The sequence below is a fragment of the Myotis nattereri genome (assembly GCF_964212035.1).
Source record: "Myotis nattereri genome assembly, chromosome: 1".
In the NCBI taxonomy this organism is placed as follows: domain Eukaryota; kingdom Metazoa; phylum Chordata; class Mammalia; order Chiroptera; family Vespertilionidae; genus Myotis; species Myotis nattereri.
In genome coordinates, this window is record NC_138075.1 from 93,750,040 (window position 1) to 93,878,916 (window position 128,877).

The 128,877-nt window shown below is 41.8% G+C and overlaps 3 protein-coding genes across 4 annotated transcripts; 1 reads left to right on the forward strand and 2 right to left on the reverse strand.

Moving 5' to 3' along the window:
• Positions 1 to 10,549: 10,549 nt before the first annotated feature.
• Positions 10,550 to 19,029, forward strand: UCMA (upper zone of growth plate and cartilage matrix associated). 2 transcript variants are annotated; one of them, XM_081106658.1, is made up of 5 exons: positions 10,550 to 10,691; positions 11,038 to 11,103; positions 11,206 to 11,301; positions 15,529 to 15,627; positions 18,558 to 19,029. In XM_081106658.1, the coding sequence occupies exons 1-5, from the start codon at positions 10,634 to 10,636 to the stop codon at positions 18,653 to 18,655; spliced, it is 417 nt and encodes a 138-aa protein (XP_080962784.1). In that variant the 5' UTR covers positions 10,550 to 10,633; the 3' UTR covers positions 18,656 to 19,029. The 2 variants fall into 2 exon arrangements, with proteins under 2 accessions (XP_080962784.1, XP_080962785.1); XM_081106659.1 differs by lacking the exons at positions 11,038 to 11,103; positions 11,206 to 11,301 and having other exon boundaries at positions 10,616 to 10,691.
• Positions 19,030 to 28,405: 9,376 nt separating this feature from the next.
• On the reverse strand, positions 28,406 to 67,656 carry MCM10 (minichromosome maintenance 10 replication initiation factor). Its single transcript, XM_081094846.1, has 20 exons — positions 67,518 to 67,656; positions 66,199 to 66,287; positions 56,023 to 56,361; positions 55,146 to 55,247; positions 54,867 to 55,007; positions 52,859 to 53,030; positions 50,159 to 50,324; positions 48,857 to 49,024; positions 46,725 to 46,841; positions 44,426 to 44,625; positions 43,042 to 43,142; positions 41,821 to 41,931; positions 41,617 to 41,734; positions 39,252 to 39,480; positions 38,033 to 38,177; positions 37,048 to 37,166; positions 34,861 to 34,974; positions 32,218 to 32,363; positions 28,942 to 28,984; positions 28,406 to 28,851 (listed from the first exon to the last, which is right to left on the reverse strand). Exons 2-20 carry the CDS (start codon positions 66,203 to 66,205, stop codon positions 28,768 to 28,770), a joined length of 2,622 nt encoding a protein of 873 aa, XP_080950972.1. The 5' UTR covers positions 66,206 to 66,287; positions 67,518 to 67,656; the 3' UTR covers positions 28,406 to 28,767.
• Positions 67,657 to 72,371: 4,715 nt separating this feature from the next.
• On the reverse strand, positions 72,372 to 121,674 carry OPTN (optineurin). Its single transcript, XM_081094859.1, has 14 exons — positions 121,479 to 121,674; positions 113,817 to 113,993; positions 112,722 to 112,924; positions 107,305 to 107,487; positions 105,268 to 105,341; positions 103,069 to 103,203; positions 93,195 to 93,297; positions 88,077 to 88,192; positions 86,600 to 86,749; positions 85,951 to 86,044; positions 83,835 to 83,993; positions 80,420 to 80,550; positions 79,301 to 79,383; positions 72,372 to 74,302 (listed from the first exon to the last, which is right to left on the reverse strand). The coding sequence occupies exons 2-14, from the start codon at positions 113,980 to 113,982 to the stop codon at positions 74,175 to 74,177; spliced, it is 1,725 nt and encodes a 574-aa protein (XP_080950985.1). The 5' UTR covers positions 113,983 to 113,993; positions 121,479 to 121,674; the 3' UTR covers positions 72,372 to 74,174.
• Between the last annotated feature and the right edge of the window lie 7,203 nt (positions 121,675 to 128,877).

Here is a 128,877-nt window from a genome sequence, read left to right on the forward strand (position 1 = left end):
TCTCTTTTTGTCTTTAACCCTTGGCATTTTAATTATGATGTTTCTTGGTGTGGGCTTCTTTGGGTTCCTCTTGTTTGGGACTCTGTGCTTCCTTGACTTGTAAATCTATTTCTTTCACCAGGTAGGGGAAGATTTCTGTCATGATTTCTTCAAATAGGTTTTCAATATCTTGCTCTCCCTCTTCTCCTTCTGGTACCCTAATAATGTGAATGTTGGTATACTTGAAGTTGTCCCAGAGGCTCCTTTCACTATCTTCATATTTTTGGAATCATTTTTCTTTTTACTCTTCTGATTGGGTGCTTTTTGCTTTCTCATATCCAATTGTTAATTTGATTCTTGGAATCCTCTATTCTACTGTTGAATCCCTGTAAAATATTCTTTTTTTTATTGCTATTTTATTTATTTATTTTTTTAATTAAATTTTTATTGTTCAGATTATTACATTTGTTCCTCTTTTTCCCCCCATAACTCCACTCCTCCCAGTTCCAGCCCCACCCTCCGCCCTCACTCCCCACCCACTGTCCTCATCCATAGGTGCACGATTTTTGTCCAGTCTCTTCCCGCATCTCCCACACCCCTTCCCGCCCCCAAGAATAGTCAGTCCATTCCCTTTCTATGTCCCTGATTCTATTATAATCACCAGTTCATTCTGTACATCAGATTATTTATTCACTTGATTCTTAGATTCACTTGTTGATAGATGCATATTTGTTGTTCATAATTTGTATCTTTACCTTTTTCTTCTTCTTCTGCTTCTTAAAGGATACCTTTCAGCATTTCATATAATGCTGGTTTGGTGGTGATGAACTCCTTTAGCTTTTCCTTATCTGTGAAGCTTTATCTGACCTTCAATTCTGAATGATAGCTTTGCTGGATAAAGTAATCTTGGTTGTAGGTTCTTGGCATTCATCACTTTGAATATTTCTTCCCACTCCCTTCTGGCCTGCAAAGTTTCTGTTGAGAAATCAGCTGACAGTCGTATGGGTATTCCCTTGTAGGTAACTGAGTTTCTTTCTCTTGCTGCTTTTAAGATTCTCTCTTTGTCTTTTGCTCTTGGCATTTTAATTATGTTGTGTCTTGGTGTGGTCCTCTTTGGATTCCTTTTGTTTGGGGTTCTCTGTGCTTCCTGGACTTGTAAGTCTATTTCTTTCACCATGTGGGGGAAGTTTTCTGTCATTTCTTCAAATAGGTTTTCAATATCTTGCTCTCTCTCATCTTCTGGCACCCCTATAATTCTGATGTTGGTACGCTTGAAGCTGTCCCAGAGGCTCCTTACACTATCTTCGTATTTTCAGATTCTTTGTTCATTTTGCTTTTCCAGTTTGGTGTTTTTTTCTTCTTCCTATTTCAAATCTTTGACTTGATTCTTGCGCTCCTCTGGTCTGCTGTTGGGTGTCTGTATAATATTCTTTATTCAGTCAGTGTATGCTTAATTTCTAGTTGGTTCTTTATCACAACATCAAGAGTCTCATTAGATTTCTTGTGGATCTCATTAAGTTTATCAGCAGTTTCTAGAAAATTATTGAAAGACCGTAAAAGTGCAGTTTTGAGCTCTATATCTTCCATTTCTGTCATGTTTCTTTGTCTCCGCATTTTTTATGCTTTCTTGGTGCACCCCCTTGTGGTCTTTGTGTGCAGTCTTGTTGTAGTTAAGCCTTGATTGTTGTGTGTAATACGGAGTGGGATTTGACTTCCAGGCCAACTGGCTGTGAGAGTCAGCTGTGTCTGCAGTGAGAGAACTTCTGTCCTCTAGGGAGGTGCTAATCTAACCTTTGCCTAGGGCTATCTGGCAAATGCCTCTTTGTAGGGCTTGGGCGGGGTGGGTCCCAGGGGGATCTACAGGGCAGGTGGAGCAAGCAGTTATGGCTGCTATCAGTCCCGTCCCCAGGTGCTCTGCCTCTCAGAGTCCCAGCAACCGCTGCAAACCTCGGAGAGAAAGCTGCCTTTGAGTTCCGACTGAAGCCAGACAGTCCTGCTTCTCCCGTTTGAGTCTGGGTCCGTAGAGACTCACCCGGATCTAGGGCTCAGAGTCTGAGACTCCCTCCCAATAGAAAACGACAACCGCACCCTCAGCCGCCAGCCTGCTCTGCGTGCACCTCCGCACCTTAGTATTTGACTTCAGCACTGTACCTCCTCTGAGTCTCGGTATGCTATTCTCTTTCCTCCTAGTTGTAGAGCTTCCACTCAGTCAGCCTTCCTGTGGTTCTGGATGATGTCCGTTCCGTCTTTTAGTTGTATTTTTGAAGTGGTTGTTCGAAGCAGCAAACTCCGACGTTAACCTGTGCCGCCATCTTGGTTTCTCCTCCCTGTAAAATGTTCTTATTTCCGTTAGTGTGTGCTTAATTTCTGACTTGTCCCTTTTCATGTCTTCGACATTCTCACTAAAATCCTTGAAATTCTCACTAATTCCCTTGAAGCTCTCATGAAGATCCTTGAGTAACCTTATAACCATGGTTTTGAACTCTGTATCCAGTAGTTTGCTTGTTTCCATTTCTTTCATTTGTGACATATTTCTTTGTCTCCACATTTTGGCTGCTTCCCTGTGTTTGTTTCTATGTATTAGGCAGATCTGCTATGTCTTCTGAAATTGATAGAGTGGCCTTGTGTAGTAGGTGTCCTGTAGAGCCCAGGAGCTCAGCCTTCCCAGTCACCTGAGCTGGGCACTTGGCCTGATGGTCAGTTCCTTCCAGTGATGCCAACAGCAATCAAGGCCCTTTCCACTTTTTGACAAAAGACCAGCACCTCTTTCCAAAACCTTCCTGAACCTTATCGAGATTCATTCTTCATGAAAGTAAAAAACCCCATGGGTATCTGCTTCTGAGGAAAGTCTGGTGAGAATAAAGAAAAGGGAGTATCCTTGAGAAAATTGTGGGCAAGTGGTTTGATTTCATCACAGAGACAAACTCATGGTGAAGCTGTGTGTCTTACATAATTATCTTAGTATCAGAACTCAGAAGGAGATGGTTGTTCCTGAAAGTGTATTAACAGGATGATTTCATCTGAAAAATAAAATCAGACTTTTGATGACAGAAAATCTGGGTGTACTGGCTTGACTGTAAGAGGGGATGATACAAGGTGCCTTGTAATCTGGTTAGCTGGCAGGCTTTCCAGTAAAGCAATGAGTAAAATATGCAGCTCTGGTGCTTGATAAAAGCATATGTATGGCATGCTTATGATGAAATTTTTGTTAAAATATTTTATTAGCAACTGTTTCAATAATAAATACTTTTAGAAGTCTTGATAAAAATCCTTCTTATTCTGTTTTCCAGAAGCTGGGAAAGTGAATGACTTTTATGGCAGATAACAAATCCTTTTCTAACTCTAGTGGTTTCCAAATTCTTAGCTTTCATCAGAATTGAAAAAAAGATTTAAACAAACCTGTCAGTTTGTTTTTATTGATTTTTAGAGAGAGAGAGAGAGGAAGGGAGGAAGATAGAGAGACAGAAATATCAATGAGAGAGAAACATCATTGATTGGCTGCCTCCTGCATGCTCCTCTCCAGGGATCGAGCCTGCAACCTGGGCATGTGCCCTGACCAGGAATCAAATAGAGTTCTCTTGGCTCCTTGGTTTACACTTAACTACTGAGCCACACTGGCTAGGCAACAAACAATATTTGATGGTAGATTGCTATATGATTTTTGGCATATAATTCAGAAAACTTTCAAAGAATTGAGTGACATTGCTATAATAAAACTTCTTGCTTCATCTATTTATTTATGAGAAAAAGCTTCACCAGCTCTTCTATTCATAAAAATTAAAAAATAGGAAGAATATTATTGCTGAATCTTGTCTCAGTCTAAAATAATAATAGTTATCCACATATAAAAATTAATTTGCAAAAAAACACACTTATTTCATGAAGAGATGTTTGATGGCTATTAAACATCTATAATGATTTGTTGTTTATCGTTTATCAGATAATTATGTTGTTTGCCCAGTTATGCACTAATATTAATTGTAATAACAATTCAATCCAGAAGAAAAAAAATTTAACACTAGGGATTATGGTTTCAGAAACAATATAAACTGGCAGAAAAAGTATGATAGGGTGATAAATAAAAAAATTACAAGCTTAAAGATATATTACATTAGAAAAATAGATTGTGAAAAAGTGGAATGGAAAAGCCCTAGGGCATTGGCGCTTGCCATTTCATCCCAGTGGACTAGAAATAAAAAGTTAAATGAGAAAGAGAAAAAATATGTCAAATTTCCAACTGTTAAAGAAAAGCACTTTCATGTGTGGGTTTTTGTTGTTGTTGTTAATCCTCACCTGAGGATATTTTTTCCATTGATTTTTAGAGAGTTGAAGGGAGGAAGGAGGGAGGAAGAGAGAGAGAGAGGGAGAGAGAGAGAGAGAGAAAGAGAGAGAGAGAGAAAGAGAGAGAGAGAGAGAGAGAGAGAGAGAGAGAGAGAGAGAGAGAGAGAGAAACATTGATGTGAAAGAGACATACAGATTGGTGGCCTCCTGCACGGACTTGATGCGGTCAGGGATTAAACCTGCAACCTAGATACGTCCCTTTGATGGGAAATTGAACTCACCACCCTTCAGTGCCCGGGCTGAAACTCTAACCACAGAGCCACACCAGCTGGGGCTGTTCGTGTGTGTGTGTGTGTGTGTGTGTGTGTTTTAATGTATAAAGGTGGCTATAAAATCACTACTATATTTGGATTCCATTGGAGACACCTAAAAGAACAATGTAGCAACTTTACTAAAAAATGTTAGTGCCTCATATGATAAACCTACAGTGAACATCATACTAAATGGGCAAAAACTAAAACCATTTCCCCTAAGAACAGGAACAAGACAGGGATGTCCACTTTCACCACTCTTATTCAACATAGTACTGGAAGTCCTAGCCACAGTGATCAGACAAGAAGAAGAAATAAGATGCATCCAAATTGGAAAGGAGGAAGTAAAATTCTCATTATTCACAGATGACATGATATTCTACATAGGAAATCCTAAAGACTCCACCAAAAACTACTACATTTAATAAATGAATTTGGCAACACCCAAAAATTGATGGCTTTTTTATACACCAATAATGAATTTTCAGAAAGAGAAACTAAACAATTCCATTTACCATTGCAATAAAAAAACAAAATACTTAGGAATAAACTTAACCAAGAGGTAAAAGACCTGTGCTCAGAAAACTACAGGACATTGAAAAAAGAGATAGAGGAAGATATAAACAAGTGGAAGAATATACCGTGTACATGGATTGATAGAATCAATATCATTAAAATGGCCATACTACCCAAGGCAATCTACAGATTCAATGCAATCCCTATTAAAATACCAATGGCATATTTCACAGAGCTAGAACAAGTACTCCAAAAATTTATATGGAATCAAAAAAGGCCCTGAATAGCTGCAGCAATCTTTAGAAAGAAAAACAAAGTTGGAGGAATCACAATACCAGATTTCAAGTTATACTACAAAGCCACCATAATCAAAACAACCTGGTACTGGCATAAGAAAGGCATATTGATCAATGTAACAGAACAGAGGACCCAGAAAACGACCAAGCCATTATGCTCAATTAATATTTTACAAAGGAGGCAAGTACATACGATGGAGTCAAGAGAGTCTCTACAATAAATGGTTTTGGGAAAATTGGGCAAACACATGCAAAAAAATGAAACTAGACCACCAACTTACACCATACACAAGAATAAACTCAAAATGAATAAAAACCTTAAACGTAAGGCATGAAACCATAAAAATCCTAGAAGAAACCATAGGCAGCAAAATCTCAGATATCTCTTGTAGCAATATGTTCACAGACATATCTGCTAAGGCAAAGGAAACAGAGGAGAAAATAAACAAATGGGACTACATCAAAATAAAAAGCTTCTGCACAGGAAAAGAAACCATCAACAAAACGAAAAGAGAGCCCACTCTATGGGAGAACATATTTGGCAATGATACACCATCAGGTGTACCTCTGTCTCTAGCTGACTCTCATCTCTCCTTGGCAGAGAATCCCTGATGATTTTCAGAGCCAGATGTTTTATGGGTGCCTCTACAGCTCTGGCGTGGAGTTGAGACCCCACATTCCTCAGGGGAAACTTTTGCAGCTGAGATATCCCTCCGGATTCTCAGCCACCTACCCTGAAACTGGGTAGGCCTTTTCACATCTCCATTCTTCCTACCAGTCTTGATGTGGCTTATTCTGTAAATCCTTGGTTATAAGATTTCTGTTCAGCTAGTCTTCCGTGGGTTATTCAGATTGATTGTTCTATATTTTAGTTGTAATTCCAGTTTGGTTCTGGTAGGGGGTGAGTATAACTTCTAACTATTCTGTCACCATCTTCATACCCCATTATAAGCCAAGTTTAGAATGCCTGCCTTGCTCTCCCTCCTAGAGCACCCTGTGTTCACCCTCCGAAAATTCATGTCTTCCTTTACATAGTGGCTTTCCTAGAAGCTTTTCTGCCTACACTGACCTTTCTAAGATAATTCTTTGTGTGTGTTTTTTAATCTATGCCGTTGGTGCACACAATTTATGTTGTCATTAAAAAAACATACACAACTGTTTCCAGTGTGTATATCTTCCAAGTTGGACTGTATACTATTGAGGGCAGGGACCCAATTATGTAATCCTTATTAATTGTTTCTGACAAAAACCATTCTAGATATAGACTCTCATCACTAAATGACCAGTTCAGATGTCCCCAAAATAGTCCATGGAATGTTAATGAGGACTCCATGAATAAAGATGGTGTGGTCAATTACATTTGGGTAATGCTAAACAAAAACAGATTTTCCAACTGCAAGACTTGTCAGAGTCTTTAAACTACTCCTGTGCATTGAAACTGGTGGGTAGGAGCAAGATAGAGTCTGTAGTATTTCTCAAATTTACTTATACCCTGGAGCCCTTTTATCTTGGAGCATCTTGTAATTCTATTGTGTCCAAACTTTGGGGAACCTACTATATTCCCCAGTGCTGGCATGGAACTGGGATGTCAGTAGATAATGCCCTGGTAAGATGCATCTTGGCATCTAGTAGGAGGAAGAAGGCCAGGGATCACACCTGCCATTTTCCAGTCCTGTGCCTCCCAGACCTGTTGTGTAGGGCTTAGCCTAGCAGAATCCCCACACAGGCTTGCCTTCAAAAGCATCCCAGGAGGATGGAAAGATGGGGGCCTGAGTGCCTTTTTCCTTTGGCATGGCTCAGCCTCAGGCTTCCTGAGGTGACTCAGTTCCTCTCTTCTCTGGGCCTGCCTCAAGCAGTGCCTACACACAGCTGTCTGTCTGGCCGAGCACTGGCCCAGCTGCCCAGGACCGTGGCGGACTCAGAATACAAGCCATACATTCACTGGGTTTCTGGACAGCCAGGGACCCCAGCCAGCGAGGCCCCCACTGCTTATCCCACAGACCTCATTTATATGTTCTTCCACGGGCTTGGCCAATGCAGCCTTTCCTTTCCTTCTGCCTAGATAGCCCATCCTGAAAGAAAGCAGCTGTTTCATCTCCAGAGAGTGAAAGAGAGCGCACCCTTTGTTCAAAGGCATAGCCAACTCTCCAGGTGCCAGCTCAGGCCCAGGTTATCAATAATACCTCTGTCCCTGCAAAGGTGTGCAGGATCCTGCCCTCCAGGCACTCTCTGGCTAGGAAAGTGCCTGATACCAACATGGAACAAAGAGCAAGCATCTGCCGGTCTCTGTGAAGTACTGGATGCACTGCACTGACCACAGGCCAGGAGGAAGTCAGAGCAGAGAGACAGCTGGGTGTTGTGGCTACAGGATGGCTCAGAGAGAGAGATGAGCGGAATCTAGATAGATTGGTAAAATTTTTATTTTTTTATATAGTATCTTCAGCTTTTACTCTCTGGATTATAAAATGATTGCATGATCACTGTCCAAAACTTGAAAAATACTAAAACTCTCAAGAGAACTAAAGCAAGGCCCTGATTGGTTTGGCTCAGTGGATAGAGCATTGGCTTATGGACTGAAGGTCTCCAGATTCGATTCCGGTCAAGGGCATGTATCTTGGTTGCGAGCACATCCCCAGCAGGGGTGTGCAGGAGGCAGCTGATCAATGTTTCTCTCTCATTGATGTTTCTAACTCTTTATCCCTCTCCCTTTCTCTCTGTAAAAAATCTATAAAATATATTTAAAAAACTAAAGGAAGAAATATACTAATATTATAACTTGTCTCAATGTACATATATGTATTTTTAATACAAAATTGGATGGAAAACAATTGGATGAGTGTGAACGTGTGTGTATATATACAGGGCATCCTGAAAAATGTATACACACTTTGAGTAATTATTAATTCCAAAGGGTTAAATCTAAAAAGAAAGAAGCATTAGAATTAATAATTATTCAAAGTGTATATACATTTTTGGGACACCATATATATATATGCACATGCATATATACTTGTGTATAATCAGAATAAACATACTTCTGGCAGTGGTTCTCAACCTTAACTGTTCATCACAATCACCTCAAATGTTTGTAAAAAAATTATGGATGCCCAGACCCCAGGCTAATTGAATAAGAACCTTAGAAGTTGGGGTGATGGATATGTTAGCTAGCTTGATTGTGATGATTATTTCACAACTTGCCATAACGGTGCTTGTGTGCAGAATATCAGCTCCTTTATGGTGCTCTCATGGAGGACTCCACGCAGCTGTCGAATGTTCCATGCCTTTTTCAAAGCTTTTCTCAGCTAACACGTCATCCGTCCTAGTGGTGATGGTGGAGGACAAATGTTTCTTGGCTTCCTTGTAGAGATAACAGGAAAAGTGAGACACAGAGAAGGGCTTATAACTGTCTCTATAGACTCAAGAAAATCATTGGTCATGCTGGGAATAGAATATAAGGCTAGTGATGCAGATAAGCCCTGAATGGAGACAGCTCCTGACAGAAAATTTCACTAGGAGACTTCAAGTCAGTTTCCATCAGGACTGATAATATTTCCATGACACACAGGGAAAAAAGCTATAAAGAAGCTCATGACACTCTGGCTAGGTCTTAGAGAAATGAATGTCTTTCATAGGAAAGTAAGAAACCAGAAAGGCTTTAGATATGTTGTCCTGACTCCCAAAGTCGTCATTTTCCATACCGTGTCAACATAGTCAGCTCTAGAGGGACTTCAAATGAGTTAAAACTTCTTTTGCAAACTGCCACTATCTTGTTCAATAAACAAGCCTTCATATTTACATCTAAGGTATTCCCCCCCGTAGGTGTGGTCAGCCATGTGGACGGGGAGCCCTACGTATGCTCCCAGCCACCAGGGGCCTGGACAGGTGTCTGTGGCACTTTCCTCCATTGGAAACCAACCCATTTATTTATTTATTTATTTATTAAAAATATATTTTATTGATTTTTTACAGAGAGGAAGGGAGAGGGATAGAGAGTTAGAACATCCATCAGCTGCCTCCTGCACACCCCCCACTGGGGATGTGCCCGCAACCAAGATACATGCCCTTGACCGGAATTGAACCTGGGACCTTTCAGTCTGCAGGCCAATGCTCTATCCACTGAGCCAAACCAGTCAGGGCGGAAACCAACCCATTTATTTTGTTTACTCTGCCAGTCACTAGTATTTTCCTGCCATTAACATTCTTTTCCTGGCCAATGGTCTAAGTACACAAGGGATGTTACCATGCAAGCCTGATGAAAGGGGAGCTTCGGGTGGGTGTGTCGGCTGTGTCCTCGTCTAGCAGTGATCACCATTAGGGAAATTCTAAACAAGGCCAAAATCAACTCTTTAGCAGGTAACAAAGAATTGAGGATGGTTCATAATAGATGACAGTGTCAAGACATCTCCAAAGGGACTGTGCTCCTGTGACCCCATAGAGCTCTGATTCCACTGGCATCCCCAGTTCCGGAGCCCATCTTCCCCCCCTACATGGGCTTTGCCTTTGTCTCCTTCTACAGAGGTGTGTCCAGGGGGGCTCTGTCCACGCGGTGACTCTCCCTCTACAGAGGAAGGCTGACTGCCTCTCTTCCTTAATGTCTTGAAAGGGCTCTGGGACCGAGGGCTCTGGGACCAAGGGCTCTGGGACCAAGGGCTCCCTGCTTTGCTTGACAGTGAGCATCAGCTGGGGACAAAGTGTCAAGGTGAGGGGTACTCTGATGACTATCAGAATGGTCCACCTGTCCATGCAAGTGTCACCCTGATGGGGGTCTTCCCGCCTTCCTGGTCCCTCTTTGCTTGACTTCTGAGTGGAAGTCCCCCTCGAGCCCCCCTTGGTCCCTCCCACAGGCTGCAGTCCCCACTTCCCCTGCAGCAGTTGCCAGGAGCTCTTTAAACTTGCCCTTGGTCTCTGGAATCCTGACTCTGAGGCTGGGCATTCCAACAGCAACTCCTTGGGTGCGGATCTGGGAAAGGCCACTTCAAAACTGTCTCAGCCCAGGCCCCAGGGACAGGCTCTGCTTCTGTGAGGTTTGCAAGGTGCCAAAACCATCTCCGGTGCTCAGGCTGGAGCAGCCAATGGAAGCCACGACCCAGACCCCTCCCACTCCCTCCTCAGTGGCATCCCAGCCTCCTGAGTCTCTCCTCCCTCTCTCCCGGCCTGTCTGACACAGAAGTGAGGACCCAGAGGCCTTGGGCTGCAGAACCCTTTCCACCTGCCCTGTGGTTCCCAGACGGAGCCTCATCCTCTCCAAAGATGGCCTGGAGACAGCTGCTCCTTGTCGCCTGTTTCTCCGCCGCTGTGCTCCTGTGCAGTGAGTAAGGGGAGGCTCCGGGATGGACTGGTGTTAGGTGAGGCTGTCAGGTGGCTGGCCCAGAGAGAAAGGGGCGGGGTGCTTATCTGTAAGATGGCTGTGCCGTGTGTGTGTGTGTGTGTGTGTGTGTGTGTGTGTGTGTGTATGTGTGTGTAACACAGCACAGCACACACAGCACAGCACAGAGAACACCGTTTGCTTGGTGGTTTCTTGGGGCTGGTGTGTGTGTGACCCAGGACCCCCACTGGGGCCCGGCAACCACACTGTCCTGGGAAGGACTGGCCTTGCCTGGTTGGGGTGAGGGTCCCTTCGGTGCGCTGCCCTCACTCTCTGCTCGTGCCCACAGTGCTACAGGAGGGGACCGGCGCATCAGTGGGCGCCGGGCAGGGGGCCGGACAAGAGGCCCAGGACGGTGAGTGCAGGGGCCACCCAGGGGTGCAGGGCGGGTGGGCCAGCCCCTGCGGTGGCCCTGGTGAGCCCGTGCGGGTTGTGACTGGCCTCCTTCGGGTTCCAGGTGTGAAACAGAAGATTTTCATACAGGAATCGGATGCCTCAAATTTCCTTAAGAAGCGTGGCAAACGGTCCCCCAAATCCCGAGATGAGGTCAACGGTAAGGATGCTGACGACCTGCCTTCTGCTGGCCCCTTTGGTTCCTTCTCGCTCCCAGTCAGCTCGCCCACGGGCATCAAAGGGCCTGCAGCTCTTAGTTAGAAAGCCCATGTCTCCTGGATTGCAGGTCACATCTCTTTTGACTGACTGCTGTCAGGGTACGAAACAAAAAGATGATGAGACACATCCCGAATGCAGAAAGTTAGAAACATACAAGGGAAAAAACTTACGTTCTAGCTGGGACAGACACAATATCTCCGTGTGTGCTTGTTGGGGTGCTGCAAAGTGAGCCCTTATGCACAAGAGCAATAGCATGGCGAGCAGGGAGAGGGCACATGGCGCTCCGAGCCAGGATTGTGGGTTTGGTGAGAGCTTTACTGCTAAGTGGCCTTGGCCACTTCCTCTCCCGGGGCCCAAGTTTCCTTATTCACAAGCCCCTGAAAGTGTGGTGTTCAGCCAGCAGTGTTTTTTGTGTGTTTTTTAAAGTTTTTTTTCCAGTGCATTTGGGAGGCTTTGAGCTCAGAAGCATGTCTCCTTTCAGCCTGAAGTAGCCCCTGGTGGCCCCTGCCGAGAGGGACCCTCATTTCCATGACCCATCAACCCTCAAAGGCATTTGCGTTTTCTGCCCTTGAACTAGATTCTTCCAAGGGCTGTGGGTGCTGACTGTCTCCCAGTCTGGGGCTGGATTCATTGATTGTGTGTGTGTCTGAATAAACTCTTTGTGTCGCTCAGCAAGTTAACTTGCTCTGTAAAAATAACAGGAGTGTTTTCAAATGATGGAGAAGAAGAGAGTGGAAAATGCTGGGAGATAAAATTCCTTTTTAAGAAAAAAAAAACACACAAAAAAACACCCCAAACACCTGGATAAATATTAACCAAACTGGGAAAATTTCCAGGCCTCATACAATTTGAGACTTAAAAGCTTGCAAATGTCAGGAATCACTGAAAAGACTGGTGGAGATCGGGCAGTTCTTGAGAAATCAGAGAAGCAACCTTCTGGCAGACTTCCAGTGGGGAGCAGGTGTGAATTTTAGGGCAAATAGTTTCCATCCTTGGAAGCTGGGCAGAACAATGAGGCACACGACAGAAGCCAGAGGCTCCTCACCTCAAACAGAAGCTCAGTGTGTTGGTCGTGGGGAGCCCAGGGCAGCCGGGAGAATACCTAGAGTGCACCTGAGTTCATGTCAATTTCAGCGGGTGGACAGGAGATCTGTGCCCAACTATGTCTCGGGTTGGGGAAAAATTAAGTGATAAACTTGAATTTGGAACCAGGGGACAGGCATCTTACACCTTTCAGCTTCTGGGTAACGATGCAGGTCACTTTAGGGTGAAAGGAGGGACGAATCCGATAAAATGCATGTTTTTGAGAAGGGGTGTAAACAATGCACAGTGTAAGACAAAGGTCCAATGTGGCACCTCCAAAAAAGCCATTTGGGAAGCCTGTTGCTTTTCTGGAGTACACGGGGATGGCAAATGCTTCCTTAGGAATTGGCGTGGCTCATTAAGCACCTGCTTAGAGTCTAAACCCCTGCCTTCCACCCCACCCCCATCTCACTCCTACCCCCACTCCCACCCCCAGCAGCTTTCTGATACCTGTAGCACCTCGGAGCTTGTGGTGGGTTGTCAGATTCTGCCATGCACAGTGTGTTCTGTCCAGTAGTGGAGTGTGGGTGCCTGGAGCTCAGGCCCCATTCCCAGCCCTGCCCTGACCAGCTGTGTGGCCTTGATTAAATCACTTCACCTCTCTGAGTGAATCGCCTCCTAAAAATGTGTGGATGTAAGGCAAGAGGTGAGGCATGGGGATGGACTGGAGTACCAATTCCTTCTACCAAGTAAAGATTCCTGCAACTATGTAGGTAAAGGCACAAGTGTGGGGAAAACGTGGGATTTACCGAAGGAATCTGCACTGAGACCAATTCAAATAACTTGATTTTTCATCTAAGTTAAATAATATAAACCTACTATAAATAACTAGTCTTTAATTAATTTACTTATTCTTGTAAGTTCCTTACTTTCAAAAAGGGTTTGAGATGGTTTCTCCAGCACCCTTATACTGTGGGGTGGGGCAGGCAGCGATGGCTTTTCTGCTTCCATCATAACCCCCACCTCCTCTTGCACATCCAAGCTGGTGGGGGCAACAGCACCTCAGCCTCCCCCTTTGATGTGAGGGATGAGCGTCTGCACCAGACACAGCCTCCTGCTGCCATGGATGTTCCAGATGAAGCCCAGACAAAAGAAATGTCTTTTTTAAAAAAAAAATATTTTTATTGATTTCAGAGAGGAAGGAAGAGGGAGAGAGAGAGATAGAAACATTAATGATGAGAGAGAATTATTGATTGGCTGCCTCCTGCACACCCCCCACTGGGGATTGAGCCTGCAACCCAGGCATGTACCCTTGACCGGATTTGAACCTGGGACCCTTCAGTCCACAGGCTGACACTCTATCCACTGAGCTAAACCGGCTAGGGCCAAAAGAAATGTCTAGAAACCAAGAGCACTTTAAATCATTTCCACATTTAATTTCTATAGCTCTCGCACCAAAGAGGTCAATGTGCAGATTTGAAGGCAGAAATGGATGAACTTGGAATCTAATTTATTTTAGATCTAAAACATAGAGGTTTTGTTTTTCGACTAAATTAGAGCAGGAGAGAACAGCTGCACCTGCTAATGAGGTGGAATGTGGTCATTCAGGTGGGATTCCCTTTGAGCTCAAGGTAGTGTTGGTGAGCTTCATGGTTCAACCTCCAAGGAATGATCACCATCTTCATGTTCTCAGTGACAATTTTCAGTGTTTACTGGGTATAGTTCTTCCAACCATAGAAGTGTACCTCCAATTTTGTCATGTGGAACTCGGATTCCTCATAAAAAGGTTTACAACCAACTTTACTGGAATGGATTGCCTTACAAAATAAGGGATGCCTGCAGTTAGTGTTTCCATCAGGAAATTTGACTGATCATCCATATCCTGTACTAGTTATCTATTGCTGTATAACAAACAATCCCCAACCTAGCAGCTTGAACAAATTACCTCAATTTTTAGCAGCTTCAAACATTTGTTGTTTCACATTTGCTAGGGTCAGAAATCTAGGCCTAATGAGCTGGTAGCCTCCAGCTCAGGTTTCTCAGGCTGCAGTTATCTCAAAGCCTGACTGTGAGAAGTTTCCTTTTCAAGCTCATTTACCTGGCTGTTGGAAAGCCTGAGGTCCTTGCTATTGGTCAGGGACACCAGTGTCTCGCCATGAGTGGGCCTCTTCATAGACGGCTTACAGCATGGCAGCTGGCTTCTCTGAGTGGAGCAAAACCAAGAAAGAGGCCAACCAGCCCAAGACGGAAGCCACAGTCTTGTTTGTAACCTATGTGGGAAGTCACATCCCACCACTTTTATCATATTCTCTTCATTAGCAGCAAATCACTAGACCAGCCCACACAAGGGGAGGGAATTAGCACAGCTAGGAGCATGAGTATTGGGATCATCTTAGATTTCTATCAGCAGCCATAATGCCTCGTAGCAGAGGGACAGAATCACTCTTACTTCCCTCTTTAACCCCAGTGCGTAGCATACATTCTGATCATGATAGGTGCTCTAAGATGTTGAATGGATTTGAAGGTATTAATTAATGTGAAATGAACTTTAAGTTGGATGACTCCCTCTTATAATTCATTTCTTTTTTAAAAAATATGTTTTTATTGATTTCAGAGAGAAGAAGGGAGAGAGAGGGCGGGGGATAGAAACATCAATGATGAGAAAGAATCATTGATTGGCTGCCTCCTGCACATCTCCTACCGGGGATTGAGCCCACAACCCAGGAATGTGCCCTGATCAGGAATCCAACTGTTACCTTCTGGTTCATAGGTCGACACTCAACCATTGAGCCACACCGACTGGGCTATAATTCATTTCTGATCATTGAACTTCTAGTTTCTAAGTGGATACACCACTAATTTTATGATTGAAGTGAAATTGCTTCATCTTTTGGGGTCTCAGTCTTCTCATTTGCACAAAGAGGCAGCTGGATGGGAAGACATCCTAGGACCTAGGACCTAGGTCCTTCAAGTTTGAAAGTCTATGTCAGGAGTACACCATTTCAGTGAAGCCCCCATCCTTAGCCCTCACAAACAAGCCTTCCAAACCAGACTACGTTTCTTAGGCAAAATAACGGGTGTTCCCCTAAATGCATGCAGATGCTCCTGTTCTTGGGGGCAACTCTCACCTCTTACCCTTCCACAGCGGAGAACAGGCAGAAGCTGCGGGCTGATGAGCTACGAAGAGAATATCACGAGGAACAACGGAACGAGTTTGAGAACTTCGTGGAGGAGCAAAATGATGGTAAGAGCTCTTCAGCCAGCGTCTCCAGGGAAGTGGGGCTTTGCTGGAAAACCACGAGTTGTCTCTACTTCTCCCTACATTTTAGAGGAGAAAGGGAAGCTCAACTTTCATGTTTATGGGAGTCTTGAAAAGAAGGGAGAAAGTCATAAATGGACACAGAACCTGAGAAGGGTCACCATGGGCTCAGGGACTGTGGGGCTGACAGCATTTTCTCCTGCTTGGGGATCGCTGTGGTGGCCCGTGTTGTCTGTATTGGTGAACTTAGTACTGGTAGAGTTGGATTGGGAGGATTTCAAACTCAGTTTTAAGTGTCTTGGACTCACATCAATGTAATGGCTTTAAGAACTACCCAGCCTGGGAAACCAAGGCCTCCCTTTACTTAGTCACTATGATCAGCATTTGATCTGACGGGTGGAGGTAAACCAGGAAAACTCAGCAAGCACTGGTCACCAGTGCCCTGCCTCTACCCTTCCCCACCTCCAACACCAACATCCACAGGTGACATGAAGGCTCCAACACACGCATAACATTGGGCGTTGGCATGCTTGTAGTATGTGGTTTGCTTGTGCCCTTACCTCGCTGCTCTAGTGTCATCCCGGCTAAGCTGTCACCTTTGCCTCTGCATCTCACTAGGCAATCAGCACCTCTCATGTCTGCCCTCAACCCTAGGGCAGACAGGGCTCCTGCCTCCCCAAGGAAACGCCGATTTCATCACGGCCTCAGTGAGGCAGCTGGGAGTGGGTGTGGGTGAGGGTAAAGGGAGGCTCTATCTTTGAACCACACAGCCTTCCACCAGGTTGCATTTGACCTTGGATCTACTGAGTACTCTCGAGTAAAAATCCTTTGGTACATTTAATAGTGAGAGACCATCATGCCCGTGCGTGTGTGCATGTGTGTGCGTGTTCCTTTCTTTGGTCTTTCGAGACTGCAATGATCCTGAGCAAGCTCCGGGCGGCATGTGAGCTTAGACATAGGCCCGATTCAGGCCACCTTTGTCAGAGGAGGCCAGCAGTTTCTGTTCTGAAGTTGTTATCTCCTGGCTTGTTTGCACTGGTGCATTTGAGAGGTACCACCCTCCTAGGGCACCTCGTAATGAAGAGGATAGGATCACCAGATACCCGAGGGCTGCAGGCCAAGCCCCTTGTGCTGGGGCGGCACCTGGCTGAGCCCGCAGCAGGTGTCAGGCTTGAATCCTGGCTAACCAGACCTTTCTGGGAACAACTCAGGCGTCATAACTCAGAGGCAAACACTTCTGTTTACCTTAGTGGACAGCTTGGGGAGAGGCATTTTAAAAATGAGAATGTGGCCTCAAAAATTCCTTCAGCGTTTTGTCCCCCCCCCCCCGCCCCCCTCATAGCATTAATAACAGCATTTTATTTTGTGGCTTTTTAAATGTTCCAAGTCCAAATCCCTGGCACTGGGTAGAAAAACTCACTGTTTTCCCTTTCATGATGAAATCAGGATGAGAGGTCAGGTGCCTTGGGGATGACGAGTCCTCCACCAAAGCCAGAGGAGACTAAGGTCAGGGACCTCAGGCCTTGCCACAGAGATGCAGACACTGCAGGGCAGGGTGCAGGCCTTCCCGGCGGCGGTGCAGCCGCGGTCGTTGCTGAGCACTTGCTTCCTCAGGCAGTGGGCTGAACCGCCCAGTCCTCACCACCAGCCTGAGGTCCTGCAATCTCCACTTTACAGTTTCAAACCTCATCCTGAGACAGGATACATGACTATCCAGGGACATTGCTGGTGAGGGGTCTGAACGAAGCCGGCAAACCCCTGTTGTTGTAAGTGAACGATAATCAAATGTGTAAGGTCTGGAGATATTCGCTTCAAGGGCTGCCGTGAGGATGGAGTGAGGAGGGCAAAGCAGAGGGGCCCGGAGAGGGTCTCCCCAGAGCGGCATGAAGGAGGCAAACAGGTGGAGCCGGCCTGGCCGGCCTGAGGGTACAAGTTCACTTTTCTCCCCTTCCCCTGCCTCTGCCTGGAGCACTGAGTCATGTGCAATGGCCAGGCTGCTGGAAACCTGCACCCAGGCCTGCTCCCAGCTCTTCCCTGAGGCCCCCACACCCACAGATCTCCCAGGACTCTGGTTCCAGTTAGCTATCTTCATCTGACAAAATCACCGGTTCTCAGAATAGAGGAGAGCAGTTGGATGTTCCTCCTCTCCCTGAGGTTCTTGCTTCATTAAAGCAAGTGCTGAGGCATTCCCTTGGGGAGCCAGGAGGACTCCGATTTCCAAAGGAGGAACTGTAGGCAGTGGTCTGGAGGGGGCGTTTCTGGAAAAGAGCAGCCTTCTTGAGGACCTGAAAATCCACCCCAAAGGCCTCTCTATCAACCTACTCAGGCCTCTGGTCCTGGTTTGGGGAAAGTTTAGCGCCTCACTCAGCTCTGCCTTGGCTCCTGGTTGCAACTCTACTCAAAACTGCCAGCGTCACAGGCAGCAGTAACAGGTCTGCCTCCGAAGCTCTAGGACAGTGGTTCTCAACCTTCTGGCCCTTTAAATACAGTTCCTCATGTTGTGACCCAACCATAAAATTATTTTCGTTGCTACTTCATAACTGCAATGTTGCTACTGTTATGAATCGTAATGTAAATATCTGATATGCAGGATGGTCTTAGGCGACCCCTGTGAAAGGGTCGTTCGACCGCCAAAGGGGTCGCGACCCACAGGTTGAGAACCGCTGCTCTAGAACAAACAGTGCTGAGCTCCCACTTCTAAGGCATCGTGGCAGCACATGTGGGCTTCCACCTTCAAAGCCAAAGCCAGGCAGGCCCTGCCAGCTCTAACCTTTGATGTCTGTCACCAGTGCACACAGGTGTTGGTTCATGGCACTACGGGTGGGAGGTTTGGGTTGACAGCTCCAAGAGAGCTTGGTGGCTGCCTTCAGGTCAGAGTCCTCTCTCTCCTAACATGATTTCATCTCTCCTCCCAGAACAAGAAGAGAGAAACCGGGAGGCTATTGAGCAGTGGCGCCAGTGGCATTATGATGGCCTGTACCCATCATATCTCTATAACCGCCACCACATCTGACCTCATCCTGATGAATCTAGAAGATGGAGCTTGAAATGCACATACTCACCCAGGTGTTCCACCCCAGGTGTCAAGCAACTCTCTCCCACACAAAAAGGCCCCTTCAAAGGGTCTCAGTTTGGGGCCTGCTGTGGTAAACACAGAAGGCCTTTCATTCCCACGGATTAAAATGCCCTGGCTTTCGCTTCTTTGCAAATGAATTCTGAGGTGAGTGAATGCCTGTGGGGCTGCCTAGCACCAAACCTACAGTTGCCCCTTGCTTAGCCATTGTTCCCAAAGTAGGAGTCCCATTCCATACAACAATGAAAAGAATCACAGTAAAGAGAGTACACGTTTGCTTACAGCTTACAAATAAAAATGCTGAGTCAACAATGAATTATCTTCTCTCTCTCTCTTTTTTTTTTAAATCCTCATGCTTAGAGATAGGAAGGGAGAGAGAAACAATGGCGTGAGAGAGAAATATCAATTGGTTGTCTTCTGTACACGCCCAACCAAGGATTGAACCTGAGACCCAAGCACATGCCCTGACCGGGAATTGAACTGGCAACCCTTCGGTGGATGACGCTCAACCAACTGAGCCCTCTGGCCAGGCATGAATTATCTTCTCAAATCCCAAACTGAGGGGTGTTAACCTACCACCCCTGAGTGACAGTTACTCACACTGACTTGGGTGTTTGAAAGCTTGAACTCAGGAGTTCTATTCACTATTTCCTCAGCATGTCTCAGCAGTCACATGAAGAAAAATGCAAAAACAATTGTTTTTGTAAAACCACTGTCTGAGCCCAGGCTTCTCTGAAAAGAGTGCTAAGGTCCAACTGTGTTTTTTTTTTTAATTGCACAAATCAGAAGCCAGGGTTACAGCAAGGCCAGTTGTAACCCAAAGTAGAAAACAGATAGAATTGAGTTTTGGTATCATCTGCTTTTTCTTCATAGTGCCTTTCTTAGTTTGTTAGGGCTGCCATATCGAAGTACCAAAAGCTGGGTGGCTTAAAACGATACACATTTATTCTCTCACAGTTCTGGAGGCTAGAAATCTGAAATCCAGGTGTTGACAGAGCCATACTCCCTCCCAAGGCTCTAGAAAAGGGTCCTTCCTAGCCTCCTCCAGCTCCTGGCAACCCAGGCTTCCCTGGCTCATGGCAGCATCCCTCCATTGTCACGTGGCTTTCTTTTCTCCCCATGTTTTCACATCACCTTCTCTCTTTCTGTGTTTCTCCTCTTCTTATCAGTCATATTGAACTGAGTCCATCCTACTAACCTCATCTTAATCTGATTACATCTGCAAGGACCCTATTTCCAAACGAGGTCACATTCACAGGTTCCAAAGGTTAGGACTCCAGCAAATATTTTGGGGAGGGGGTCACAATTCAGTGCTAGCAGCGGCCCCTTCCTTCTCTCCCAACCACTCTGCCTTCCTGCCCTAGACTCAGCATCTCTCCCACTTCTATCCTTGCTCTCCACTCCCTTCAGGAATTCCACACTAAGATAAATTCCACACTAAGAACGCAGAATAACGTACATAGGCAGAGTCCCAGCCCTAGGGAGAATAAAGAAGACCCTGGGTGGAAAATAGGATCCACTCTTGACCTCTCCCTGTCCCCACTCCTGGGCCCTCTTCCTCCATGCTGCAGTGGTTCTCAACCTTCTGGCCCTTTAAATACAGTTCCTCATGTTGTGACCCAACCATAAAATTATTTTCGTTGCTACTTCATAACTGCAATGTTGCTACTGTTATGAATCGTAATGTAAATATCTGATATGCAGGATGGTCTTAGGCGACCCCTGTGAAAGGGTCGCCAAAGGGGTCGCGACCCACAGGTTGAGAACCGCTGCTCCATGGCCTGCTAGTCCAGCCTGCTTTTGAGGTCGAGCTTCCCGCGCACTATAGGGCAACTTTCCTTTGAGGTGGGGCTATTTATTAGATCAGGATACTTTGCAACAAGTGCATGTATTTTAAAGTAATTTTTAAAGATTGTTAAAATTTTTAAAAACATTCTGGTAATAAAGCGATTATGCATTTTCCAAATCACGTTTATATATGGTCAACACTGTAGGTTGGTAACCCCAACTTAGGAGGGGGTGTCTGTTTTCACACACTCATTGGGCAATAGAGGCAAGGCAAAGCATTGCTCTCTCCCCCAGCCAGGAAACAGGAGCCACAGTCTGGTCTGTTGTAGGTAACGCTGACACATCCACATGCCCTCTGGCAAGGCCAGTGAGCAGGCGGATGATGGCTAAAGCATTCTCAGTCCAGTCGCCACAGCCAGTGTCTCAAAAGGCCTGCCCTGTCCACAGGAAGAAACACGGGGGAGGGGGGCACACGGATGTCAAAACCCAAGAATGGTCTGGGTGTGGGGCCAATTTAAAAGAACAAAACAGCCTGTCCTTGCCTCTTTAATGTCCACACTTGGAGTGCTGGCTCTAGATAAACAACTAGATGGCACAAACGGGCCCCCTTATTTCTCGCAGAAATAAGAATTCTATTACCTCATTCTACCCCTGTCTTTAACAAGGACCCTATTATACTTCAGGGTTTTCAAATTCCACCCAGAATTCCTTCATTAAAGCCAATCACAGTCATTTCCTGGGCAGGGGGAAGCATGCCAAAGGTAACAGGACCTGGAATCCGGGCAGCCACATTCAATAGGAAGTTAGTAATGGAGAGATCTGTATTTTTAGAGACTGGCCTTGTCAAAAGTGTGGTCTTTGGGACATTCTACCCCCTAGTTCTTTAGTGGTTTCAGGTTAAGTGGCTGAAAACAAAGTCTGCAAAGGATGGACTGGAGAAAACTCATTTTTTATTCACTGCCTTTTTTTTTTTTTTTTTTTGAGTATGTGTACTCCAGGGAAGATACTGCAATTGATTGCATCATGTGCCTTTAGATTTTTTGGGGATGTGGCAATTTTCATGACCCTGAATGATTTTTAAAATTTAAAAAATTTGTTACTTTTTATCAGTTTCATTTGGTTGGGTTATTTCATTTCTAATTCATTTTCAACCAACTAATGTTCTAATTCTTTGGTAAGGTTTTCATAATTTGAAAGTTCTTAAGGCAGGGGTCCTCAAACTTTTTAAACAGGGGGCCAGTTCACTGTCCCTCAAACCGTTGGAGGGCTGGACTATAGTTTAAAAAAAAACTATGAACAAATTCCTATGCACACTGCACATATCTTATTTTGAAGTAAAAAAACAAAACGGGAACAAATACAATATTTGTATTTGCATGTGGCCCGCGGGCCGTAGGTTGAGGACCCGTTTTAAGGGATTTGTTCCAAAGCAAATTGGTTAAATATGGAGGATCTTGTTCACAGAGTAATTCTGCTACACTCTGTGATCTTATCATGTTCTGTGGCTGCTTCCTGCACGCCCCATACTGGGGATCGAGCTTGCAACCCGGGGAACATGCCCTTGACTGGAATCAAACCTGGGACCCTTCAGTCCGCAGGCCAAGGGATGCTCTATCAACTGAGCAAAACTAGCTAGGACTGTTCTAACACTTTTTAAAGGTTTGCCCACTTTTCACATTATTTTGATATTTTAAATTAAAAATATTTGGATGTATACAAAGTTTAAAAAATGTAAAGGATGAAAAGGAAGTGTCCTTCCCCTGTCTCCCAAAGGAAACAGTCATTCCCGAGTCTTGAGTATTCTTCAGTGATCTGTGCACATCTAGGTATCTAGCTATACTTTTTCCATTTTTATTTTTTAAACTTCAAAATTCATTTTTGACCAATAATGCCTACTTTACTATTAAACAAATTTTCTACCATTAAAAAATCTGTATAATTTATATTTAAGCAGTTTTCAAAAAGCTTTCTCAGATAAAAAGCCTCCGACAGGAATGGTAATGTTTGAGGGGAAGTGCCTGACAAAAACACTTATGTGTAAAACAAAGGTGAAAAATATTTAGACAAGTTCTCACTAATTTTCACACTCTAATAATGCAAATTAAACTACAATTTCATGTTACCATGCACCTATCAGGATGGTTAAAATTAAAATGCCTATCAAATACTGGTGAGGATGTGGAGAAATGGAACTCTCATACATTACCAGTGGGTATGTAAAATGGGACAATTACTTTGGAATATAGTTTACCAGTTTCTTACAAATCTAAACATACACTTAGAAGCTAACTCAGAAATCCCACTCCTATTTTCATGAGAAATGAAAACACATAGCCACAGAAAGACCTAACATTGGTAGCAGCTTTACTCATACCTGCCGCATAGTGGAAACAATCCAACCCAAACACATTCATTGGGGGCATATCCACAGTGAAATACTCAACAATAAAGAACGAATTGCTGATACATTCAAGAACTTCAAAAATACTATGCTAGTCTGGCTAGTGTGGTTCAGTGGTTGAGCATTTATGAACCAGGTCATGGCTTGATTCCCGGTCAGGGCACATGCCCTTCCCGGTCAGGGCACATGCCCAGATTGCAGGCTCGACAACAGTAGGAGGCATGCAGGAGGCAGTTGATCAATGATTCTTTTTCATCATTGTTGTTTCTATCCCTCTCTGTGAAATCAATTTAAAAAATACTATACTAAGTGAAAAAAGCCAGATATGATTTCAATTTATATGAAACTCCAGAAAAGACAGATCTAAATTATAATGACAACAGACCAGTGATGGCCAGGGACATGGAGTGTGGACTGGGAAGTGGCATGAGGCAACCTTCTGGGGTGATGGAAATATCTTCTATCTTGCTTATGGCAATGGTTATATGGTGTACCTATTTGTCAAAATTTAGTGAACTGTACACTTAAGATGCATGCCTTTTACTGTTTGAAATTCAGACCTTAATTAATTTTAAAAAGTAGCAACAGAGAACCAAGATGGCGGCATAAGGTATAAATCTGTGCGTGTTGCCTCCCACAACAACACTGAAATTACAACTATAAGACAAAACAGCTATCATCCAGAACCACAGGAAAGCTGGCCGAGTGGAAATTCTACAAGTAGAAGGAAAGAAAGAAGTGCACTGAGACCGGGTAGGAGGTGCAGAGGCACCAAGAACAGAGGTATGAAGGTGCGCGCGAGGCGGCTGCATCTTGGTGTGCGTTTTTTTTCAATCGGAAAGGGCTACAAGCTCTCCAATGCACTGAGCTCATTTAAGGCGAGATTCTGAGGTCCCAGACTCCTACAGGGAGAAACTGGACTATCTTGCAGCAGTGTGGAAAGTGAGGGGGGCTTTCTCGCAGAGCTGCTTGCAGGGATCATTGTTGCTGTGGGGGCGGGGAACTGCAGAGACGCGGAGTCGCAGAGACACTAGGAGTTGCAGACACGCTGAGGACAGTCGCTCCGCCCTGGTGATTCTCTGAGACCCCGCCCCACTCAATTTACATCCCCTTCCAAGCTGTGCTCAGAGGTGCAAAGGAATCACCTCAGCTTTTGCAGCCTAATCTAACTGCAGCTGGGTTAGAGAGCTCCAAAACTTCCAAATTCCAAACAAAAGGAGAAATCTGCTGATATCGCTGTAGCTCCTGCTGGGTGGACTCACACAGCGGTTGACTTGGAGAGCCAGGAGCCAGGGTACCCCTGGTCAGATACCAGATTTCAACTCTTCACATCCATAAGGGACACACTCAAGAGGCAGACTCAGTGAGCACCAAAGCCCCACTGAAGCAAGTCCTGCCCCATAAGGGTGTCTCCAGCACAGCAGTTCTTCTTATAGACACAGTGGGTCCTCGAAGTCAGCCAAAAATGCAAAGACAAAGAAACATGTCAAAATTGAAAGAAATGAAGGAAAGCAAACTAATGGAGGACATAAATTCAGAACCACAATTATAAGATTACTCAAGAATCATCTACGAACCTCCGAGGAACTTAGTGAGACCTTCAAGGATCTTAATGAGATTGCCAAAAAAAATGGAAAAGGACCAGTCAGAAATTAAACATACACTGACTGAAATAAAGAATAATATACAGAGATCCAACAGCAGACGAGAGGATCCCAAGAATCAAGTCAAAGATTTGAAATATGAAGAAGCAAAAAACACCCAACCAGAAAAGCAAAACGAAAAAAAGATCCAAAAATATGAAGACAGTATAAGAAGCCTCTGGGACAACTTCAAAAGTACCAACATCCGAATTATCGGGGTTCCAGAAGAAGAGAGAGAGCAAGATACTGAAAGCCTATTAGAAGAAATCATGACAGAAAACTTCCCCTACCTGATGAAAGAAATAAACTTACAAGTCCAGGAAGCGCAGAACCCCAAACAAGAGGAATCCAAAGAGGATCACACCAAGACACACCATAATTAAAATGCCAAGAGCTAAAGACAAAGAGAGAATCTTAAAAGCAGCAAGAGAAAACAGTCAGTTACCTACAAGGGAATACCCATACGACTGTCAGCTGATTTCTCAACAGAAACCATTCAGGCCAGAAGGGAGTGGCAAGAAATATTCAAAGCGATGAATAGCAAGAACCTACAACCAAGATTACTCTACCCAGCAAAGCTATCATTTAGAATTGAAGGTCAGATAAAGAGCTTCACAGACAAGAAAAAGCTAAAGGAGTTCATCACCACCAAACCAGGATTATATGAAATGCTGAAGGATATTCTTTAAGAGGAAGAAGAAAAAGGTAAAGATAAAATCTATGAACAATAAAGTGACAACAAATAAATACCTATCAACAAGTGAACCTAAAAATTAAGTCAGAATAAACTGGTGAATATAATAGAAGCAGGGGCATAGAAAGGGAGTGAACTAACAATTCTTGGGGGGAAGGGAGTGTGGGGGGTGCGGGAAGAGATTGGACAAAAATCTTACACCTATGGATAAGGACAGTGGCGGGGGGTAAGGGCATGGGGTGGGGTGGGAACCAGGTGGAGGGGAGTTATGGGGGGAAAAAAGAGGAACATCTGTAATAATCTGAATAAAGATTAATTTTTTTAAAAAAGTAGCAACACAGAAGTCTTTGCTTGTGCAATATTACTATAGACTTGGTTCCAATCTTAAGTTTCAACCCATAATTTTCAAATCACTTAACCAATTTCCTAATCTGCAAAATGGGGACACTCCTAATTATCTGTGGTCTTACCTAATTGGTAACTTTAATTTGTAACTCCAGAATCGGTACTTATGGTACTTTTGTGGTCACTGATGGACACGTACATGTGCAGAGCAACAAAAATTTTGACTTGCCTAACACACAATCCCAGCTGAGGTCAAACAAAGCATCATTCTTGTTCAGCTACCTTAAACAAATATCCTTTTTGTGACATTCCTCACATTTTTGAGCTTTTGCTGTTTCAAATGGCCCCCAAGCAGTGCTGAAAAGTGCTATCTAGTGTACTACAGCTTTTTCAAACTGCTGTCAACTTGAATGAGCTGATTTCTTCCTCTTTTGTGTATTATTTCCTTTAGGTGTATTATCTTCTTTCCTCAATATTGGCAAATACAGAATTTCATTTTTTGAGCCACCCATCCTTCTTGAGAGCTGTGTTGTTTCCAAATCTCCACATGAGATCAGAGATGTCTGAATTACTTATAGATGGCTGCTGTGACAGACTCTCATTTTAAAAAATTAATGTTATCGGAAATTTAATGTTATAAACATCAAGCTTTACTTGTATCATCATCTACTTCTACACAAAAGTCCAATTTAGGAACTGCAAACTTTGCTGTACGCATCAGCCAATGTGTAATGATTTTAGAAGTTGAAAACATGAAAATTTTTAAAAGTCGAGACTTTTGTTTTCAGTTCTCTTTGGGGCAGATTCCACACCTATCATTACTATTCTGTATCGTTTCCTAAATTACTTGTTTTCCTTTTGTGATTCAGAAGAGAAAATGTGTTTCCTTTATTTTGACAAAACTCAAAAGAAAGATGATTTTCTTTAAAAAGTCACTTATCTCCTCCAAACAGAAAAAGGCAAAAAAGAAAAAAGAAAAAAGAAAAGAAAAATAATCTATTGTGAAGATCACTTTCTCCACAATTCTCCATGTAGGACACAGCCAGTTTTGTTCTGTGTACTGGACCTGTTTTGATGGCCCATGATTATACAATAAGCCCTACACTGGCAATGACAAGGTAAGAAAAATTAAATACACACTTTGGTTTTATATGAAAGCATTTATTACATGTTGATAAAGAGGGCAGGATTAAAAGACTGATCTCACTGATTAATCCTATTTTCAATCCAAACAAGTCGCCCTGGTAGCCCATGTACCCCTTCAAGTTCCTGAATATTTTAAGCGGGCGCATGCACACACACAACCACCTCAAATGAAAACTCCCCAAGATCTACTGTAACTTAGTCATTCAATTAGAGGAAGAGAGAGAGAGAGAAACATCAATGATGAGAATCATTGATAGGCTGCCTCCTGCACGCCCCCTACTGGGGATTGAGCCCTCAACCTGGGCATGTGCCCTTCACCAGAATTGAACTCGGGACCCTTCAGCCTGCAGGCTGATGCTCTATCCACTGAGCCAAACTGGCTAGGGCATCATTATTATATTTTTCAATCATATTTATATTTTAAAATTTAAAATCAAACTTTAAAAAAGGAAGCTGTCATATTCAGCTCACCATTAATCTTTTAAGAATATGACACTACTCACATACAAGATTCAAGTGAATATGGACTTGGATGCCCTTGTTTCAAACAAGAACATGTTCTCACATAGGAAGGGAATTTCTCAACAAGCAACCTGGAGTTCAAGTTCTACGCAGCTGCTCAGTTGTAACCATTTCAAGTACAGAGCTCTGTTCTAAGTTCATGGGACAAATCATCTCCAAGCAAGCCATTAAAAATACCAGTTTCAAGTGGTTTTAGTTCTAATTAAGAATTAAGCACTTTATTGTTAGTTAAAACTGAAAACCCAGTACCTCCTGGAAATAAAGTACTCCTAAAAATATAGTTATTAGAGTATGACCTTAGGGGGAAGCACAAAGGCAGAAATAGCACCTTTTACCCACAGAGTTTGATGAATTTTATTTGACTCTTATATACCTAAATCAACCATCTTCCACAATCACCTCCCGTAATTGTAATGTTCCTACCATAACACCATCTTGGGGAAGCCTAATCTACTTCGAGAGAGAGCTCAAATCCCAATACAATAATCCTACCAATTTACCTGATCTTTAAGTGATATTAGCATTCATTTGGGTCAAATGGTATTTGGAAAGCCAGGATGCACAGGCAGAGGACTCTCCTAACTGGGATTTTCTGATGATAATTTGCCAGAGCTTGAACTATAATTCTTGATGAATATAATAAAGTACATGTGCAAATCCCAAACTCCATTTATGGGATGCTTCTGTTTTTCAGTCATGCTTCATAGCTTCTCAAATGTTGCATTCATTTTGGTTAAAGGTTTCAGCTTCTTTAAATGGTATTTTTAAATGAGATTTTTAGGTATTTGCATTCAAAGCTCCACAATATGGTATGGGCAGAGAGCCATACAAACAGGACTTGAAATGCCAGTGGTTCGGTGACTTAATAAATTAAAAACAAACCAACAAAAAAACCAAAACAGAGGTAATGTAACAGAAAGAAGGAACCTGGCTTATAATATCAGTATATCAAAACTATATCGCTAAATCAAGGGCAAGGATCATAATTATCTAGATGAAAAAAAGTTATATATTTATAGAATATGAGTGCTAAAAGGCACATTTCAAGACCAGTCAGTCCAACTTTCCTCCTTTTACAGGTAAGGAAACTGAAGCCCAGAATTTAAGCGACTTGTCTGGGGTAAGCTAAGTTAATTCTTTTGCCTCTGTGTCCATATAAAAACCAGAACTTTATTGCGATAAAGAAGTGATACTGCACACTCTATAACCCAAGAGATAAAGAAACACAGAATCTCAATTTACCTTACAGTTTTGGGGCAAAAATTTGTATGAATGTGGCCATCGGTACTAAGAACACAGAAGATAAAGATAACTTGATTTTCCACTTATAGGTTAATGTTAAATTTGGTGTTTAATCAACACAATGAAGGGGAGTATGTAGGCAAAGCTTGTAGGCTTAACCAACACTTGTTTTGACTGTGTCAATCAGGAACCTGGGCCACACAGAACCAATCCTTGCTTTCCCAGAACCACAGAAGCAATGTAGGTTGTGGGTATCTGTCAGAAGTCAGGGCTATTTAAGGCTATTCAGGAATTTGGCATGTTCTTCTCCTCTTGGTAACAGAGTTTCTCCTCCTATTTTTGGACCTGTCTTTTCCTAGAAAAATAAAAGTAGTTTCATAAGAAATGGGTCAACATTATTTGCACGGGTCACTAAAATCAGTCATCTTACAAATGCCATACCTACCTTTAGCATTCTGTCCCGCTCCCATTTGAAGAGACCACAGTTACTGAAATAGAAGAGGAGATTTACTCAGCAGTCAGATATGGACCCACACACATACAGATCAAGCAGAAGCTGATCAAGGTGACACTCATATTACAGGCTATGATCAAATGCTACTGAAAATACACACTCCAATCATTTCAGAAATGGTCTTCAACTCTGTAATAAGCGAGATACATCAGAAATGGAATTTCTAATGACAGAATGGCAGACTTGTGCACATGGTAGGTAATGAATGCAACCGTGGTTCCTACTGACAGTCACTAAGATGACACTGGGATTTAGGAAGCTAGCCTAAGGCTTACCCGACTCCTGTCTCTTTTTCTGTAACTAAAAGGTTGGGATAAAAAAGAATTAATCTTGACCAGCCAGCATGACTCAGTGATTGAGCATCGACCTATGAACCAGGAGGTCATGGTTTGATTCCTGGTCAGGGCATATGCCTGAGTTGCAGGCTCGATCCCGTGTAGGGTGTGCAGGAGGCAGCCCATCAATGATTCTCTCATCATTGATGTTTCTATCTCTCTCTCCCTCTCCCTTCCTCTCTGAAATCAATACTTGCCCTAACCGGTTTGGCTCAGTGGATAGAGGGTCGGCCTGCGGACTGAAGGGTCCCAGGTTCGATTCCAGTCAAAGGCATGTACCTTGGTTGCGGGCACATCCCCAGTAGGGGTTGTGCAGAGGCAGCTGATCGATGTTTCTCTCTCATCGATGTTTCTAACTCTCTATCCCTCTCCTTTCCTCTCTGTAAAAAAATCAATAAAATATATTTTAAAAAATAATTAATAATAATGATAATAATACTAATAAAACGATTGATCTTTTTCTGGTCTGAATAATCTTTCCTCCTTTTTCATAACCCAAACAGGGTCACTCTCTTATTGCTCAAGTGGCCTAAAGATGCTTGTTCTCCTTTTTTAACTTGGCGGATGAGTCCCAACCCTGAGAAGGGATGTGGCTACTATGAGGAAAGTTTCTTTTCTGTAGAATTTACTCTGGGGAAGAAAGAGAGAAACAGAAAAGAAATACAGAGAAAACATAGAAATGTCTTACACTCAGGTCTGGGGCATAGGGGACTGCCTTATCTGCCTCATTCTTCTTCTCTATCTAGTTTTGTAGTGGAAGCCGTGGCATTTGCCTTTTCTTTTCTTTTTGTAATACAAGTGCCTGACTTAAGCTTTGATTGCTATTTCAAAGAGGCATCCACTTCAAAGATGGCTAACTCAACAAACACATTGCCAGCCCAGCTGCCGGCCTTCCCACATTGAGATTCCTTTGGTTTAGAGATCTCTTAATTTAAAAAATGACCATTTGGACTACTTGTTTTCTTTTCCTGTGCTTTAAAATCCTCCTCTTACATTTTAAACTCATCAATAGTGAGCCTTGGAAACCCCAGGCCCCACCCTTAACCCCAATAAAAGCAGGACCCCAGACCAGTGTGCTCTGTCTCCAGGCTTTCCACAGGGACCTTGCTGTGTGGCCCCAGGTGTGCTGTGTAATATGTAGGTCTGATAAGTAATAAACCTGTATCTTTTCAGAGTTCTCTAATAGTTATTGCTGAAGGGCAGCTTGCAATCATAGTAAGAACTACTAGGGCTGGTCCAGCCACAACATTGGTTATTGATAGGCTGAGACCAATACAAAACAAACTTAGATGATACTAGTATTACTAAAAAAAAAAAAAAAAAAAAAAAAGAAAAAAGAAAGAAAAAAAAATGACAGTTCTAGTCAGGGGTCAGCAAAAAAATTCAAACCATGGGCCAAATCCAGCCTGTACTTGTTTTTGTAAATAAAGTTTGATTTGAACAGAGCCATAAGAGCAAAGCTGAGTAGTTGTGAAACAGACCATGTGGCCTCTTTGGAAAGCGTAATATATTTACTATCTGGCCTTTTACAGAAAGTGCCTGCCCACTTCTGCTCTAGATCTAGAATTGACAAGAGAAAAAGACCGGAGAAAGCAGCTACTCTTACAAAAATAACAGTGTCACCTGGAAGCCAAAAAGGCATCTTGTGCTTCCATTTGTGAGCTGTCCTTAACTGCTTATCCTTAATGAACAGAATTTCTCTGTACTCAAATGTTTTACAAAAGCTGTTGTCACAATATTTTGGAGAAGTCGAGTAATATATACCTAGCTACTTAAAACAATGATCTAGAATGAACAATTCACAAATCAGCTCCTGACAAGATGAAGTTCAGTTCAAGTCCCCTTCCTCCCAAATCAGACCTGGGATAACTTGAAGTAGTAAAGCATGGGTTTCAGGAAATAAGAACAAAAACCAAACAAGAAACAAAAAGGTAGTGTGAATATTCTGGTGAGATATTCTTGGGAAGACTAAAGGTGATCCTAAAATTGCCTCAAATTCCAAAGGATTAATATCATACAAAGATTATGTCTTTTAAGAACCATGTAATAAAGTTAGAAATTAATAATAATGAAAATCAATCCTACATATTTAGAAATTAAACATTACTAACCCTTGAGTCCAAAAGGCAATCATCAGGGACATTAGGAAATATATTTAACTACACTTTAGACTGCTAGAGCAGGACTACTTAGAGGGAAATGACTGGCAACATAGGTCTGTTTACACCAGCATCACCACAAACACGGGAAGACATGGTGGCCATGGCGTTATGACAGATACCATGTCATGACTAACATGTGATTATGCAGCACATGTGATGGTAGATACATAGGGTGAGCACCAAATGGACCAGTGATATTGTACTACTAGCTGCGTGTGATCAGCCACCTTGAACTCCAGAGGGTGTATTTATGGTGTGTTCTATGTGAATAACACCCAACACAATAATAGCTGTCTCTATATCTGAAGTCCCCCCAAAATAAAAAGAAAACTCCTTAAGAGTAGAGGGAAATAATCCCATCTCCTAGCCCTCAGCAAATACACATATTCCCCAACCCACCTTATCCATACTTCATTGATTGATTCAACAAATGTTTCTGAGGACCTACTAGAGCAGCGGTTGCCAACCTTTCGGACCTGACGGACCACTGGTTGGCAACCGCTGTACGAGAGGTCAGGCAATGTGTATTGGGGATAAAGCAGTGAAGGGGGCAGGATCCCTTCTCTGCAGGAGCTGTAAGAAGGCACGGAAATAAGGCTTGACTCTCACAAAGGATTGTCCAGTGTTACAATGGGACAGCATCACGTAAGAATTGAAAAAAGGGTTCGAGAAGTCCAGATGGGCCAAGACACTCCAGGCAGTCCTCATACCTGCAATGCTTTTTGGGAAGCCTGTCAAGGGAGATGCATCTGTTTCCACAGGGACACTTGAAAAACCTTTTTATGCCGTCGTGCCAATGGTAGTCATGCTGCTCGCTGATGCAGGTCTCCAAAGGCTTGAAGTGGGTATAGGCACACTGCATAAAACCAACACACGCGGTCAAGAGCTTTGAAGGAGAAACTTGTGAGCTACGATAGCAATCTGTCCTCCTGTCATGATCCAGGCGCTTGTTAGTGGAGTGACCACCTTATCTTTCAGTTGCCATGAGCCCTGTGATTTCCTGGGTCCCTCATACCGATACCACCTTTTCTCATGTTTGCCTCAATTTCTAGTCAGGTACTAAGCACACAATAATCTTGTGACATCAAGACAATAGGAAGGTCAGGGGAAGAAAAATACTGGAAGCCTCTCAATAGACAGGGCTGGGCTGTCCTGGGCTCACTGCAGTCCCTGGTTATGGGACACTGGGGCACGGAGCCCACTGAGGAAGTGGATCAGCAGCTTGGTCATTTTCTCTTACAAGGCCTCTGAAAGGATATAAGCTTACTACTCTAATTTTTTTAAGTAGCAAACCCAAGACAGATATTAAATAATTCACTTAATTTTGATTCTCAACAGGACTGAAGAGAATAAGAAATGGTGGCTGAAGCTCAAAAAAGATGCTGGGATAGTACAATGTTAATTTCTGCTAATTACACTGAGTCTAGATAAATAATTCCAGACTTTTGACAACCTCAACAAGTGCAGAGCAGCCCTGGCTCAGATGGTTGGAGTGGGGTCTCGTGAAGGTTGCAGGACTGATTACCAGTCAGGGCACATATCCACATACCTAGGTTGCAGGTTCGATCCCTGATTGGGCTGTGTATGGGAGGCAACCCATTGATGTTTCTCTAAGATAAAAAAGAAAAAAAAAAAGTGCAGAGCAGAGTGATATGCCAGCTGTCGTAGGCAGAATAATGCTCACCCCACACAAAGATGTACACACCTACCAGGTGACTTTAAGATAGGGAGGTTATCCTGGATTATGTAGGTGGGCCCAAAGGAATCACAAGATGTTCTCAAAAGTGGAAGTGAGACAAAGGAAAGGAGGTTTGAGTGATGCCATGCGAGGGTCCAACCTGCCATAGCTGGCTTTGAAGAGGAAGGAAGAGGTCACAAACTAAGGAATATGGGTGGGATCTTAAAGCCAGGAAAGGCAAGGAAATGGTTTCTCCCCTAGAGTCTCCAGAAAGGAATACAGCCCTGGACTTTAGCCCTGTTAAACCTACACAGACGTCTGACCTACAGAACTGTAAGGTAATAAATTTTTGTGTTTGTTTTTTAAATATATTTTTATTGATTTCAGAGAGGAAGGGAGAGGGAGAGAGAAACATCCATGATGAGAGAGAATCATTGATGGGCTGCCTCCTGCATACCCCACACTGGGGATCAAGCCCGAAACCCAGGCATGTGCCCTGACCAGGAATCGAACCATGACCTCCTGGTTCATAAGTTGATGCTCAAACACTGAGCCACGCTGGCTGGGCAATAAATTTGTTTTAAGCTACCACATCAGTGGGCATTTGTTAAGAGCAGAAACAGGAAACTAATAAATCAGCTATGTCCTTAGGTTTGCCATTTTGTCAGAGTAAAAGCTGTCATCTGAGGTAAAACCTTTACTTATTTTCCAAGGTCTGAACTTTCTTAAGGAAGCCCTTTTAGTTGTGGCTGTTTCAGGGCCACTTCCTAAATGTAAAGGAACATCTAAGGCTTTAGAAAGAATAAAGATAATAAAAAATTGTTTTTGGTAAGCTAAGCCTCTTCCTCCTCTTACATGCAAATAAGGCTGACTAGCAGGCAGGGAGAAAATGACTGGTAATGATATAATATAGTGCTCAACAAGAGCTTTTTTGGGAGCCAGTTTATTAAAAATTTGATTTTTTTTTTTTTAAGAGAAAGAGAAAGAAACACTGACTTGTTGTTTCACCTATTCATGCATTCATTGGTTGATTCTTATATGTGCCCTGATTGGAGATTGACCCTGCAACCTTGGCTTATGGGAATAACACTCTAACCCACTAAGCCACCTGGCCAGGATGGGGTGGGGAGTCATTTTTAAATTAATGTTGAGAAATAGGGAATTTATTATTTTCTCACAGACTTAGGATAAAAATTCTGCAAACATAGATAATAATACAATTCACACTGCCTTGGGATTCAATTTAGTAAGTTAAGCCCTGAGTAGGAAGAGATAACAGTAATTGGTCATATCATGATATCCCAGATCAAGTTGTTCAACCAAGGTCCCAGGAGCTGTGATCTGAGGATGTATGAGAAACTTGAGAAACACGTAATAACTTGGGTCCAATGGGCAAAGGAGAAGAGACGTTAAAGGCTCATCTGCAAAACTGGGAGCTGAGGTCAAATGAGAAGAAAACGTCACTACAAATGCGCCCCCTTATCAGAGCTCACTGGACAGTGGGCATAAAGCCAGCTCCTGGGCTATCGTAACAGTTTTGTTTCCAGTGTAAATAAATGGCTTAAGCAAGATTCTGGTCATAAGATATGGCCCCACATCCCATAGATCACCATGTTCTGCTGAGTCACAGCAGCACAACATAGGGCCCACAGTCAGACCGTCCTCCTGCACTCACCGTCTTGCATGTCACCACTCGACATTTCACTTCTTTGATGTTTCTCATCTTTTCTTCCATTTGTTCTTTTTTCACCAGTGGCTCAAAATAGAGTTCTTGCAGCTCAGCCTCGGCCTGAAATGGCAAGGCATACAGGAGACCTTTACCAAATCCAACATATACTCAGACAACAGTTCAATAATAGAATGGAACAAACTTCCTGTCAATGAGGACCACTTGATAATAGCTTGGTAAATGCAAACCAAGAGATGATCATAAGTAGACACAAGTTCTTGACATGCAAAAAAAGGGTACAAGAGCATGTGATTTTTAAAACACTAAATACAAACTTAAAATACTACCATTACTAACAGTGTTACCATGTCAAGTGTGCACCAGAAAGGAACTAGTCCTACTATCCCAATACAGACTCCAGCTATGGAAGGTACTCAGTGCCTCCCCAGCATTGACAGCCCACCCTATTCTATACTCTTCTCCAGACCAAGTATTTGTTAGGAGCAATCCTGCCTGTTTGGAACAACAGGGAGGAGATATGGGGGCAATGAGATATTTTTTAAAAATATATATTTTATTGATTTTTTTACAGAGAGGAAGAGAGTTAGAAACATCAATGCGAAAGAAACATTGATCAGCTGCCTCCTGCATACTCCCTGGGGATGTGCCCGTTACCAAGGTACATGGTTCTTGACTGGAATCAAACCTGGGACCCTTCAGTCCGCAGACCGATGCTCTATCCACTGAGCCAAACTGGTTAGGGCGGCAGTGAGATAGTTACAGCAGAATGTGGTCACAGGTCTGGAGTTAGTGCAGCTAAGACATAAAGTCCCAGGGTCTTTGGTGGCCACAACAGGAAAGAAGTTCAGCTCTACAGTCATTTGAGCATCTTTCCTAATTTCAAGTCCAGAAAAAAAGATATGATATATAACCTTCTTGTTAGTCATTTGCTAATCAAAAGAATAGCAGATCATTTAGAGTAGTGGCACTAAATGGGGGTGATTAGTGCCCCCAAGAGGACATTTGAAAATCTGTGGGCCTTAAATCGGTTTGGCTCAGTGGATAGAGAGCATCGGCCCTGGGACTGAAGGAAGGTTTCGGGCTCGATTCCGGTCAAGGGAATGGATCTTGGTTGCTGGCTTGATCCCCAGTAGGGGGCTTGCAGGAGGCAGCTGATCGATGTTTCTCTCTCATTGATGTTCCTAACTCTCTATCCCTTTCCCTTTCTCTCTGTAAAAATCAATAAAATATATAAAAAAAGAAAAAAAAGAAAATCTGTGGGAACACTTTTTTGTTATCTCAATAATTGCTACCCTTGCTATCAGCAGGGGCCAAGGCTGCTACACCATCTGCAATGCACAGAACAGTCCCCCATACAACAAAGGGCTTTCCTGAATGTTCTTTGGGACATGTGGATGAAAATCCGATTATCACCATTGAACCTAACTGCTTTATATCAAACCCTACAATATGTGTGCATGGTTTTAATATACACTGAATATTCTAAGAGTGCATTTAGGCAACTCTTATGTATATGGAGGGACAACTGCACATTGGTGTCTTCAAATGTTTCCCAGGATTATTCACCATTTTAGTTTTTTTAAAAATATCCCATTTTGAAAGAAACAGGCCCATGGAATTTAAGTTACTAAGAAAACACATCTCTATGAGTCTTCCTTAATATCTGTCTCAAATATTTACAACACTTATAAATCTAATACTCTACTTCATACTTCAATATTTCTTCTAGGGTGTTGTGTCCATGTACTTACATAATAAAATACATATTTTTAACATAAATATTTCCCTTTTTCTTTTTTACATTACATTTAAGATATTAACATTTCAATAAAATTCAACTAGTTAAGTGATAACATCATCATAAATGTTATTTCAGGATAATAAGGGAACAATACAAAATACTTGTTAAAAAGGGGCACTGGGAGTGTTGGGTTGATAGCTGCTGATTTAGAGCACTTGAAATGCCAATATAAAAATATTTGAATGGAAAAATCCCTTTCACATTGCAAGGCATGTAGATAGTGGTGATCCATTTTTAAAAAAATGTTAAGTTCACAAACTGACATGCAGCTACATCCTGGTTGAGGTAAAAGAAACAAATTCTTAGTCCCACAACAAAGCACTGCGAGTCTGAATGGCAGCTCTACCATCTTTAATCTTTTGAACTCTTACCTCCTTTAGGATCCCTGTGTGCTTCGATTTTGCCTTCAGAATTTTCTGAAATTCTTCAGATTCCAGATAGGCAAGCTGTTCTCTCCTTTTTTTCCTGGCAGGCTCCAATTCATCCTCAGCTAGAGGAGAAAGAAAAAGCATCGGCTGGTATAGCCCACCTACTGTCATAAAACAGTGGGCCTTATCCACTCAGTTTCCTTCACTCTCTCTGTCTCTGCCCACCAGTCCCTTCAAACTTAATTCACTCCACTAGCTACCAGCAAAGGAAGGCTCTTAAGAAGTGAGCTGAGATGCAGAAACTAGAATATAGGAGGCAGCAAATTTGACCACTGAATTAAAATATCTTTCACCTTAAAACAGGTACACTGACTATGAAAAGAGATAACAAGTATCCTATTTACAAACTGATGTTAAAATGACATTGCCAACTTCAGTTTTTAAAATAAAAATAGGGCAGCCCTAGTCGATTTGCCTCAGTGAATAGAGCATCAGCCTACAGACTGAAGTTGTCTCGGGTTTGATTCTGGTCAAGGGCACATAGCTTGGTTGCAGCTTGATCGAGTACAGGAGGCGACCAATCGATGTTTCTCTTTCTCTCTCTCTCTCTCTCTCTCTCTCTCTCTCTCTCTCTCTCTCTCCATCCCTCTCCTCCACTCTGTCTAAAAATCAATGGAAAACATATCCTTGAGTGAGGATTAACAAAAAAATAAAATAAAAATAGAGCAATTCTAAACAAAGGAATTCTACTTCTTTCAAAGTAAACCTTTCTATTAATATATACATGTAAAGATCCAATGAGTAATCCTTTATTCAAGTTTTCAAATAGTGCATACTTTCAGTTTAATGCAATTATAAAAAACAAACAGTTCCAGTTGTGGAAATTCTAGAGGTAAACTGAAGTAAAATAATAACTTGATATCAGAAATGCTGGTTATGGCTTAAACACTTCCTTCTCTTTTACTGTGAACTCTGAAATCTGCAGTACCTTGCGGAGAGAATGTGGTATTCTTTTCTACACGTGCCTTCACTTCCAGGACATCCTCGGGGTAGTTTTTCTTCTTTTTAATGCTGTTTGGGTCTGTTTTTGAAAGAATTTGGCCTTTTGCCCTTAATTTGGTTATAGCAGCTAACTAGAAAAAAGAGAAGGAGAGGGAGATAAAAATCTAAACAATGAGATAGGCATTTGTAGCTCCATATCCCTTTCCAGTTATTAACCAATGAATTCTGGCAGCTCTCAAATATAAATTGGCAAAATATCTTCATTTTATTTAACATTACTACTATTATTAAAATTTAAAAGTATGGGAAACAGGTCTTATAACTTAGTAAATGAAGTCTCAGCTTATTTAAATATCGTAAGTTTAACATCAGCTAGTCTATAGGGTTCTAGACCCCTAGAGGAACCACATAAACATTTTGGAAATTTGTTTTAGAATCAGACAGAATTAGGATAGAATTCCAGCTCTGTCACTTACTGGATTGTAACCTTAGTTACATAATTGTTCAGCCTCAGTTTCTACATTTCTAAAACAGGGATAATAGCACCTCCCAATCTTTGAGGGTTGTATAAATGAAATGAGATAATGCATGTGAAAAACACACTTGGACACAAAAATAGCATTGGCACATCTATCACAGGGACAGTAACAGTAATTATTATTATTACTGTAGGCACAGCTTTGGCTTACAGCTCGCCTTTGCCTTCCATGTGGGTATTGCTGCTACTACAGCAAAGAGAAGACAACGCAAGGCAGGGTGGCTCAGGAAGGGGAGCGGTGGGACATGCTGAGCAGTGGGGTTTGGAGCACTTCCCCTTCCACTTCAATCCGAGCAACTCGGTTATTATGTGTAAGATTTCTTTTAAAGGATTCTTCAAGCCACTATTCTACCATCTTGCCTCAATAATTTCAAGAATTTTTTCCCCTAATGCCAGTGTCTCGAGTTATAAAACAGTATCTTCTTCTAGGCTATCTCCTTCAGCCTGACAAAAAAGCGTTGAGATAATGGCTAATTTTCTTGGACTAAATTAATGGCATTATGTTGACATCATTATCATTTAAAATTTCACTGACTTTAACAATCATGATCAATAAATAGCTACTGAGTGGCTGTCATTCCTGATCATAGATATATAAAGTGAGAAACTCCAGCTATGTCTATGAAAAATGCAAACTCAAACACTGAAGAAAACAAATACCAGTTACCTTTTTGGCTTCTGCTAAAGCACTCAGTTTCGGTTTTGGAGGTGGTGACTCATCAAAAAAGAGAACATCATCTCCTTCTGAGATGCCACGCCCCAGCTTGGGCACCGGTGTGGGTGGGGTTGCTTCCAGCCTGGGGAACTCGGCCCCCGTTGGTGGAGAACGAGGAGGGGGCTGTCGAGAAGACGATGGCACAGCTGGGCTCGAGACCTCATTTGAGCTTTGTAAAAATCTTTAAAGAAAAATGCAATCACACACTTTGCAAGCACAGAGTAACAGACTGAGAGACTGCAGGCAGGCCACCAGCTGATGAGTAGTTGTCAGTAAAATTTCCCTTCCTTGGTTAATAATTCAGATTAGCATGCTATTAAGAAGAATGCTAGTTTCATTAACTCTTCACTCCTAAGTTGTCTGATTTTTCATTGAAAAAGCTCTAATTGTTTTACCAATTTAGAACTGATCACTATTTGTTTAAAAAAAATATTTTATTGATTTCAGAGAGGAAAGGAGAGGGGGAGAGAGAAACATCAATGATGAGAGAGACTCATCGATCGGCTGCCTCCTGCATGCCCCCCCACTGGGGATCGAGTCCGTGACCCAGGCATGTGCCCTTGGCTGGAATTGAACCCGGGACCCCTCAGTCCACAGGCAGACGCTCTATTCACTGAGCCAAACCAGTTAGGGCACTGATCACTATTTTTATCAATTAGCTTTCTAGTGGGTGATGTATATAGCAGCAGTCGCCAACCGGTGGTCCACAGACCACTGGTGGTCCGTGAGGTCCAAAAGGTTGGCAACCGCTGGTCTATAGAACACAGCCCTGAAGGTGAGCTATGGACTATATTCCTAGCCCTCTGATTAGTCTAAGAATTCACCTAGATCTTTAGGAATTTACCAAATCTCTCTGTATTTTAGTTTACTCTACTGGAAAGAGATAACTCATGTGATAAATTTGAAAGTCGCCAACAGATATAATTCCGATGGTGACTACTTTACATACAGTATTAAGAGCTATTTAAAAACAAAAATCAGAAGTCATCTAGTATAAACCTCTCACCGTATATATGAAGAAATTGAGGCCCAAGACCCATTTGCTCATAGAGACAGGCTCAGGATTAGTACAAGGTAATCCCAGGCCAATATTCTTTTTTAAAAAATATATATTTTATTGACTTTTTTACAGAGGAAGGGAAAGGGATAGAGAGTTAGAAACATCAATGAGAGAGACACAGCTGCATCCTGCATATCTCTACTGGGGATGTGCCTGCAACCAGGGTACATGCCCTTGACCAGAATCGAACCTGGGACCCTTTAGTCCGCAGGCCGACGTTCTATCTACTGAGCCAAACCCAGGTTAAGGCCCAGGCCACTATTCTTGTCACTACCACAGACCCACTCTTGCCAGCAAACTGCCTATTACATCCTTCCCAAAGATAAATGTTTAACTTGTTCAGTCAAATTCTGAAAAACTACAAATTATAATGCCTTTAAACTGACAGGTGCTCTCTTATTTCCCACAAGGTCCACAATTCTACATATATTTTTATGTACACACACACACACACACACACACACACACAGACACTTATGCCATCTGTTGGCACATGATGAATATCTCTATAGATATCCATTCTGCACATCATTATTGTAAGGAACAGCTGAGACACTTAACACAGTGCTCAAGGTACATGTTAAGCACCTGTATGTACTTATTACCATTACTATTATTTTATTACTATTCAGATAATTTGAGCTAAAAAATCTTTGGGATAATCACTTAGTAAGTCATATAATGTCTAATCACTGGATTGTATAACTGAAACTAATATATGTCAACTGTAATTGAAAAATAAAAATTTATTTAAAGTAAAAAAAAAAAAAAAAGGATCTTTGATTAATTTACCTTCCATATTCATTCCTACTTGATTTTGTCTCTAAAATGACTTCATTTTCAGTGCCTCATTTTTGTCATTTACCTCAACAACTACAAAAACTACTCATTGTGTGGCCTGTAATTAAAAACCTAATTGTGCCAAACTAAGAAACGGGAGCCAAACATACTTTCCCCTTTCCCCTTTCCCCAAACCCTTTTCAGATGTGCACTATAGATAAGGGTCCTTTCTTTTCCACGGTGATATTAATTACTGTAACCTATACCACTCAGTCTCAGGATTCACTAACATAAATCAGAAATATGTAACTTTAAATGCTATCTATTTAGGTTATGTCAAAATTATTTTAACACTTTTAAAAGTTAAAAAGATATCCAACCATCCAAAATGTAAAGTGCATTTTTGAAATCTCTGAAGATATTTTGAGGATTCCTGAGATGAGTTATCCAAGCAAGGATATTAAATGTTACTCTTACCGTTTCTCCATTTCTTCTGATTTCCTCTTCCTCATCTCTAACATAAGCTGCTTCTGTTGCTTCAGGAGGGCTGATGCCGAGATAGACTGGAAAGCAGGTTTTGGGCTTCCCATGATCCCTAAAACACAAGTCATAGATTGAGGGGATTCTGAGAGGCAGCGGGAACTCAGATATGAATGCTAAGCAGGTACAAGCTGACTCTACCTGATGATTTGGCTTTGGCTAAATGTTGTTTCAAGTTTCTGGCTCCAAATGTGGGCAAGTCCATCAATTCTCTGAATTCCTCAGAGCAAGACAAGTTCTTCTGGGCTATTCCTGGAATATACAAACATCAACTTTAGAGGATCTGAAATTTAAACCCTTTGATGTTATGTGACATTACTTTTATTTTTTAAATATATTTTTATTGATTTCAGAGAAGGGAGAGATTGAAACATCAATGATGAGAATCACTGATCGGCTGCTTCCTGCATGGCCCCTACTAGGGATCGAGACTGCAACCCAGGCATGTGCCCTTGACCGGAATCGAACCTGGGACTTCAGTCCCCAGGCCGATGCTCTATCCACTGAGCTAAACCAGCCAGGCCAGGGCCGACATTACTTTTAAACTCTGCATTCATAACTTACGTCATTTGTAAATGAACTAGATGGAATACCAAGAGAAAAAAGGATCCTTAACCTCTAATCAGACTAGTAGGACAAGGGGATGGCAAATATAACTTATTTTGAGTAATGATTAGAATACTCATATCTGTGGGGTCACATCATACACTATTTCTGGAATATGCACTATGGATAAGGGTCCACACTAGGCCCTGACTGCTGTTAAATGAATAAAGCCCCGCCCTAGCCAGCTTGGCTCAGCGGATAGAGTGTTGGCCTGCGACTGAAAGGTCCCAGGTTCGATTCCGGCCAAGGGCACATGCCTGGGTTGCGGGCTCAATCCCCAGTGGGGGGTGTGCAGGAGGCAGCTGATCAATGATTCTCTCTCATCATTGATGTTTCTATCTCTCTCTCCTTCTCCTTTCCTCTCTGAAATCAATCAATCAATAAATAAATGAATAAAGCCCCAAGTACAGGGTGAAGGCAGCATTTTCTGATCTATATCTGTTTTAACAAAAGAAAACAGATGGCTTTGATTAGGAACCTGATACTAATGATTCTAATACTGGACATTAAGAGTTAGACCCAGATACATCAAGAAATTTTAAAAAGCATACTAAGCTAAGACACAGTCAAGATGAACATGCTGTTTTTTTCTTAAGATGCTGCCAACTAAACTTGATTCCTTCAGCTTAGGCCATATTACTAAGATAGTGAGGAGTGGATACTCATAATTTAGAGTACAAAATGTGACCATTTTTAATCCTAAAGACTACACATTTAAGCAACAGAAAGAAATGTAGTTTTGAGAAACAAAGTTACCGAGTTTTTGTTGAGTTTCCTGAATGATCAAATCTGTGCCCTTCACGACCAGATTAGTCAGAGTGGTTTGAATCTTCTTTTTAGGAGCACCAGCTGCTGCACTGTAATGACAAGTCACCCCCAAAGGAAAATCACTGAACTTCAGTGTTCTGATAAAGTGAAGAAGGCACAGAAGTATGCACAGTTTCTCAAAACAGCATATAACTAAACTCTTACTATCATGACCCTATAGCATAACTGGTGAAAGCATTGTATCACGGATGTGAAAAACAGCAACATGCAAATTTGCTTGAGGCCATCTGGAAGGAAAATTTGACAAAAGAAATAAAAAATATGCCAACACTTTAGTCAAAAAATCTAGGAATTTATCTTAGAATAATTGACTATTCAAAAAACAGAATATTAACAAAAGCTTTATAACATTAAAAATCAGAAACACCATTAAGGTTTAACCATAGGAAATTGTGTAAATTATTGCAGAGTCATGTAAAATAATACTATGTAGCCACTAAAAATAATGCCACAAGTAAATATTTGATAAAACAATATTTTGTTTAAAAAAGTTATTAACTACAGTATGATTTCATTTTAAATTACTAAAAATTTATACATATGGAAAAATATAAACCACCTAGAAGCAGCTATAAAAGGAGCTAACATATACATACATATATATTTTAAAATAATGTTTATTGCCTTTTGCAGTTTAGAAAATCACAGAAACTATTTCTAATTTAAAAATGAGCTTGATATTACAAAATAGGCAGGAAGTGCAAGTCCTCTTGCCTAATTTCTGTTGGACATGGGACAAAATCTATGCTTTGTTCTTGGATCAACTATAGCTCCCTTGTGCCAAGTCCACAGACATCACGTACCCAGATGTGCTTTTCACAATAAGGGAACGGTCATCGATCACCTACTCAGGGACTCTGGAGAGGCTGATCCCCAGAAAAGAGTCCACAAATGCCTGCCTTCCATGCCCCTTTGTGAAGCTGCATATTCATTCACTGAATTAAATATGGATTTTAAGAGGTCTGCAACCTTACTCTAATCATACATAATAAGGGAAATGATTTAAAGGATGTCAACACAATGATTAACAGTCTTTTAACTACCAAATAATGAGCCCCTGACAAAGTTCCACTATTCACATTAGAACCCAAACAGGAAGCATGGGTTTTTTGTTAAAGACCATCGTGACATGGCTCAATTTCTCCCTGTCCTGTGGCTTTTCTCTCTACCTGGGAATAAAAGAGGCCCTCAACTATTAAAGATAAAACCTGCACAACTCTTCTAGGACCATTACAGAAATGTACAACCACTAGGTTTATTCTTATCAGATAAGCAAGGTCCTGGTCTCAAAGGCAGCTCAAGAATGTCTTACACTGAGGCTGCATATGATGCTGAAGACACCCCTCCATAGTAAAAACCATCCTGACACAGCCGTTCTCTCAGACTGATGCCTTTGCTGGCAAACTTCTTTGGAATTCGTCCTCCGGAGAAGGTGGACTGCAAGTCAGCTCGCTTGGCACTGAGCTTCTTATACTGGGCCTGGATGTGATACTGACAGTACTCGCAGTCCTTCTGCAAAAAGGAAGAGAGGCTGCCTCAGGATTAGGGTAACAGTCCAGAAAACAATGTACACCCACAGGGTCCCTTTCTCCCAGCTTTGTGAGACACCATTCTGTATGCAGAGTCCTCTCTACTGACCTCCGAAGCCATTTGCAAAGTGTAGTCATGCAGTGAACAGGGGAAAGAAGTTCTCTTAAATTCTAACTAAAGCACTAATTAGGTTAAAAAAAAACTGATATGGTTCACTCCCTTTGCACTCTTTCTACAATCAAAATAACACCAAATGAAAGAAGTCAGACACAAAAGATCACATAACATATTGTATGCTTCCTCATATGTCACATATCCAGAGCAGGCAAATCTAGAGACAGGAAGCAGGTTAGAGGTCACCAGGAGATGGAGGTAAGGGGGAAGAGAAATGTTTTTATGGGGTGATGAAGAGGTTTTGAAACTAGAGAGCTGGTGGTTGCACAACAGTGAATATACTAAATAACACTGAAGTGTACATTTAAAATGGTTGATTGTATGTGATTTTTACCTCAATAAAAATTAATTTTAAAAAATAAGACAAAATCAGCTTCTAGTGAGATTTTTCTATTTTTTCTGGTTGACTCTTGGACAAATGTTCCTTCAGTGAAAGGAACAAAAGAGAAACAGCATACTATTATTCTACTGGGTGAGCCCTTAGATATGGTAACAATGCTCACTAGTTCATCTGTGAAGCAGGAACGAGGAAAAAAACTGAAATGAAACCAAAATCTGCCATTTAATCCTTTCAAAAAGCTCTATGACAGTGGTTCTCAACCTTCCTAATGCCACGACCCTTTAATACAGTTCTTCATGTTGTGGTGACCCCCAATTTCATTGTTACAAATTGAACACAATTAAAGCATAGTGATTAATCACAAAAACAATATGTAATTATATGTGTTTTCAATGGTCTTAGGGTCGTTCGACCCCCAAAGGGGTCGCGACCCACAGGTTGAGAACCGCTGGACTAGATGGAGAGCAGGCTGACAGCTGTTGTGGGAAGGGTGGGGTAGGAATTTGGGAGGCTGGAGTTGGTGGTGGAGGGACTAAGCAAAAACGAAAAGAAAAAAACCCTCATGGACATGGACAATAGTGTGGTGATTACCAGAGGCAATGGGGGGCTTGGGAAAGGTAGAAGAGGGCACTGGTGGGATAAATGGTGACGGAAGGAAACTTAACTTGGGGTAGTGAACACACAGTGCAATATACAGATGATGTATTACAGAACTGTACATCTAAAACCTATATTAACCAAAGTCAACCCAATAAATTAAAAACAAACAGCCAACATAATTATAACCAGGTGTGAATTAATCAAAATTATACCTTTCTTTTTTGTAAGATTGGGAAAAAATACATGTTTTGGTGTGCCGCAGAATTTTAGTAATTAGTTTATGTGTGCCATGAGATGAAAAAGGTTGAAAATTGCTGCACTATATGAAATGTCCAGAACAGGCAATTTCAAAGAGATAGAGGTTAGATCAGAGCTTACCTGAGGCTGGATGAAGAGAATGGGGAGTGGCTGCTAATGGGTATGGGTGTTTTTTTGGGAAGAGGGGAGTAATTGAAAAATGTTCTAAAATTACATAGTAATGAAGGTTGCACAACTCTGAATATATTAAAAATTAAAATTAAATTGTACACTTTAAAAAAGCGAATTGTATGGTAGGTGAATTATATCTCAATGAAGCTATTTTTTTTTAAACTCTAAGAGAAGGTATAGTAAGCATAGACTAAACTCAGGTGTGCAGTGTGCATCATAGAGTTTGATCTCTGGCCCTACAAAGAATGGATAAAAGAATGGTGTAAGTTTAGAACTGAGGGTGAACTAAAATTCTGTTTCTTATACCTCCAAGTCAGCTGGCAATAAAAGATCACTTTCCTAAGAGGTGAAATCCTTCCCCTACTCTCAGCTTTTCAAATTGGCAATTATTAACCACATATTCAATTTTCTCACTTTGATGCTTTCTGTTATGTAGGAAACTCAGTTCCAAAGTGGTTGTTACCACTAAAGTACCTATAATTTATTCCTATTAATTCCTCTCTTTAACAGAAAACATTCTAACAAGGCTGAAACCAACCAAATTAACAGTCTGTGTACATGGTTCTCCATTCTTCTTCTTTGCTTTACAGGTTCCCAGGTCAAGAGCTTCACCCATAATTAAGATCTTTTGAGGATGATCAATAGATAAGCACACCTGTAGAAAAGAAGTGGAATGGGAGTTAAAAGCAGATGAAAATATGATCTTTTATCAGCTAGAATGGATAAAAGAATGGTTGGTGTGAGTTAAGAAGTCAGTCTCAAGGAATTTGAAGCCAATGCCCTATAAAACAGTTTTAGAAATGGGAGGTGTAGAAGACATATTTAGTTCTCTACCAATATCCATTCTCTCCTGTATTTGCTATCAAAATCTTGATTTTATTTTGGTTGGCAAAGGCTGAGTATAAGGTAATGGATCATATTCCCAGTTTTCCCAGCACTCCTTACATATAGCCATGGCCCTGTGACTATATTCTTTCAGACCAATGAGACTAAAGCTGGGATTGGTACAGAGGTATTGGGGAAGCTTTGGCTTTACTGATAAAAGCAGATAGAGGAGGTTGGCTCAGTTCCTGCCTTGATGGAGAGATGATGGCAAGAGCTTCAAAGCCATCTTGTGACCAAGAGGAAAAGGCTGAGAGACTAGCAGACATTGGTCCTGATATCACTACAGTGCCTATGTCTAGGTTTTTAAAAATTATGTGAGAAAAACAAACCCCACTGTTTACTGTAAAAAGAAACTATAGTGAAGTTTTCCTGTTACTTGTAGCCAAACACATTGGAACCGATAGGTGAAGATTTGTTGCTATTCTCTGGTGAAAATAAGGAATGAAAAAACGTTGTCTCTCAATATTCCTGATAATAATAATCTGTCTACAACAAAGTTTAAAATGTAGCTTCTTGCTGGGTCAGTTGAAGAAATAATATGTCCCATTCGCACCATATTAAGATTTACAATTTACTAGAGCAGTGGTTCTTAACCTGTGGGTCGTGACCCCTTTGCGGGGGGGCGGGGAGGGGGTGTTGAAAGACCCTTTCCAGGGGTCGCCTAAGATCATAGGAAAACACATATATAATTACATATTGTTTTTGCGATTAATCACTATGCTTTAATTATGTTCAATTTGTAACAACGAAACTACATTCTGCACATCAGATATTTACATTACGATTCATAACAGTAGCAAAACTACAGTTATGAAGTAGCAACGAAAATAATTTTATGGTTGGGGGATCACCACAACATGAGGAACTGTATTAAAGGGTCGCGGCATTAGGAAGGTTGAGAACCACTGTACTAGAGAATAAGTGTGTAGTACCAAAACTCTAATGATGAAGGTAAAAATTCACTATGATTCTAAGCTGCAAATATGGTTGTACTAATCAATGGTGTGGGGCGCGGCTACAGTGTTTTGGCCAGGTTCAAGCCTCGGACTAATGAAAGGACAGGGTCCTCTCATTGCCACGTGCAAGTCCCAGCTGGAGGGCAGGGCCCTCCCAGTACAATTATAGCCAATAGCTATAGTTGTAAGCTTGAACCTATGGTCCGAACACATGGCCCCACATGCCTTGTGATAGAGTTCGGGTGCATGTAGTTAAGTGAGGTTGAAATTCACGAGAATGCTGTAAACAACGTGATCACGCCCCTACTTTGCCTCGTGGCATCTGCTATAAAATAAAGACACGGCTTGTGGGTGCTGGCGCTGTCTCCTCATCAGGGAGCAGCGTCCCACCGAGACCCAGCTTTCATTCTCTTGTCTGTCTTTTCTCAATCCTTTCACCCCCCCACTCAGGATCACCTTTGGCCGTAATACAATGGAGCAAAGTCCTCTCAACCATCAAACTATAAGACCTTGCCATCTTGATATACCATGGAAATTTATGAAGGAGAGCTAAGGAGACCTGAGCTAAGAGTTCAAAAAACTCCAGGAACCTTGAAACTAATTCAAAAGATGTAATGAAAGAAGTTGATACAAAACAATTTAGAGCAGGTGGAAAATTCAGAATACTGGTGGTCGAGGAATGAAAAGCAAGCAAAAAAACAGATTAACGGAGGTAATACTTTAAAAGCATGATTTATTATCTGAAAGTAGACCACTACAAATCTTTTTGACAGAATTTGACTAAGTTGCAAAGGCATTTCCCCCCAAAATCACAGAAACAGATTCTTACCTCCTCTGAACCATCCTTGGGCTTCATGGGGTTAGCATTGAGTAGCCCTATGACGGTACCCTGTTCAGTCTTCCAGAGTTCTTTGTGAACTTCTCCAAACAAGAACAATGACACATACCGTGTCAGGTCACGAAGATCATTTAGTCGCCAGATGCTAAATGTTTTCCCCTGGAACAAATATTTATTCTTAATTTTAATTATTTTTGAATAATGGGGTACACTGCCTCCATTTACAGTCCAAGTGTTCTGTTGTGGAAAAATACATAACTATAATTCACCCTAAATATATAATCATCAGATTTTCTGTTAATTATAAATTAATCCTTTCTCTAGGCTTTAGTACTACCCTTTTCATTTTAGAGATGACGGTAAAGTTAAGGCAAACCAGTAGCAAAGTTGTTACTAGAGTCTCTAATTCTCAGGTCTAAATAGTCAATGGGATAGCAGCACTGCCTGTCTAATCTCTCTCACTCAAACATTCAAACACACACACTCATGTGCATATCACAGATATAAATTTGATAACCTTATCACTGATTAATTAAATTAAAACTATAATGAGACATCACCCCACACCTGCCAGAATTGCTACCATTAGTAAATCAACAAACAAGTGCTGAAAAGGATGTGGAGAAAAGGTAACCCTTATGCACTGCTGGTGGGAATGCAGACTGATGCAGGCACTTGAAAAACAGTGTGGAGTATTCTAAAAATATTAAAAATGGAACTGCCATTTGACCCAGTGATCTCACTTCTGGGAATATATCCTAAGAATCCCAAAATACCAATTAGAAAGATATATGCGCCCCTATGTTCATAGCAGTGTTATTTACAATACCTAAGATCTGAAAATAGCCCAAGTGCTCATCAAAAGATGAGTAGATAAAAACGTTATGACATCTTTACACAATGGAATACTATGCAGCTGTAAAAATAAGGGTCTCTTACCCTATGCAACAGCATGGATGGACCTGGAGAGTGTTATGCTAAGCGAAATAAGCCAGTCAGAGAAAGACAAATACTACATGATCTCACTTATGTGGAATCTAATGAATAAAATAAACTGATAAACAAAATAGGTCCAGAGGTATGGATGCATGGAATGGAATGACAGGTATGAGGGGAGGGGGGTCAGGGAGATGAAAAAAGATTAACCCAAAAAACATATATGCATATATGCAAAACCCAGGATACAGACAATAGTGCAGTGCAGTGCAGGCAGGGTGGAGGGGAGCAAAAAGGGGGAAAATGGGGGACATATGTAATACTGTTAATAAAAAATAAATAAATAAAATGGCTCACACTGTTACAGCTCTGCGGAGTGACTTTCTTCAATATAACCCCAAATGTTACCCAGTCTACTTCTTCTAGTTTTTCACTTGCCATCTTTTCCTTGAGCTGAGACAGTCTGATCAGTTTTCGACCTGTCATTTTCTTGTTCATTTCTGTGGAGGACACTCGAGGCCGTCTGTGTCAAGAAATCAGCAATTAGTAGACCATCTATAACCCTAATGTGCAAACAGACTGAACAGAGGAACAACTGAACAACCGGTCACTATGACGTGCGCTGATCACTATAGGGGGTACGCGCGGAACATGGTGGGTGTCGGCCGCAGTGGGATGGTGAACAGGTGAGCAGGGGCACCAGTTGCTGTCATTGGGGCGAGCCTCATGTGGTTACTGAAAATTCTTTGCTCCCTTGTGCCGTGGTCCCGCCTGGCACTTGCACCCACTGATGACTCTGGAGCTGCCACTTGCACCCACTGCCAGTGCTGGCCCCGCTTGCACCTGCTGCTAGCGCCAGCCCCAATCACTCCATGCTGTCAGTGGGTGCGAGCAGGGGCCGGCGCTGTCAGCACATGGGAGTGGTGACAGCGGGAGCGGGGCTGCCAGCAGATAGGGAACCTGGGGCCATGGTGGGAGGGGCTGGGCGGGGACACAGGGGATGGGCCGAGACCCGCTCCTGTGCCCACCACAGCCTCCCGGCCCACAGTTCCTCTCAAGGTGCATGAATTCATGCACTGGGCCCCTAGTCTGTCTGCCTCCCCCCCCCCCCCCATATATATATATTATATATACACACACACACACACACATATGCCTTTCGACCCATAGCTGTGACACTCACTGATCACCAGGGGGCAGACGCTTAACGCACAGGCATTGAAACATGGAACAGACTGATGAATCTCAGAGGGAAGCAGGGAGGAGGGAGGTGGGAAGAAATTAACCAAAGATCTTATATACATACTAGTGGCGCGGTGCACTGGTGGGTTCCCTCGGCCTAGACTGTGGGGATCAGGCCGAAACCAGTAGTCTGATATCCCTGCACCGGGCCTCTAATAAAAGTGTTAACTCTAGCTTCAATTAATATATTCTTGTTTCTAATGACTGGCTAAAACTTGGTGAATTTGCAAATTATCTCTCTAGTAAATATTAGTATCTGCTCCATGTTTGATTACATTATATATTCAAGGACAAGAGAAAAAACACAAATAAATGTGCCTTTGACTCTTTCAGTAGTCTTCTAGAATAGAAAGTCCTAGAGCAGTGATGGTGAATCTGTGACACGCGTGTCAGAGGTGACACGCGAACTCATTTTTTTGGTTGATTTTTCTTTGTTAAATGGCGTTTAAATATATAAAATAAATATCAAAAATATAAGTCTTTGTTTTACTATGGCTGCAAATATCAAAAAATTTCTGTATGTGACACAGCACCAGAGTTAAGTTCGGGTTTTTCAAAATGCTGACAAGCCGAGCTCAAAAGGTTCGCCATCACTGTCTAGAGCTAAGTCTGAATAATGAATAATATTCAGGAGAAATCCTTTTCTTTGCCTGATTTGTGTGCGTTAATATGCTACCATCAGATTACTATTCTTCAGAGTATTTTTAGGCTCTGAGGTTCACGTATTACAATTACAGGGACTCAAACAATTCTGCACTCCCTTAAATTTGTAGGCCACTGAGAAGCTCTGGCTGAGTAATTTCAACTTTGTCTACCTCCATTCAATTCCCACATGCATTACACTTGCATCAGCAACATCTTTCATTATCCACCAGGAGTGTCACCTGGGAGCTTGCTGGGGCAGGCAGTATAATCCCAAGAAGGTCATGTTTACCTTGAAAAAGAAGCTAAAGCTACTTAAGGAGCTTTACTGTATTCCATCCCTCAGCCTCCATCTCAACCATAATTAAAACATTGACTTTTATTGATTTGGAGTACTACTGAGTTTTCACAATACACGTCCACTGTATTACTCTATATATAGTACCATACTGCAGAATGGCAGCTTGTTTTTCCCCAGCTCAATAATATACAATTCAAGAGCTTGGTAGTTTTAGTTTAGATCGACAAGGTTTAAGTGTTCTAGAGGGGGTGCACTTGGCCAATCAGGACTGAACTAAGAGCAATCTGGTCTCAGAGTAAAGATTACCGCTCCACCCTGGGCTTTAAGAGAAGTAATGATGGAGATGCAATGGAGTAGGGGCATAGAGCACAGAGGATTTTTAAAAGTCTACACTTTCCACTGAACTGATCCTGGGATTTAATCCTATTTTAATTGAGTATCTTAGTTTTTCCACATAACAGATGCAAAGAATATAAATTTATCTTAAAGGTTATTAAAAAAAAAGGAGCACAGCTATTTTTCTTAACATCAATTACAAGATACTATTATCCTGGTTAAACTGTATGTATCTTTATGTATTTCAAAACAGTTTCTATCACTGTTTCTTTCTGTCAGTTTCTGATTAAATATAATTTCACATCTATCTATTTACCTATCTATCCATCCAAGCAAAAGTCTTCCTTAAATACTTCATATGCAAATATACTGAATCACAACCAGTGCTCAATGCCAAGTTTTGTCAAGTTCCAGAGTTATTGGTGTTATGTGGATCTGCTGTACAAATATACTATTTCTAAAAGGCTCAGCCCTCAGACAGAAGGACGAGGCATCTGGCAGGGCATGTGATCAGTGAGGAGCTGTCAGTTACTGACCTGAGCCTCAGGCCAGAGAAGGCTTCCACAGAGACCGGCTGAGCTATGTCCCTAGAACTCCTGGCGGCCTCCACACCCTTATCTCTAGTCATCCAGTTAGGTTTGTTCCCAGGCGTCATTCGGAGTGGTTGGGAGGGTGCACATATCATCTTTGAAGGTGAGCTTTTGGGCTCTAGAAAATTAACATAAAAATTAAATGAAAAGAAATCCACACTGATAACTACATTTTTAAGAGAACTGTTCTTTTTTTATCCACCACACAATAATCAAATATTGAGAAAACAAAGGAAGCCCACAAGATCATTTCTGTACTGCCCTCAAATCTCTGTAATGATGAAAATGTTTGATACTGGTGCTGTCTAATACGGCAGCCACTGATTACTTATAACTGACTATTGTTTCTAAGGAAATGAATGTCTAACTTAGTTAAACTAATTTAAATAGTGGCATGTGGCTAGTGACTGCTATATTAGATAGTGCCAATTTAAAACACCGTTCCTTGCCTGGCCAATGGTTAAGAATCAACCTATGAACCAGGAGATCACGGTTTGATTCCTGGTCAGGACACATGCCCAGGTTGCGGACTTGATTCCCGGTAGGGATTGTGCAGGAGGCAGCCAAGCAATTATTATCTTTCATCATTGATGTTTCTATCTCTCTCTCCCTCTCTGAAATTAAAAGAAAAAAAAAAAATATATATTTAAAACAAACAAACAAACAAACCCAAAACATCATTCTTCTGCAAAGACATTTATTGAGTATTCACTGTGGTAGATTTTATGAGGGAGCAAGAGCTCTCCTTCAGAATTCCATAATTAGTGGATATTTGTGCACAGATCAAATCCCACCTGAAGAAAATCCAAAGTTAGCTTCTTTTCTTGTTTGTTTCATTTCATTTCAACCCATTCAATTTCATTCGTGGGGTAAGGGGATTTGGGGAGGATCAAAGTATTCTACTGACATGGTTATTTTTCCTATTTTAGAAGTATTTGACAGTGCTCCTGAAGGTCAGAAAGTTTGAGTATTTTCCTTAATAAAATATCACTTTCTCTTCAATCAGATTTTTGTTTACCCTCTGGATCACTGCTCCCAAACTAGGGGCCAGGGCAACCCTGAACTTTAGGATCTCTAGAAACCATGTCCCACCCCTCAAAACTGAATTCTGGAAGTTACCTAATGAAATACCTTAGTAATGCCAAAGATCCTAAAGGGATGGACACTATCATAAATAGATATGTAAAGTATAAATCTGTTGTCAAATAAATATGAACACTCAGAGGCTGCAACTATTCTCTACTATTGTCCCATATATCAATGCTATTCAAAAGGGCCTTTTTAATCTCCCGTGGTCAAAAAAATACTGCTTACTCTCAGCTATGTTATCTACAGACCATTTTGTCTTCCAAATAATAATCACTTTGGGCAAACTGAGGCAATACAACAAAATCAATACAAAGAGCTTATAAATCTCTTTCATTTTATTGTGTGTGTATATATGTGTGTGCTGAAATAGGCTTTTATTTGAATACTATTCCAGACTACTGGCAAGGAAAATTTTTCTAAAGAATGGACCTTCTAATTTAACACAACCTAACTTCAAATAAAACCTGATTCTTTTATAAGAGAATCTGTGCCTCATTCTGACAAGTCAAAAGATTGAATCTCTAGATTGCTAGCATGAGATCCAGTGGTTAGTTTTTACTATAGTTCAAGTCAACTACAAGACTTGGTGTTATGTAGTTTTTTTTAAAACAGAGTTAAAAAAAAATTCAACCCATGAAATGTTTAGGACATACCTACTCTCTACCTAAAAATTTTCTAAGCATTTTGAGATGTAGAGAAAGAGTACATAATAGAGTATATGCTTCCCATTCTCAAGAAACTTTTCTCAGGGGGCAGATGAAACACACACACACACACACACACACACACACACACACGATAGTGCCAAAATATATTTTCAACAGAATCAGAGTAGTGAGAAACCAGGAGGCCTTGAATACTACACCTGCAGGTGAAACTTTTGGTGTCCGAGCCACTCGCTTGGTTTTTGGTAGAGTAGGAACATCAAGCTCTTCAGCAAAGCATGTTGACTCCTGAATTCTCTGAACTTTCTTCTCTTTAAGAGGGGGGCGTGGAGACTTCTCTACTTGATTAAAAGTAAAAGAAATTAGTAATGAGTTTAGAAAGGGGCTCAGGAGCAGTTTTACCAGGAATTGGATGCAGAAATGTTATAATTTCTTAATATGAGAAATGCATACTATTACTACAACTACAGTCTGATTACCAGATTTATGTGGACAAGCTGGACTTGCAGGCTGTTTAATTGTCGCCATTTTTAGCTGTTCTTGTAAGGACTTCATTTGCTCTTGCAACTTCCTTAACTCATCTAGGGGAAAAAATATTGACTTAAGAAGCAAACCAGAAGAAATATTATACATGACAAAAGTGCTGGAATTATTTTTGGTGTCCACCCATCTTCCCCCCAAACCTCAAGACCCACAATATAATCACATACTAAGAACTCAGTTAACTTTTACACTTCGAAGGGGTCCCTTTAGAGAAATAAACTTATTTCCAGTAATCAAGCCTCTAATACCAAAGCCAGTTATGAATTTGTACTACTGACAGATATCACAGATACCTATCTATAGTTAAGTTTTTAGGAATCAAAACATTAATTTCACAGAATATCATAATACAACAAATGCTTGGTCCTGTATCAGAAGAAACTGCCAACCACAGAATTTTATTATAATTTAAAAATATAAGAGAAGATGCCAGGAATAAGAAAAGTACACTCCTCAAAGCTTCTGTTCAGAAATGGTCTCCTGCTCAAATAGAATGTGCAATAGCTTTTATAGTCTCGTCTGGCTCCATTTGCATATAACTTCCAAAGTAATTTTTTTTGTAATAAGCATGAAAAGTGTTAGAGTCACCCTGTGAAGGACCAACTATAGTTGGCTGTCCCTGATACATATATACGTTGCTGGCTGGCTATTGCTTTGTGTGCTGAAATGCTGGCCTTAAATGTTTGATATACTAACTCAGACAATTTTTTTTTACAAATCATTTATCTCCACTCTTGACTCAACAGTTATCTTAATGAAACTGTGAGACTGGTGGTCTTCTTCTAGTCTAGAGAAAGCAAGCAGTTAGGGCACCTTGTAACTCTTGATTAGTTTTCCCTTGACTGGGAGCAGGAGCAGGGAGGGCTCTGCTTTTAGTTGATTGTAATGCAGGAACTTCTTCATCTGATAAGTCCTCCGTATCTCCAAAGAGAGTAGCCAAATTTTCCTTTTGGTCTTGAGTCTTTTCCACTTCCCCATCATCAGCCTCCTCTGTGTAAGATTCACCGTCACCATCAGCATCGAAGAGCTCATCAAATGTATCGGGTTTACCATCATCCTGGATGGAAGGGTGGCTCTCTTCCGAATGACAATCCAAGGCTGACTCATTCTCTTCCAGTAGTGAAGTCAGCAGGGACAATTCATCTTCACCCACTAGGGGAAAAAGAAGAAAAAGGAGAGAAAATAAGCCTACCTGAGAAGAACTGCTAATGAAAGCATAGTTAATTAAAACAGTCAACATTCATAACACAATTAAAATGACTATATTTCATCAATTTTCCTGGTATAATCACTGGTCTTATCTCCACCTTCTCTCTTCCCAAGTGCTTCTCGGAGGGCTCTGGGCTAAGGAAGAAGGGGCCAATATCTGCTTAGTAATCACACTGGGCCAATCACTAGGCTAGATCTTTTTCCCTACACTACATCAGCTAATGAGACAACTTCCTGCATACCAACTTCAACCCACAAGGGAGTAAACTGAAAAACACACTAAACATATATTTAGGCCCTAGATGTACATATTCCCCTAGTTTTTTTAAAAAATATTTTTTAAAATATATTTTTTATTGATTTCAGAGAGGAAGGGAGAGGGAGAGATAGAAACATCAATGATGAGAATCATCGATCACCTGCCTCCTGCATGTCCCCCACCAGGGATCAAGCCCGCAACCTGGGCATGTGCACTGACCGGGAACTGAGCTGTGATTTCCTGGTTCATAGGTTGATGCTCACCCACTGAACCACACTGGCAGGCTATTTCTCCAGTTTTTAATTGTTTGAGCAATTTTTAAAAAATACAGACAGGTACATAAAATGTACTCATATCCTGCTCAGCCAGTGTGGCTCAGTGTCAACCTATGAACCAGGAGGCCAGTTTGATTCCCAGTCAGGGCACATGATGGGTTTGCAGGCTCGACGCCCACTGATGTTTCTATCTTTTTCCCTCTCCCTTCCTCTCTGAAATCAATATATATCTATATCTATATCTATATCTATATCTATCTATATATCTATATATATATCTATATATATACATATATCTATATATATCTTTAAAAATACTCATATTCCATCAGCCAGAATTAGCCACCACTAACATTTTGTCAGGTTTTCTTTTGGCCTTTACATTAAATTTTTAAAAGCTTAAAACAGGGGTGGGCAAACTTTTTGACTCGAGGGCCACAATGGGTTCTTAAACTGGACCGGAGGGCCGGAACAAAAGCATGGATGGAGTGTTTGTGTGAACTAATACATGTTAACACTGCTGCTGGTGAAGGAGCGGAGGGGAGAGCAAGAGAACCCTCCGCTCTTTCGGCTCCGCGGGCCGGACAGAACAGCCGAACGGGCCTGTAGTTTGCCCACGGCTGGCTCAAAACAGAACAAAACAAAAAAACTCAAGCCAAATCTTATTCCAACTCCATATCACTACCTCCAGGCCCCACTACAACCACTATCATAATTTTGGTATATCATTCTAGTCAATTTTTCAAACTTTTAACAAATATATAGGTACTTGTAAGTAATACACAGTATTTGGTTGTCTTACAAATATCTATATAAATTACTTCATACTATATGTATTACCCTGTATCCTGTTTTCCTTCAGGATACAGAAAGATTGCATGTAAGACTGATCCAAATCAAAACATATACTTATTTCTTTCAATTGCTGTTCAGTAGTCTACGATAAGAATGAGTCACATTTTATTAATTCACTTTCCAATAAAGAACATATGAGCTATTTCCAATATTTTCACACTACAAAGTATGCTATAATCATGCATATACCTTGTACATGTGTGAAAGTTCCTTGGAAATACATATCAAATGTGAAAGTCCTGGATTGTTGGGAATGCACATTTTCCAAATTTACTTGATACTGCCAAATCGTTCTTCAAGTGGTTGTACTCTCACTAGCATTGTACTCAAGTACCATTTCTCCCTACCCCCTCACTAAATCTGATAGATCACCTAAGATATTTTGCCAATCTGCTGGATGATTTTAAAAGGCAGGTGGCTTATTGTTTTGATTTGCATTTCTAGGATTACTAGTTGAGGTAAATTCTTGCTTATGGTAACTGGCCAGTGGATTTCTTCTTTTTTTGATTTGTCTATTTTCTTTGCTCATTTTTCTCCCTATTCAGGCATTATTCCTTTATGAAATCAGAAGCATTTGAAACAAAAACATTAAGGCTATTTCACTCCCTCACTGGAAAGACAGGAGCTGAAGTCCAGACAGGGCAGGGGCCTGCTCAGGGGCCTGTGGTGAAATAGGTCAGCACAGGAGCCTGGGCTAGGATGGAGAGCTCTAGATCAGGAAATCAGTATCCTTTCTACTGCTCTACACTCCCATACCAGATGGGAAAGAGCCAACAGCCAAATTTAAGGCCTAGAATCTAATGAAAGGATCTGAAGCTTAAAGTCAGAGGTTGTAAAACAATTAGTTTTGAATGCTTAGTCCGCAGACTCTAGGAGTACAGGGTGCAGCAAGAGAGAAGAGGCAATCGGGTTCCCTGTGCTCCAGGTGAGATGGTCACATCCTGGCAAGGGAGCCTCTCTCTTGCTCCTAGCTGCTGTAGAGAGCACCCCCCAAGAAGAGGCCTTGATCCACACCACTGGGAGTCACGAGTGAAATATGTTACCTTGTGGCTCCATACTCTTGGCCTTGAACTCACCTTCTTTCATGAGAGAAGTCAGACTAATTCATGATGCCACTATCCCAGGTTACCTCAGTCACCACCAAAAATCATGTTTTCCTGATGTTATGTTGACCCATCTTCCTGCCTTCTTACTCACAGACCTCTGGGATCTGCTATCTGGGACTCAGAATCTACTACTAGCAAGTTTCTCTACACACTCAGTAGCTGTTAGAAATCAAGCTGCCCCTTGAGTGGGATTTGTTTAACTGCACACACCTCATATTCCAAATGCTGGAACAGTCTCCAGCACACACCAGGCATCCTATCTAATAAAAGCCCAATATGCAAATTGTCCCCTTGACCGAGAGTTCAGCTGGGAGTTCAACCGCTCGCTATGACATGCGCTGACCACCAGGGGGTGGCGTGGAACATGGCGGGCGCTGGCAATGGGGCATTGGCAGTGGGCGGCAGTGGAGGCACTGCTGGCCCCGATGGGCCCTGACCAGAGCAGTACCACGGCTGGATGGTGGAGCAGGTGAGTGGGCAGCGCTAGGCGAAGGCGGTGCAAGAGGGGGCCCAATTGTCCACAGATGGCGACCAGTGGCCGGCAGGCCCTGATGGCCTGATCGGGGCTGGGCCCAGAGCTGGGATGGGGAACTGGGGGTGGGTGTCAGCAACCAACCTCCTGTGGTGCCTGGGGGGGGGGGGGGGGCCTGTGACCTCTCACTAGCTACCTGGGGGCAGGGGTGACGGGACAGAGGTGCAGTGAGAATGTGGGGTGTCCACTGAGCTCACTCTCACTCCCCCTGCTACCCTCCCCTGGGACGCCAGGGCTCACGTGCCAGGGAAGCCCCTGTGCCCAGGCACCAGGTACCCGCGAGGACCCCGCCCTGCACCCGCATGGCCTCTTCCAGGTGAGCAGGGCCACAGCCGCCGGGTCCACAGGGGCCGGTCGGGCTCCCCGTGGGTTTGTGCAGGAGCCGGTCTGCGAGGCCAGCTGGGAGAGAGTGCGCTGCCCACCAGGCTTCCATGCAGCACTGCTGGGCGGCCTAGAGGCTCATGCTGTGCCTCGGCCCACGGTGTCTGGCCATAGTCACCACATCTCTGTGTGGGGACTTGAGCGCTGTGACTCAGGTGGAAGAGAGCGCATGCGGGGGCCTGGGGGCCCAGGTGCTGCCCAGGGCCCAGAGCTCAGCTGGGACCTGCCCTTCGACACAAGATGCTCGCGCTTCTATCACCTGCCAAGCCTAGGGACGGCACCCGTGCATGAATGTTGTGCACTGGGCCTCTAGTGTAATAAATATTTGGTAATCAACTCAAGGGCCCTGATGTCTTCTTGCTTATCACTGTCACTCTGGAACTATTAACCTTTCTTCAAAACCACACAATATGACATCAGATTTTTTTCATCAAGAAGCCCTCTGGTTGCTGTCATTTACTAACTTCCCTTGGGATTCCTCCTACTTCCCCTCCATCTTTTTTGTTTTATTTTGTTAATCCTCACCCAACGGTATTTTTTTTTTTTTTTTTTAGAGAAAGTGGAAAGGAGAGATGGATGGAGAGAGGAAGGGAGAGCAAAGAGAGAGAAACATCGATGTGAGAGAGACCCATAGATTGGTTGCCTCCTGCTGGGGTCAAACTTGCAACCACCATATATGGTCTTGACTGGGAATCTAACCTGGGGTGTGCCCGGCCAACGCTCTAACCACTGAACACCAGGAGCCAGGGCCCCTCCATCTTTATTAAGAAGTACAATCCATCGACCTGCCTACAATATTTTTAATATCCCTCATACTCCATTCCTTCAGTCCCCACTTTGGATCCATGTTCCATCATTATAATCACTGCCTTCTAACAACTCTTCATTCCCTCGCTTCTCTTGCATGCCCTCAGGTTCCTTGACAAAAATCTTTTCTTTTTTATAGTGGCATGTGTTGTTATTAAAAAAAATACAAGAGTGCCTTGGCTGGTGTGGCTCAGTTGGTTAGAGTATTATCCTATGCACCAAAAGGTCTCCAGTTCAATTCCAATCAGGGCACATGCCCAGGCTGCAGGTTTCATCCCTGGTCAGGGTGTGTGTGAGAGACAACCCATCAATGTTTCTCTCTCATATTGATATTTCTCTTTTTCTCCCCCTCTCCCTCTAAAATCAATAAAAAAAAAATCCTCGGGTGAGGATTAAAAAAAATATATATATATATACATATATACACGTACACCCACCCACACACACACAGTGGTACAAAAGTTATATTTCAAGTCTAATTCAGTTCTAAAGGTCTGTGATAACCTAATAGTACACTCCTGATTACAATCAAGTTATACAGGTTAAATGGTGTCTTTTCCTACTCTAAGAGTACATTATTTTTTGTATAATCACCTTATCACCTTATAGTCAATTTTATTATTCACTAGAGGCCCAGCGCGCGAAATAACACGAGACCCAGACCTGCCCCATTGGCATGACCCCACACCCACTGCACTGGCGGGACCCCAGAACCGCCACACCGCAAGACCCGTGCCGCGAGATCCATCAACGCACCGCCTGGTGATTGGTCATTTGGTTGTTACGGCCATTGGCCTTTTATAATAGACTAAAAGCCCGGTACACAAAATTCATGCACTGGGGGGGGGGGGGGGGTCCCCTCAGCCCAATCTGCCCCCTTTAGGTCCGGGAGCCCTCAGGAGATGTCCTCTGCAGGAGGCAACCAGGCTGATCAGGGAAAGGCACCACCCGCATCACTCCGCTGTGGCTGCCACTGCTGGCTGCCATGGTGTTTTCATCAACACGGACTCCAGTCCCTTCACCACAAAAAATGACAACTTTCTTTATGCATTTTCAAGATGTATCTTTCATAGAATATGACATTTCTTTTTTTTTTTTTTTTATCCTCACCTGAGAATATTTTTCCACTGATTTTTAGAGAGCATGGAAGAGAGAGGGAAAGACAGAGAGAAACATCAATGTGAGAGGCATACTTTGATTGGTTGCCTCCTGCATGAACTCTGACCCGGGCCTCAGCCAGGGAGAAGCCTGCAACCTAGGTACATGCCCTTGATCATGATCGAACCCGGACAACGCGGTCTGCAGGCCGAGGCTCTATCCACTGAGCCAAACCAGCTAGGGCAGGATATGACATTTCTTAGCCCCTCCAGCAGTGGACCTTTGTTTTTGCCTCCAGGAGTGAGGTGGAAAAACCCTACATCACCTTGGATTCTTATTACCCAAGTTGCCAAGAACACTGTGAGTGGCGTACAGGGAGCTTAGCCAATGAGCGGTCTGCAAAGGTGTTTCCTCTGCAGCTCGTGAACAGAGGAGGGACTGCTGGTGCACCGCGGCTGCTGGGGTGGGGGGGCCCCCCTGTGTGTGTCTCTGCTCTGGGGCAGGCCTCCCTGTCTCCGGGCCTGTGCCATCTGTGGCCTGCCTCATTGTGCACGCAGTCCCCTCCCGCCCATCTGCGCACGCAGCCTCCTCCTGAGTTGGTCGTGACTGTTACAGTGTCCTGGCTAATTTACATATATACACACACACACACACATACATACACACACTAGAGGCCTGGTGCACAAAAATTTGTGCACTTGGGGGGGAAGAGGGGGTCCCTCAGCCCGGCCTGTGCCCTCTCGCAGTCTGGGACCCCTCGGGAGATAAAGCCCTGCTGGCTTAGGCCTGCTCCCGGGTGACAGAGGGCAGGCCCAATCCCTAGGTGCAGCCCCTGGTCGGGCTCAGAGCAGGACCAATTGGGGCGCCGCCTCCTGTCACGCACAGAGCAGGGCCCATCAGGGGGTTGGGGAGCTCCCCCCCTGTCACGCACAGAGCAGGGTCCATCTGGGGGTTGAGGAGCTCCCCCCTGTCACTCACAGAGTAGGGCTGATAGGGGAGTTGGGGCACCACCCCGTCACACACAGAGCAGGGTGGATCAGGGGGTTGGGGCGCCGCCCCCTATCACCCACAGAGCAGAGCCGATCAGGGGGTTGGGGCGCTGCCACTGTCACACTCAGGGCAGGGCCGATGGGGAGGTTATGGCTCTACCCCATCACACACAGAGTAGGGCCCGTGGGGGGCGGGGGGGGGGGATTGGGGCGCCACCCTCTATCACCCACAGAGCAGGGCCAATCAGGGGGTTGGAGCACCGCCACTCTCACACTCAGGGCAGGGCCGATGGGGAGGTTATGGCTCTACCCTGTCACACACAGAGCAGGGCCGGGGGGGGGGGGGGGTTGGGGCACTGCACCCTCTCACACACAGAGCAGGGTGATCAGGGGGCTGGAGCGCCTTCCCCTGTCATGAACAGAGCAGGGTGGATAGGGAGGTTGGGGCCCCGCCCCCTGTCATACACAGAGCCGCAGGGCAATCAGGGGGTTTGGGCACTGCCCCCTGTCACGCTGATCCCGGTGCTGGGAGGCATATTACCCTTTTACTATATAGGATAGAGGCCTGGTGCTTGGGTGGGGCTGGCTGGTTTGCCCTGAAGGGTGTCCTGGATCAGGGTGGGGGTCCCCACTGGGGTGCCTGGCCAGCCTGGGTGAGGGGATGATGGCTGTTTGCAGCTGGTCACACACCCTTCAGGGTGGGGGTCCCCACTGGGGTGCCTGGCCAGCCTGGATGAGGGGCTGAGGGCTGTTTTCAGGCTGGCAGGTGACTGAAGCTCCCAACTGCTCCTTTTTTTCTTTTTCTTTTTTTTACTCTGGGCCAGCTTTAGCTCTTGCTCCAGCTCTGAGGCCTCTGCTGCTGAAAGCAGGTATCTGGTTTGTTTGGGTTCTATACTCGAAACAATGTATAACTCCAGCTCTGAGATCCTGGCCGGATGAAAGCAGGTTTCTGGGGTTTTGTTTAGCTTCTATATTTGTTACAATGTTTCAAACTGCAAGCTCAGAGGCCGGCAAGGCAGGCGGGGAACGGTGGAGTCCTCCGTCACTGAAGCAAGCAAGCCTCATGTTCGCTTCCAGCTGTCTGGCTGCCGGCCGCCATCTTGGCTGGCAGTTAATTTGCATGTCTCCCTGATTAGCCAATGGGAAGGGTAGCGGTTGTACGCTAATTACCATGTTTCTCTTTTATTAGATAGGATATATATCATTGTGAATATTTTCTAAACTTCAATCTTTATACAATTTCTAAAATTTTATGAATGTTGACCTTGATTAAAGCCAACAGACTGCTACTTCCATGCCTGCACCCCAACTGGTGAACTTTCCTAGAAAAAGATCGCCATACTGATTGGTTAAACTTTAAATATATACTGCCAGAACAAATAAGCATTCAGTAGTGCTTAAAAATCCCCACATTTCCCTAATAATTGCTTTCTTATTTTCTAACCACTTCAGCCACTTCTCAAACCTCTAATGTCTATCCTCCATCTTTACTCTTAGCTGATCTTGTCTCACACTTAAAAAAACAAACAAAGGAAGCAATCAGATTCCATCATCTTTCACTACTAAACCTGAACATATATTCTCTGCTTTTCCTCCTATGAAAATGGATGAAGTGTCTAGTCCTATTTATGGCCAGTTCTTCCATTTATTAACCTGAACCCATTACTCCCAGCTTCCCCAAAACTCTCTCTCTCTCCCACATCACCAATTTTTCCACTTTCTGGAGCATTTCTCTCAGCATACAAACTCATTCCAGTGTCTCCCATCCTATCAACTACCAGATATTTTTCTACTTACTTGTTTGTTATCTTGTTATCTCTACTAGAATGTAAGCAGGAATGTTGTTCAGGAAACTCTAGCACCAGGAAACATTTTGATTTAATTTATACTGGATCAAATTGTAAGGCCATGTCAACCAAATGAGATTTTATTAGCTACAATGACTTCTTAGAGAACACATACCCATTCACCACTTATTTTCCCGACCTTCTCATAGCAAAAAAATTACACTCTGTATTACATAAAGGTAATTTGTGATGATTTTAGGAAACAAGAAACTATCATTATACTAATGTGCAATCAATTTCACATAATATCACAGTGTAATGAATTTCAACAACACTGAATTGTACTTTTTTTTAAAAAAAGGACAATGTATAATAAACTTGGATTAAAAAAATACAGTTTCAGACAGTGAGCTCAATTATACAACCAGAAAAAGAATGCATTTTATGTTACTAGAGGCCTGGTGCATGAATTCGTACACGGGTGGAGTCTGGCCCGCCCGCCCCAATTGGGGTGATTGGGCTGGGCTGGACTGGCCGGGGGGAGGGGCTTCAGGTGGTTGGCTGGCCGGCCCTGTCCCTTGGTCGCACTCCTGGTTGAGGGGACAATTTGCATATTAGCCTTTTATTATATAGGATCCTCTCTTCACAGCCAGCACAATCAGTTTTGTGCTGCTCCCTGGCTAAGCTCTGCTAATTAGAACAACATTTCTTAAGTAAATATTTGCACACATTCCTGCAAAATGAACAAAACTAGAAAGGACTATAATAATTTAAGGCAGAGCTAGACTAAAACCACTTCAACAGATTTCTTTTACTTATAGATTTTTAGAGACAGAGTGGGGAAGAGAAGGAGGGAAGGAGGTAGATTGGGAGAGGGAGAGGGGGGAGCGAGGGAGGGAGAGAAAGGGAGAGAAGAAAAACACATTAATTTGTTGTTCTACTTATTTATGCATTCATTGATTGATTTTTGTATGTGCCTCTGCGGGGGCGGGGGGGGGGGGAGGGGGCGGATCAAACCTGTAACCTTAATGTATGAGATTGACACTCTAACCAACTGAGCAACCCAGCCTGGGCTCAACAGACTTCAATATTAAATGTGAACTCTGAAACTGCCTGGGTTCAAATCCCTGCTCTGACACTGGTCTTTCTGTTTCCAAAACACAGTTGCTATGAGGATTATGTTAGTTAATATAATTAAGGATCTTAGAGCAGCACTTGGCACATTGTAAGTACATGCCAACTATCATCATTATTATGAAAGACAACCAGTAATGCCAGAATAAATCCCACCTGATTAGACCTAGCTGGTTTGGCTCAGTGGATAGAGCATCCGCCTGCAGACTGAAGGGTACCAGGTTCGATTCCGGTCAAGGGCACATGCTCCGGTTGTGGCCTAAATCCCCAGTAGGGGGCATGCAGGAGGCAGCAGATCAATGATTCTCTCTCATCATTGATGTATCTCTCTCTCTCTCCCTCTCCCTTCCTCTCTGAAATCAATAAAAATATATTTTAAAATAAATAAATCCCACCTGATTAAAACAAGTAACATTCAGTGACTGAAGTGACCCACTTAGACAACACCTGAGGGTGGGGCAGCTATTTTCACTATTTTGCAAGTAGAATAAACAACAAATCCACAAAGGATAATTTTCTAAAAACAAAAGAAAATTGAGAGAACTGCCAGGACTTACCATCCATGTTGTCTAGGGAACAGTGGCGACAGTGAACTTCCAAGGAGGACCAGGTGCCCAGGAGATGGCAGTAATGCAGGATCTTGGCTCTGTGAAACCAAGAGAAGTCACCCTTGGTTCTCTCTTGCACACACTGCACATCCAAAAAGTCCAGAATCCTACAATTCCTAGGGACTGCAATCCTAGAATCCATTCGGAATCTGACCATTCTCACCCCTACCGCCAACACCATCTTCCCCCTAGTATGGAAGCAGTTCCCTTTTTCTTTTTTTGCAAACTATGGTTGTAGAAACTCAGGTGAGGTACAGAGGAGTATGATACTAGAATACATGGATGAAACAAACTGTAAACAGTATTACTGTGCTGTCTATTGGGGAATCTGCTGGGTCGTAAGCTCCTCGGGAGTTTAGAAAGCGGAAACTATCTTATTCATTTCTATAGCCAACCACCCTTTCCACCCAAACCCATGCCTTTTCCTCACCCTCATACCTAGGGCCATCTGACAAGTGCTATGGTTCTTATCCTCACAATATTGCTCAAAACTTCCACTCCTCCCCCATTTTACTGCCAAAAGCCTAGTCCAAGCCACTATCAATCTTTTGCCCCGACTACTGCATTGGTCTCTTTGGCCTTCTGTAATCTAGTTTTGGTACAACAGCCACAGTAACCTTTTCTTTCCTTAGAAATCTTTTAGAAACAGAAACCCAATAGTGGTATTCCTTTAATAGAAATTCTTTAATGACCTTCCATGGCCCTTAGCAAAAATGTTACAAAGCCAACGAGGCAATGGGTACTCTCTACTTCTACTTCCTCATCTTTTCTGCGGGTCCACTCCGCTCCGCTCTACCCACCCCGCAAACGTGTTCCCGCAAGACTGGCCGGCATTCGCCTTCGTGAACACAAGCGCGCTCGCAGGCGGCGGGCCCCTCGGGAAGCTCTCCCCCGCCGCGGAAACACCCATTTTTCTAAGCCTTCCCGCCTCCCTCTCAACTCACCCTTCCCATGGCTGTACTGCACTACCGTGTACTTGCTTTATCCTCTTTGGACTGCAGGCGTCACGGGGCGTAGGTAATGAGTGTTTGGAGCCCCGTACACGGCACATACTCAACATTTATTATTGTGACTTTTAAAAATGAACAAATAAGAGAAGTCCAAACGGCATGCACCTGGCAAGCGTTTTCAAGGTTACTTTAAAGAAAGAAAACACTGCTCCCTTAACGAAAGTAAACGGCATCTCCGACGTGCCCCGCCACTGCTCACCCCCGGACCTCCCGGTCGCGCCCTCCCGCGGCCGCCGCCGCCGCCCCCGCTGTCCTCACCCGAGCGCCCGCGGGCTCCGCGCTCTCGCTCCCGGAGCTCCCACCTCTACCACAGACGCGCGTGGCGGGACGTCTACCCCGCCGCCCGAGAGCCACTCACACGCCCAGGCCGGGCTTCTCACCGGTCCGTGCCTTCCCCTTCTACAGCCAGGCCCGCCAAAATTCCAACTAGACCCCACCCGGTCTCTGACGTTGGACGCACGCCGGCTAGAGGTGAGCTGATTGGCTGCGTCCGAGCCCTTGGAGGAAACGACCGGGGAGGGGCGTGGAGGAACGATTCGTACGTAGAGCAGCCTGATTGGTTCACGTGACCTGTGTCCTCCTTGTTGGGGGCAAGGGAACTTCGGTGAAGTCCTGGGCTCCTTTAGGTAAAATAAAGTGTTTTGGTGTCCTCCAGCGCCACGGAGTGTAAGTATTCTCACATGGTATTTCTACATGAGGTCAAAACTCAGTTCCTAACCCTCTCCGGGCCTATGCCATCCAATCCTGAGCCTCATTTTCTCTTTCTATCGCCTCAGGTATAGAAAGTGTTGAGCAAAGACGTGATCCATATTCTAGGAATTTACAGTCTAATTTGGTAGATAAGATGTATGCGTCATTAACATAAGGCGACTACTAATGAGTTCCAATCTTGTGGAAGAGGAGGCAACAAAGGAGACGAGCGAGAAACATTAAAATAAGTAGGTAAAACGAATTATGTGGATGATGAACTCCAGGTCAAGTTTATTTTCATTTTTATAAAAAGACCGTGTTTGAGCAGGTGGGGGAGGAGAAAAGAGTGGCTACGTGCTTAGACTCTAGTTAATTAAGACTGAGATTTGTAACTGCCACATACTAACTGTGCACCCTTGGGTAAATTATGTAACCTCTCAGAGCCCCAACTTACTCATCTGCAAAGTGGATAGTAATAGCTATTTTATAGGGCATTGTGAGGATTGAGAAAACCTTGAAAATACACATACAATATTCTTACTACTTTCTTTGTTTTGTTTTTTTGTTAATCCTCACCTGAGGATATTTTTTTCCATTGCTTTTTAGAGAGTAGAAGGACGGGAGGAGGGATGGAGGGAGGAAGGAGAGAGAGAGATTGGTTGCCTCCCACAGGCACCCCAACTGGGGCAGGGATGGGACCTGCAACCCAGTTACCGTGCCCTTGACCAGGAATCAAACCTGCGACCCTGCAGTGCCTGGGACCAGGCACTATCCACTTCGCAACAGTGGCTGGGGCATTACTACTTTATAGACTTTGCTGAGGGAGATTGAGCTACAAAGACAGGTACTCAGGAACTGACTGTACCAGAAACTGAAGGCAGAGAAGCACATTAGAAAATTGCCATAGTCCCAGGCTATAAGAGTTGAAGGGAAGGGACAAATAGGAAACATTATGAAGGAAAACCTGTCTGCTTTAGTAACTGACCAAAGGAAAGTTACTTTTGGCAGGAAAAGGAGAGGACAGTGGCCATGTTGGCAATACCCAGGAGAAACTGGCGGAATTGTAGAAATGGACTAGAAGTCTAAAGGAATCTATCATCTCTTCCCCTTGTTTTGGACAGGGGAAGAGATGATAAATTTAGGCGGTGGGGATGCTCTGGAGATTTCAGCAAGTGTCTTTAGATTTGTGATTGAAGCCAGAGGAACATATCAGGGCTTCAAGTATAGGGTTTGGGATGGTTTAGTGAATACAGTTGAGTTCTCTTAAGCAGAGATTGTGAAGCAGAATATCTGAGAATGTTTACCGAGTTAATGTACCAGATACTTAAACCAATTCTTCCGTCCTTAGGCCCAGCAGGAGGCAATGCTATTCACAATCAGAAAATCAGACCTTCTACTGGGAGAAATAGCCACTTTTCACAGCCTCCACCCCCCCGCCCCCCACCTGCCTGTAGAAATCTGTTTACATTTGCCTTTACATCTGCCAAACTGTATGGTGCAGGACTCTCTAGAGCAGTGGCTCTCAACCTTGGCTGCACATTAGAATCACCTGGGAATCTTTTTAAAATCCTGATTTCTGGGCCTCATCCTCCGGAAATTCTGTTTCTTTGTTATGGGGTGAGGCCATAACATTAGTAACAAAGAAACAGAATTTCCGGAGGATGAGGCCCAGAAATCAAGATTTTAAAAAGATTCCCAGGTGATTCTAATGTGCAGCCAAGGTTGAGAACCACTGCTCTAGAGCCTCATCCCAAACTTGAATTTGTCCAACAAACTGGACAAAGACCCTGTACTGAGAAAAATGTTATCCTTGATCAGAGGCAACCCTCTACTTAGAGATGAATGGCCCTACTAAGAAAGGGGAAAACCCAAGCTACTTAATTTTCATAACAGAATATTGTCTTTGCTGCTCAAATAAATGTCTATTGATTTTCAACCAATCTAGAGGTTACTTTAAATAGCAGAGTATGATATTTTACAAAGGGAAACCAATAAAAAATGCTATCCTTGGTGGTTTCAATGAGCTCATTAGAATGTTCAACTCATTGGTTGTGCTGGGTTAATGACTACAATATATATTTTACATATGTGAAATATCCAAGAGTATAGCTCCATATATTTAAAGGACAAAATTGCTACACAAATCTCTCAGCTCACTGAGAGCTTCTGAATTAATATTTTGTATTATATTTCACATCTTTGCAATTACTTAGCTAGAAAAAAATAACAATTAAATTACTCAGCAATAACCAAATTTTCATAGCAAGAGTATGTAATGTAATTTCAATAATTTTTAAATGACATACTATGTAAGTCAAAGGATGCCAAAGAGTGTTAAATTATTTCTATTTTTTATTTGCCTTTCATAGCAAAGCAGTTTGGGTACCTTTTATTGCTCCATTAAAATATTTGAATATCAGTTCATATACTTGATTTCTGATGATGGCAAAATAAATTTGACAGTTAATTAAAGGCAATTCCAAGTTAGCCCTTTTATTATAGGTCAGATGGAAGTGTTAGCCAGTCTTCACAAGAATCTTGATTTTATGATGCACACAATACATTTTATCTGTGTTCGTATTAAATAATCATAGTTCAAGTTATTTTTTAGAAAATAATACTTTATTTTTTTTAGAACAATGATAGAATTACAGAAAAATTGAGTGGAAAGAACAGAGTTCTCATATAGCCCCTTCAACACATAATTTCCCGTTATTAACATCTTGCATTAGCATGGGACATTTATTACAATTGTACATTATTACAATATTGACATATTATTATTAATCTAAGTTCATAGTTTACATTAGGGTGCTCTCTTTATGTTATACATTCATGCAGAATAGTTTAACTGCCCTAAAACTCCTTTGTACTCTTACCTATTCACCCCTCCTTCCCAACCCCCAACTATTGACAACCACTAATCCTTTTACTGTCTCTATAGTTTTGCTTTTTCCAGAATGTTATATAGTTGGAATCATACAGTATGTAACCTTTTCAGATTGGCTTCTTTCACTTAGCAATATGCATTTAAGGTTCCTCCTTAAACTATGTCTTTCCATGGTTTCATAGCTCATTTCTTTTTAGCACTGAATAATATTCCATTGTCTGGATGTATCACAGTTTATCTTTTACCTATTGAAAGGCATCTTGGTTGCTTTCAAGTTTTGGCAATTATGAGTAAAGTTATTATAAACATTCATGTGCAGGTTCTGTGTGGAAATAAGTTTTCGATTCATTTGGGTAAATGCCAAGGATTGCATGCCTGGTTTCCCAAGAAATTGCCAAACTGTCTTCCAAAGTACTATTTTGCATTTCCACCAACAAGTGAGAGTTCCTGTTGTTCCATATCCTTGCCAGCATGTGGTGCTGTTGTTGTTTTGGATTTTAGCCATTTAATAAGTGTGTGGTAGCATCATCGTTTTAATTTGCAATTCCCTAATGACACATACTATTGAGCATCTTTTCATATGCTCATTAGCCTTCTCTATATTTTCTTTGGTGAGGTACCTATTTTTCCCATTTAAAAAATTGGGTTGTTTTATTACTGTTGAGTCTTGAGAGTTCTTTATATTTTGGATACTAGTCCTTCATCAGATATTTGTTTTATAAAGATCTATTCCCAGTCTGTGGCTTGAGTTAGTTTTTGTAGAAGGTGTAAGGTCTGTGTATAGATTCAGGTTTTTTATCTTTTGCACATGGATGTCCAGTTGTGCCAGCACCATTTGTTGAAAATACTATCCTTTCTCCATAAAATTGCTTTTTCTCCTCTGTCAAAGACCAGTGAACTCTCTGGGTCTATTTCTGGTCTTGCTATTCTGTTCCTTTGATATATTTGTCTATTCTTTCACCAGCACTATTCTATCTTGATTATTATAGCTTTACAGTAGTTCTTGAACTCTGGTAGTATCCTCCAATTTTATTCTCCTGCAATACTGTGTTGGCCATTCTGAGTTTTTTGCCTCTGTATAAATTTTATAATCAGTTTGTTGATATCTACAAAATAACTTATTGAGATTTTGATTGGGATCATGTGGAATCTATAGATCTAGGTGGGAAGAACTGACATCTCAATACTGAGTCTCCCTTTACGTGAACGTGGAATATCTTTCCACTTACTTAGTTCTTTGAGTTCTTTCATCAGATCTTGTACATATTTTATTCTATTTATACCTATTTCACGTTTTGGTGCTCATATAAATGTTACTGTGCTTTTTAATTTCAAGTTCCAATTATTCACTGCTGGTGATATTAGTAATTTGTGTCTTAAAATTTTAGTTAGCCTGGCTAGAGGTTTGCCAATTTTATAGATAATTTCAAAGAATCAGTTTTTGGTTTTACTGATTTTTCTCTATTGATTTCCTGGTTTCAATTTAACTGATTTCTGCCCTAATTTTTATTATTTATTTTCTTCTGCTTTTTGGGCGGGTTAATTTACCATTCTTTTTTTACTTACTTCAAGTGGAAGCTTAGATTATTGATTTTAGATCTTTCTTCTTTTCTATATAGGCATTCAATGCTTTAGGTTTCCTGCTAAGCATTGCTTTTGCTTCATTCCTGAAATATTGATGTTCTATTTTCATTTTATTTGTTTAAATTTCTCTTGAGACTTTCTCAACCCATGTACTATATACAAGTGTGTTATTTAATCTCCAGGTGTTTAGAGAATTTCTGGGTATCTCAGAGTTGTTACCAACCTAATATTTTTACTTGAACAAAGTAAAAGAATATCCCCCAAAACTTAAATGTAAAACCATTTGGTTTGCTTTTCTATTTAAGATAATATAGAAATCTATTTTCTCTAGTATAAAGTAGTAGAGAAAAATTAAACTAGAAGCCTTAAGCAAGAAATTAAAAGTAAAATTTTCATAGTTAATTTTAGAAATGTTTTTAAGCAAACATTCTCCCTGGGCTGAAGTGGGAAAATCTTTTAATCTAAATTGCTATTGAATTTGTACAGTGTGTTCTCTTGGCATGAAGGCATAATGAACTATTTTGATTTCATTTCTCTTTGATTTCCTGTTTGATTCCATATGTGTGTGTACATGAGTGTATTAAATCAAGTTTGTCTAGGAGAGATTCTTGTGACAAAGCCCAACAGGAGATATTTTAATTTTCAGTTAAATGTTATAGTCTCTAGATACATAGGTTATTGTTTACTTTTATGGCAGGCCCAGTATTAGCTAATAACTGTAGGTTCACAAAATATGGCACATCCCTATGTTTTCACCTCCTTAGCTAGAACACTTTCTAATTCAAAGAACACATACTGGTCTCTAGTAAAGAGATTTGCTCATATTTATAGAATATACAAAACAGATCTGAATCAAGCAATAAGCTTATATGAAGCTGAATCCAGAAAATGCATCCTATGAAATTAGCTAATCCCATATGAACAATGTGAAAGAGTCATAAGCAAAATTTTATTTTGCAATAACTTTTTTATGGTTGTGATTATATAGCCTAATCTAGGAAGAGAATGAATAAATAGTGGTTCTTTTTAGAAATGAATAAACTTTCTACTGTACAAGCCCACATACCTGCAGCACAATGAAAGAATAAAGATGACTTATTTGCACTGTGGTTATATCAAATCCAGTGACCCTAATGTATCCACTTCATCTAGGCCAAAATTTTTCCCTTTGTCCTGATGGCCAAGTAAAAAGCTCAGAGTGCACATATGAAAAAAGCCACATTATAACTTTGGTACAACTGTGGCTGCAATAGAACTACAACATACACATATATACATAACCCAAATAGGTTTGTCTTAAATGGATGAAGAAAAATAATAATATAATTTATTTCACAAATACTTCAGAGATCTTTTTTCTTGAAGAAACCTGTGACCACTTCATTTTTCTTGCCTATTTAAAAGGTAAAGTTTACCAGTAATACTTCTTCCATATAATTACATTTACTATGTCCCATGATGTCATACCCTCATTAACTGCATGAACAAATAGTTCAATGCTCACCTAAACTGAACATTTAAAGAAATGATCCTATTATCAGAAGAATGGTATGTTAAGAATTCTATTTTTGCGATTTTATGGAAATCCACACAAAAAAATGTTCTATATGGAACATACTGGTTTTCTTTCTCCTAAAACAAACATAATGAGCCAAAATATTTGAGTGAAAACAAATAACACAAAAGTAGAACTCTTGGAGAAAAGAAATCTGACATTTACCAGCAGTTTGGGGGAGGCGAAATGTCAACACTTAGATGATGCAGTCCATGACATGAATTTGTAATGTATCTATGTCAGGCAGGACTTCTCCACATTTGGGGCAAGAATGAATTGGTATATTTTGCTGCTGCTGTTGCTGCCAGTTACTATCATCAGCTCCTAAGAATAAGCATTAAGTGAAATATTATTCAATTCCTTCCATGTTACAAGCAGTCTTACTTGATGGACTTTAATAACAGATGGTTAATTTTAACATCAGTTAAACATTGTACTCTATACCTAGTAGGAAGTGAGTCTAGGTCAGCCGTGGGAAAACTACGGCCCGCGGGCCGAATCCGGCCCGTTTGAAATGAATAAAACTAAAAAAAAAAAAAAGACCGTACCCTTTTATGTAATGATGTTTACTTTGAATTTATATTAGTTCACACAAACACTCCATCCATGCTTTTGTTCCGGCCCTCCGGTCCAGTTTAAGAACCCATTATGGCCCTCGAGTCAAAAAGTTTGCCCACCCCTGGTCTCGGTCATTTTTGTTTTTTACTGAAGTAATCTATACACACACAGGAAATCTCCAAAAGTAGTACCTGCTTCCCTATTATTTTAAGATTTAGGCTTTATTCTGGGTTCTAGGTAAATGAAAATACATGGTTTTATTTCTAGATACCAGGAAATAGATGCTCTAGTAAAACCTAGAATACTTGAGAGAAGAAAGACATAGATGAGGATATAAGCTAAAGAGGAGAGATGTAGAGAAAATGATGAGAAAGCATGGAGAGGTGGTATCTGAGAACAGTATGTATCTTCCTAGAAGCAAAGACAATAATTGTGTTAATTCAGCAGATACTTTTGAGTACCCTGTGAGATGGAGGAGAGGGACACAGATATGATGGGGGTGTGAGACAAGAAAAGTGACAGCGTGGCATGGGAGGGAAGTGCCATGGCTGTGTCATGCACAAGGTGGTTTAGTGGGAAGACAGAAAGGCACCTGGCTCAGACTGCTGTGTGCAGACAGGCCCCCTGATTGAGGCTGACTCTACTTGAGAGGAGGCCTAAGAATGAATAAGGGTTATCCAGGTAAAGTAAGTGAGGAGAAAGAATTGAAGAATTATTTCCCCCAATTTTGGAATGGGACTGAGTCTAAATCAAAGAACGCTTGAAATGAGCATTGACTCTAGGTAGGTCCCACATGAGTAAACTGTGGTCGGTGCTGGAAATGATTTCTGGCTCCCGGGGCATCTCCTTCATCTGACCTTTCTGGACAAATGCAGACCATTTTGGTTTTGTAGCGTCTCCACACAGATCTCCAGAATTTCATTCAAATCCCCAAATGTTTGTTTTTTTGGAAGATGACAGTGGAGGTAACGTTTAACATGACTATTTGCTTCTGAGCATATTTGAATTGAATACCATTTGAGACTATTATAGAAAGTTTGTGTTTAGCAAACTTTAGAAGTACCCTTGAATAGAAATATTGATCACAGGCATGATTTCTAAAGCAGGGAGATTTCTTCCCCCGCCCGTGCCCTTCCCCCGCTTTTATTGAATTTATTGGGATGACACTGGTCAACAAATCATATAGGTTTCAGGTGCACAGTTCCACAACACACATCTGCACACTACATGGTGTGTCCACCAGCCCCCTCACCCCCCATACTCTCCTTCACTGCCACTCCCACACCCTGCTCTGGCACCCCCACATTGTTGTCCCTGTAGCAGGGAGCTTTCTAATGGTCTCATTGTTCTACATTAGGGATCAGTAAACTTTTTCTGTAGAGGGCCAGAGAATAAATACAGGGTGGGGCAAAAGTAGGTTTATACTTGTTTGAATGGAAAATAATACAATAATTATGAAATAATACAAGAATAAATTCTGTTTCACATACTCACAACTATAAACCTACTTTGCCCCACCCTGTATTTTAGACTTTGCATGTCATATAATTTCTGTCACAGCTACTCAACTCTGCTGCTATAGCATGAAAGTAGCCAAAGACAATAAGTCAACAAAAGTGCATGACTATGTCCCAATAAAACTTTATTTATTAAAACAGGGCAGATTTGGCCTGTGAACTGCAGTTTGTCAAACCCTGCTCTAGAGAACAACCAGCCAACTCTCAGGGATTGTTGACTTTCATTTAAAGCTCCATTGCATTAAAGTGTGCCTTTTTTTTTTTTTTTTTTGTCCTGGCCTAGGTTTAAAGACTCAGACTTGGGATTATGGGTTCCCTCTACCTCCTGGCTCTTCACTATAAAATAAGCTTAGTCAGTTTTCATTATTAACACATTACACTCATTTCAGCCTTTGCCCTTTCGTTCTCATACTGAACTTATCTAAATCCTATCTTAAAGGTCAAGCTTACAGTCACATCTTTTCAAAGCCTATCTCAACTTGTCTGGCCCTTAATGATCATCCTTTCTTCTTATCTTTAGCAGTATTATTTCTATTACTGAAGTCTTATCTTGTATTATGAATTCATATTTGTATGTGCACATCCTATCTCTCCCACTAGACCAGTGGTTCTCAACCTTCCTAATGCCGCGACCCTTTAATACAGTTCCTCATGTTGTGGTGACCCCCAACCATAAAATTATTTTTGTTGCTACTTCATAACTGTAATTTTGCTACTGTTATGAATCGTAATGTAAATATCTGATATGCAGGATGTATTTTCATTGTTACAAATTGAACATAATTAAAACATAGTGATTAATCACAAAAACAATATGTAATTATATATGTGTTTTCCGATGATCTTAGGCGACCCCTGTGAAAGGGTCGTTTGACCCCCCAAAGTGGTTGCGACCCACAGGTTGAGAACTGCTGCACTGGACCATAAGCCCTCACAGATCTGACCATGATTTATGCCCATTTGTTTCCTTGTTCTCAGCCAGTGACCTAGACCAGATTAGACACTTAGATGGCTGCTGCTGCTGCTGAAATTACTGAGAGGGGCTCCTATTTAAGGCAGCTTTGTTAGAAAATGAAAACAAAAATCTTAAGACATCTTATCTCTGGAATATTGTTTTTTACCAAACAAAAAAGCTTATTAGGAATAAATTTACACTTTGTGATGATCTTTAGATTATAAATGTAAACCAAAGAGTGTTTGACCAATTCTTGTTTCAATTCTTTTTTCATGTAAATAAGCATTTGTCTTATATAGTTATAATGAATGGAAATCGTCCCTTAAAAATCCAGGTGCAAGAGATCACCCTTTTGACTCAAGACAAGTGTGTAGGTACTTCTAGATATGAGGTATATTGATGTTCCTAGGATATTTAAAATTAGGTTAGAGAAAATGCATAGCAGTGCTCAAGTGAGTAGATGCAGCTTTCAGAGAACATAGCTTACTCACTGATGCTAAACATGCCTGAGGCCTTTATTTATGCCAGTTCACATGCTGCTCCTTCTGCCCCATGAATACTATGTTTACTTGTACCTGAATTACTACTGCAAATATTTACTTTTTTTTTTTCCTATTTTTTTTTCCTGTAAAAGAATTTTGGTGGTGGTGGTAAGGGGAATAGGAGGAGATGGAAGGTAAAAGGGGTACTCAGAGGCATTTCCCCAAGATTGAACATTTAACTATACATACTAATATTACTTCCTTGCTGCTGATAACATTGTGATCTAGTTCCATTTCAATAGTCAGTTGCTATGTGGAAGGGGCAGACTTGTCCAGCATTAAAAAAGAATTTAAAGAAATTTCACAGTTTTATGTGAAATTTAGGATGACATCCTAAACCCAGAGTCTTCTTACTGGCATTATATTAACTTTTCTTCTTGTCATGTCAGTCTTTGATCCTTTGAGTGTTGTTTTTTTTTCATATCTAGAATCAAGGACACCCTTCCCTTTTTAGTACTAAGACTGTGATTTATTACAAATTACAGAATATTATTATTAGTGTATTAAAACCATATAAACATAGCATCTTACTTTTAATTAAGTGTCATGATCAATTTCATTCAGGAAATTAAAATCTGTTTGTAGTACATAATTAATGACAGTATTTCATGCAGTACTATGTAGTTAGGTTAAGGGACAGATAACCTTGGGTTCCATGAGGCTCATATAGCCTTGGGTTTAATGGTCCAGTCCTACCCCTAATTCACCTTGTGATCCTGAGTAATTTAATCTTGCCTTCTGTAAGGTAGTGGCGATATATATCTGATAGAATTTTGTGAGGATTACATGAAATAATGTATATGAATGAAATGATCAGCACAGGGACCACTCATAGTAAACTCTCAATAAATGGTAACAGGTGGTGGGTGAAGATATATGCTCTGAGAGAGCTTATTTAAAAGAGGCTTAAGTATTTATTTAGAACATATAAATAATTATAATAAACTAGAGGCCCGGTACACAAAAATTCGTGCACTGGCTGGGGGTCCCGCAGCCCATCCTGCCCCCTCTTACAGTTCAAGAGTCCTCAGGGGATGTCCTATTGATAGTTTAGGCCCACTCCCCACGGGCCTAAGCCGCAGTCTGATCTCCCTCTACGAGAGGTGACCGGCTGATCAGGGGAAGGCACCGCCCCCATCACCCCACCATGGCTGCCTGCCCTCGGCCCTCACAGCTGCTTTGGCTTTGTCAGGAAGGACGTTTCCTGTCCAGTCTAATTAGCATATTATGCTTTTATTATTATAGATAGCAGGAAAGTACTAAAACAGGAATAAAGTACTTTGGAAATTCAGGAGGGAGAGGTCACATTCTTTTGGTATCATAAAGCTGGTATTTGAAATGGTTTTTAAGGATGGGATGAGAGAGACTGGAGGAATACAAGGATATGAGGGAAGGGCATCTACATGAAGGATACTCCATAAACAAGTATATGTAGGTATACAAGTTTATGGCAAGTTCAAGGAACAAGGAATGATTTAGTTGGCTAATTGCTGTAGGGGATGCAGTGAGAGAAGGCTTAAAAGTTTGGCTATGCCAGGCCTTAAATGTCAGCATGAAGAGTCTGGTCTGGATTCAATAGGTAATGGATGGAGAGCACAGTACTATGGAAATAGGCTGATGGGTACTACATGTTTTGGTAGCTTGATTTGAAATCCATTATATAGGATGTAGAGGAACTTTTTTTCAAACATCTTCTTCAAGGATAGTTATTCCCTGGATTCCTGAAAGCTTAAAATCACACATGACTCACCTCTTTGAACGAGGTAGTCCTGTTGGTCAGGGTCATTGGTTCTGGCTCCATGACGGCTCTGCATTTCCATCAAGGACTCCCTGCTGGGATTAAAAGCAATACTCTATGTGATGTTCTAAAATCCTGAAACATGACAACATTAAGCACACATTCAGTAGAAATATGAGAAAAAAAAGAGCTGAACTGTATACAATGCCAAGGTGCATAGAAACCAGGAAACCAGAACTTAAGACTAACTTGAGTTGGAAATATTATTGGTACTAGGACATGATGTAGTAAAAGTAAATAACAATTAAGATTTTTAAAAAAATCAATTAGGAAATAACCAAATAGTCAATTAGTAAGGGAATGTATTAGAAAAAAGTGGCATACTTCTAACGAAACACTACAGTGCAATTAAACAGAATTAATTAAATCTGCACATATTTACACAATTCAAAAAATCACAATGTTATGTAAAGCAAGTTGCAAAACAATATTTGTAGTGATCATTTTGTACCTTAAGCATAGAGAAATTAGTATTATATTAAGATATTATATAGATATGTATATATGTAAAAATATAAAACATGGGAATGCTACCCACAAAATTCCAGGCAGTATGGGGAAAGGGAGAGAGAAATATAATGCAGGCTGGGGAACAACAAGACTTCAATCTCATCTGCAATAAAAATATACTTTTTTTTTTAATAAAAAGAAAAAACATACTTGAAGCAAATAAAAGAAATATGAGTAACTGTCAATTCTGGATGGGATTCATATTGGTGTGTATTTTGATCTCTGTATTTTTATTTTTCTATATATTTCAATTTTTTCTCAAAATGAAAATGTAAAGGACAGAAGTAACTTAGCAGTATTTCTTTTAAGATATATTACAGATTTATTTAAAGTGTTAGGACTATTTCATCTATAACAATGGCAAGATATGACTTTGAAACTCAATGTCATGTTTTTACAGCTAATCTAAAAGCAAGGACCGTGATCAGGTTTCCACAAAACACTACCAAGTCTTGTAAGTCAAACTAAGCATAGGCACCCAACGTGAAGTGCAGCCAGAGATTCTTATAGCTCAGATTAGGAACCGTCTTTGATATGCTCTAAGTCTTCCCCTCACCTTACCTGCCTCCATCTTCAAAAACATTATTTTCTTTCAGCAAAATTGTCAGCTGCAATGCCAGTTGCTCCTTTTCTTCATGAATCTTCTCTCTTGCTGCTCTTTCAGCATGAAAGTCCGAGCAGTAAACCTCCATCTGTTAGAGGAAGAAAGAGACAGCAGTTACTATCTAGATGAGGTGGATTCTCTGTAGCTCACCTGTTGAGGTGAACAGGCATTGCTGCAGCTGTGGTATGTCTATGACAGGTACATGTTCCTGCTAGAAACAAATACAGTGACCAGGACTTTCCAACTACCTTCAAGTAAAAGACACAAGTTGTGTATGTGTGTGCACTTTAAACAATTAGGACTCAGCAATTACATTGATAGAGATGGTTTAAGTACTGTATATAGCATCAATTCAGTAAAATTCTTTGGTCTCTTTTTAAAAAATAATATTCAGGATTAGCTTAACATAGTACTAGTAAATGGTTTATTTACTTTGTCAAGTATATTTATGAAGGCTGGCCTTAAGTTAAATTTAAAATAATAAATAGATGCTATTGAATTCTAAACACATGTAAAGTCCTATGTTGACTATCTTATTTTAGTTTATCAAAAATCCTGGGAATGTAAAATTGCTATGCTCATTTCATATTACAAGTTCAATAGCTCTTAATCTTTGGGAGATTATTTAAGAGGTCAAGCCAGCATTTGAACTCAGATTGAAGCCCATAAACCATGGACTCTTCCATATACCACATCACTTCCCATAGAGGGAGGCAGCCTCCAAGGTGGCGCCAGTGATCCCCACCTGTTGGTATTCATGACCTCGTGTATTCCCCTCCCACAATGAATAGGGCTAACCTGTGTAACCTCTAGGATACTGCAGAAGTGATGGTGTGTGGCTTCTGAGACTAGGTCATAAAAGTCACTATGGCTTCTGCCTTGTTCTCTCCTGGATCACTTGCTCTGGGGGAAACTAGCTGCCATCGTGAAGTGCTCTAGTAGCCATATAGAGAGGCCCACAGGTGAGGAACTGAGGCTTTCCACACACAGCCAGGTGAGTGAAACATCTTGGAAATGGATCTTCCTTCTTGAGTGCAGCCTCATAAACCCTAAGCCAGAATCACCCTGCTAAGCTGCTCCTGGATTCCTGGCCCACAGAAAGTGTGTGAGATAAAAAGTGCTTATTGTTTTAGCTGCTAAGTTTGGAGAGCAATTTGTTATCTAGAAACAGATAAATATTATATCATGATAGCAATTTCTTAAGTTATAAAATTATAAAGTAAAAATGAACTACTTAATAGTGAATTGAGCATTATTTTAATACCAGTTTTTAACTTGCTATATTTAAAATTAGGGGGTTTTTATTTTCAAATTTAGGGGTTCTAGAATATAAATTTAAATCTATTACTTTTAAAAGTAAAATTAATAAAATTTTAAATATTCCATCACAATTGTAGTTCAAAAAGAAAGTATGTAAATAAAGAGATCTTTGAAGGGAGTTCCTGCCATTTGCGAGTAATCCAAAATTTTATGTTATCATTGATGGATCCTGGGCTTTTTTAAGTCAGACCTAAATTTGAGTTAAGAGTCTTCAATTCAGCTCTGACCGGTTTGGCTCAGCGGATGGAGCATCGGCCTGCGGACTGAGGGGTCCCAGGTTCGGTTCCGGTCAAGGGCATGTACCTGGGTTGTGGGCATATATCCCCAGTGGGGGGCATGCAGGAGGCAGCTGAATCGATGTTTCTCTCTCGTCGATGTTTCTGGTTCTGTATCCCTCTCCCTCTCCCTTCCTCCCTGTAAAAAATCAATAAAATGTATTAAAAAAAAAAAGAGTCTTCAATTCAGATTTGAGCCACTAAGAACTGGGTCTTTGTTTTGTCCATTCCTATATCCCCAGCTCAAAAAGAGACTTGTTGAGTAAATGAACAAGAATATTCATCAAAACAAAACAAATGTCTGTGTGTAGAATGTGGCAGAAGTACGTGACTACAGTATCATGAGGTGCCCAAACAAAGAAAACACTATAAAGATCTCAGGTTGAGATTCTGTTCCTATAGAAATAAAATTAAAGCCCTAAGTCCATTCAACATTGTTATATTAAAAACTAGACACCCGGTGCATGAAATCTGTGCACGGGTGCGGTCCCTAGGCCTGGCCGGTGATCGAAGTGTGAGCATCTGGTGTGGAAGGGCAGGTCCCAGCTGATCTCTGGGCCCTGAGCCGCCAGGCCCCTGCGTGCCCCCCTCTGCCTGAGTCACGGTGCCTGAGTCCCCATGCGGAGATGGGATGAGCGCGGCCAGACCCTATGGGCCCCGGCACAGCATGGGCCTCTGGGCCACCCAGAGGCCCTGCACGGAAGCCGGGCGGGCACCGTGCTCTCTCCCAGCTGGCCTTGAAGACCAGTTCCTGCGCGAACCCATGGGGAGCCCGACCGGCCCCTGCGGTCCTGGCAGCTGTGGCCTGGCTTACCCAGAAGAGGCCGTGCGGGGTACGGGCCGGTCTCCTTGCGGGCACCTGGCACCTGAGCATGGGGGCTTCCCTGCCACACGAGCCCTGCCATCCCGGGGGAGGGTAGAGGGGGAGTGAGAGCGAGCTCAGCAGATACCCCATATTCTCACTGCACCTCTGTCCCCATCAGCTCCGTCCACAGGTAGCCGGCGAGAGGTCACAGTGCGTCACCGCATCCTGCCATGGTCCGTGCTGCCCCCTGGTGGTCAGTGCATGTCATAGCTAGTGGTCAAACTCCCAGTTGAACTCCCAGTCAAGGGGACAATTTGCATATTAGTCAGTCAGTCAAAGACAAGTATCACATGGTCGCACTCATATCTAAGTAACAAAATAAACTGATGAACAGAGTGAATTCAGAGACATGGAAGCATGGAACAGAGTGTGGAATCTCAGAAGGAAGGTGGGGGAGGGTGGGTGGGTGGGAGGTAATCAAGCAAAGACCTTGTATGCATGTATGCATAGCCCATGGACACAGACAATAGGGCGCTGAAGGCCTGGGGTGGGGGTGGGGCTGGAGGGGGTCAATGGGGGGAAAAGGGGGGACTTATGTAATGTTTTCAACATGAAAGAATTATTAAACAAAAATTTTTTTTTCATTAAAGAAGAACCACTCAGTACGTGCACACTCTATGAACCTGCAATTCCATTCCTAGTTATGTAGCCAACAGAAAAAAATGTACAGGTAAACAAAGAGACATGCACAAGAATGTCAGTAACATTAATCACCATTCTGCAAACTGGAAATAATTCAACTATCAACTGTAGAATGGATAACTTCATTGAGCTCTACACTTAAAAGTTTGGTGCACTTTCCACATGTGATATACTTCAATTAAAAATTTTTAAAAAATATTAATGGAAATAATATAAAATAAAAAAAGTCCTATTTGAGAATGTAAGTAGGGTTGGCTTCACTCAGCTTACCTGCGCCCTAAGAACTGTCATGGTTTCCAGGTCCTCCTCCTGCTTGGCGATGGTCTGCTTCATCTCATCCATTTGAAGCTGCTTGGAAGCCAGCGCCTTCTCTGCCAGTTCCAGTTTTTCATTTAGCTCCTGTAGCACCACTTTATCCACTTTTTCTGACTGTAAAAGACAAGTTTATTCTAGAAATGGTTTTCAAACAATTCAGTCTATTTTAGTAGAAGATTATCTAACAGTTTATTTTTTTTAAGTGATTGGCTCTACACGGTTTTGTTAATTAGCAATGATAACTTACTTGGAAAGTTATATTCATTTAACTTATGACTTACAAATAATAATTATCTAATTTAAAACAATAAAAAAGAAGACACTAAAATAAGGGAAATTATAATTCATTTCAGTGAGGTTGTAACTTGCTAATATTGCTACTTTTTCATTCACATTACTCTTACTTTGTAAAGTCGGTGGAAAGATGAAAAATGTTTACATTAAAAATGTATACCCTAGCCCTAGCCAGTTTGGCTCAGTGGATAGAGCATCGGCTTGTGGACTGAAGGGTCCCGGTTCGATTCTAGTCAAGGACACATGCCCAGGTTGTGGGCTTGATCACCAGTAGGGGGCATGCAGGAGGCATTCAATGAATGATTCTCTCTCATCATCGATGTTTCTATCTCTTCCTCTTCTTTCCTCTCTGAAATCAATAAAAATATATTTTAAAAAATGTAATAGGTCCTAGAGAGGAACAATAACCTATTAAAAAATAAATGAAAAATAAAAAAGTGTATTCATAAAGATATAAGCTCAAAGACTCCATCTAAGTCAAAGCTTCCATCATCTTTATTTATTCCAGCTTTACTGAGGTAAAATGGGCAAATAAAATTATAAAATTATAAGATATTTAAAATGTACAATGTGATGATTTGATATGTGTATACATTGTGAAAGGACTCCTCCCATTAGGTTATTTAACACATTTGTAACCTCACATATCTATCCATGGTGTTAAAATGATCACATCATGCTGGGCATTATTACTAATTTAAGTTGCAGCCCAATAAGTCCAGGGTCTTAGGTTCACTGATAGCAGACAAGCTAGCCTTATAATAGCTCCATTCAGTAGATGTCCTCTCCAGCCCCAGCCAGCAATCTCACTATGCACTACTCACAGAGGAGCCCATGCTCTCAGCTCTCCTATAAACCCACCCATTCTGAGAAATGCTAGTTTACTCCCTGACGATAGGACATTTGCACCAGTTTGTACAAAAAGCACATTATACAGGCATACCTCATTTTATTGCACTTGGCTTTATTGTGCTTTGCAGATACTGTGTTTATTACAAATTTGCCCTCCACCAGCAAAGTGATTAAACTTGCTACAGGCTCAGATGACAGTTAGCATTTTTTATCAATAAAGTATTTTTTAAATTAAGGTATGTAGATTTTTTAGACATAAAGCTATTGTACACTTAATAAACTATAGTGTAGTGAAACATAATTTTTATACACCCTCAGAAACCAAAAAATTCAAGTGACTTCCTTTATTGCAGTGGTCTGGAAGTGAACCTGTAATATCTCTGAGGTATGCTTGTACATACATGGAACATCAGAAGTTATAAGCACTTAGACACAAGAAATCCTATCCTATATAATAAAAGCCATATATGCAAATCGACCAAACAGCGGAACGACCGGTCGCTATGATGCGCACTGACCACCAGGGGGCAGATGCTTAATGCAGGAGCTGCCCCCTGGTGGTCAGTGCGCTTCCACAGGGGGAGCGCTGCTCAGCCAGAAGTCGGGCTCATGGTTGGCAAGCGCAATCAGGCGGTAATGAGCGAGGGGTCTCGGATTGCGAGAGCCCCAGACTGCGAGAGGGATTTCTGACTGCTGGCTATCCCCGGAGGGGTCCCGGACTACAAGAGTACCCAGGCCAGGCTGAGGGACTCCCCTCTGCCCCCAGTGCATGAATCTTGTGCACCAGGCCTCTAGTCAATTATAAACTGAAAAACAACCTTTGAAACCAGATTTAGTTAAAGATCAATGCAACTACTTTACATATAAAGTGTTCAATAGTTTCCATCCCTTACTAGGCTATCAAAGTATTTTTTTCTATGAGTACCTCTTTCCGTTTTAATTCTTCAACTGTTTTCAATGCATTACTGAATTCTTGAAGAAGTTTGTTGTGTGTCAACTGTAGAGTGGCTAATTTGGACCTGTTTAAAAAGAAATTGAGAAATGGAATCTTGGGGAAAAATATCATGGAAACTTACAGTCTTGCCTCTCAACCTTCTGAACACTCAAGGAGCAAAATCTTTTCTCCTACTTAAAGAAAAAAGGTTTTTATTGATTTTTTTTTTTTTTAAATAGAGAGAAACATTGATTGTGTTGTCTGGGACCAATCCCACAACCTGGCCATGTGCCCTGACTGGGAATCAAATCGGCGACCTTCCAGTGTATGGGACAATGCTCAACCAACTGAACCACACCAGCCAGGGCTCTTTTCTCTTACTTTTACCATCCCACCACCTACAAGCATTTTCTTACTCTCAAAGAAAACAGTTTTTTCCAAAAAATCAAAATAAGATTACAAGTAATTTTTATGTTTGTTATAAAACTTAAAAAATTTTATCTCCTCAGAAAAGTCTCCTAGCACTCCTTTAAATAAAAGAAAAAAATGTAAATGTATTTTCAAATCCTAATTTCAATCTGTATAAAAAAGCTATTCTATCTTCTTTGTGCAAGTAGCCATTCAATCACAGCATACTCACTTTTCCTCTTCTGTTTTTGCTTGCTCCATTTTGATATCTGATCGCATGCTTTCCACTTGTAGCTCTAACTTTTTGTTATTATAAACAAGCTCTTGCTTTTCATTCAGCTCTGATGAGGTTGTAGAATTTTTCCTTTCAAGGGCCTGACATCTAAGAAAGATAAAAATAACATGAAGATATACAAGGCTCCTTCATTTTCTGTGGTTTTTAAACAAATCCAAAGATTATGTAGCAAATATAAAGAATTTTGGGATTGCGTTTTTCAAGGATTTAATAGTACAAAATAAAATATTCTATCCTCCTTCTTGACTAGAAGCAAGTAGTTTTTCTGAACCCCTATGCCTACACATAAAAAAATGTACATATTTTTGAACCCTTATGCCTAACATAAGAAAGCACAGATATAAGATCACACAAACTACTGCCCACTTGTAATAATTAAGTAGTCATGCAAATATATTTTTGTTTTTTAGTCACAGACCAGAGTAGTAAATTGCCTGAAGATGCCTCTCATATGGTGATCCATGGCTATCTTTTGTATTTTAAAAAGTGATGGGTTCTGTTAAGCAAAAAGACTATGACTTCTGACAAAGATTCAACAGGGGAAAAGCAAATACCCTAAGTTCTCTTAACGATCAAAAAAAAGAATTTCAATATAATAATAGCAAATATGAATCAGTGATAATTATGTGCAAGGCATCAATGCCAAGCATGTTAAACATGATCTCAATACACTATGACATAGGAATTATGACACAAATTTTACAAATAATAAAACTGAGGCTCAGGTTAAATAAATAACTTGCCCAATGTTAATACCACAAATAAATTGTAGATCCATATTTCAACCTAAGGTCTGTTTGGCGAAATTCTTAGCTATAACTGCCATGTTGGAAATTACAGCCTTGGAAAATGTAACTCGAAGCAAACATGTTTGTATGCTATGCTGGGGCTGGGAATATGTTTGCCTACTAAGCCAAAAGAACAACATCAACTTAACTTTTTTAAATTGTGGGGGTGATGGTAACCTCTTACATCAAGAGAAACCAGCAAATGCAAAATTCTCAATTTATATGTTAGCATTTATAATTATTTGAAAAAAAAATTTTCTAAGTAAATCTCACTTAAGTTCTTGATATTTGCAGCTTTCTTTTATGTTTGTTCACATGTCAGCTAATGTAAGTCACAAAAGATCCACTTCACTGCTTTTTACAGGTCCTCAGATAGGCTAGCATGCTTAACAAATGTCCCCAAACAGCAGAATCGGAGTCCCCAAGCCCCTTTCCCCCACATCACTATAAGTGTTTCATGTTTATATATTAACCTGAACATTAGTGTTTTCTGAATTCATATTTTAATTAGATCTCTATTTTTGTTTTGGTCAGTAACACGGTAACAAAACTGTTTTCATACAGTAATATATTATATAAAAATGTACATTTTATGAAGGAAGATAAAATTCATCTCTCATTCTTACTTTTCTTGAAGTCTCTTCTTCATTAGCTCAGCTTCACTGAGTTTCATATGAGCCTCCTGAAGCTCCTTAAACAGAGCTGTCACCTGAAGGTTCAAGGCTTCCACTTCACTTCCAACCTGTCGTACAGAAAATCCCAAACATAATTTGCATCACAGATTAAAAGCACCTCTTTGTGGGGAAACAGTGTGAACCATTAGTGTCCAGTTAAGACTGACTGGTGATAGGATTAAACTTTTGACAATGAATGCCCCAAGTATCTTGTATAAAAAAAAAAGTTATGGATACAACTGTTACCTCTAGAGTAGTAATAGATCAATTGGGATGCACTTGTGATAATAACTTTGCCATAATCAAAATTAATCCTGATCATAGTTCCGGGGATCATAGATCAGAGTGGTGTCAAAGCATAATCTAATTTATTCAGTTAGCAACTCAAACCCATATTCCTGTCAGGCTTATGTTTCTAGTAAACTCAACTCTTTTCTCTGTACCACTTTTCTCCTGGAAGCTCTAGAATTGTTGTCAGTGACTTTTATGGTGCCTTGGAAGTCTCAGTACTTCTTTATCTATTATTGGTTATCAAATAGTTTTAGTGAACTGGGGACTATTACTCACGGGTTGTCCCTTAACCTCAGTTTTTTAAATGTTCTCCATTTTCTAGAAAGTAGAGGGTCTTTCAATATATATTTGTTAAATAAATGAATTAGCTAAATTGTATGGGTTATTGTAGCTCTTTTCTTTTATTTCTTTTTTTTCCTTTGTAATACAGCTTGATATCTGGTATTGAGATCCCACCTACTTTGTTCTTTCTCAGGATCGTTGCAGCTATTCGGGGTCTTTTTTAATTCCAGATGAATTTTTGGAGAGTTCGTTCTAGGCCTGTGAAATATGCCGTTGATATTTTAATGGGAAGTGTGCTGAATTTATAGATTGCTTTGGGTAGTATGGACATTTTAATGATGTTGATGCTACCAATCCAAGAACATGGTATGTTCTTCCATCTGTTTATGTCTTCCTCTATCTCTTTTCTCAAAGTCCTATAGTTTTCTAAGTAGAGGTCTTTTACCTCCTTAGTTAGGTTTATTCCTAGGTAGCTTAATTTTTTTGGTGCAATGGTAAATGGGATTGTTTTTTTAGTCTCTCTTTCTGTAAGTTCACTATTGGTATATAGAAATGCCATAGATTTCTTGGCATTAATTTTGTATCCTGATACATTGCCGAATTCATTTATTAAGTCTAATAGTTTTTTGATGGAGTCTTTAGGGTTTTTTATGTATAATAGCAAGTCATCTGCAAATAAGGACAGTTTTACTTCTTCTTTTCCAATTTGGATGCTTTTTATTTCTTATTCTTGTCTAATTGCAATGGCTAATACTTCCAGTACTATATCGAAGGACAGTTTTACTTCTTCTTTTCCAATTTGGATGCTTTTTATTTCTTATTCTTGTCTAATTGCAATGGCTAATACTTCCAGTACTATATCGAAGATGAGTGGTGAGAGTGGGCACCCCTGTCTTGTTCCTGTTCTTAGGGGGAAATGGTGTTAGTTTTTGTCCATTGAGTATGATGTTGACTGTGGGTTTGTCATATATGGCTTTTATTATGTTGAGGTATGATCCTTCTATTCCCACCTTGCTGAGAGTTTTCATCAAAAATGGGTGTTGGATTTTGTCAAATGCTTTTTCTGCATCAATTGATATGACTATGTGGTTTTTTTCTTTCAATTTGTGTATGTGATGTATCACGTTTATTGATTTTCAGATATTGTACCATCCTTACATCCCTGGGATAAATCCTATGGTGTATGATCTTTCTGATGTACTGCTGGATCTGATTTGCTAAGATTTTGTTGAGGATTTTGGCATCTATGTTCATGAGAGATATTGGCCTGTAATTCGCTTTCATTGTGTTGTCTTTACCTGGTTTTGGTATTAGGGTGATGCTGGCTTCATAAAATGAGCTTGGAAGTGTTCCTTCCTCTTGGATTTTTTGTAGTAGTCTGAGGAGGATAGGTTTTAGTTCTTCCTTGAATGTTTGGTAAAACCCCCTGTGAAGCCGTCTGGTCCTGGGCTTTTGTTTGCTGGAAGCTTTTTGATGACTGCTTCAATTTCTTCCATAGTTATTGGCCTGTTGAGATTTTTAGATTCTTCCTGATTAAGTTTTGGAATGTTGTATTTTTCTAGGAATATGTCCATTTCCTCCAGGTTGTCTAATTTGTTGGAGTAGAGTTGTCCATAGTATTGTTTAACAATAATGTGTATTTCTGTGGGGTCTGTTGTTATTTCGCCTCTATCGTTTCTGATTTCGTTTATTTGGGTCCTTTCTCTTTGCTTCTTGGTGAGCCTGGCTAAAGATTCATCAATCTTGTTTATCCTTTCAAAGAACCAGCTCTTGGTTTCATTGATTTTATGTATTGTTTTTTGGTCTCTATGTCATTTATTTCTGCTCTAATCTTTATTACCCCCTTCCTTCTGCTCACTCTGGGCTTTTCTTGTTGCTCTCTTTAAATTCTTTGAGTTTTAGAGTTAGATGATTCACTATCATTTTTTCTTGTTTTTTTTTTTTTTGAGATAGGCCTGTAGAGCTATAAACTTCCCTCTCAGGATTGCTTTCATTGTGTCCCATAGGTTTTGGATTGTTGTGTTTTCATTGTCATTAGTTTCCAAGATGTTTTTAATTTCTTCTTTGATCTCACTGGTAACCCAATCAATATTTAATAACATGCTATTCAGCTTCCAAGTGTTTGAGTATTTTGGGTTGTTTTTATTGTAGTTTATTTCTAATATTATGCCATTGTGGTCTGAGAAGATGCCTGATATCATTCCAATCTTCTTGAATTTGGGGAGACTTTGTTTGTGACCCAATAGGTGGTCTATTTTTGAAAATGTCCCATGAGCCCTTGAGAAGAATGTATATTCCTTGGCTTTGGGGTGAAGTGTTCTGAAGATGTCAATTAATTCCATCTGATCTAGTGAGTCATTTAGGATTGCTGTTTCTTTGCTGATTGTTTGTCTAGAGGATTTATCCAGTGATGTCAGTGGTGTATTAAAGTCCCCTACTATGATTGTATTGTTGTCGATCTCTCCTTTGATATCTTTCAGGAGTTTTTTTTATGTATTTGGATGCTCCTGCATTGGGTACATATATGTTTATCAGGGTTATATCTTCTTGTTGTATTGATCCCTTTAGTATTATGAAGTGGCCTTCCTTATCTCTTGTTATGGCCTTCACTTTGAGGTCTATTTTGTCCGATATAAGTATTGCTACCCCAGCTTTTATTTCATTTCCATTTGCCTGCAAGATACTTTTCCATCCCTTCACTTTCAGTCTCTGTGAGTCCCTTCTTCTGAGGTGGGTCTCCTGTAGACAGCAAATGTATGGGTCATGGTTTTTTATCCATTCAGCCACTCGATGTCTTTTGGTTGGAGCATTTAGTCCATTTACGTTTAAAGTTATTATTGAAAGGTACTTGTTTGTAGCCATTTCTTTTTTTGTGTGGCTGTTTTCTTCCTTAGCTTTTTATTTCTTCTTTTTACACCAGTCCCTTTAGCATTTCTTGCATTGCTGGCTTGGTTGTGATAAACTCCCTTAGCCTTTTTTTGTCTGTGAAGCTTATTTCCCCTTCAATTTGGAATGATAGCCTTGCTGGATAGAGTATTCTTGGATTCAGTCCTTTGCATCACTTTGTAAATTTCTGTCCATTCTTTTCTGGCCTGATGTGTTTCTGTTGAGAAATCATTTGATAATCTAATGGCCAATCCCTTGAATGTAACTCTCCGTCTCTCTCTTGCAGCCTTTAAGATTCTCTCTTTGTCCTGAACATTTGCCATGGTAATTATGATGTGTCTTGGTGTGGGTCTTTTCAGGTTCACCTTGTTTGGGACTCTCTGTGCTTGTGTGATTTTTTTCTTCCCCACCTCTGGGAAGTTTTCTGATATTATTTCTTCAAATAGGTTTTGTAATCCTTGTTCCTCTTTTGCTTGTTCTGGCACGCCTATTATTCATATGTTGTTTTGTTTCATGTTGTCCCATAGCTCCCTTAGGCTCTCCTCCTGTCTTTTAATTTTTTTCTCCAATTGCTGTTCAGTTTGAGTGTGTTTTGTTTCCCTGTCTTCTAATTCGCTAATTCGGTCCTCCACTTCTCCTAGTCTACTGTTGAAACTTTCAATGGTGTTTTTTATTGCAGCTATATCATTCTTCATTTCCTCTTGGTTCTTACATAATTTATTGATTTTTTCATCTGTTTCTTCTTGCTTCTTGCATAAGTTGTTGATTTTTTCCTCCATCCGGTTTATGCACTCTAGGACCCTTAATCTGAATTCTTTTTCTGTCATGTTGCATGCCTCTGTATCACTTAGCTGCTTTTCTGGCGAGTCCTCCTTTTCTTTCCTTTGGGGTTTCTTTGTCTACCCATGTTTGATCGTACTGCCATATCTAGATGTTGAGTCGTTCAGTGGCTGCTCATTGGGTGGTAGTGGCTCCTTGGGCTGCAGTTGCTCCTCGGGGCGGTTGTGGTAGCAGCTGTTCCTCAGTTAGTAGCAGCTCCTCTGATGGGTGCTGTTCACAGTTGTGGTGGCTCCTCTGGCTGGTGGGGGGAGACTTCACCGGTTATTGTGGCTCTTACAACTTCCTGGCTTCATCAACTTTCCCTAGGTTTAAGACTGTTTTCAGACTCCAAGATAGTCAATGAGTTGCCATTAAACAATGAACTTTTCTCATTGAAACTATTTTACTCAAACCAGTAGTGGGATAGAGCCAATATCTTTCACTTCTATTCAAGTTTCTGAGCCATATCCTCAAATGATCTTATTATAAAGTAGTCAACATTCTTTCTCATTTACCAGGCCTTTTCTCTTAGGAATTCAGGAGAGAAAATCAGACAAGAAGAGGAAGAAGAGTGATTTCCTAAAATCACTAGGTTAGGAATACATCTCACTACAATTTACAATGAATGAAATTCAAATCAGGACAAGGAACTATGACAGAAGAAAATATTCAATGTTAAAATTATTTCTAAATTTCTAAAGCTATAACACATCACAAGATTTGACTCCAGGTTCTTTACTACTCTTATGTTCATTATGGGTGTGAGAACAATCTTACAAATATAGTACCCACAGTTTCTGTGTCTTTCTTCTCTTCTTCCTCTTTTTCTGTGTTCCCCTCTGTCTGGGTCTCCATCTCCGAACGATCATTGGCTTTCTTTTCAAAATCAGAAATTCTAAAAATTTACAGAATATAGAGAAATTACTTAATCTTTGATTTCAAAAGGAATAACAATTGTAGAAGCACCAAAAAGAACACTGTTCAAATTTTGGATAAAGGATCAGGGGTTTTAAAAATCTCTTTGCATTCAATGTATTAGTTTTGGTTTAGCTTTCATCCTAAAATTGGCTAGAACTGAATTAAGAGATGAATGCACACAGAGGTAAAAGGTATAATTCATCCTGAAGACTGAAAAACACTGCCTCTTTTCATGTCACTGACATAAACACCAATATTTTAAAAATTTGTGTGTATACACATGTGCATGCTTCTGTGTTACATGAGTGTGTGTGTCCTTTATAAGAATTCAGCAGAGAAGGAAAGACTTTTCTTGTTGGACCCATCTAAGTTTACAAGTCCCTAAAAACAAACAAATGTAAGAACATTCTTCCACTGAATCAGAATCAATGAAAGCCCCAATAAAAATGAAAGAGACTTGTGGTTAAAGATGGTAGATTGAATATATGCAATTTTCCCCCTACCCCAAATGACTTAAAAAGCCATATACTACAAGAACAAAGAGAAAGGAAGAAGAAGAAAAAATAAGATTTGGGAAGCACAGATGTGAGTGGGAACTCACTTGGCAGCCCCAAAAGTCTGGATCTGAAGCCAACAGAGCCAAGATGTAACTCAATTTGAACCCAAAAGGCTCAGGGGTTGGTGACAACAGGTACCTCTGGGTAAAGAAAGGGTATGTTTACTAGTAAGAAGGACTAGAAGATAGCAAAATAAAGGGGCCCTTCATTAGTCAGAGTTGAGGGCTAGGGTTTCCTTCTGAAAACCAGGGAGCTTACACACAGAGTACTGAGAACCTCAGTCTTCTATTAATCTCAAGAATCCTGGCATCTAGAAAAGTACCCTCCAGGCAGGAAACTGGAAGTTTCCTCTGGAGTATGTGACCAGGAGGATTGAAAAGATTTAATGTTTCTAACATGGGGTTCCCTAAGGAAATCTCCAAGCCAGATCTCCCTACACGTGACACAGTTAGCTTCTAATTCCCCCTCTTATATTTGATCAGACAGCAAGATTACCAGACACTTGAGGAAAATATTAAATGGAAACAGAAAAAAGTATATGACAACAAATGCAATTTACTTAAATTAGAATATGCTGGAGTGGGGGTTGGAACTTCCAAAGAACTATCATTAATATCCTTAAAGACACAGGAAACATTACAACCAAAACAAAATGCAACATTATAAAAAAGGAACATTCAAAGGACCCCACCCTCCCTCCAAAAAGAAAGATGAAAGTTGATCAAATGTATCAGAAAGGAGAAGAAAGAGAGAAAGAAGAAGAACAGAGTTAAGGAAATTAGAAGATTTGTCCCATTCATAATGAGTAGTGTAGAGAGAACAGAAAAAAAAATGAGGATCAGAGATTATACCTAAATTAATTCAAGACAATTTTTCAAGAACTGAAGGACACAAGTTTGCAAAATGAAAGCCCAAGTGTCCAGAATAAGTGCATGAAAAAGAGGCTCACTCCAAAGCACATGAGAAATTCCATCCCAGAAGATTAAGAATTAAATTATAATGGCTTTCTTAGCAGTAATATCAGAAGCTATAATACAATGAAGTAATGCATTCAAAATTAAGGAAAATTATGTCCAGCATAGAATTTTATATCTAGCCAAACTATCCATAAAGTATGAAGATAGATTTTCAGATATGCAGATCTTAGAAAATATACTCCCCATATATTTTCTTAGTAAATTAGAGATGTCATGAGCCCTATTTGAAAAGAAGTTTTTTTTAAGATTAAGAAAAACATTGGATTCAGGGAACAGGTGATCCAACACAGGAGAGTGGAAGGAATTCCACAGGAAGATGGGAAAGGGAGATTCCAAGATAACTGAAATACAGCAGGTCCTAGAAAGCAAACAGGCCAGACACCAGGAAAAAAGTCATCAAGAAGAAACTACTACTGGATAGTACTAACATGTTTGAATGTAACTGACAGATTTCCCCATTTGGAAAGGGGGAAAATAAGCAAAAATTTGAAAGGTAAATATGCAGAGAGGTTAAAAAAAAAATACACACACACACACACACACACACATACATAAACACAGAAGGAAAGCTGATCAAGACATAGAGCACAGCTTAACTGAGAACTGTGTGTATGTGCATAATAAAAACACTGATTCGTGATTTAACTAAGTTTCAATGTATTATAATCAATTTCAGAGTTGGACTAGGAGGGGAAGAAGGGTCCAGAAGCATGTGTGTGGTGGTGATAATGGGGGTGAAAGACAGTTAAATCTTCATTCTTTACAGTGGGAGGTCAACAGATTATGTTTAATATAGGGGGGAAATTTTAAGTAGCCATTTAAGCCTGATATATGAAAGTAAATATCAAATGAACCAGGTAAATATGTTGAAAATGGTTGTGTGGGAAGCAGGAAAAGGAAGCAAGGGGTTTGGTCAAGGAGCTGCTATTTTCCCATAAGAAACTATGTAACAACCAAGTCTTTATATGAATGCAAAACTGATTTTTATAAAGGAACTTAATGGTAATAAAAAATAAAACAAACAATAATGGTATCTGTTGCAAATTGCCAAACCTAATTGGTGCACAGACACTGTTCCCAGCTAAGCAAATAAGTGGATTAAGATCCAATTGGGGCAGGGTTAAAGGAGAGCCTCTACTATTCTGTGAGCAACAAACCAAACTGAGTTGGGGTTTCAGACAATTTGCTCATATGGTTGCAAAGACAGACAGAAAATCCCGGATTGGAGAGGGCTCCCCTGAGGGCTCCCAGATTGGAGAGGGTGCAGGTCGGGTTGAGGGACCCCCACACTCCCCAGTGCACGAATGTCATACACCAGGCCTCTAATATGTATATATATATATACACACACACATATATATATACATACACACACACACACGTAATGAAAAATCAGGGTGTATAATTAGCACACTCCTAAGTTTGCTTTTTGTTGTTGTTAATCCTCGCCAAAGATATTTTTCTATTGCTTTTAAGAGAGAGTGGAAGGGAGGGAGGGTGTGTGTGTGTGTGTGGCGGGGGAGAGAGCAGGAGGGAGAGAGAGAGAAACATAGATATGGGAGAGACAATCAACTGGTTGCTTCCCGTACATACCCTTGACGAGGAATCGAACCTGGGACCCTTTGGTGTATGGGCTGACACTCTAACCCAGTGATGGTGAACCTTTGAGCTTGGTGTGTCAGCATTTTGAAAAACCCTAACTTAACTCTGGTGCCATGTCACATATAGAAACTTTTTGATATTTGCAACCATAGTAAAACAAAGACTTATATTTTTGATATTTATTTTATATATTTAAATGCCATTTAACAAAGAAAAATCAACCCAAAAAATGAGTTCACGTGTCACCTCTGACACGCGTGTCATAGGTTTGCCATCACTGCTCTAACCACTAAGCTACACTGACCAGGGCCTAAGTTTATACTTTTATTATTAAAGCTAATCATGTTGTCTAAGTAAGGATGAATTTCTGGCTACACTTGACACTTAGAATGGTGTACAGAACCTAGGAGAGGAAACATGCCTGAAATAAACTAACACACTGATTACTCATAACTATTAAAGCACTAGAGGCCCAGTGCATGAAATTAGTGCACGGGTAGGATCTCTAGGCCTGGCTGGAGATCAGGGCCAATCTGCAGGGCGACTGGCAGGGCAATTGAGGGAGCCCCCAGTGGCACCCGCCTTGGCGGCCTGGGTCCTGCGGGCTGGGGGAAGCTCCTGTGTTGAGTGTCTGCCCCCTGCTGGTCAGTGAGTGTCATCATGACTGATTGTTCCACCGGTCATTCCACCGTTCGGTTGATTTGCATATTAGGCTTTTATTATATAGGACTAGAGGCCCGGTGCACGGTTTCTTGCACTGGCGGGGATGGGCCCACTGTGGGAGCGCCGTTCATCCTGGTCAGCCGAGTTGTGCTCCCACTGTGAGAGCACACTGACCACCAGGGGGCAGCTCCTGTGTCGAGCATCTGCCCCCTGGTGGTCAGTATGTGTCATAGTGACTGGTCAACCAGTTGTTCTGGTCATCTGCCATTCGGTTGCTGGGCTTTTATTATATAGGATAATATTTTACCTTTAAAATCAGCTGTAATAAGATGGCAGAGTAGATAAATGCAGTACTCACATCCTCCCACAACCACATCAAAATTACAATCAAATTACAGAATAACTATCATTCAGAACTGCATGAAATCTAGAAGTCCTATAATTAAGGATATAAAGAAGCCACACTGAGACTGGTAGGAGGGATGGAATGCAGAATTGGCTGGTCCCACTCCCACATGCGGCAGATAAAAATCAGGAGGGATAGCTAGGCTCCAGAGGTCCCTTGTGAGGGTGAGGGGTGCCAGCCCCACATCAGGCCCTCCAGCTCAGGATTTCAGTGCCAGGAAGAGAAGTCTCACGTAACATCTGGCTGTAAAAACCAGCAGACTCACTCACTCTGAGCTCCAGTGCTGGGGCAGTAGCTCAAGGCACAGGGACATATGGGGAGGAACTGAAGTGTCTGGTATCAGGGCAAGAGCTGGAGGGGCAGCTTTTTCCAAGGCATAAGTACTGATAAAGGCTACTGCTTCTTTTTTGAGCCCTCCCTACACAGAGCCAGCAGGCAGGCACCATATCTGAGTCTCCATCACCGATGAGTAGTTATCATATTTAATGGTGAAAGTCTAAAAGCTTTCCCCCTAAGATTAGGAACAAGACAAGGATGTCTCTCCACTTTTATTTAACACTAGTGACTCAGTGCATGGATTTGTGCACATTGAAAGAAAATTAATTAGAAGAAAGATTTGTGCGGTAATTACGTTACTGCAAAAAATTACGTGTCAAAATAGTATATATAATACTAGAGGCCTGATGTGCAAAATTTGTGCAAGAGCAGGCCTTCCTTCCCCTAGCTGCCGGCACCAGCTTCCCTCTGACACCCGGGACCCGGGCTTCCCTCCGGATGCTGGCAGGCACCCAGGACCCAGGCTTCCCTTGCAGCTCCAGCTTCATCCGAAAGGTCGTCTGGTCTAATTAGCATATTACGCTTTTATTATTATAGATTGTACTGGAAGTTCTAGCCACTGCCATCAGGCAAGAAGAAAATATCCTGGTTGGTAAGGAAGAAGCAAAACTATATTTGTAGATGACATGATCTTGTATGTAGAAAATATTAAGGAACTCATTAAAAATTATTAATGCTAATAAGTGTGTTCAGCAAAGTTGCAGGCTACAAGATCAATATACAAAAATAAGATGTATTTCTATAACTAGCAATGAATAATCCAAAAATTAAATTAAGAAAACACCAAATTAAGCACCAAAACACTAGAATGTATGGGAATAAATTTTGAAAAAGTAGTGTAAGACCTGTTCTATGCTGAAAACTATAACACATCACTGAAAGAGATTAAAGATGACCTAAATACCCCATGTCCATGAATCAGAAGACTTACTATTGTTAAGATGGCAGTGCTCCCTAAGTTGATCTATAGAATCACTGCAAACCCTAACAAAATCCAAGGTAGCCTTGCCCCCACCAGAAATTAACAAACTTACCCTAAGTTTATATAGAAATACAAGCAACTCTGAATAGCTAAAACTATCTTTTAAAAGTAGGGAAGAGTTAGATGACTCACACTTCCCCACTTCAAAATTTACAACAAAACTATAGTATTTGTGACAGTGTAGTACTGGCATAAGGATAGTTAAATAGATCAATGGAATAAAATTGGAGGTTTAGAAATTAATTTTTGCCTTTATGGTCAATTGATTTACCCCAAGGTTACCAAGACACTGCAGTGTGGGAAAGAATAATCTTTTCAACAACTAGTGTTAGGACAACTAGATATCTATACACCAAAGAATGAAGTTGAACCCTATCTCATACCATAAAGAATGAACTGAAAATGGATCATACACTTAAATGTAAGTATTAAAACTATAGAACTCTTAGGAGAAAACATAGGAGGGAATCTTTGTGACCTTGGGTTAGTCAGTGGTCTTTTAGATATGATACCAAAAGAACAAGAGACAAAAGAAAACATAAATTGGAATACGTTAAAAAAAAAAGTGTGTGTGCCTAGTTGGTTTGGCTCAGCGGATAGAGTGTTGGCATGCGGACTGAAGAGTCCCGGGTTTCTTTCCAGTCAAGGTCACATGACCAGGTTGTAGGCTCGATCCCCAGTGGTGGGCGTGCAGGAGGCAGCTGATCAATGATTCTCTCTCATCACTGATCTTTCTATCTCTCTCTCCCTCTCCCTTCCTCTCTGAAATCAATAAAAAAAATATATTTTTTAAAAAGTGTGCTACAAATGATACCATCAAAGAGATGAAAAGATAACCCAAAGAATGGGAGAAAATATTTGCAAATAAAAAGTCTCATAAAGGACTTGTATCCAGAATATATAATGAGCTCATAATAAGAAGACTGCAATTTTTTTTAAATAGGAAAAGGATTTGAATAGATATTTCTTCAAAGTAGATGTATAAAATGGTCAACATAAAAAGATACTCAACATTATTAGTCATTAGGGAAATAAAATCAAAATCATAGTGAGACACCACTTCACATTCATGAGGATGGCCATAATCAGGAAGACAGACAATAACAAGTGTTGTTGAGGATGTAGAGAAATTGGAACCCTCCTACATTGCTGGTGGGAATATAAAATGGTGCAGCCACTATGGCCTAAAGTTTGGTAGTTTCTGAAACTTGAATATATAGTAACCACATGAACCAGCAATTTCACTCCTTAGTATACACCAAACATAATTTAAAAAATAAAGGGTGTCCCAAAATTCATGCAAGAAGTAATTTTGATAGTAAACACAGGTTTATAATTAAAAATTGTAAATTTTTTATTGATTCATAAAGTATACAGTATAGGTTTATGTATGGAATAGCATATCGGGTAAATGGCCTCCATGGCTTTGTTGGCACATACGCACTCTTTTGTTGAAATTTTCCATGACCGTTTTGCATAAATGTGGCTGAATTTTGATGAGGCTCATTTTCATCTTGATGGAGTGGTTAATCGACAAAATTGTCACATTTGGGGTTCAGAAAATCCATGAGTGACTGTTGAGAAACAAATGCATCCACAATGTGTCACTGTTTGGTGCGGATTTTGGGCTGGAGGCATCATCAGACCATTCTTCTTTGAAAATGTGGCTGCTCAGGCAATAACAAAAGAGTGTGTATGTGCCAGCAAAGCCGTGGAGGCCATTTACCTGATATGCTATTCCATACATAACCCTATACTGTATACTTTATGAATCAATAAAAAATTTACAATTTTTAATTATAAACCTGTGTTTACTATCAAAATTACTTCTTGAGTGAATTTTGGGACACCCTTTACATTCACACAAAAAATTGTGCATGAATGTTCAGAGCTAACATTCATAACTAGAAGCCCGGTGCACAAAAATTTGTGCACTTGGGGGGGGGGGGGTCCCTCAGCCCTGCCTATGCCCTCTTGCAGTCTGGGACCCCTTGGAGGATGTCCACCTGCTGGCTTAGGCCTGCTCCCTGGGGGATCAGGCCCAAGCTAGCAGTCAGACATCCCTCTGGCAGCCCTCGGGGGATGTCCACTTGCCACCGGGGAGCAGGACTAAGCTGTAGTCAGACATCCTTAGTGCTGCTGAGGAAGCGGGAGAGGCTCCCACCACCACCGCTGTATTGGCAGCCGTCAGCCTGGCTTGTGGCTGAGCAGAGCTCCCCCTGTGGGAGCGCACTGACCACCAGGGGGTAGCTCCTGCATTAAGCATCTGCCCCCTGGTGGTCAGTGTGTGTCATAGTGACCAGTCATTCCCAGTCATTCTGCTGTTAGGATCAGTTTGCATATTACCCTTTTATTATATAGGATAGAGGCCTGGTGCCTGGGTGGGGGCCAGCTGGTTTGCCCTGAAGGGTGTCCCAGATCAGGGTGGGGATCCCCACTGGGGTGTCTGGCCAGCCTGGGTGAGGGGCTGATGGCTGTTTGCAGGCTGGTCACACCCCCTTCAGGGTGGGGGTCCCCACTGGGGTGCCTGGCCAGCCTGGGTGAAGGGCTGATGGCTGTTTGCAGGCTGGTCAAGCCCCCCCCGCAGTGGGGACCATCACCCCATGGAGGTTTGGCCAGCCTGGGTGAGGGGCTGATGGCTGTTTTCAGGCTGGCCACACCCCCTTTAGGGTGAGGGGGGTCCCCACTGGGGTGCCTGGCCAGTCAAGTTGAGGGGCTGAGGGCCGTTTTCAGGCTGACCAAGCCCCCCCAGCGATGGAAGTTCCCAGCCTCTCCTTTTTTATTTATTTATTCTGGGATTTATTTAACTTCTATAATTGAAACTTTGGAGCCTTGAGAGGAGCTCAGAGCAGGCCAGGGCGGGCGGGAGGGAAACTTGGCTTCCTCCATCACCAGGGGCAACCCACTCCTGCTCGCTCCAGCTCCGTGGCCACAACTGGCTGAAAGCAGGTATCTGCGGTTTATTTATCTTCTATAATTGAAAGTTGGTTGCTTTGAGTAGAGCTCATAGCCACTGCAGCAGCTGGGAAGCTTGGCTTCCTCCATCATTGGGGCAACCAAGCCTCCTGCTCGATCCAGCTCCGTGGCTGCCAGCTGCCATCTCGGTTGGGTTAATTTGCATATAGTCGCTCTGATTGGCTGGTGGGCGTGGCTTAAGGCATAGCAAAGGTACGGTCAATTTGCATGTTTGTATTTTATTAGTGTAGATAGGCACAAAGTGGGAACAACAAAAATGTTCATCAATTGATGAATACACAAAATGTTGTCTTGTCATACAATGGAATATTATTTGGCAACAAAAAGAAATGAAAAACCAATACATGCTATATCATAGATAAACTTTGAAAACATTACCCGAAGGCAATCACGAAAGACCACGTATTTTATGATTCTAATTATATGAAATGTCCATAATAGGTAAATCCTCAAAGAGAAAGATTACTGAGAGGAATGAGCACTAATGGCTACTGATTTTCTTATTTGGGGGAAAAACCTTCTAAAATTACAAAGTGCTAATGGTTATATAACTGTAAATATCCTAAAAATCATTGAAATGTACACTTTAAAGGATGAATTCGATGGTATCTTAATGCTATCTCAAAAAAGCTGTTAAAAAAGAAACATATGTAAATTCTTTGGTTAATCTCTCTACCCCTCAGTCCCCTACCACCCACCTACCCTGAGATTTGTCAGTCTATTCCATGCTTCTATATCTCTGGATCTATTTTGTTCATCAGTTTATGTTGCTCACTAGATTCCACATATAAGTGAGATCACGTGACACTTGTCTTTCTCTGACTGGCTTATTTTGCTTAGCATAATACTCTCCAGGTCCCCCCTTGCTGTCTCAAAGGGTAAGAGATCCTTCTTTTTTACAGCTGCACAGTATTTCATGGTGTAAATGTACACAGCTTTTTTATCCATTCATCTACTGATGGGCACCTGGGCTGTTTCCAGATCTTAGCTATTATAAATAGCACTGCTATGGACATAGGAGTGCATACATTCTTTCTGACTGGTGTTTCAGGATATATATGCTTCTATGCATAACCCATGGACACAGGCTATAGTGTGGTAAACATCTAGAGGGGGGCAGTGTGGAGGGGGTCAATGGGGAAAAAAAGGGGACATCTGCAATACTTTCAACAATAAAGATATATTTAAAAGACTTATAATTTTTTAAAAAAAAGCAGTGTATGCATATTTCAAGTTGCCTATTTCCTACCTTCCTCTGGCTTCTTTCAGTGCCTTTTCAAGCCTTTCCACCTTCTGGGTTCCTTCCCTCAGGCAAAGCAGGAGCTGGCGCACAGTTAATTCCTCAGATTCCAAACAACTCCTGGCACCTTCTGCAGATCTGCTCCTACATCAAGGCAGTATAGAGTTAGAAAACAAAAATGTCAGAGTCTAAGAATATAACTTTGAAATGATTCCCAAACTTAAAGGAACTGCTTTCCAGAATACTCTCCAGTTAACACTCATTTACTGACAAGCAGCACTGGCCCTTGACCCCCGTGCTACAGGCCTCCATGCTTTCCAGGGAAAGAGTGGAGACTAGGAGTAGGCTTGCCTTACACTGCAGGTGCTCACAGCAGCAGACCACAGGACCCACACAAACAGCGGAGCAGGGGTAGTCCTGGTTTCCGGTACCCAGCTTTCCTAGAAAACTAGTCTCAAGAGAACCACAGTCAAAGTACACAGCACAGCCCTAACTGGTTTGGCTCAGTGGATAGAGCGTCAGCCTGTGGACTCAAGGATCCTAGGTTCGATTCCAGTCAAGGGCATGTACCTTGGTTGTGGGCACATACCCAGTAGGGAGTGTGCAGGAGGCAGCTGATCGATGTTTCTCTCTCATCGATGTTTCTAACTCTCTATTCCTCTCCCTTCCTCTCTGTAAAAAATCAATAAAATATATTTTTTTAAAAAAAAGTACACACACACATGCTGCTGGTGGTGACGTGCAGGCCATCGGCCTTTCTCCACCTTGACAAAAGCATCACATTCTTGAGTCAAGAAAAAATTCAAATAATTAGAGCATTGGTATGTCAAATATTTTTCTTGATTTCAAAATGTGATTAAATCTAGAGGCAGTTCAATGACAAGCAAACAAAACCATGACCATCACTACAACAACAAAACATTCCAGATGACTATGCTGATGCTAATGGCAGCTACTCTTTCAGTAATCTACTCAAATTCACCCATCTAATAAACAGCCAGGAGTAAATTCTGGTTCCCAACTCCTAAGCTCAAACTGCAAACCTAGAAATCACTACCTGATTCCTTAATATAGTCTCAAACAGGATAAAGGAGCTGCAATAGAAAACAGCTCTGTGGCTTGAAAGAGGAAGTGGTCTGTGCCTATGGATCTAAATGAGGAGGAAGTGGCTTAGAAATTTCAAACAGGGCTTCCTTCCTTCCCTCCATTTCCAGTAAAGTCTTCTGATATTAAAAAAAAAAGTAATATAGAGAAAAACTGAGGAATTTCTAACTAAAAATGGGAATAACTTTCATTTATGCCAATTGCTCTGCTTGAAGGAAGGGTATTAGCTAATACTTATTTTCTTCCTTATACTAGGGCTTGGGAGCATAACAGAAACAACAACAACTCATTTTCATGTTTTATAAATACATTCATCAAGTTATAGAAAAAAGATATTAAAAGTCTAAGAGGTGGGGAACGGGGTCATCTGTAAAACCCTCAACAATAAAGATAAATAATTCCTTTTTAAGTCTACGAGGGAAGAGATCCTTAGAGAAACTTTCAGATAACTGTCTGTTTCTTGTAGACCAATACAGTAATAACCGGCGTATAGAGGATGAGCCAACAGCCTGCTCTGGGGAGTGCTACATGCAAGTCTCAGGGGCCCAGTCCTTCTACTACCTCCTCAAAGTCCCCCCATCAATTACAAGGTCTACTTCCTAATAAGTACTTAGGAGTCTTGACTTGAGACTCCACAGGTAAAATACCTGGGCACTTTCAAGAAACACCCAGAGACTCTGCGCAGTGATAGTCATTGCTATGGAAGATTACCCATTAGTATCAGTCACTGTGGCTTGTACTCAGGAATGAACAGGGCAGAGGAAATGGAAATATCCCACTTATCAGGTTGGGCAGCCTGGTCCAGCTCAAACTGCGCTGTATGCAAATTAGGAAGCAGAGGTCTTTCACTTTTTATCTGAAGGAGAAGAAACACCTTGAGGGTGAGGGTTAGTTAGCCTGAAAAGGCATCAAACATTGTTCTTATTCTCTGCCAGTTGTAGCTACAACATTAAACAGCATTTTAACCTAACATTCTTGAGAGGTCCTGGTATAAATTAATAATAAGTGACTTTTTCAGCCCATGTTTGACCTCTCAGTGGGGACCTGGAAGTGACAAGGCTGTCCGGTAAGCCTGTCCAACAGCCCTAGTCTTTCTTTCCATACGTGTCAATGGAGTCAATTCTTGTGGGCCCAAGACTCGTCTTGATTTCTTTCGCTGCCACATCTGCTTCTCCTTCCTGTAGAACCAGAAATGAAAGGGATATAATACAATATGTCTACAAGACAAATGTTATCAAAAGATAAAAAGGCAAAACAAGAAAAAGTCAAAAGATCAAGAATTTTGATGACATTCAACCTAAGGAGCCTACCAAACATTTAAATGTGAGATGTTTAAATTCGGTCACTCAAATGGAATGGAAATGTACCCTTCCCTCACCCCACATGCCCTGTCAGGATTATAAATATCTGGACGAAGGTTGGTCTCCTCTCATTCAGCACAGTCAATCTGACCCCATAACATGAAAGCTTATCTCCTGCTCTCTTTGGCAGTTCCCTTCTTTCCTAGGTTAAGGTCACATGGAGCCAGTGACAACCACTCCACACACCTTTCCTGTACAGTCCTTCAAAACGCAAAATGCTAGAATTTCCTGAAGCAAAGTTGAAAAAGAGGCAGTTTTCTGTGAACAAGGCTCACAGAACACAAAATCAGCTCCTATCAGAAACCTTATGCATCTTGAGCCATTTAGGAAACCAGAGGATTAAGACAACTTCAATGACTTGAAGGACAATTCTATTCTAATGAGGTAGCAGGATAATCTTCCAAAAATGCACAAAGATGTTCCGGATAGTTCTGAATGTGTGCATTCTTCCTAAATTTTGGGCAGTGCTATCCAGTTCACAGAAGCAAGGCCAAGAAAAACAGGTTTACACTAAAAATAACTGTCACTCATCAGTGAGGGAACATACCATGCTCACCACGCGCCCTGGAGGCAGGAGCCTTTTGGAAACTTCTGATAGGCCCTTAGAGCTTCCTGGATGTTATCAGTTATTTGCAGAAGGTTAATGCTCTTTGATCCAAGTTGTGTTTCCTAATCTTTAGTCACTTGCAGAAAGAATATTCTGGCAAAGTGTGCTTTCAAATGGTATTTTAATTTTCTTAATTTCAGCCACTTTTAATGCATCTAAGATTTACTAGGGGGTGTGGATGACAAAGTTATTAAGAGCCATTCTCCAACTCTCAATCTTTAGTTGCAGCAAATGAATCAGGGAGTAAAGGAAGTCATACTCTAATATTTCAGACACATCAGTAGTTTAGCTTTTTGCAAATTGCCCCTCCAACTCCTTCATCTGTCCCCTCATCTTCAAGGTACATTTTTCTCTTTCAGAGACACAATCTCTTTTTCCTTATCAGACATGCACTTTGACAAAGCTAAAATGACAGTGTGTATGACAGAGGATTGGACCTTCACATGTTTTTCCCCTCTTCTCACTCTTTTTTAGTAGCAAGAAGTCCTTTGTGGTTCATCCATGATTTTAGTAGGACTGCCACACACCCAGACACAGCCACGATGGGTGCTGCACGCATGCTAGGACATGCCATCTCGCTTAGCTCACTTCATTTTGGTGGCACATAAATGGGAGCTACAGAGCATCAGCTTCAAACTGTTCTCAGGTTCCCGAGTAGCTGCTGTTAGAGAAGCTGAGATAGTCCCTCCCTCTACAACCAGCAGAGCTCTGCTCCTTTTCTTCACTTATTTTTAATCAAACCATGGTTCCTCACAAGACCTTGTTTAAAAAGAGGGTTCTAATATTAAAAAATGTTTTAAAAACATTTACTGCCTCTGATCACGATTCTGCTCACCTAAGTGAAATGCTGAACACAGCTTTGAGAACGATCTGGTCTGAAAACGATTATGCTTTTCTTTTGCCTTTTAGGTCAGTCACATAAATGTCTGATTTGTGAGGACGAAAAAAAGGACTAGCTATTTTGTCATAAGAGGTAACAGATGTTTTTCCATTTCAGCTATGATAACCCTCCCAAGCATTGTGTTATACTTAAAAAACAAGAGCCAATTTACCTTTACTACTGAAATGTCCCCACTAAGTGGCTTCCCTGTGTTGAGAAAGAAATGGTGGTATTTGTATCAATTGCCTAGGTGAGGTTTTGGAATTTGCTTAACACAAAACCAAAATACTTACAGCCATCCTTATTTCAACAAAGGAGTCTTCGGAGGGACCTCCGGAGCTCAGCTTGAGTTGTAATTCAGACACAATGCCCAGCAGATCTGCCTTTTCAGCTTGAAGTCGTGACACTTGGGTCTTCAGTTGTCCCATTTCCTGTTCTGCTTCTGCCTCGGGGACCTGGGGGTCCCCAGTGGGTTCCTGGAAATGACCAAGAGGAAAGCACATTAAACTAAGGCCCCAGCATCAAACTCCAGTGCCCCATGCCCACTGACAAGGCAGTTTCTCAACACCTTGATCCCCTGTGCTTTACAATAAAAATTCTCACGTTTCCTTGGCAATTTATTTTGACATAACATTTAAAATAAACATTTTAATATTTTTTTATTGTATTCAAATAATAAAATTTTTTTTTAAACCTCATGACAAGAAAGACATGCTTCCTCAGCATGCTGGAATAATCTGATATCATAATAACAACCAACTACAATGGAGACTTGACTTGGGGTGGTGAACACACAATACAGTGTACATATGATGTGATGTGTAGACTTGTGCACCTAACACCTGTATAATTTTGTTAACCCAAATAAATTCAATAAAAAAGACAGTGTTTCTGAAGTAACTTTTTAATGCTTTGTTTTTATTATTTTTAAATCAATTTTAGAGGAAAGGAGAGGAGAGGAAGAAGGGGGGGAGGGCGGAGCGATGAAAGAGAAAGAGTAATCACCCTGACTGGGGATCTAACCTGGAACCTGGGCATATGCCCTGACCAGAAAGGAAACCACCACCTTTTGGTGTACAGGATGATGCTCCAATCAACCAAGCTATCCCACCAGGGCGCTTTTGAAGTAAGTTAAAAAAAAATTAAAAAACAACCAAACTTTGTCATGGCAGAATTGTAAGTTATAGCCCCAAAATACTAGAAAATAAGGACAAAAAGCTACCACAATTCAACCTCTTGCTCCCCACTCCCCGCATACACAAATGTATACCCATCATCACTCTCCCCATACCTGTCATGTCTACTCAGGAGGCAGAGCACCAAAGATATCACCTGGTACAGTACTGGCAAAACACAATGAAAGGTTCAAAATTCTCCCAGGAATGTAGTCTGGGTACTGTAAAACCTTGTACTGTTTTAAGCTTGTTAAACGTTAAGTCCGGTGAGAAATAAGCAAACTGACAATTCAGAGGCTGGTAACAAAATGGAAAAAATTTCAGCCCCTATAAACATTAATAATAGAGGTTAATATTTCACTAATGTCAAGTACATGTTGTGTTCCTGCTGTTGCAATTACTGAATATGACAAAGTCAGAAGAGCAAGACCCTGTTTAGCTGCGGTGTTTTGCTTGGCACACTCTGCTAATCAGTGTATGTGTTGCCTTGAGTAGATTCACTTCATGTCTTGGCCTCAGTTTCCTTGAGTTAGAAAGAAAGACAGTACCCCATGGTCTCTGAGGTCTCTTCCAGCTGTGACCTTCTCGTCCTCTCGGATTTCCTCCTCAGGAAACCTTCACTGCTCTTGGCGCCACCAGAAATGCATGCACTTGTGATTATCAGATGACGCAACACATTAGAAAATTGACCCCTACACACAAACACATTTACCCTCTGTGACAGATTTCCTAAGGAGTGGCAAATAGGTCCAAAGGCTAGCAGTGGAACCAAAAAGTGTCAGAAAGGGACGTGCCTGGATCATAAGCCAGCTTGTTCATGAAATATTAAAAAGTGTAGCAGGGAAGTGCCCCTCCACCATCAAGATCATGCTCTTCTTCATTTGTAGCAGTCTCTTGCCAGGAATCTACCACAAGCCTTAGAGAAAAGCAACTCATTGTGAAACAAAGTCAGGTGGACAAAGAAAGGCTCCAAGCTTATGCTATCTCTCAGTAATGGCTCACACTGTGGAAACATACATGTAAAAGAATGAAAACATACAAGGAAAGACACTGCTCAGCCTGGAATTAGGAAGTAAGCAGGTGAGGGCAAGACTATGCCCTATAGGAATCTTTACATTTATCTACCTGACCTCTCGGGGGACATTTGATACAATGGACTTTTAAAAACTACCTTGGCATGCTGAAACCGGTTTGGCTAAGTGGTTAGAGCGTCGGCCTGCGGACTGAAGGGTCCCAGGTTCAATTCCGGTCAAGGGCATGTACCTGGGTTGCGGGCACATCCCCAGTGGGAGATGTGCAGGAGGCAGCTGATCGATGTTTCTCTCTCATCGATGTTTCTAACTTTCTATCCCTCTCCCTTCCTCTCTGTAAAAAATCAGTAAAATATATTTAAAAACAAAAACAAAAAAAACTACCTTGGCATAGCCCTAGCTGGTTTGGCTCAGTGGATAAAGCATTGGTCCTCAAACTGAAGGGTCCTGGGTTCGATTCTGGTCAGGGCGCGTGCCCTTTAAAGCAACCAATTGCTGCGTCTCTCTCACATCGATGTTCCTCTCTCTGTCTCTCCTCTTCCCTTCCAGTCTCTCTAATAATCAATGGAAAAATATCCTCAGGTGAGGATTAACAAAAAACAAAACAAAAACACTACCTTGGCAGAAAGGTAAGAAAGTTTTATTTTATTATTTTAAAGAAGCCTTTAGAGCTTTATTTGAATTTTCTGTCTCCTTATGAAAGTATGTTCCTGGGAAGAGAGTTTTAAACAAGTGTCTGAGGACCAGTGAAATGAGGCCATGACACTAGAATCTCGGACTGTCAGGTTAATTGTCTTTTTGCACACTTGTGAGCATCTCTTAATTATCCTTGGGAAATTATGAATCTATTTATTTGTTCATAAACACCTTGTAGGATAACACTTTAAGTTCCTCTCCATTTTAATACTGGGAGTCTTTTCCCTGCCTTCGTGGAATAGAACTGTTATGGTTTATTTTCCCAAATCTCAATCCCCACTCCACTATTTGTTACACTGTCATTACTTTTGAGCACTTACCGTTGACCTAGTGGGACACAGCAACTTCCGGTCTTTCTGTGTATTTGTGTAATGTCTCTATCCTACTGTCCTGGCAATGTGTGCAGGTTGTGATGCCATTTTATAATCCAAGAAGAAAAGTCTATCTAATGACCTTTGCCTAGTAATCTATAATTAAGAGTTAAAAAGTACTCCTTAGAAAAACTAATGTATAGTAATTCAGTGAAATTGGACAGACCATTAATGCCTCAGCCTCACCCTGAGGATCAGAAGGCAGCTCTCTAAAGGAAATTCCAACTCCCTGGCCTGGAGTGGCACAGAGGCATGAGAAGCCCTGATGGCTGGGGGGCATTTCCTGTAGAAACAGTGGCAAAGATGGGTCAGCATGAATGAGAGAAGTCCAAGGCCTTAAAACAGCAGTTCTCAACCTGTGGGTCGCGACCCCTTTGGCAGTCGAACAACCCTTTCACAGGGGTCGCCTAAGACCATCCTGCATATCAGATATTTACATTACGATTCATAACAGTAGCAACATTGCAGTTATGAAGTAGCAACGAAAATAATTTTATGGTTGGGTCTCAACATGAGGAACTGTATTTAAAGGGCCAGAAGGTTGAGAACCACTGCCTTAAAACCTTTACTAAGTCAGGAAGATGAGCGCCTAAATTTAAAAAATCATCTCAAATGACCCATAAAACAAAAATTAAGGAAGAGGCAAGGAGACAGGTGTGGGCCTGGGAGGCACAGTTTGGGGGAGAAAGCTGATGACCAAGAGTCTTAAAGAGCTTTAAGTGTCTCTTTGTCCCAAACTTCCAAGTCCTTTGTCTCAAGGACTCATTTCTGAGTCCTGCTTGTAGCTCACTTCAACTTATCATCTGGATTGAAAGAAGCTGTCTAGAGCTTTAGCTTCTGATCTCAACTTCTTCCAAAACCTACAGGCAGACCACCTCAGGTAGACAAACTGTTTCTGGAAGCTTCCTTTTTGGTTTCAATGTGATAGGCACCAATGGCTAAAGCCAACTGTTAGCTCACATCCCAAAAGGCAAGGGATATATATGTAAGGTATTTCATTCCAGAGAACAGAAAATTACTCATGTATTCCAGGTGATCATTTCTTCAGAGTACTGTACCTCAAAAATATTTGGACAATGAGAGATTTCCCCAAGAAAAGTGACTTAATGCTCTTGGAACTGTAAGACACATTGGAGCATCAGAGGTGATAAACCCTGTCAACAGTGAAACATTTCCAATACAAATATAAATGTATTAAAGCTGAATGTTTTCATTGTCCCATGAGCATGAGTTGATGAGTAGGTAATTGATATAAACTATGATCTTGTTCTAAAAAACTTTTCATTCGTTAGATTATTCAATATCATCCCTTTTTCATTATTTTCTTTCCATTGTATTTGTCTGTATCCTTTACTCATCTAAGAAATTACAGATCAACCAAGTTCAAAGTATAGTCTCAAGAAAAATCACTGATATCCAGGATTACATCTCCTTCAATTAGCCCAGGGCTCCATCCTCCAAAGGGTTATTAAGTTGCAGGTTTGGACAGTAGATATCCACCAAAACAAGTAATACGCAGTGAGCGTTAGCTTATGGGCAGAGGCTTCTTATGTATTCTGATTTGTGTTTTTCACTAACATCTTTGACACCCAGTCTTGGTTGTGTGCACATTTCCTAGATTCTTCGGGTCAATGAAAACATGGCAACCTTATATAATCTCCTATCACACCATGACATTTGTCAAACCATTTTTCAGAAGTAAATGTAAAACTTAAAGCAAAGAATCTGTTTTAGACTGAGAGAAAGGACAAGGTCAATAAGTAAAAATTCTGAGTTATAATAAATTTTATTTTATTATTTATGTATGTATGTATGTATGTCTGTATGTATACTCACCTGAGGGTTTTTTTCCATTGATTTTTAGAGAGAGTGGAAAAGAGAGGGAAAGACCCATGAGTATATCAATGTGAGAGAAATATCAATGTGAGAGAAACATCAATTGTTTGCCGCCTGCATGCACCCCGACCAGGGCTGGGGAGGAGCCTGCAACCGAGGTACGAGCCCTTGACCGGAATCAAACCTGGGACCCTTCGGACCGCAGTCCTACGCTCTATCCACTGAGCCAAACTGGTTAGGACAGTAAATTTTAAAAATGTAATTTTTTATCAAAGATATACATCAAAAACTAACACTTGCACGGTTCTAAGCAGAGGTCCTTCTGCTCTGTCTATAATGAGTACAAAATAGTGATTTATAACCTCAACATTCTTCTGATTAAAATCATTACGATCTAAGCTTTACAAATTTCTTTCTCCCAACAAGAGATTATTCATGACCCTTAAAATCACAACCAATCTTCTCAGCAAGATTATTTCTTTCAAGATAATGCAAAAACACCCATCCAATCTAAACCATAAAAGGGTTTGATCTAGAAGTCTAGACAAGATTCCACTACAAATATTAATAAAATAAAATCACAACTAATTTGTCTGCTCACCTCTAATGACCTTTCTGTTTTCCCTTTTAGTTTTCCAAGTTCTTCCTTTAATTTTTCATTTTCATGACTCACAGCCATTAGACGCTCTTTGGCTTCTTTGCTCTGGATCTCAAAAAAATGGCGTTCCTCCTTCTGTTTCTCTGTCCAGGCTGAGAGTTCCTGAAATCGCCCTTTCATTGCTTGGTTATTTAGCTTCATGGCTTCTGTATGGGGTTCAGAGTAATGGGTCACACAACAAGGGGGTCACACAAACTGGACTTAATGAATCAAACCGCCCCTCAAGCCACTTCAACCTGAAGCTCTGAATTGAAAGATGCCATGCTGGGTCTAGGCCAGCCATGGGCAAACTACGGCCCGCGGGCCGGATCCGGCCCATTTGAAATGAATAAAACTAAAAAAAAAAAGACCGTACCCTTTTATGTAATGATGTTTACTTTGAATTTATATTAGTTCACACAAACACTCCATCCATGCTTTTGTTCTGGCCCTCCGGTCCAGTTTAAGAACCCATTGTGGCCCTTGAGTCAAAAAGTTTGCCCACCCCTGGTCTAGGCCCAAGGGTCAGTCAGAAGAAAGACTGTGGCAAGATGAGTGGTTTTTGCTTCTAGACAGGACTAGCAGGTCTAATGTCTCCAAAGTCTCAATAAAGTAAGATTGACCTGGGTGCCTCCATATAGCACAAGTACCTGTGAATAACTAACTAGACGGACAAACATCTGTGACTCTTAAATTCGAACACTGGACCTGCCAAAAGCCATGGCTTAATATTAGAATCCTTGCTCTTAACAAGGCAGTATTTCGACCAACTGAAACAATAGCAGCTTTTCTTTCTTTTTCCTTTTAATTGGGCTAAATGTCTTTATGCCATTTCCCTGAGATTAAAAAAAAATACTTTTTATTCTGACCTGTACCCAAAGGTAAATAATGAAAACCATTTTAGCCTTACTAAAAGCTAAATGCTGTACTCTTCCTGCCCCCAGGGATTCAGACAGAGAATAGGGAGCTCACCTACAAGCCTTATTACAAAGGGATTAGGTTCGGGAAGGCCTGGGATGAATGGAGAAACACAGGGGCCAGGTGCCAGGTGCTGCTTACCTTTCAGCTGATGGTTCTCAGTCAGGAGTTCTTTCATTTGCTGCAGCAGCTCCTCTGGAGAAAACATGTTCAGGTTTGGGTGAGGCAGATTGGGGGGTCCATTTCCTGTGGCTTCATTGGGGCTGTCCCCCTTTTCAGTCAGGCAGTTAAGTGGTTGGTAGGACATGGCAGCAGTTCCTATGAAAAGGTTACAAACTGAAAAATAGCTGTCCCCCCTCTGCAAGGGGTCCCCAAGAGTCCCCCAAATCCATTAGCAATTGCTAATAAATACCCCAAGAGTTGCCTACTTTCTCTCCAAATATAATTGAACATTTATGATTCTACCTTTTAAACAAAAAAGGTATATCCTAGCTTCAGTGTGTATGTGTGTGCATGTGTATGTCTGTGTATATGGGTGTGCAGAGGGGTGGAGTGAGGAGCTGCAATATGGAGGAAGAGAGAGCATATCATGATGATCAGGTATCCTAACACAAGTCATTCAAGAGGGGTTCCATACATATATTTGTATACATGTGCAAAGTATCATTAAATTGATTTTTCCATGCAAATCTTTAAACTCAGATCTCCATATTTGGGGTGAATTATATCTCAGTAAAGTTGCTCATAATCTTCATATTTTCGGCTACGAAGACAGGGGAACTAACATATTTGGATGCCTAATCACTGTACCACATGTCAGTTTCTAATCCTCATTGAAACTCAACATACATCTCTCTTACAGGGGAAGCGGCTGGGTTCACTGAGGTGTCAGCTCACCCAAGGTCACTAAACAAGAGGTTGCAACCAAATACAAACGGTGATTCCAGACCCAGACCTGTAATATGATAAAGGAATGACTGAATATTTAGGCTTCAGTATTCGATAATTTTGCAAAGCTCACTAAAAAGACTAGAAAATCCTGCCTAATTATTGCATATTCTGAGGATGTCTGAATACCACTTTATTTTGTAGAGGGGTCAAAGTGGATATAAATAAGAGAAAGCGTATTCTAACTTTACTTCTGTATGGCCTACCATCTGGGCAAACATAGAAATCTCTTCTAATGACTGGCTACATGTTATAGGAAAACATTTTTTAAAAAATATTTTATTGTTTTTTTACAGAGAGGAAGGGAGAGGGATAGAGAGTTAGAAACATCGGTGAGAGAGAAACATCAATCAGCTGCCTCCTGCACACTCCCCACTGGGGATGTGCCCACAACCAAGGTACATGCCCTTGACCGGAATCGAACCTGGGACCTTTCAGTCTGCAGGCCGACACTCTATCCACTAAGCCAAACCGGTTAGGGCAGAAAAACATTTTTAAAAAATATATATTTTTATTGATTTCAGAGAGAAGAAGGGAGAGGGAGATAGAAACATCAATGATGAGAGAGAATCATTGATTGGCTGCCTCAAGCACACCCCACACTGGGGATCAAGTCTGCAACCCAGGCACGTGCCCTGACTGGGAATTGAACCGTGACCTGGTTCATAGGTCAACACTCAACCACTGAGCCACACCGGCCAGGCTAGGCAAACATTTTCTTTTTTCACACTTTATGAAGATGATAATAAGCCTTTTCATGAAGAACTGCAAAGTCAGTGAATCAGTCACTGGGAGCTGAGGAGAGAGACATGCATTATCTGCCCTGTCACTATATCATAACATCTACGAGCACTCTCTCTGTGTCCATGTAATAAAATGTAGCTACACACCGACTGCAGGGCAGTGCTTCTTCCCAATCCAATAGGAGGTGATACCTGGGCTCTCTGGAGGCCCCCTGGATCTGAGAGGCTGGCAACCCGCCTTTGGTCTGAAGGAACTTGTAGGTAACCAGAGATGGTGCTACTATTGATGGGACAGCAGGCCCCACGACACTGTCACGTTCGTGACTTCTCCCTAAGGCAGGTAGCACAAAGAAAGGCATTCTCATGGAATTCCTTAATTAGGATGGCAACTTCAGGAGGTAAAAAACACTAATAAAACATAATACTCAACTGTGAGCCTTGTGAAGGCATCTACGATTTACACATCCTAATTCATTTAGAAAAGAGGAATAATGCTGAAGTGTGCTCTCTCAGCATCAGGTGACTAGATGGACTGCTTTTGTTTTCCCAAATAAAATAATCTACATTATTTTGCATGAAATAATTTGGATAAAAATAATTTGAGTAACACCAGTTTTTCTGGCTTTCTATAAAATTCACTTTTGCACAGAATGATGTTGGTGCTAACATTTCATAAAAATGGGCTTTTACTGCCTTGACCAGGTGGCTCAGTAGGTTGGGCATTGTCCTGTGCACCAAAAGGTTGCTGGTTTGATTCCTGGCCAGGGCACATGCCTGGGTGGCAGGCTCGATCCCTGGCAGGGGTCATGCAGGAGGCAGCCAATTGATGTTTCCCTCACATAGATAGTTATTTATCTCCTTTCCCTTCCTCTCTCTCTAAAAATCAATAACAATATTCTAAATGTTTTTACTGATATTTTTTAGAGAGAGAGGAAGGGAGAGGGAGACAGATAGAAACATTGATGTGAGAGAGAAACATCCTATATGCATCCTGACCCAGGACTAACTTGCAACCTGGGCATGTGCCCTGACTGAGAATGGACTGGCGACCTTTCAGTGCATGGGATGATGCTCAGCCAACTGAGCCACACCAGGCAGGGCAATAAAAAAAATATATTTTTAAAGTGTCTAAACAGATATCTGTAGATGGGTTTGGTTTCACTGTATTATATGCACACATTTCTTCTTAATGTTTTTTCCAAGAGAGGGTTAAGAGGAAAAAAAAGGAGAGGAGAGGAGAGGGGAAGGGAAGAGAGGGAAGGGGAGGGGAGGGGAGAGGAGAGGGGAGGAAAGACAGGGAAAGGAGGCAGAGAAGGAGGAGGGGAAAAAAGATTTTCCTTTGAAAATTGGGCAGATATTTTCCTCCTTTCCTTGTCTTTGTATCTCTACCAAGCTTTCAGACATAATCATAATACAGTTAAAGTGGTTCTAGTTGTTACATGGATGCTTCTCACTTTTTCAGGTTGCCCAGATTTTATAAGGACACCAGGAAAAAAGGCAGGGTTATACTAAGGAGACAGTAGTAAATATACCAGGTGCCACTAACCAGATGTGTGACCTTTAGAAGTCACCTGGCCTCTTGCTATGGTTTATCAACTTGTCTAGCAAATGATAATCATTACAGTTGGTTTCAGCTCAAAAAGTATTCTTAAGCATCTAGCAAGATCACAGTTCAACCAACACCATTCAGCACACCCTAACACTTTCATGGCTGTGATACCCCCTCTCACTAATCCTATATAATAAAAACATAGTATGCAAATTGTCCCCTCCACTGGGAGTTGTCCAGGAGTTCAACCAGGGGGCGGGGCCGGCCAGGGGAAGAGAGGGAGGCCCTGGCTGGCAGTGGTGGTGGTGGTGGTGGTGGTGGCAACGGTGGCAGGCAACTGGGGGAAGGGAGGGAATACCCAGCTGGCAGCCGGCAGACGCTAGGGACCCTACCAGTGCACGAAATTCATGCACTGGGCCTCTAGTAATATATGTGCCTGTCCTAGTTAAACTTTTCATTACCCAGCATTGTTAGGAAAATTTATTTGGTAATGCAAATGTCATAGTAAATGAAAAGTTAGTACATATGCTGAACATAAGCATGTAAAAACCAAAATTATAAGCATGTAAATTATTACCAAATTTTTACTAAAAGCAATTTAATCAGTTTTGGTGACTCAAAGGGCACTTATGGCTTTAGAATATTTGTAGGGCCTCATCAGGAGTTATCACAGTGCAGTGTATATGGGAACTGTCTATTGGTAGAGGACGCTGAATTCTCTGTTTTTAACATTACCGTGAGCTACTTTCAATTAAGCAAACATAGAGATACATTAGAAATCCTTGCACACATCTTCAAAGGTTATGAAAATTTGAACTAAGCCATTTATTCCAAGGTTCTATCTAATAACAGAATTTTTCATAAAAAACCAACAATTCTGGATCTGAAACGTGTCATTTGTAAGCAAAGGTGATATTTAACTACAAAGAGGTGAATTAATTTAGCACAGGATTTGTCAAGATTTTGCCAATGAGAAAGAATGAGAACTAGCTGGAAGGTATAAGATCAAAAGCAAAATCTCCTAGATTTAATTCCTAGAACTGCTATTTGAATTCCTGATTATATGTTTTTATTGTTCTTAATTCCAGAAGTCAATCATTATAGCAATGACTTGACTTTGTAGGCATGAGCTTAAATCTCATTCCTGAGTCGGCCTTAAAAATGATCCAGTCCAACTCCTTTATTCAGTGCAAGAATGTCTTGACCAGGCTTGAATGATTTCAATGATAGAAAATATGAGCAATGACCTTAGCAGGCAACTGCTCATTATATTACAGGATAACTCTAATTGTCAGAAAGTCATTTTGAAATCTGCTTTATACTGACTTCCACCCACTGGACATTAGACCAACAGGCATATACAGAATAAGCCCAGGCCCCAACCCTGGTGTGGCTGATTCTCCAGATTTGCTGATTAAGTATTCATAGGTTCAATCTCCAAGTGAATAAATTAGTTTTTTTCCTTTTTATTGACTTTATTGGGGTGACAATGGTTAACCAAATTACATAGATTTCAGGTGCACAATTTCACAACACACCACCTGTACACTGTATTGTGTGTGTGTTCACTACCCCAAGTCAAGTCTCCGTCCATCACCATTTATCCTCCTATACCCTCCTCCACTTCCCTCTACACCTCCCCTCCCCTCCCACCTTGCGGAAATCACCACACTGTTATCCATATCCATGAGTTTTCTCTCTTTTTTTTTTCTTTTGTGCTTACCCCCTACATCCCCAGTCTCTTCTCTATGAGTCTGTCATCAAGAGGATAAATTAAGTTTAAAGAGTAAAAATGTATTTGTTGATTGGAGACCATAGCTAGCTATGGGCAAATTCTGGTTTGGGTTCACAGGAGGCCGAGTAAGATTCCAAGATCACATCAACTAAACCCATCACCATCCTGGAAAAAGAAAAACTGCGTATCCTACTAAGAGGGTAAGAAAAGCCTCACCTTTTGTGAAAGAAATGGTATTCTGATTTTGTAGTTTGCTAACATACAGAAAATGGAAATAGATTTTACCTTATCGTCCCAGGCAGGAACCTAGGAGTTATGATCGATTCTTCCCATTCCCTCTCCCCCCAAGTCTAATATATTAGTGCTATCACTTACACCTTCTCTCCATCCCACCAGCTTAGCTTGGGCCCTTCTTGTCTTGTCTGGACTACAACAACATTGCACTCCAAAGAGTACAGGATTTTTACCTATTTTGTCCACTGCTGTGTCCACCACACCTAGAACACAACTTGACATATTTGGGGATTCAACAAATAATTGCTGAATGAATTTTCATAGCCTCCTACAAGGTCTGACTCTCATCTCTTTTCATCGCAGCCTCATTTCCTCCATGGTTTCTTTTCTAGTACGAGCTCAGCTGACTGCTTAAAACCCTTCCCACACAAGACAGAGTTCAGCCCATGAGCAAGATAAATACAGCCTTTCAGGGACAATTCCCTGCACCCTTTTGCTTCTGTACCCTTGTATCTGTTCTGCTCTCTGCCTGAAATGCTGGCCCCCTTTTGCCCTGGCAAACACCCACTGGACAGTTCAATACTCAGCTCAAATAGATGTCCTATGTGAAAGCAACTGTTCTTTCCTCTGAGCACCCAATAGCACTTTGTGTGTTCCATCTCTTTGGCCCTTTTCTGCAAAGCAAAGATGCTAGCCCATCTCTCCGTCAAACTTAAGCCAAGATCTCTATTTTATTCTTCCTAGAGACTGGCACACAGCAGGCTCTCAGTAAATGTTTGTTGAAATGAAATGAAAATACAGTTTAACAAGGTATTTTAAAGTCTAACACCAGTAAAACACTTCCTGCTGTGTAGATGACAACTGGGCATTCTAGTATTACGAGTTTTTCTACAGTTCTATGGCACTCATTTCCGGATTTTTAAACTCAACTTTTTAAAAACTTACTTTGAAAATTAGTGGGGGTTTTTTATATCACTACAAAGGTACCTGGATGTCATTTCATCACACATATTCTATTATTCAATCTTCATACATATATCAAAGTGAAAACAATGAAAACTTATAATAAAACTTTTTTTCTTTCCGTTTGATATAGATTTTATTTAAAAAAAACAAAGTTTAATTTATTTTCCTTTTCTTTGGATTTACTATTCTATAGATTCCAAAGAATATAATGAACAGTCCAAGTCTCTATAAAATTCAGAGAAAAGCAGAGAAGAGAGTGCCCATGTGCTAGTTCTACTTAAAGGGGGCGGGAGGGGGTCCCATGGGAAGATAATAGTGACAAATTCCTTTCAAGAATAAAGTTTGTTTTTTGGAGGGTTTCGTTGGATTCCATAGCATAAGATGCAATCTGAGGTCAATTACAAAAAAAAAAAAAAAAGATACTACTTTTATAAAGTTATTCACAATACATAAAGAATAGCTAAACTGGCCCTGTAGGAAAACGGATCGATCGCCCCCAAAGACTCTAATGGTTGTCCTTTCTCTATGGGCTACATTTAAACTTCACTTGCCTAGTCCATTCCAGGGCAGACTCTGACCTTGGCCTCTGCCCTGGCTCTCCCCAGTCCACTACAAACTGGGCATATCTGGGGGTCAGCCAGGGCCCCCAGGCAAAGAGCAAGGTGGCTCTCCTAAGTGCCACGTGCTCAGATCTGAGGCTTTTGATGCCCTAACACCACCTTACTGTCCTACAGTTTGGGTTTCCATTTCACCTTTAAACAGCTCGTGGCATACATTTCATACAACCGTTTTCCTGGTGGAGGTAGCAAACCCAGATCTGGGTTTCACTTTCTCTTAGAGATGTTTACTGCCTCCAGCTTACACACTAAGACAGTAAAACCAATTCCTGTCTCATCAAATATTCTCCCTCATTCTCTCTCTCTCTTTCTGTGTGAAGATTTGCGGTTTAGGAAGATTCCTTCCAGCTGTTCAGTATCCCCCACCTTAGGGGGAGGTCGCTTGTTCTTTAGTGTTCCTGGCCATCTCCTAAAGCCAGAGTACATTTTAGCGTTTACGTCTTCCAAAGGTGTACCCTTAACCACTTCCCTTCCAACGAGGAACTGGCTGTTTAATCATTCCCAACCTGAGGGAGTCAACCTCTAAACAGTGGTTCTCAACCTTCTGGCCCTTTAAATACAGTTCCTCATGTTGTGACCCAACCATAAAATTATTTTCCTTGCTACTTCATAACTGCAATGTTGCTACTGTTATGAATCGTAATGTAAATATCTGATATGCAGGGTGGTCTTAGGCGACCCCCGTGAAAGGGTCGTTCCACCCCTAAACGGGTCGCGACCCACAGGTTGAGAACCGCTGCAACACCCTCCTGACCTGCAGACTAAGTCACCCGCAGTTCGCCAGGGCAGTAAAAGGGGGGAAGGGCGCTGGGGACTGCCGCCCCGCTGCCCTTTCCCACCAAGCCAGGCTCCGCCAGGCCCTGGAAACCTGCCCACCCGGCGGGCATCCCACCTCCTCTCCACCCACACCCCTGCTGGCGCAGGGCGGCAGGGAAGGGGCTGCGGGAAGAGCTTCCTGGGCAGAGGAGGAGTCGCCGCCCCGCCCAGCCCCTGTCCCCCTGCCCGGCTCACCGGCGCCCGCGCTCTCGCCTCACTCCTCACGGCTTCCTCGGCATCGCGCCCGCTGGGGGAGGACTCCGGACGGGTTGCAGACGCCGCCCGGGACCAGCGGCGGGGACTTGGGGAGCCTGGAGCAGTCGGGAACCTTTCCGACTCCGCCCAGCGGCGCTCAGCTGACTGCCGGCCGCGCGGGCCTCCCGTCTCCGCCGGGGAATTTCCAGGCCCCGCCCCTCCTCAGGCCCCGCCCCGGCCCTGGCGCAGGCCCCGCCCCCGGAGGCCCCGCCCAGATGTCCCGCCCCTCCTTTCCGGGAGCAGGCCTGCAGCGACCCAACCCACAGCTCGCTCCGGTCCGGGCGAGGACCCAGAGCCACCGCCTGCCTAGGTGTCAGTGTGACCGTGACGGATGAAGTGAATTAAAATGAATTATAAATTAAATCAAGCACGCGGACTCGGTCTTCCCCGCGGTGGTCCCTATGGAAGGCCAGATCCCATGGAAAGAGGGTGGTCCCAGGCATCTTTGGAAAGAGACTTCAATCTCTGTTAAAAGTCTTACATCTGAATATAGTTAACTGAGCATGCATGGCTTTCCATCCAATTGTGACCTTAAAATAGACCTTTAATTACAAAAAAAAAATCTTGCAGGATGCTACCTGGGCACTTGCTCCTAGGGAACAGGCCAACTTTGACACCCGTATGCTTCAGCTGCCCCAGGGAGAGGGGTTACGGGATTGACCTGGATTGCACCTGGGAAGCAGGAGCATGGATCTACTAGACCAGAGCGAGGAGGATGCCTCCGGGTTAGACAGACTTAAAAGGGAGGAAACAAGACGATGAGGAAGGAGGGGAAGTGCCCTAGTTTGCATCCTAAGCACCGAGAGCAGGGATGAAGGAGCAAGGATGAGGACACGGGGCACAGAAGGCATCTGATCACTGTGTGTGCATGTGTGTGTGTGTGTGTATGTGTGAAGGTCTTGGCCAAGGTGGTGCAGCCTGTGCACCCGGCAAGCAACAGAATCTAAAACAAGACAAGAAAACAGAAATCAGAGCAGGTCCCAGGTGGTCTGGGAGGGAGAGTCTGGGAGCCAGTTTGTGCCGAAGACTAAGAAGGACGTCTTACCAGGAAGAAATTGATTTATGAATGAAGGAGCTGCTGCTGCTGAAATCAGTGGGAATACGCAGCATATAGTTGCATGTCCATGCTGTTCACTGGTTGGAAACGGAAGGTGGGACTTTTGGGGTTGGATCCTAATGCAAATAAGAAAAGGCAGACAGAACCTACACAGAACCTAGAGACAGAAGAACTTCGCTGGAGAGAACATGGCAAAAAATCCTGGACAGAAACTGGCCACAGACCCTAGAGACAGAACCTAGCGAGAGAACATGGCAAAAGATCCTGGACAGAAACTGGCCACAGAACCTAGAGACAGAACCTAGTGAGAGAACCTGGCTGAAGAACCTAGAGACACAGAACCTACACAGAACCTAGAGACAGAAGAACTTCGCTGGAGAGAACATGGCAAAAGATCCTGGACAGAAACTGGCCACAGAACCTAGACACAGAACCTAGACACAGAACCTACACAGAACCTAGAGACAGAAGAACTTCGCTGGAGAGAACATGGCAAAAGATCCTGGACAGAAACTGGCCACAGAACCTAGAGACAGAACCTAGCGAGAGAACATGGCAAAAGATCCTGGACAGAACCTGGCTACAGAACTTGGCTGGAGAAACTAGACAGAACCTGGCTGAAGAACCTAGAGACAGAACCTGCCTAGAGATCCTGGCTAGAACATGGCTACAGAACCTGGCTGGAGAACCTAGCGAGGGAACATGGCTACAGAACTTGGTTGGAGAACCTAGCCAGAACCTGGCTGAAGAACCTGGCTACAGAACCTGGTGACCGAACCTGGCTGGGGAACCTGGGGAACCTGGCTGGAGAACCTAGAAAGAGAACATGGACACAGAACCTGGCTGGAGATCCTAACCAGAACTTTGCTGGAGATCCTGACCAGAACTTGGCTAGAGATCCTGGCTAGGCTGCTGATCAACTGAATGCTGTCTCCGTGTCATTCCTTCTTCACCGACTCCGTCCACACCTTTGGGGACCCCTGGACCTGCTGGGGTTGGACCCCAGCATCTGGTGCCCGAACAGGGACCCGTAGGTAAGCCCCACTCTTGGGATGGATAGGACTCCACTGTAGGAAGTGGGTGGATAGTCTTCGCCGACTCCGTGCACACCTTTGGGAACCCCTGAAACAGGATTCCCCTAGGTAAGCCCCCCCCCCCCCCCCATTGAGAACCCCACACTCGGGACGGATAGGACTCCACCAGGGTACTGCAGACCCCCCTATAGAGGATAAGTAGGGTAAGAAGGTGGATAGTTCAGAACTTAGATTGAGAAGATGTGCCATACTGAGTCCAAAGAAAGAAGACTCTGTATTGATCTTTAGATTAAGAAGATGTGCCATACTGAGTCTAAAGAAATAAGACTCTGTATTCATCTTTTAACACATATGCTTGCTAGCAGAGGAATTAAGGTTACTCCCAGTCAGACAGAATGTTTTATACAAGAAGTATGTCCATGCTTTTCTGAGGAAGGAAAGGTAAATGTAAAGGCATGGGAGGAGGTAGGCCCAAGGAGCCTTATCCTTAACCCCACTGCAGCCTTTCCACCCTGGGAAAGTGCAGGATTGGCAAGCTCTCCCTGGGGTGATAGATCAGGACTCAGGTAATAGCGGAAAGCGCCAATCCTACTCTTAAAATGGATACAAGAGAGCATTTGGGTTTTTTCTTTTTAATGCCTGTTTTTAAAAAATAAAAAAGGGCCGAAACCGGTTTGGCTCAGTGGATAGAGCGTCGGCTTGAGGACTGAAGGGTCCCAGGTTCGATTCCGGTCAAGGGCATGTACCTTGGTTGCGGGCACATCCCCAGTAGCAGATGTGCAGGAGGCAGCTGATCGATGTTTCTCTCTCATCGATGTTTCTAACTCTCTATCTCTCTCCCTTCCTCTCTGTAAAAAGTCAATAAAATATATTTAAAAAAAAAAAAAAAAAAAAGGGGGAATTTGCTGGGAGCCAGTCCATCCTTGCTGTTTCAAGGGACCTGGCATATATGGCATACTGTTCTTAATATGTTTGCTCACCTTCTTGGCACTATGTGTTTTAACCAAGGTCACCTCTCTGAGAAAGGTTGTTTCCCCAGGTAGGGATTTTCCCCTGAAGTTAGGGAGGGAATAAAACCCCTTAACTAAGTGCTAGGCGGGTAATTAATCACTTTAACTACGAACAATCATGCTTAAGCTACATAATCTTTACTCCTTGGAATGGAGATAAGAAACGCCCTAACCCTTGGAATAGAGATTGATAGGATTGGAATCAACTGGTATAAATACAGATGTAACAAGACAACAGGACACAGAACCTACACAGAACCTAGAGACAGAAGAACTTTGCTGGAGAGAACATGGCAAAAGATCCTGGACAGAAACTGGCCACAGAACCTAGAGACAGAACCTAGACACAGAACCTACACAGAACCTAGAGACAGAAGAACTTCGCTGGAGAGAACATGGCAAAAGATCCTGGATAGAAACTGGCCACAGAACCCAGACACAGAACCTACACAGAACCTAGAGACAGAACTTCGCTGGAGAGAACATGGCAAAAAATCCTGGACAGAAACTGGCCACAGACCCTAGAGACAGAACCTAGAGAGAGAACATGGCAAAAGATCCTGGACAGAAACTGGCCACAGAACCTAGCAAGAGAACCTGGCTGAAGAATCTAGAGACAGAACCTGGCTACAGAACCTGGATAGAACATGGCAAGAGAACCTGACTAGAACCTGGTGACTGAACCTGGCTGGAGAACCTGGACAGAACCTGGCTGGAGAACCTAGCGAGGGAACATGGCTACAGAACCTGGCTGGAGAACCTGGAGAACCTGGCTTGAGAACCTAGCAAGAGAACATGGACACAGAACCCGGCTGGAGATCCTAACCAGAACTTCACTGGAGATCCTGACCAGAACTTGGCTGGAGATCCTGGCTAGGCTGCTGATCAACTGAAAAAAAAAAAGAAAAGAAAGAAAAGAAAAAGAAAAGGCAGATTCCTTTTTCCTGGCATCCCCATGGGATTCAGCTTCCTGCTATCTAGACTGCCTACTCCAGGGCAACTCCCCTTCACACCACCCTGAATCTAACCCCTGAACAGGGTAGGGTGACTAGCAAGTCTTAACTGCTCCCAGACCCAATTCCCGAGGGTCCTTCCCGGGCCTGTTAGAGGCACCCGAGTGAGGCACACTCCACTGGGCTTCTTGCTATTTTAAACCATACTAAGGTGAGATAAAATGAGTATTAGAGAAGCTGGGGGATGGGGTGAGGTGGGGTGGAAGGTCATACACAAGGCTGCCAAAGCTGTAGAGGGGGAAAGTTGGAAGTGAGTTTCTGGTAGAGAAAGTGGTCAAAGTAGTTTTCTCCTGAACAACTTGCTCCCAGCAGGGTGCCTCCAAAGCCTTGAGGCCCCCCCCCCCCCCGCCACCCATCACTTCTTAGCTATGTGACCTTGGACAGATTACCTACCTACTCTTGCTGCACCTCATTCTCTATCTGTTAAATGAAAGCTATAATACAGATCTAAAATCTAAACAGTTTTGAGAACTAAAGCCTTTATGAATTCATTTGGAGGCAAAACTTGACCTAAGCTAATATAAACCTTATACAGTCTTTATATCTTGTGATTATTTGTTTCACTGAAGGCACATTAATTAGTTTGTATGAGGGTGCTTCAGACCCTCTTGGGAAGTTAAGTTATATCAATTACATGCATGTGTTGCCTTGCTAAAATCCAAACAGTTTTGAATCTGAGCTTGCTCCAAAGGCTTTAAATAAGGGATATGGATCTACAGCACTTACTACCTAAAGTCATTGTGAGGATTAAAGGAACAATGTTACCAGCATAATAGCTAGTTATCAATATTAATAATAGGAAGAAAGCAAAGGGGACGTCAGACATTGTAAGCATGGTCATCTGGGCAGCTTCATCAGGAAGCTGTGACTTTACAGCCCTCAGGGAAGCACAGGCCCATTCCCTGCAAATCACTGGGGGAAGGGAAATGGGAGCATGCACAGTGACGTCAGGATGCACAGGGAAGATGTTGCTTGCCAGTCTTCCTGGGAACAAAGATCATTGGCTAGGAGGGTGGACCCCAATGCAAGCCCACGAAAATTTGGAAATACATAATCCTCAGACAGAAGAGTTTCCTCTCTTGTTCCTCTTGCTTCGCTCCTGCTTCCTTGCACTCGCCTGTTCCATGACCCATGCGAGCCTGCCATATGGCCCACAGGGGTGGGCAAACTTTTTGACTCGAGGGCCACAATGGGTTCTTAAACTGGACCGGAGGGCCGGAACAAAAGCATGGATGGAGTGTTTGTGTGAACTAATATAAATTCAAAGTAAACATCATTACATAAAAGGGTACGGTCTTTTTTTTTTTTTTTTTTAGTTTTATTCATTTCAAACGGGCCGGATCCGGCCCGAGGGCCATAGTTTGCCCACGGCTGCCCTAGAAGTTGCATGGCCCATGGCCATGTGGACCCCACACGCAATGGACTGCAGCTGGGAACACAAGCTAAGCCAGCCAGATGCTGGACTGGACTGTGCTTCGATATGGAATGAAAACTCTGGGCAGTGGCTTTCATCCTAGATCTGCTGAAGACAAACATGGGACTTCTTCCGTGGTGGGATGGAGGGAGAGAGGACCTTGAAACTCAGGGGTTTAATTCTACAGAAATAAAGCTTTCCGTGATACCTCATCTTCCTGTGGGGGCCTCTGGAAATTCTTGTTCCCACAGCACCCAAAGAGCTCCACTTCCACCAGCAACAGGTGGGGGATGTGGAGGACACCCCACCAATAACAATAATATGTGTAAAACGCTCAGAACAATGCCTGGTGCATAGTGTTAGTTGCTAGTGTTAGCACCAGCTCTATTTCTAGCCTGAATAGCCCACGGTAGTGCCTCCTTCCTCTCACACTTCTGTGAGTACGTGGACTCTAAGTGCAGCTAAGAAAACTGCAACTATAACGTGCTTTTAGCTGTCTACCCATGTGGTTTTGTGGTAGTTGACTACAAAGCAGTGTGGTAGAGTATCTAGTGAGATACTTGTTTCATGATCTCTGTGTCCTCCCCACTCCCTAACTCCCTCTGTTTGGAGACAGCAGCTCAAAAACATTTGCAGGATTCTTGGTAGACCAACCTTTCTTCTAGTCTTTAGAGAGAGCCCATCCTTACTAAAGAAATTATCTATCCCAATTGTCCTGGGGGAAGAGAGGAGAGAGGCAGGATGAGATGGGGGGCTTTCACAACAGTGGGAGGGACAAGGGACTCCTCCAGAATGGAAGGGTTAGGGGTTGGTGGTCTCCAGAGCATCAGGGACTCAAGCCTCAGCCCCTATAGCACCAGGACTCATGGCAAGCTCTCCTCACCACAAAGCTCTGTGATGCGTCTCTTGGACCTTGGCAACCTGGTCCCACAGCTTTGGCAGATACAGGCTTGTCATTGGAAATAACAGAGCAACATGCCTTCTCCTTTGAAGAACCCGTATGTTGGGTAATGATGATATCAGCATTAAAGTTAATGGGCTAAAGAACAAACAGCCCTGATTCTAAATGGTACCAAAAGCCCTCCTGGATTTTCACATGCCCCCAGAGAAGGAGAGCCTCCACGCCAAGCCCCAGTGATGCCTGACAGTGGATGTCCCTGCACCCCTCCATGGGCTGGGTGGAGATAAAGATATGTAATATTTTTCATGTACATCTGAGCTAGTAAATTAATATTCACACTAGGGACATCAGATCAAAAAGATCTACCTATAGTATAGATCTACCTATACTGTGATTCCATAGAGAGGAAATGTTTTAGAAAATGGAAACAGAGAGACAGAAAGCAGACCGGTGGTTGCCTTGGGCTGGGAGTGGTTTTGACTGCAAATGAGCTCAAGGGTATTTTGGGGGTGATAAAAATATTCTAAAACTGGATTGTAATGATGATTGCACAACTCTATTAGCATAATTAAAAATCACTGACTTGTACACTTACAATGGATACATTTTTTGGCATGTAAAGTATATACTTCAGTAGAATTGCAAAAACACAAAAGAGAATACTAGAGCATGCAGCAAATAATCATATTGTCTTGTAAAGGGTATGCTCCTTCCTCTGTTGGACCAGCATCTACTCTGTAGCTGAGCTGAGGCTGGGCTTTCTTTGAGCTTTAGTTAGATTCAATTTACCATTGACTCCAAATATTCTGAGGATGGGTTTCTCAAAAAGGAGCCACATGACCCAGCAATTCAGTTCCAATGTATACACCTACCCAAATTGGAAGCAGGTGTTAGTAGAGGGGAGAGGGTC

What these genes read in the sequence shown, in the direction of transcription:
- MCM10 (XM_081094846.1), bottom strand. An exon ending in ACCAAAAGTTTCACCTGCAG is followed by an intron (nt 53,031 to 54,866) that starts GTGTAGTATTCA and finishes TTAATTTTCTAG; the next exon opens with AGCCCAAAAGCTCACCTTCA. An exon ending in GAGTGGTGACATGCAAGACG is followed by an intron (nt 32,364 to 34,860) that starts GTGAGTGCAGGA and finishes GGTTTTATGCAG; the next exon opens with TGTGCCTATACCCACTTCAA.
- OPTN (XM_081094859.1), bottom strand. Translation starts at nt 113,982, where the DNA reads ATGTCCTACCAACCACTTAACTGCCTGACTGAAAAGGGGGACAGCCCC. An exon ending in AGAAGAAAGACACAGAAACT is followed by an intron (nt 88,193 to 93,194) that starts GTGGGTACTATA and finishes TCTGTACGACAG; the next exon opens with GTTGGAAGTGAAGTGGAAGC. An exon ending in GGACTACCTCGTTCAAAGAG is followed by an intron (nt 74,303 to 79,300) that starts GTGAGTCATGTG and finishes GCTTATTCTTAG; the next exon opens with GAGCTGATGATAGTAACTGG.
- UCMA (XM_081106658.1), top strand. Translation starts at nt 10,634, where the DNA reads ATGGCCTGGAGACAGCTGCTCCTTGTCGCCTGTTTCTCCGCCGCTGTG. An exon ending in CGCCGCTGTGCTCCTGTGCA is followed by an intron (nt 10,692 to 11,037) that starts GTGAGTAAGGGG and finishes TCGTGCCCACAG; the next exon opens with TGCTACAGGAGGGGACCGGC. An exon ending in CGTGGAGGAGCAAAATGATG is followed by an intron (nt 15,628 to 18,557) that starts GTAAGAGCTCTT and finishes CTCTCCTCCCAG; the next exon opens with AACAAGAAGAGAGAAACCGG.